Source organism: Cebidichthys violaceus, unplaced genomic scaffold (genome assembly GCF_023349555.1).
Source record: "Cebidichthys violaceus isolate CVI_PGR_0920_01 unplaced genomic scaffold, fCebVio1.0.p SCAF_5, whole genome shotgun sequence".
In the NCBI taxonomy this organism is placed as follows: Eukaryota; Metazoa; Chordata; class Actinopteri; order Perciformes; family Stichaeidae; genus Cebidichthys; species Cebidichthys violaceus.
Window position 1 is genome coordinate 13,398,738 of NW_027176705.1, and position 128,576 is coordinate 13,527,313.

General features: G+C 39.5%; 1 protein-coding gene and 1 long non-coding RNA gene across 2 annotated transcripts; both read right to left on the reverse strand.

Annotated features, from left to right (window-relative positions):
* Positions 1-9,987: 9,987 nt before the first annotated feature.
* gpc5a (glypican 5a) lies at positions 9,988-117,466 on the reverse strand. The gene is made up of 9 exons (XM_068730641.1): positions 117,062-117,466; positions 114,065-114,226; positions 91,188-91,648; positions 90,861-91,094; positions 89,464-89,594; positions 89,194-89,319; positions 62,679-62,799; positions 49,466-49,628; positions 9,988-10,454 (listed from the first exon to the last, which is right to left on the reverse strand). The coding sequence occupies exons 1-9, from the start codon at positions 117,210-117,212 to the stop codon at positions 10,297-10,299; spliced, it is 1,707 nt and encodes a 568-aa protein (XP_068586742.1). The 5' UTR covers positions 117,213-117,466; the 3' UTR covers positions 9,988-10,296.
* A 1,133-nt stretch (positions 117,467-118,599) lies between these two features.
* LOC137887710 (uncharacterized) lies at positions 118,600-121,305 on the reverse strand. The gene is made up of 2 exons (XR_011105065.1): positions 121,097-121,305; positions 118,600-119,686 (listed from the first exon to the last, which is right to left on the reverse strand). It is a non-coding gene; the product is annotated as an uncharacterized lncRNA (long non-coding RNA).
* Positions 121,306-128,576: the final 7,271 nt, after the last annotated feature.

Here is a 128,576-nt window from a genome sequence, read left to right on the forward strand (position 1 = left end):
TTAATAAGGGCTGTTTAAGTGTATACGTTGATATATAAAAAAAATGATCCATTGATTTTCACAGGGCTCAAGTTGTTTTCTACAGCTATCTCATTGACTTCATGTCAAGATTATACTTCCTGTTTACATCCCCCAAAGCATCATGAGAAATGTTTTTCCATGGAAGTTGTTGGAAGGGAGGCACGTGAATGTATAAAGACAATGAGGAGACAAAGTTGTATCAATTTTGAGCTTGAAAACCCTGTTTTAGTGTAAACCGGAAACCTTTGTCTTACCTGTGAGGCTGTCAGGCAATACAATATTAGTTAATTAGTAAGTGTTTAAGGTACTTCTCGGCAGATTTATATACTGTTACCAGTATTTATTCTAAGCTAAGCTAACTGGCTACAACTACATATTTAGCATATAAACATGAGATTGGTATCAATCTTCTCATCCAACTCCCAGCAAGAATGTGAATAAATGTATTTCCCAAAATTACCAACTATTCATTTAAGACAGCTTACTATACTGAGGAACACATATTGTATTCATATATTATTAGTTATCTCTTTAAACAGAGAAGACTGTAGATCACAATCTTATGTTGTTTTCCTTGCACACATTTTTAAACACCTTTGTCATTGCACCCGTACAATTATAGTGGTCGCACTAGTTAAATGAATGATGTGGGAGCAAAAGAGCTTGTCTTAGCGTCTTAGCATTTATTATGCAATTCAAATACAACGGTACTAAATAAACACCTTTGTAAAATCAGAAGTGCCTCAAATAGACTTCCAAACAATACAGATCTGACAATGACACCAATGTCTTTTAATTGTCCTTCACAACTCATGAAACTCAGTGTTGCCTCTGAAAGTAGGGTGGTGACTGTAAATATTAAGGTCTGAGGACATTGTTAATGGATTCTCTGATGACACATTTCATCCACGCACCGATTGTAATTGCTTTTTACATGGCAAGTAATAGTGCAAGGGCTTTAGAGACGCTGAAAAATCCCCTGAAAATTGAGACCTATGAAATTAAACCTTGGTTTTCAATTTTCACTCCCACAAGAGTTGAGCAATTAAATGGATTTAACCCAGTACAGAATAATAAGACATAAATATATTTCAGAGTGAATCTCAAGTATCATATTTTCTTTTGGACAGGCTTCATTATATACTTGGACTTTTGTATAATGTACTTAATGTTTTAACAAATAAGATCAGATGCTGATGTTTTCTCCAGCCACTCTCTGTGTTTAGGCTTCACTAACACTCACCTGGTTCCTGTGATATTGATGTGATCTTGGACTGTGTGTATTGTCTTTGAGGGGCTCATTCGAGACCTGCACTTCAGAATGACAAGACTTCTTTGTACGGCACATTAAGGACATCAGAGCAAGGCTTGGGAAGGCTCACGGTGCAAAGTCAAAACAGTACAGCCTGAAATCAATGGTCCGACTTTACACTAGCAATGTAAAACCAGTGTTTGCTTGGAATGCTAAATTAAAAAAAATAGAAAAATAGATGCCTTCCGCAATGGAAGCCTTGGAAAAATCTGCAACATTTTCTGGCCTGAAGCGATCTTGAATACACAGATATACTTTGATTACCAATGTTGAATGCACTTATTGTAAGTCACTTTGGATAAAAACGTCTGCTAAATGACTGTAATGTAATGTAATGTAATGTATACAAGAGGACTTCGCACAACAGCCTGGTGCTGGAAATCAAACACCACCGAATTTTATGACTAAGATGTCTTCACAATGGCCCACGATCAAATCCCAAAGGTTGCATTAGGATGGACTCTAATATCGGCCAAAAACAACTTGGTGATGAACTGTGACAGCTGAGTTAAAGGAGATGCACGAGGCACAACATGCAGCACAAGATAGGTCTCGGCAGATCTCAGGGAAGAAAAGGGTTAACTTACTAACTGCTTTGTATGAGGATGAAGAGTCTTTGTGAATATGTATTTCCATCTAGCTTCATCTGAAAAAGTGCCCCTCTGTCAACGTCCTAACCCCCATTGCAATCATTTTCTTTTGCGAATACACTTTTTTTTTTTCTTGTTTCATACATTGAAGGTTTTCAAATAATTCTCACTATCTTTTTCTCTCTCTCTCTCTCTCTCTCTCTCTCTCTCTCTCTCTCTCTCTCTCTCTCTCTCTCTCTCTCTCTCTCTGTTGTCGGTCTCTCCCTGGATTTAGGATAAAGACTGAATTACACAGCAGCACAGTCCTGGATAGCAGAGACAGAGATTACACTCCCTGATCTTTCTACAGACAAGAAATAGCTCAGTGCAAAACCCTCCCCGAGGGCCTTGCCACCTCAGTACTGACAGACTGCGTATTAGCGCGTATCAGAGAAGAGAAAGGAAATGGTTTTATCCCTTTTGACCCACCACTTGACTTGAGAAAGAAAGAAATCTGCAGTAGATATTAGGCTTGTCACCACACTGATTTGTTCTCTGAAAAAAAGAGGTTTTGCATACTGCCATGTCAGAGGCATACAGCTCCAGTGCCAACAGGTAAAGCACACTGCCTTTTTTAAATGACAAAAGACAGAGAAGAGAAAAAGGCTTAGCTCCTAAAACAGCCCAGATTAGTTGGCTCTGAAAATACATTTGAAGCCACGTTCAGCCTTTTGTTGGATATGTTCATGAATAAACAAATATTATTAAATTACAGACTTGCAGAGGGAGAACTGATTGGTAACAGCAACGATAAATGCCACTGTATTTTAAACAGCATAAATTAGTATCTAATATTTTAAAACAAAATTCCAATTATACTGATTAGCGGATTGGCATAGTTGAAATTGAGGCAATCACAGTTTTAATCTTGTGACTAATAAGACTGAGACCGAGGTGTGAATTGTAAATATTTTAGATATTTTCCACATGTTTTTCAAAAGCCTGCAGGGTTTTCTGCTCCAACTCTTCCAGATTAAACTCATCATGTTCTCCATTAAAGGGACAGCTAAACCCAAAATCAAAAATATGTAGCCTGTAGTGGAATTTATTAATCTAGATATCCATCGCCGATATCTCCAAAAGGCAACTCACTGCAAAACCATCTAGATTGATAAATAGCACTACAGGTATGAGGTATAACCGGGCTATCTTCAGGTATTTTGTGTGTACTTAATGTCCTATATAATATAATTTTCCATGTGAGTTTGACACTGTATGCACCGTTACATTTTCATGCATTCTTTTGCATGATTTTTAAAATTTTCAAAATAATAGAATCACTTGTAGTTAAAAAACATCACATCCTCTCCATTTCATATAGTGCCGTTTTTTAATGAGTTTGCTTTTGTATGCAGTGGCAAAAAATCATGTTAAAAGTGCCATACGAAAACTTGATCTACAAAATGTCTCACCAGTGTAAGCTGCTGCTTCACTACCTAATTAAGAAGCATGAATAATGTATCGGATTGTGTCATAAATGGAAGTGGCAGTGAGAGGATGTGTCAGACCTCAGTCACGAGCTGATGTTAAGAGGGACACCCACCTTGCACCAGAAAACTATGGGAAAGGAAAGTGGGTGGGAATCGGAAGAAGGGGGTTATTAGCCGACGGTGTGCGGCAGAGGAGAAATATTAGGGAAGAGATTTAAGCATGACTTATGTGATCTGAAAATTTGAAATTTCGAAGGTTGGCATGTCTGGCAAATGGGTCAGTGGCCATGGGGATGGTCTTAGTAGTGGCAACCATGCTTGTGTGAGCTGTGATAAGTAGGTCAGTAAATAAAATGGAGCTCTTCCCCCAGAACATCATTGAAAGTCATTGCATACATCAAATGAGAAGTTTTTGATTTAGGACAAAGAAATGCCCTAAATGGAAGCTTTTTTTTTAGCAGTAAAGTGTAAACAAGGGGAAGTTTAATTAAGTCTTTTCCTCCCTCCAAATACAAAAAGCATTTACTGCACATGGGATTTTTTTCATTTTAAGGATTAGCGGCAGAATGTCTTAACGTCTCACCGTGCGCCAAATTGTGCTCTACAATACTGCATTGTGTGGCCAACTGACCTTCCAAGAGCAGACATGGTGAGAAAGACTATGAAGATAAGACAACATTCTCTCCAGGCTTCTGGCACAGCAGGTAGGAGTCAGTCGGTTTCTGATGTCATTTGTAACAACCTCTTTCCTCTGAAAATAAAGGGTGAGTAATATTTGCTTTGGTACTTTTGCACAGAATGGTAGGTAATATTATTAAGTTCATTGAAATTGCTAATTGTACCATTTACTCCTGTGTGTCTCCAGCCATGTCACCATTTGAGATCTGATACTAATCCAATATGCGGTGGCCTATTTCCTTCTGTAACTTGTTCTTCCATTTTGTCCTTTTCTGTCATCTTCTGGTGCTTCTTAGATCCTAGATTTTGTTCAACCACACAGCAAGTTCACTTGACACCACAGCGGTACATCAAATTACATGTTCATAAATGTTAGACTCCTGCACACATATTTCAAGCTTATTTATTGCCACTTATCCTCACACCTGATCCCAGTTCTCCTCTCATGGTGAATAAACCCAGCACTCATCTATATATATATATATATATATATATATATATATATATATGGCATATATATTTACTTATTTATTTATATGCCCCCTCATTAATGAGCTGTAGATGCACAAGTGTGAAAAGGAAAGATTGAAAATGATGCTGAAACAGAAAGATATTGTATCGTTAAACTGAACTTCACTTTAGTGGGAGACTGAGTTGCAAAACAGCGAGAAGGAAAGTCAGAGTGATGGAAAAAGAAGATGGGTGAAGAGGAAAGGATGGAAGGGATGATAGGATTTATTGTGAAACCTGTGCTGTAGTCCTGTCTGATAATCTGGAGGCAGTGGGTGGGTAGACAGTGGGAAAACACTATATTGATGTGGCTGTTTACCCCATTCTCTTTGAGAAAAAAGGCTTGAACACCGAAATCGGAGTGAGAAGGCACAGGCTGTTATCTCTAGGTGGTGGGAGGTGTGTATCTGTGTGTGTCAGTGTGTCCCATTGTATCTTCAGTTGGCCATTAATGTCTGAAAACACCAAGAAATTTAAAAAAGTGCCTATAGGGCAGCGGGGTGGTGTCGGTTATGTGCTATTTAGCGTTCTCTTTGTCTCAAAATGAAAAATTAAATAAATGAATAGAAACGATAGAGTGAATGACTAAATGCAGGTTCTCAACCTTACTGCTGGATCATAGCTGTAAATGTTCAGTAAAATATACCTGTATTTATCCATCATGTTTCTGCATTTTGTCACTTAACGGGTCGACAGCAGAACTTGACCTGAGCTCTACCTGTTGGCATCAGTACAATGGTTCCCTACTTCAGTTTGTAACAGTAGTGTTTAGTGCATGGTTGACGTGTGTGTGTGTGTGTGTGTGTGTGTGTGTGTGTGTGTGTGTGTGTGTGTGTGTGTGTGTGTGTGTGTGTGTGTGTGTGTGTGTGTGTGTGTGTAGGTTTGTGTGGGAGGGATTCAACTAAAAGTTCACACGATGCTACACAAACCTCAGACCTGTTAGTGCTAAACACTGGAGTGGATTTCCCTACAACTGAGCACTTTTATGATGCACATCTACCTGTTAAACATGGTCATATACAGAAAGCAAAGCAAAATTGAAAAAAATGTGATAAATCACAATACATTAATGTACATGTATTTGCTGTTGATGCTATTCAAATAAAATGTAAATGACTAAGAATCAACAGGCTGAACTGACAAGCTAAATGCTAACGTCAGCATGCCAACAGAATCACCTGACATGCTGATGTTCACCATCTTGATGCTAACAAATACAAAATACAAAGTATAGCTGCATGAGTCTGATAAATATCTGTAGTTTTGCAGAAATTTTGTCATTAACCAAAGTACTAGACAAATAATGTTTTGAATAATGTTTCATAAGGAAATGAAGCAAAGATACGGAAAAAAAGGTATAAAACATATCAAATTAATTTTAAAAATTGCTGTTTTTGATATAGGAAAATACAAAGTGCCTGTCAGGCCATATACAACTTGATCTTAGTTAAAAATGACCTCACTCATGTTTCACAACAACCTATCTCCTTGACTCACTGAAAGGCATACCGTGTTCAGAGTTAAGCTTCTCAAAACACTGGCTTCACCATAAACAACAGAATGATACAAAGCCCCGTCTGCGTCTGCACTGTGATGATTAAAGCTTCCGTCTTAGTTGAGTCTAAACGCTAGCTGTTGTCAAGGTCACAGTAACAGTTTTGAGTGAAACAGAAACCTCGATGGGAATATGAAATTAATCTCCGTATAAGTTTAAGCAGTGCTCAGCACTATTCTCCTTAGAAGGTCCCAGGAGCTCTTCTTCAGTATGCAGAGATAAAAGACTCCAAAGACAACGGTCCATACTATCTGAGGCTTCACCTCAAAGTAATTCTGAAGACACCAAAGTGTATTGTAATTGGACTCAACCCAGCACAGACGAACTTTTCAAAAAATACCCGTCTTCACCTCTTTTAAAATACAGAAGTTCATTACTATCACCTCTTATCTCTGTGCCTCCAAGTGCAAAGTGAACACAGTCCTATTACTGTCCAGGTTTCTCAACTCCCAATTACCTGTAAGGATAAATGCAAAAGGAAGTTTCTAGAATGAATAAATGCATTTTGAGCACCTTTACAGAAATAATCATTTTGATTTGTTGATGTGGTTTGACTTAAATCATATTATCCAGAGCTTAAATCACTCAGCTTTTTGATTGCATTGATTGGTTTACTAGGTAAATCAAATGATTTTGTTTTCCACTCATTGTGGATTTTGGGCTGTACACAAGGTATGACTGGAAGAGATTGATTGTTCTATACATGTTGTGGAGCATACAGTATACATCCACTGTGTGTTAACATTTGTGTAATAAAGCAGGAGTATCATCTAAAAGCATTTATTCAAAAATCTATAATTGAATCTTCATCCACTAAAATCACAGTCATTTCTATTAAAGGAAAGTTTGGATGACCCTCAGGATGACTTGTAAAATCAGTGGTTGAAACCACGAGAACTAGGGCTGTCGTAAGATGCATTATCTATTGATGTGTACTGAATATATAAATGAATACATCTACCCACTATGAGAGATAGACGTCGCTTCGTGAAAAACAACATCTGACAGACACTCCCTCTAACAAATGTCAAGGTAAGACTGCCAGATAGGGACATTGGCTCTACCTCGGCTGTAAAGACAGAGCTGAGCTGTAAATAAGCAAAGATCTCAATTTTCTGCTTAATCCTTGTTACAAGTCTCAGCTCCAGTCACGACGAAAAAGAGTGAGATCACAGATTCAAGGCGTCGAGATGAGATTATAGCTTGACAGAGTGATGTACTCAGGATAACTACCCTTATTAATCAGTGCTGACAGAATTTGGCCAAACTTCAAGAAATATTGTATATATCTTTATTTTATATTATTTTATAAAAAAATTATTGACATGTAATCTAACATATATTAAAGAATAGGCAGAACAGAAATATACACCATTCTCTGATTAAATGTCCTAGGTTTTGCCTTTTGAATTTCAGTTATAGGGAGCACTCACAGTTCCCAAGGAAAAGCAGTGACTTATACTGGAGAAGAACTCATTTTAAAGCCACAAGAAAGCAGACCTGGGAACACTTGGGGATCTTTAGAAAGAGTTGAGGGTTGTTATTCAGTAAAAGGACAGTTGGGAAAAAAAGCATGAATTCTGCTGGAAAACAGGCGTCAGGTTAAGATATTAAAGATTGTTACAGATAAGTTATAATACAACTACAGTCAACACTCAATTACAAACTAACAATGCTTTAACTTTTTGGAAAAGCACTCACCCACACTCATCTAAACAATTGCTGAGATCTGAGAACGTAGTGACTTTGTTTAAAAAAAAAAAAAGGGGGCAACAAATAGAAGCAGGCAGAAAATCAGTAGCTCTATTCGGATGTAACACTGAAAGTATAGCTAATGTCGCTAGTAATCATTGCAAAGGTCCTGTTTACAACCAACGATCATAAGTCTGATCGTTTTTTGCAACGTCTGACCTATCTTCAGCAATATTGTTGCATTCTAAGATCTCATCAATAACTTTAGTTAATACAATGTTTTAACAGATTAAAAAAAGACAACCCAAGCAATGAAAATGAAATCCATGATAAAAGTCTTTTGAGAACCATTGTAAAAGAAAGTCCTGCAGAGTTGCATTTATTACAGGAATGTATTTTTCACATAATGCATTCACTCTCCAAACACGATATGTGAGGGTAAACATGTTATTCAAGAGGTTCTGACACTTTGCAATGCCTGCAGAATGACACCTGTCTGGATATGAGTGCACATCATCACGACATCGGCATCATCATCAGCACATGGCCCCTTTTCTCACTGCTCTGGAAAACTGTCTCAATATGAAGCTATAATAATCACATAAAGACATCAAATTCAACCCCTTCCTTTAAGTACAGGAGAACCAGTATAACCTGACATCTTTTATTTAGCCTCAAGGCAAGTTTGTCTCTGTGCCTGCTGCCTGTTATCTAGTTAGAGACTGAATACTATTCTTTAATAGTGTCATTAAGACAGCTGTTCGAAAGACAGCAGCACTGACTTTGATGGTTCCAACTATAACTGGTTTGTTAGGTAGTTAAACTGTGTTAAAGTTGTTAGCTAGTAACTATTGTAGTCTGTGATTTTCGCCCAACACAAAAGCCCCATTTACAAGATATTAGATTCAATAGACAGTAAGAAATGATGAGTATAATTAATCTCAAAGTTATCATTTATAAACCTTGAGACTAGCTCCAACTTACTCAAGTGGTTCAAGTGCCTGAACAGCCTTGACTTTAGTAAAGTCCAACCCTTGTATATTAAAGGTAAAAGTGACTAATGACAACAATGCAGCGTGAGGAAAGTTGCAGGCTAAGATCATATATGATCAAATAGAGTAACTGGAAAGACTTGTGCCTGTTTTAAGGCTGTTTTGAGCCCTAATTGAATAGTTAACTTAATTGTTACACTGTCGTCTATTTACAGTAGCAGCTTTAATGTTTTTCTTGTTTATTTCTGTAGCGTCTAGATGTATATACTGTATACATGAAATGTTAATAGTGAAATTTGCTTCTAAAGAGTATAATTTTAGCTTCTGCAGGATCTTAATAGTATTATTTATTTAGCTCTATAAGTAGTTTCTGAGCATACTGTATGTCAGCCAAAAAAACAGCAGATGAAACAAATCATTTTCCTTTTCTGAGAAGCCTGCTAGCAACACACCAGCAGAAAGGTAGGAGGTACAGTAGGAGCAATTGGATTCTTCCTCGGCAGTGGCTCCAGGAGCTATCAGCTCCCATCCAGGCCCATGAAGGCAGAGGAGGATTGAGTTTGAAATGATAATAGACTCCTGAAGAAACTAATCTATTCATAAAGAAGAAAGGAGTATGAATTCTCTCACTTGCCCCCACTTCCACCTACCCACCTATCTCCTTACAATTTCTCTCAGCAGTAGCATTACAGGTCAATTTTGTAATCGAAATATACCAATTAAATGAACTCTGGACAGGATGGCAGCTAATACAAGTGAAGAGAAGCAGATGTTTCCAATTCTCTTTTTGTTCCTGCACATTCATACATATATATATATATATATATATATATATATATATATATATATATATATATATATATATACGTATATATATATATATATGTATACATATATATATACGTATATATATATACGTATATATATATATACGTATATATATATATATATACGTATATATATATATATATATATATATATATACGTATATACATATACATATATATATACGTATATATATATACGTATATATATATACGTATATATATATATATACGTATATATATACGTATATATATATACGTATATATATATATATACGTATATATATACGTATATATATATATATATATATATATGTATGTATGTGTCATACAATTAAATTAATACCGAACTTTTACAACAGACATTGTAGTTATTCTTGAAATCGGCTGTTATAATAGTATTATTAGGGTTATGAATGCCAGGTAAAAAATAATTAATATTTGCAAATCTGAACCATATGTTGTCTTCCATAAACCAACATGTCTTGTAATTTCCATACAATTATTAGTGTTCACTCCTACCGTGTCCTGCACTGTGTGGAGGTGGTGCTCCATTACAGGTTGGAGCTTGTTACGTCCACTGGCCCTTTCATTTCTTGATAAATAAGCTTCAAATGAAGTCTTGAAAGTTTCATGCTGCAAAAAGGCAGCTGTTACAAGGCCAAGAGCATATGAAAACAAGGCAATATCAAGACCCAGATGGCCCCTGCCAGTCCAAGGCTCCTGGATCTGCCTTCCACTTCTGAATCATCAGCAGGTGGATAATGATGATGACGATGATGTTTGTGATCACCGGTCACATCTGGACTCACTGAGGAGAGAGCAGAAACCAACAGGCGGATACTCGTTATTAATATAACATCATGGAAGAGGTATTACTGTTTGCCACGTTAACTTAAAGGACAACGATGATGTATTCTACATTTGTCCTCTTGTCAACAAATTCCATAAAAAAACCGAAACCAAAGTCAGAATCTCAATACTATCCGACTTTCCTCCCCTGTCTTTGGCACTCGTAAACACATCTGAAGCTAAAAATGGGTCAGACATATTTCATATATTTCATTTTTAAAGTAGGTTAAGGCATTTTCTACAGCAACTGGGCACTGCTGTTTTGGGGGATCGGTTGGGGACTATTTTCAGAGGTGGATTAATAAGCATTTGGTGTTCTAATGAGTATTTATGGCGGCAGAAGTATATGATGGATTGACTCAAAATAAACAACAGTGTCCACGTTCATTGTAATGATGGAAGATGTCACTCAGTGTGGCTCATTTTTGTGTTTTTGTTTTTGACAACAATGGAGCTCACATGACCCAGAGGATTTACTGTAAAGTAGGATCAATTCATTTTTGGTTTTGGTCATTACATGGAATTTGTTGACATGAAAAAAAAAAGAACATCACAAGAAAATTAGTAGTTGCAGATGTAACAGAAACAGTTCATTTTAATTCAGTCAATTGACTTTTAAAATGATGATTACAAACTGTTGCTGATTACAAACCATTCTATGAATTCCAAGTGCCTAAAAGATTTACACCACATCTTTCACAGCTGCAATACATTAGTGCCAAACCATTAAGGGAGTTTTTTTTTATTTTCAACCACCTATTTATAGTGAGCTGATGCAACTAGGGAGCATCTTCAGCCTCCATCTAATCCTTCGAGGTGCAGCAGAGATCCTTTGTGTCAACAGCCATGTTTGTGCTGAGATGAAGGCATACACGGTAAACACACATTTTTAGTAGTTTTAAAAAAGTATTGATCAACAGATGGATTTCTTTGCATTATGTATTATATATTTTTAAGATCAGAGATAGAAAAGGCAGAAAAGATGGTTGAATAGAGATAGAGAGGTATAACATATCATAACATACCTTTCCACATAATAATCCTGACTGGTTTAGCTACAAAAACATCTCAACCAGTAGCAGTACAACGGCAGAAATAAGACAATCAAACCTTCGAAGAACTTGATTAATAATAAAGTGCTGCAGTTAAACCTACAAATGAGTCAGCAATTTTTCTCCTGCTGTTTCCCTCATCTCAAGATCAATGTTGTCTTTTAAAGGGTATTTGGTTAGATACCTGTTTTGAGAGATTTTAACGTTTTTTTCTACAATATAAAATATGTCAGTAAATATTCCACTCATGAATTTGAAAGATTTTATGCTTCTTAAAAAATATGGTTGATAATAAGCGGCTAAATAAGATTACTAAACGTTATCCCGCTATACACTAGTCCGTCCTCAGATTAGTGGGGGTGACATGAAGTCATGTGACAGTGGTGCAGCTCGTTTGTAGCCTAACATTAGCTTTTTACTACTAGCAATTGCATTCTCCAGAGAGCTGTAGTTAATGAGCTTTCTAAAAGGCTTAAAACCACCCTGCTATTTTGGAAACATGTTTTTGCTAAACAGAACTCGTAGTGAAGAATGCAAGTGTAACGACAACACTTAACCAAGACAAGACACTGGACATGTTGCATATAATGAGTTAAAGGTTTAAAAGTAGAACAACAGCATAACTTTTTTTCCCCTAACCTTCAAATGGACTTGAACTCAAACACTGCCAACAGTGTACACCTTTAAAAATTGCACCTTAACAGAAAGAGATATCAATTCAGACAACTGCACCACACAAGCTGTCAACGTCCATCTTGCTGTTTACATCTTAGGAGGCCTCAAGAATTGAGGGGAGAAATTCAGTGTCCCTTCCTGAGTGAAATGGAGCGTCGTCTTAAGCCCTGCTGATGTTACCTCTGTATACCTCAGACTCCAGCCTGGTTCATCCCCACTGGAAAAAAGTAAAGCTGAACCCCGATGGATGAACAGTTGCTCCAGGAGTTTCTCACTTATGCCCAGATCTGTCGTGGGCAGGATTAGTCTAACCCAGACCCTTTCAGAGTCTATAAAGGCTTTGTTATCTTACTGGCAGAATAAAAGACCAGCTGCAGAGGCCATTTGAAATCTTCAATTCCACTTTTTATGGTGCAGCCGAAATAGCCTGCTATTACTTTCTCCAAAGAGAGATCCACAACAATCACTTGTTGGTGTAATGGCTGAATTTTCCTCAGAGAATCATTAAAGTCTAATCTAATCTAACCTTATCTAATCTCATTGTTTGCATTCAAATTAAACTGCATCAATGGTCCTATTGATTTCTATAGTAACTTGCAGAATACATGACATTTGAATGTAGAAATGGAAACTGCCTCTTCCACATGTAAGGGCCCATACATGAGCTACCATTGAAGCATCTGAATGTGGTTTGAAATTCACTGCTTATTGATTCACCGCCGAAGAGTCCCCAGGACAGCTGTTTGAAGGTCTACAGCTCGCAGATGGTCTGTCTGAGTTTTGCACTCAAGAGCATTGAACTTCAACACCTAAATCAATTCCTCTTACTGAAGCTTCAAGGTTTCTAAAGCAGCAACACGTTGTAGACAGAAGGACAGATTGTATCTTTCAGATGAATAGATGCTGCACCACTGAAACGACACAACCGATTTTAACTGCTGAGGAAACACCAAGCAACTCATGCCATGAGAGTAAAACCTCAAAACAAAGTCATGCACATGCCTGACTTCAAGAGACTTTAATTTGCATATAACCTGCATATCCAATGTATATATTTTATACAGTGTATTGAATATATCTTGAAAATAATTCCATAATGGAAGTAATGGAGGTATCTTCATTTGGCTCATGCATACTTGATTAGAAACATAGACATGTACATGTTACTTAATATCTCACATACACAGTATTGACTCAGACTGCACTGTGGCTATTAATAACCATCATCACCGCTGAATCTTCTGGCTGTAAGTGGGATCTTTTTATGAAGGATAATGAAGGTCCAGGCAAACGAGCATATTACCCCTCTAAAAGCACACGTAAATCCTCAATATAAAAAAACCCACAGAGCATCTTGTGTTACTGGAGTGTTTCCAGCTAAATTAAGTCTGCATCAGCCAATGGCTGACATTAGCTATCATGGTCTGTCCTATTTGTTGGATCCCGGTACAAATGATTTTGAAAATGTGCTTAGAAAGTGCAGCAACAATGACATGTTTTTTTAGTAAACCCTTAGCAGAGAGGTTAGGATATCTGAAAAGGTGCTTCGTCTAAAAAGAGACATAGGTCAGAAAGAGAGGCTTACAACTGAAGGGAAATCAATAGAAACTGATTCCTGAGGACTTGGACCAACAATGATCAATACACGCTAAGTGCAGCAGCAAAAAACACCTAACAAGCGCAGTGATGGAAAAAGTCTTTTGTGTGATTATAAGACGTCTAATAATGATTTTTTTCCAAATCTTCAGCTGGCCTGTTTGAGTATAACAGGACTAATATTATATGGAGGGATTCTTACATGGAAACTGTCAGCATGTACTCTATCACTCCCTGGTGATTGCAGCTTTTTGCTAAAAACAGTGTATTAGGTTATAACATGCATCACTGTTGAAATCAAACTGTATAGAGAGTGACATGAATAGTCTTTTGTGCTCATTCTCTGTTGTCTTAGATTAGGATATAGCAAAAGTGTTTCAGTTTTAAGAGTGTTTGTGAAAAATATATATCTATTATTGAAAGTAAAAGCGCTCATTAAAAAGAAGGCTCTCTTTAAGGCTGGTAATTTATTGATGCATTTACATGAAATCAATATTATGAAGTAAAAAGTCCAAGTGGCACGGAATCTAACTACAGCAACTTTATTTTATTCATCATTTGAAGACAGATCTTTTATGGCTTGGAATCGGCAAAGTAGTGTCGCAGTGAGATCTGAGCATTTCTGACATGCAACTTGCGCAAATGTACTTAAATAACTCCCTGTTCTGGTTATTTTGCAAATATATTTGCAACGTTTGACAGTGTTGTTGTTGTTCATGACACAAATATCAGACGATGTAAATTTGTGTGAATAAGCTTCCATTATGCTTATTTTTGTTTTCAGAACTAAACAACTGTTTTGTGAAAAAGCCAAGACCCTTCAGCTTGCTGTTGACCCCCGTCTAGGAAGGAAGCTTCACCACCATTGAAATACATTGATTTCTGTGTCATTTGATTGATAGTTATTCGACTTCCTACTGCCATTAACCCATCAACTGAACCCAAGAGAAGTCGGGAAGAATCTTCTTTTCAGCCTGCTGTGAACAAGTAAAGTTAGAGGGATTACACCAGCATTAAAGAAGCACAAGCTAAAGTCATTGATTCTGTTTTCTAATCCTTCTTTTCATATATGTTTCTTTATAGTTTAGTGTTAAGAGGGTGAGTAAATAATACCCTAGTAAGGGGATTTGGGGGTATATTTTAATATGAATCCAACATTAATAATATAATGGATGACAGTTTTTGTTAGAAGCAAACTATACTAGTACTGAAAGAAGTCTGGAGATCCCATCGGCATCTGTCGATGAGAGTGTGAAAATGTGTGTGTGTATGTGTGTGTGTTGTGAAATGTATCAATGACTATTTTATAAAAGCAGATGACATCTTTTCACAATTACAACAGTGTGAAGAAAGTTTGACTGCTACAGCCTGGGATTGTCAAGCAACATCTGGAATGGAGTGAAACACAAAAGAGAATGGGAAATATACTTTCTAAGGTTTGATAAATCATGCCACAAATCACAAATACGTCTTCTACAAGTAGCTGTTATTGATAATAATCCTAACGAAACTATTCTGGTTGAAGGGAAATAAATAGGGTTGACAAGATATTAGAAATACCTCCCAACTCCCACTATAATGCAAAACAACCCCTCTCTAAAACAGATTCAACAAAAACTGAACATTGTAACATTTATTGCATAGTATATCCGTACTAAGTATGTGGGCACGCTCAGGCACACTAGCAAACTTCAACCGCAAAACAACAAATTCACATAATAAGCGGCTCATTGTCTGATCCAGATTGATCTGCATTTCGTCCGACCAAATGGTAGCTTCATTCACTGGGTTACTCGTTCCCCGAGTACCTCACAAGACATGAGCTTAACAAATATTTAGATATAAATTGGAAATTGAAATATCATATATTTGTGCCACCGCCGCCAAGAACAATATCGAGCCATGGAAGATGGAGGTTTCCTGTGCAAAGCTGTGATGATCTGCACACTCAGTCCTGGCCAGAGGACAGTAATTGTCCAGGCATTTGGTTTTTATTGGCGTCCCCTGATCATTTTGATGCCACAATGGATTCATATTGAATATTTCAATATTATGTGATATGCTTACTTACTGTATATTTTGATGTTGGCACTATAAATTTGGTTCAGTCAATACAAATTAATAGTGATCCTGTAATGCAGCCTATTATTTAAAAGTCTGGCAAAACATGCTGAAGTCATACTGTCTCACCCCACTATAAAACCTTACAATTCATACACAAACAGTCCGAGGCCTAAGTCAGTTATTAGTGGAAAACAAAGTCACTGATACCATATCTGTATCTGTAATTGCTTGACCAGCGGCATAGACAGCGCTACACATCAAACAAGCAAGACCTCTACAGTGTGCAGCTCAGGGGACATTTTATTCTCCTCTATCACATATCTATTACTCGATATTGGCAAACATGAAACAGACAATATTTTTAACCACATAAAAGCTGAAAGACAATTCAGGACAACAACTTACATAAAAATGATACAAATAATATTATTGTGGCCTACTTACTAGGATTCACCAAGAAAAAGCACTTTTGAAGGTAAGACAATAACCAGTTTTACACCAGTTTTTATACCTGTTCTTGTGGTTTTGTTAATTGAAAAGACTGATTTTGTTGCACACAGGCCTACGTGGCTGATAACCGAGCTTTGTCTTGACTTATTGTTGACGTGTTGTCTTGTATTGATGAGTTTTGTATTCCATTCAGGTATTTGTCACTGTCCATTGACCGGGCGCTCTCAATTAGTGGTGCCGTGGCATACTGTGAAGGGAGGACAGGACCTCCAAAACGTCCGTAGCCCCAGGGCCTAAAGTAATATTTAGCTGCTTCTGTGTCCAACGTGACAGGATTCATTTCTACTGATTGAAGCACATTCAGTAAGGCTGAACAATTTTTTGATCCTATAGATGCCCACTCACAACATCGCAATTACAAACAAACTTTGTTGCATTTCCTTCACATCATATCCTTATTGTGGAGAGTCTGAAACACACAGCATTTGGGAGTTTGCCTGACACAAGCTCCACAAATGTTGTCATTTTTTCTGGTACCTCAATTAATCTTGTCGGGCTCCCAAAACAGCAGCCTATTTCAAGAACCTGTCTTCTATCATTTGACACAAAGAAAAATGGCTGCCACAGCGGATGCTTCTGTCCCCTATCCTGTCCATCAAAGCAGACAGCGTAAGATAGGTGTATGTCTCTGATGAAGATGTTTATGTCTTGTTTTAGCTGCCTGTGCGGTTCTCCCCTGAACAAGTGCTACATCATCCCTAGTCCTGATCGTGAACCAACGATCTTTGTCCTGCACCATCGCTTTAAAAGGCCATAACAGCAAGAGGAGACAACAGCTTTCACTTTATGTCCTGTAGGTGATGATACAGAAGGCCTTGAGAAAAGGATCAGTTAAATTATCCCTGTCACACTTTGAAACCCACATACATGGATACACATCCCTTACGCACCCACTAAACATGCACGCTTGAGGTGCGTGCATCTATAAGCTTCTTCATTGATCACTGTATAGCCAAATCCACGTATGGCATATAAAGAATGACAAGCAGGATAAGTGTTAATAAAAAGACATGCATATTTCTGCGCCAGTTGTTTTTCTCCAGAATTGTTTTGTTTACACAAGAACAAGATCAACTGAGGAGAGAAGCTAAATGAAGAGAAACCACCTGAGACCTCTTGGAGAGAAGGCTGAGTGCTCCAATTCTCAAACAGAACAATTGAATATAGCTCTGTGCTGGAGACGGCATCCCCTTTCAATTAGATTCAGACGCCCAGAGAAAACAGAATAAATCAACTCTTTATCCACAAAAATCATATAATATTGCACAATTTCATTCATTTACGTCGTCTGTACAATTACGGCATTTAATGAATAGCCACTTTATGATGATGATTGATCCATCATGTGCGCTCCCTTATTGTTTTCTTCTCTATTTCTCTTTCTTAGAGTTGATATAATCAAGAGGTGTAACATCAGATTGTTTTAGGTGCCACATGTGTTTATTGTATAGCAGTAGAAGAGGATGCAATATTAGTGTGCAACACCTGAATGGTTCAAGAGGATTCATTAACAAACCATAATCAAATCAAAGTCTCAGTTGTCCAATTTTTTCCAGTTAAACTCAGTGGTTCTTTGTGTTTGGTGCTAATAAGCAGATGTTTGCATGCTAACACACTTAACTACGGCGACCAGACGTCCCGGTTTGTCCAGGATTGTCCCAGATTCAAGCTGGGTGTCCTGAGTCCTGACAAAACACTAAAATTCTCTGACAAATTGGCGAGGTTTTCACCACATTTAAATGAATTATATTATAACTGTTTTCAGGCCTTACATAGCCGTTCATCATGTTCTGTCCCACTTATTTTTACCAAATAAAACAATGCACCAGGTATCTGAATTCAACACTGATTTGCCCGCCGTCCACATTTGCAAACGACATTGATAGACATCTGAAAGGGGCAGTTTAGTATGGGAAGTCATTTTAGTGTTATAGCCTATACGTTATTTATAAAACACAAAAAGACCGTTTGGACCGTTCCGCTTTTAAAAAAAAAAAATCTGGCAGAGGGTGTGTCGCAGTCAGCCATTTAGCCAGCAGCCTGCACAAGCGCACACCTTGTGTTTTGAGTTAGAAGGTGTCTGACAATGAATAATTGTGTTACACCGATACAATCCTTGTGTTTTGTGTTTACTCTACCATATAGTTAACACCGGCACTTAAGGGCCCCGGTTTAAGGGTTTGAAAATATACCTTACGCTAAACTACGATGGCAGCCATGGTAAACATTATACATGCTAAACATCAGCATGTTAGCATATAGTCACTTTAACTATGTTAGCATGCTAACATTAGCATTTAGCCAAAAGCATTGCTGCACAGTACATCCTTACAAAGATGCTAGCAATGACTCTTTCATTTTGTTATTATCAACAAGCACCATGTTAAGGCTGTAATACGAACAGATCTGTAACACTCAGTCCTATTGGTTCCACCCAAAGATGTAAATCTTTCAAAACAGTTGATAAATATTTAGTTTAAAAATGCTCAGCAATTTCCTAAAACTGGGCACTGAAGCTTTTAGCAAACATTTCTTCAAACTAAAGTAAATAGTGCATTTATTCAGGACAATTCTAGGTGGCTGATTAATAGAAATTGTGTACACTTGTGGCTATTTATGGCAGCAGGTTAACGTATGTGTGATTGACTCAAAATAATGTACAGCGTATGTGTCAATGGTAATGAAGGAAAATGTCACATAAAGCAACAGTGTGGTTGTTTTTAACAGTCTTTGCTGGCAGAAGGAAGAATGGCAACGTATATTCATTGTTGATCTTCTCATGGGACTCAGAAAAAGCAAAATACATCACCAAGCTGACCTTTAAAAACAGACACTCTGTTCATAATGAATACGAAGTCAAAAAGCATTTTAAAAATGTCTAACTGTCTTAGTGTGTCTGCTCTGTCCAGAGACAGTTGGAGTTCTTCTGGGTAAATTTATTGCATTTCTTGTAAGCTTACTGGAAAGCAATCATAGACTGGCCAGGTTGGTAAACACAAACATAGTGTGTTTACTGACAGCACATCTCACACTATTTGGGTAGAGAAAATAAAACAAATAGATGCCTTTTGTGGCTGCCTAGCACAGTTAAGTAACTACGTTATGTTTAACAGACAACATTGGAGCAATCACATGATGAATAAATCAGTAGAATGATTAGTGAAAGTTTGTACAGTAAGGCTAAGAATAACTGAAACAGAGACACAAGTTTGCACTCCTTAGATAAACATTGTCTGACAATACCTTAATAGTTCAATCACCTTGAATCAGGTCAACCTGCCTTTTGTCTGATTTAATTTACCTGCTGTACTTAAAGCTAACGTATTTCAAATGTCTGGTCTTACCCCCAATAAAACCAGCATCCATCCTGTTTGTGCAATTATGGAGAAAAGCAGGATCAATGGAATCTAATTTAAGGCAGAAGCATTATTCTAAAACACAGAGCCTGGTGCATCTCTGCATGGAGCCAGCAGAATGATTAAGTGCCTTGGCTATATCCTGTATAGCTCTGCTGCACATGCCACAGTGAGAGGGTTCATGTCCTGGATCCCATCACCCCAGCCTCTATTACATCCTCAGAGCAGTCAATACTGGGCTCTGACCACCAGTCAGTCACTCTCAGGTTGCACACACAGGCAGAATACAAATTAGCTTGGGAAACTCAAAGCTCTGCATCCTCTCTGTGTCCACACCTTTTCTAAACAGGCTGCTGTTTGGACAAACCTGTTCCCATAAATTTGGTTTGTCAGAGAAAAAACTATCTACAAGGTACAACATCACTAAACATGCCAGCTGAAAATGTTAGAAAGAGGTCAAATAGGCAATATACAAAACTTGTAAAGAAATGTGCGTTAATACTGTACATGAAAAAGACGGCTCCATGTTATACATGAGGCTACTTATTAGCTCATGATTTGTTTACTGAAGGTGTCGTGAACAAAATACTAACTATTAATAATAGGTTCACCGTCTAGCCATTATTCAAGCATAAGCGCCAACACGTGGTGATTTGCTGTTTTTCTTTGTCATATATGAGAGAAATGTAAATATTTTGGGCTGAAGGTTGAATCAAACAGCAATTTGAATATTTGAATATCATTTAACATTTTGTAAATTAAATGACTAATCGATTAATCAATAATGTAAATAATCACAGCCTTGTCGATTGAGATGCACTAACAAAGTAATATTGTTGGCTTAACAATGTTTAATCACTTAGTAGACCTAATGACAACAATTGAACTGGCAATACAAAAAAAAACTTCATTCCCAGCGGCGAATGCTAAAAGACAAGCTCAAAACAACCATTTTAAAATTGCATCAGATGGAGTAAGAGAGTGTTAACAAAAGGAAGGGATGTGTTAAATTTTTCATGCGCAGTTCCTTTTTCCACTGAGGAAAACAAAAGATACGGGCCTGATCAAATTGACATGTGCTGGTAAAGGTCTCTGCAAACCTGACCTTCTTTGTCTCTTTTTCCTCACCAGCAGCTGCTCATATCCTTGGAGTTAATCCACACTTAATTCAACTTCATGCAACACAAAATTGACAACCTCTTTCACAACAAGGACAAGGTAATCCAGCTATTTCATCTCTGTGTTCAGAAATATAATATGAATGGTGGCATTAAAAGATCCAGAAAACCTATTTTCTCAGTCACCCTCTTCTCAGCGATGGAGTCGCACATGAATATTACATTTTCTGTTAAGCTACAACAATTTTTCATTTTAAAAGACTGCGTATTTTGTGTTTTATTTGAGCTTGTCAAACTGGTTTGAAGTGGGCGGGGCTCGGTTGGTAAAAGGTGACGTCATTGTATTTCAGAGCACCAAGCTAGCAGCTTGTGGAAGACTTTGCAGATGCACTGTGAATGAGAATCAGAGGGATGTTTTGCTCTCTGTTTCAGCCGTGCAGCATTGTGAAAAAGTTAGACGCTGAGCTCAGCATGATGTTAACCACATCAGCAACCAAATGGAACACACTGGTCCCATTCAAGATTGTGTTAACAATAAAACATGCACACACAGGGAGAAAATAGCTGATTAAAAGAAGGAGATTGCTAAACCAAGAGGCTTACCACCATAGGTTTCACAGGTTGTAATGAAACACCTCAATCAATACTTATTTAACAGTTTAAGCAACATACCTTAAAGGTGGGAAGAAAGTCTAATAATTAGCATGGCAACATCATAACCAGATATTACACTATTCAGAGAAGAAACTTTGCTTAATAAGGTTTTTGAATTTGCAGTGTTCCCTCTCTTATTAACCTTCCATTAACCTTTAAGTAAACATAGGCAGCTCTGAGCATTATTCCCTGGGATCACACACCAAAAGGCTTGGCCCAAATTCATCAGACCAGCTGTGGAATTGCTTATGGGTGATTAGGCCACTGATGGCTGCTCGCCTCACTGAAGCTGAAGATCTTGCAGAAGCTGCTTGGGAGCAAGGAGGTTACAAAACAGCTAGAGCTTCATTTAAGTCTGCATGTCCTCTTTCACACAGGTAACTTGAGGGATTCATTGGTGATTGGTAAATCAATAAGATAGGAAACACTGATGGTGACAATTTTGAACGGCGTGTTTGCAAACTGAATCCTCGTTGTTATTTAGTCTAAAGTGTATTTATTGGTATTCAATTTTAGTTTGTAGAAAGAAAGTTTAATAGCAATAATTTGCAACATATCTTGTACCTTTTCTCTCTAAATTATTGAAAATATGAGAGAATATATATTTTTTTTGAACTGTTACTTTTGTGTAAAGGGCTATGAGGAACCGCAGCAACATTTGAGAAATTTAAATCATGAGCTTGATAATTATCTGGGTGAAGGCAGAAGCAAATCATTAATTAATCAATACGTTTGGCTTGGACCTTCCTCAGCAGCATCTATTTAGATAATTCACGAGAATAATTACAGCACGTCAAAGCTTATAGAAAAGCCAAAAGTCTGTAAACAAGATCCGTTCGACGTCCAAAAAATATTCATACCATTCGGATTTCTTTGCGGAGAAAGATGCGAACAACTTTTTTATAAACTCATTTTTTAAAAGATGAATTCATGCAACAATATATGAGTTTAAAATAGATGAAAAAAGAAAACAACTAACAAACAACATTCTAGTGGCCATTTTCAAAAACAGTTGATGTGCCACAAAACAAACCAGTTTTTCCACTGCGTCTGATGCATCAGAGGCACTGCTGACCACAGACGAGATGTGGAAAACTAGTCCTCCATACTGAATAACAAAACACGTCATTGCCTGTCCACATGACACTCTGTCACAACTGTGGCTAAGATTTAGTTATGTTTAGGAATACAAACTACTTGACTACGGTCAGAAATCAATCATGGTCGAGTTTAAAAGAGGAATACTAAGGTTAGAAATAATCAGTCATGATTTAAATAAAAAAAAATAAAAAAATGACATGCTTTGTTGATCCGTCTATCTTCACTGACCTCATACCTCAGCCTTTTTTGGGGCCGTCTCGTCCACTGAGTAACTTTTCATAGTACAGAGTCCCCCACAGTCCCCCCCGTATCTGGACACACAACAAATATTGTTTCCTGTATGAACGGTCAAATGTTAAATGTATGGCCCAACTGCTGATCAAGAAAGAGAAAGACAGCCAAGCTGTTTGATACTACAGCATGCAAAAATAAGTAAGTAAAGAGTCAAGCGTATGTTTCTTTTCATAGACAAATGCATTTCATGCTTGATAGAACAGATGTGCGCGTCTTTTAAGCTACTATGATAGCAATTATATGCAAATCCTACAGCTTTGAATACAAATAAGTATTTACTTGAATTGCATTTCTTGTCTTGGCACATACGAATGACTACTCTTGCAACATCATAAGCCTGCAGCCACTTCACCACCAAGTGCATATACAACTGCTTACAGGGTAGTGTCTGTCAGGATAAGACCCTGTGAAGCAGCAGCGAATGAATTGGTTAGACCGAAGGGTCTTTTTGTTTGTCAGATTGCATAATTTCTGCAATGGCACTGAATTTAAATTAAAATGTAGGACCACTGGTTATGAATCATTTTTATGTATAATCTCTACTGACCTTGCAGGCTTAACAGAACAGTGTGTAGCATTTAGGGGGATCTATTGGCAGAAATGGAATATAATGTAAATAAGTATGTTGTCTTTAGTATATAATAATGTAAAATAGCAATCGTTGATACCTGGGTCCTCTTCACGAAGCCAGACACCATCTTTCTACAGTAGCCTAAAATGGACAAAGCAAATGGCTCTAAATAGGGCCTCATTCCACTCTTTTGCGTCAGCCACTGTAGTTCTGCTACACGACTGGCACATGGGTGAAGTTTCAGTTGGTTCCTACTCAATCTCACCGCTATATTACGCCAAATCATACAAACTGCACCTTTTAAAGGGACAGCTCACCCCAACAACCCAAGAAAATCCACAGATCTTGTTGTGAGCAGTTTTCATGTAGGAACTACATAAAACTGATCAGTGGTGAGCCATTAGTGAACTATAAACACAAACCTCTTGGAAAGAGACATTGCTGTAGAATCAGTTTTTATTTTGGTGCTTTGAACACCACAACCCGAGTGTCATAGAGTCCTCTGATATTATGACATCTATTGGAGGATGTCGTGTGTGATGATGTTGAATTGTATTGAACAACACTTAGTCTGTCCTCACTGAAATAAATACGGAAAACAAAACATTAAATAAAAAAATAAAAAAGATATTAGTTTTAGCTACTATTTATCTAATAAACTGGCAACTGATTTTTATTTATTGGGTTTAAGGAGAGTGATGTGTTTGTGTGTGTTTGAGTTGTCTCCCAGAGGACTTCAGTCTAATGGTTCAACCTAATCCTCCGGTTCAGTCAGGCTCTCCCTGCAGTTGATGAACTTTGTGATCCATTAAGTGGCTTCATCCCCTCGGCGGAAAGAAAGGGCCCTACACCCTACCCTCCTAGGATTAGGGGAATCCTGTAGACATCATCAAAGGGACTCCAAGGTGAACAGTGCTGCTGACTTACTATAAAGTGTCGCAAAAAGAGATCATTAACTCAGTTGAATACGCTCAAATCAAAGGCTGGTCATATATACATGTCATTTTTGAGCACCGAACAGAAAAAGGTATGACATCTTTATACAATACAATCAATTTACTGCCAGTGACCATTACTAATAACAGGATTAAGCCTGGGCAAATAAAGGCAACAATGGTTCAGTCAGGAAGAATGGCACTCTGTGGAAGTTCACATGCTACACAATCAACTTCCAACAACGCTTTCATACATTATGTTATGGGCTTTTTCTAAAGCTCTGTGAAGCAAAGTAGTTAGTACTTTTATTTTACTGAGTTGATTTTAGCTTTTAATATTCTACTTTTTGAGGCTAAACCCGCTTTAAACACTTTGATGTGATGGCCTGCTTTTTTTCTCCTCAACACTGAACACATCCTCAAATTAGCTAATAATTACATATTTGGTGCAATATGATCTTTTAGAAGTCACCACCATCCTCACAAACATCATCTGAAATTTCCCCAAATCTCCCGGATGAGCACATTTAAAGATTTTTTCTAAATACACTTTATACATTGATGTTGATTTTAGAAATCTGAGCTTTGAATATCTTAAACAAAGTACATAAGAAGATTTTACTTCCTTTCTGGATACAAGATCCATTGGAGAATCTATCTTGCATTGCCTGTATGCACATTTAGGTCCTTTGTTTGTATTATTGTTAAAAGCTACAGTACAATGAAAAAACTGGTGACACGTAAACAGTTACACAAAATGTTATTTTTGGCTCCATTCAGGTGGGTGCTTGTCAGGCTGTTTTCATCATATAAGAAGACTAAACAATATCAAAATACTTTTTAAATACCAACCTTGCCAGACCAACCAAATTATTATTTTTTTAAATACTTTTATATAATGTGGAATTTTAACACACTTTTTACAATTTTCATTAGGGATGCACTGGTACCGATATCAGATATTGAGCCAATACTGACTCAAAAAGCTGGATTGGGTATTGTAAACATTGGGGCCGACAAATTCAAATCAATTCTATATGAACTATATGAATATAGTACTATAATCCATCACAGTGATGTTTTGTTGTCTTCGTCTTTTTGTCAGTTTCGAGAGGCTGTTTCAACATCTGCAGTTGGGAGTCAACAACTAAAATGCATTGCATTTATGAGCTGTTCTCAGACAATCAAACCCAGACAAACAATAAGCCCACATGGGTAGTCGGAGGAGAAAAACAGACATTTTGTAGTGTTTTTGCATTAAAAGGGTTGCTGTGTGGCAGACTGTAAAATCAGGCTTGCTTGAGCAATCTTGAACAGTGGCTGCTGATAATGAAGGAAAAAAGGGTACACTTTGGAAAAACCACAGATGTTTCAAAGGATTTGGTTCTTTGTCGTAAATTCTTCTAAATCTTCATTTATAAAGACAAATTATTTCCACTGTAATGAAGATAATGGTGCCACAGAAACAGAAACAGTGGAGGTCTGATAAGTATAAGTGTAAGATCGGCACAGGGGCACAAATTGTGTGTGATAATAAAGATACTGCAATTAACTGTAATTATGTTAATAGGATTAAATTCATACTACAGATATACTTCAATGAAGAGAAGTGTGGAATGTATATATGTGATACTTGCCCAAAATAATTTTGTCATCTGCAACCCCTGTATATATTCAGCCATCATGCACAGCACCTTTCAGCATTGTATAATGTACAGAAATCCTCGGGCGAAAATACAGCCGCAGTTTATGACAGCAGGCTAATATTTCATCACTAAGCATCTATGCAGAATTCTTTTAAGATAAATGTCCAGTGGTGTATATACAATGCATATCAAATTATTCCCCCAAAACAATGACAATCATTTATATCAAAGATTATCTGGCTTACCATCTGATGCAAATTTTCATTGTGTCAACAGAATGAAGCTTTGAAATCGTAATCAGCTGCAACCATTTCTCATATTAAGTAATAGAAAAGGTTACTGCATTCAGGTTTCATTCCAACTTTTGCACTCCCTGTAGAAATCAAGTCAGTATTCATAGTGTAAAGACCATGATGCTCCAGCTGAGCAGTGCCATAAATTATATGAAGCTGCAAGGCCACAACTTTCATTTTAACTTTTTCTCAACAAGCCCAGACAAGGTGTGAATGTGGCATGAAATGAGGTACGGAAGCAGGGCCAATAGATATTTAATTAATGCTAGGCCTGACTGGAGGGCCCAGGCTCATCTGCTGCATGTCTCATCCAATATGCATGATTTACAAGCGTGCTTCTTGCCACAGCAAACTTTCCACTCAATAAGGAGCATCAATGTGAAGTGGTGTACACGGCCAGCACACAGAGGAAGCAAGTATTTTATGCAGCAATACTATGTAAGTCCTGGCAAAAGCTATGTGGAGTATGCCAACATCAGATATATCTCTGATAGAGAGTGCCTAAACTTTGTACTTCAGGATGACAATTTGTATTAGATGCCTTTGTAATTTCATTTGAAATATTTATGAGCAAAACAAAGTATAAACACCTTTGCTGTTTTGGGAAGCACCGAGTTGCAGAGGACACCTTTTCTTTTTCAAACCCTCCTGTTTTATTAATGAATACCCTCTATAAAGATACATCTGGTGCTGCCTGAACTAAAATAAGATTTTTACATCCTGTTAGCAGGATGGCATGTCTAAACTGTTTGACATGCATAGTAACTCAATAGTGTTATTAGAATGGACTGAGCACACTAAACCCAACCAAAAGTTGAGTGTTTTATGATTTAGGAAACGGATATGTTTAAGAATATTCATCCACTGATGATGAGTTGCACTGGTTTGATGTACAACAAGGATTTGCATTTTCGACTGAGTAGGATTTAGCAATATAAGGAGGTTTTTTTCTCTGCTGTTGTCTAATTGGGTATTTCTTTATGTGAAAGTACTATTTTGTGCATGTTGGGCGATATAAAATATGAAAATGATTTTCATCTCATGGCCATTGCTCATGAGTCTTCAATATAATATTGGTGGGTCATGATGGTGTTCTGGTTTTGATCATTGATAATTGGGTGGGATGATGACGGCTGGATGCGCACTTGATTTTGTGTTGTGTTCTCACTGATGCACATTGTTTTTTCATTTTATTCTGATTTATATTCAAGTCGGTGTGTGTTCTGTGTTTTGCCTGGCAGTAAGACAAATGTAACCTTTGGACAATAAAGTTAAAGTTGAAGTAAAGAGGGTGTCAGTGTTACTGGCTACTGGCTGTGAGTGAACGTTATCTAGTGGGAAGCTAGAAGAGCAACATCTGAGTAGGTGGTGTGTGTTTGGACATTAGCTGGCAAAATATGTATTTACATTGACAAAGAATGTGGATGAGGTCAAATTTATCAATTTCACCCTCCTCCTCCTCCTCCTGATATAACAACGCAGGTGAGGGAGTTGTGTGTGGAGGCGAAAAATCTGGCAGCTCCTGGGATGTCACACTTCATGTATCAGAAAAAAACAATTACGTCCCTAAGTGCATTATGAAAAGCCTAGTGTAGAAATACATTCTGGAGGAGACAAATTATGAGGATTGTTAAGATCAGCTATTCAGCTAATTAATGGAGGCTTCATTAAACAGGAGTGGAATTTAGACATTTTTAAATCCTATAATATTTAACATATTTCCAAAAATGTATACAAGTGACAAGCTTCATCTACATTTACACTCCGATCCTTATAGAAGGTTTAGGGCGACACATTCCCGCCCAGGCTGCTGTCCTATATGAATTTGGCCTGTAACAGGACATCATTTTTCCTGCCTGGGCCATCTGTCAGCCCCCAACATTGCCTACGTTACATTAAATAAATGCCTGGCTTTTCTCAGGAGCCCACAGCAGCGTTATTAAACTGCCTACCTGTGTTACGATGATAGATCTCCCCCAAACTTTGGACCCCCAGCAAGCCCAGGTTACCCATAAATGCAGAACATAAAGAGATTGCTTGTGCGGACAACCGGTATAAGCAATGAAATCAGGCTGCACACAGCTGACTGGGTCTCTATTTGAACAGAAGGCAACTGAAAGGGAAAGAATGACAAGCAGCTGTGCAAGTTGACTGTATTTGACTTTGATAATGGCATGACAAGGACAAAAAGAATAAAATAATGAATCCTAATGATAATATATGTTAGTGAATGTGTCTTGAATTTCTCAAGGAAAAATCCACTAAAAGATTATATCATCCCTAAAGGACCTACGGAATGTACAGAATCCATGCGGCTCACATACGATGTATCATGTACATGCGACGCAATTGCCAGAGCCGTATTACTGCTAATGCAAACCGAACATTTCCTACTGCTGCTCTTTCACTTCACAAGCATCAAACTGGTGAAACGTGGGGCAGTTTGTATTTTGAAGCAGTCACAAGGAAACACAGTGCATTTGTCACAAGCAAAGCAGTCGCTTCTCTATTTGCTGCCCCCAGACCTCTGGGTATTAAACCACACTCGCTGTTACTACCAGTAACCACAGGTCAGCCAGGACTGAATCTTAAGGATTATAACTTTTGGCCAGATAGTCTTATCCAGCACAGACATACTGGTCTCTGGGCGGATAATGAAGCTGTCATGTATAGTCGGCTGTGCATGGAGAGCAGAAAGTGAATGGGTGGGGTTTCAATAGGGGACAATTTTGCCCAAAGGGCCCCTGATGGGTTTATCCGGCCATGACTAACATCCCACCATGAGACATATAAACATTTCATATATGCTAAAGATAACTGTTTCAAAAATAATATGTTCATAACAAACATTACACAAGACACCCAATGATAGACATACAAATTGAATGCATCATATTGTGGTTGACACCAAACAGGCAAACTCACACACGTAAAATAGCACTCATCCATATTCTAAGCTGCAGCAAACCAGTATAGACCATAATCAATTCATTATGCAATAGCTTGCTGACAGAAACTAGAGAATCTAAATCTGCTTCTGCATCACAGTCACAATCATGTCTGCTTGCCAATTTCCCACCAAGCCCCAGTGACAACTATGTGGATGGTGAGCGTGATAATGGATGGTTCTAATGGTCAAGCCTGGACCGCACATTAGGAATCCGGTCGATTCACAGTATTGCACACAGGAAGTGCTGCCAGCAATCAATGCTAGGCTAATGTGAGAAAAGGAGTAAGTTGAATGTCAGTGTCGCTAATCAATAACTATTCATTTTCAGCAACCGCATTTCCACAAATAGGACACTTAATATTGTGCGATTGGATAATTACCACGCCCAATTAAGGATGTGTGACACTAAGCGATGGATGGTGGATGGAAAACATCTGCCACAAGGTGCTAATGGAGACACGCGCCAGACTCTGATCGACAGTTGGGAGATGGATCTTGATGTCTGCAAACTGTGGGACGCCAAGTAAACCTGCAGGAGTCAGATAATCCTCTCTACCTCCACTGCATCTCAGATAATGGATGTCCATCCTCTCAGATTCTGCTCTAACAGGACTACGCCGCTCCAAAGGGAACAGGACACAGCCACTTAACAGTCACTTCACTATTTGTAGCTAATCCTACACTTTCTTCGTTTCTTTTTAAACATTCTCCAATTGCTGACTTTTTTAGATAAATAATGAATCTGAAACAAATTAGTCCTATTCTTTATTTTCACTAATATAGAGAACATTACATAATTCCTCCAATTTCAGCACTGCCGCAGCTTCTTTTGGCTACAGAGTCTGAGCTGACTCAAACACGTTTTGAGACCAAAGCGACAGAAAGTCAGTACAGATTATCTTGTAGTGGGATGGAGTGACATCTCAATCTCATTCACCCCAATCCATCTGAATCCAGCCTAGTCCCTGCTGATAAGGTCACTATATTTATTTTGTATGACTCAACACACACACACACACACACACACACACACACACACACACACACACAAAGTTCATTCAAACATTCGTAACTGTGCATAGCCCACTCTCGCTCACTTTTTTACATGCGAACCCATAGCACATCATATTTTGCCAATAATCTTAAAAAGAAAAAAAATATATTTTCTGGTAAAATTCATCATGCTCTCAAAAGCCTCTTTTCAAATCCCGAACCAACGTGATCAGCAGGCACTCAGTAATTACTACTGGGTTAATAATGTTGTGAAATGCAGAAAAATATGTATTTGTTGTACTTTAACTGTTACTGCATCTTTGTACACAGACAAACACTCACAGAATGTAACTGAGGCTGAAGAGGCCCATTACAAATTGTGATAAAGGATAATCGTTATTGTCATTTAAGTGGTTTCATCATGTTGGTTATCAGACTCCTGGTTGTTGACTCTCAAGTGAAATGTAATAATTGGATTGGATGCATGATGTGATGAAGATTTCTGTGACTGTGAAACAGGAAGCACTTTGATGCATCACTGAAGGCTGTTTCCAAAAAAACATGTTCTCACTTACTGTAAATAAAAAGCAGTCTGTCAGAACAGGAGGCATAGGTGCCGATTAACTAGTATGTGCTAGCCTAGTATACATTCATTAGATTCATTCATGTTGTGACCATTTTTGACAGGAGCCATTTTGACAGCTGATGCACAGGTCAAACACATTACGTTAACGATGCCTCTGCTGCGTTCAAGAAGATGAAGATAGCTTAAATCATCCAACACAATGGCCAGTGAGTTTAAGGGCCGCACCCTGGTGAAGGATTGCCTCAGTATGTTTATTTCTTTGAGAATATGAATGCAAGGCTTTAGAATTAAAAAATAGATACAGCATAAAATCAATAAAATACAATATTAAGATAAATTCATCAATATAGCTTCATCACAGTGATTTTAGTTCTTCAATTATTTAAAAAAAAAAAGTATGTAAAAGACCGATTTGGTGACATGGTGAGACAGATGATAGCTAACATTGAAGAAGTCACCTCCTCCAGGGAATTGCTGTAATAAAGCTCCACGGGTCAACTGTAGAGAAGCTGAAAAAGGCCAGGTCAGAAAAGAGTTTCTAATCCAGAGCTAAACTCTATCACATCCACTCAACTGGAGCAAAACATCCTGTGGCTCGTCTAACCAACCTGCCTATTGCTGCAAAAATTCGTATTCATATAGAGCATGCCCTCTGATATATGTAGATGCTGAGAAACAGATAAAACACACGAGAACACGCAAAAAGAGAGCGGCACCAAACCTTGATGGGGCAATTCCTTATATTTACATAGACAAAAAAATCTTTCCCATTGAATTCTGATGTTACTTTCTGAAGCATTACCCACAGGATCCACGGAAATTCTGGTAGGATTGTGAAACATAATGAAACCTCTGCTGCAGTGTGTAGAGTTTTGGGAGGCTATGTATCCGGGGGTTGCATAATAACGACAAAGTCAAGGCTGCTTCCAGCGGTATAATTCAAAAAGCAATTGGAGAGATAATGGAAACACCCTCAACATGTGTGTTAATAGAGAATTTAATTGCTCAAAACCCGCCCACAACGTTATCTATGACTGTATTTCATTTTCACTTAGCAAGAAGGTGTAGCATTGAAATCAATTTCAGACAAAATGCTGAGGTCAGTGAGCCATTACTTTGATTATTCTACAGGCATTTTGGTCCTGAGCGATGAGGAAAAAGTATTTATATAGTTCCACTGCATTGTGTTTGGCTGTATGTTTATTGTTGAAAAATGCATCCTTTGGCCAATATTCTGATAGTATATTTCCTTTTTCATCTCCGCCTTAAATGTGTTTAAGTCAGAACATTAGCCTCTTGTGTTTGATGGAACAATTACTAGTGAGTAAATATTCATCATTCATCTTTGGCAGCGACAAAGCTGAGACCATTAAAAAGCTTGCAAAAGCTGACCCTATTAACAGGTTTTTACTGCACATAAAAAGACCCAGAGCATCTGTTTTATTACTGTGTTTTCTCCACGCATGGCAGACGTGCACACATGTTGACTAATACTGCAACTGTAATTCAGGTATTTAGGACAATAATGATACGCTGTTCCCAACATGTTTTATGTCTCTCTGATTGTTAGGCACAACCTCGACCCCTCAAAGTTAATTGAAAAGAAATGAAGAAAACCTTTTGCAGAAACTGACAGAAGAATCCCCTGTGTATGCCAACCGCTCCAGTTATTGGCATGTGTGCCTTTTACTACACAATCATTCATTCATTCATTCATTGGAGGCATTCAAATGAAAATGGGAATTTTGCAATGAGATGGAATACATTTTCTCCTGCTCCAAGAAGACGCACAAAAGGGAGTTAACCTGTTTGCTTTACTTTAGTCTTTTACTCTGCTGGGCTGCTCAGCTCCAGGGTCTACTGCCTACTTAATGCTTTGTGTATGTGGTGCAGGTATATGTTGCACCATTAGGAAACCTGCAATTACAGTTTCTTCCTCAAAACGTAAACACTTATTTACTCAACATTACTATTGCTTCTCATTAACATGCTGGCTTATTATCCAAAACATCTAGTAGCATAGTGACTTAACATCTTTTGCAAATCTTTCGGAGTCACTTTTCATACAACAAGCACCCAAACCATCAGGAAGCTCTAACTAAATCTCTTCTTTTCAGGGTAGTTGTGCTGCTCACTATATTGTTTCAGCCTCTGCTGTGTATTTTAGCGGGAGAAGAGAATACCGACCAAATCCTACCAGACAAAGTTTTACTGAAGTAAGAGGTGCTGTGTGGATTTTACGTATATGCCAAATGGAATTATAGCTTCCACAGCTCTGAAAATAACAGTACGAGAACAACAGATCAGAGCATTGAAGGGTTGACAGGATGTGTGACGGGAAAAGAATGTTTCACACAAGTTTTGATTGGTTTTACACTAACAAGTTAAAAAGGAACCTTATAAACATATGATTTATTCTGTATTGTTTCTGTTACAGAAAGCTGTGTTCTACAATAGCTTGAATTGTTTAAGGTTTCTTTGTTCAAGCATGACTTGTGTTCACCAGCACGTTGTACGAAAACGTGACCCTTTGATGTAATCTGGTATGAAAGAAAAAAAAAAAGTTAGGTCACTTAAGACACATACCTTTGTATTAATCATGTACTCTATGTTGTTATACCTAATACTAATACTATACTAATTAATAAAGTTCATTCAAACAAGACATCTGCATCCTCAAAAGTGTTAACAAGAAAGAGAAAGACGGCATAAATAGAATACATGAAGCTGCAGATGGCTGTGAAGATGCGGACAATGTGGCCAGTCTGTTCTGCAGCAAAGTTTAGCTCCATTTCTATCACAGCAGTCTCAGTCAGTTGTGCATTAAACACGGCGTGTAAAGTCCTAATACCAACCAAGCTCACTGAGGTTTCTAACAGATGTTTTGACAGCAGCCTTGTAGGAAATCAGGCACTTTGAGCAAGATGGCCGACCGAAATTGGCAGAAATCCATCTGATTATGCGAAAGCCAGATTGTTGAACGCTAATCAGGCGCCATGATTGCGTACAAACTGAACATCAAATGACAACCGATTTTGCCGAAATTTGACCCAATTCTAAATTTTGAGGCTCTTAACTAATTCAACCGGTGTACATAACAGGTGAGGATATTTTACTGACTTTTGCTCCTATTAAACATTACATTTGGACAACATATTAGCATAATAGTAATTTGTCTCACTCCTGCCTTCATTCTGATTTCAGAGTACTGGTTTAATTTGAAAGCATCTCTAAACAGGATGTATCTATATTCCAGCTTTGCAAACTGTCAAGACAGAGTGTGTATAATGGATGTCAGTCATAAATCATCGATTATTTCAGCAACGTAAATTATAGTGATGAGGTATGCATTCTGCAATATCAAATGCAATTTTTGTATTTATTGCTGTTGTTTGTCATAGCTGATGCAGAAGCAGGCACTACAGTCGTTTTGAAGAATTTTGTCCAAATAAATCTAAAACAAAAAGTAAAGAGAGATTGATTTTTTTCTTTTCTCATTTAGCTTCCGTCAAAACTCAATACCTCCATTAATGCACAGTTTAACATATCCAATTTAACTGTTTAATTACAAATATTAAATCAAATCTGATTTAAATTGAGTTGAGTTGATACTGAATCAAAGCTGAATCTGCATATCAGATTTAAATAACAGTGTATTGAATTATACAGCTTTACCTCTACCACTTTATCGTTATTGGATCGTACATCATCATATATCAGTTGACGGATGGAAATATATTCATGCTACTTCCATTTAACTTTATCGTAGACATAATTGTACCAATTTTGTTTCCAAACACTGGACTCAACCTAATGTTACTCAGACAGAAGATTGCCGCTGTACCTATTTATACTCTTTGCTGGTGGACTGTGTGTGTGTGTGTGTGTGTGTGTGTGTGTGTGTGTTGCGTGTTATAGATTGTGATTTGAGAGAAGTGAGAGTGTTTGAGAGAAGTGAGAGTGTTTGAGAGATGCTCACAGTGTTTTGACATTCAATCACTCTGACGTGGAAAATGAGTCATTGTGGGTCTTGAGGAGGCAAAACCTGGGGAAAAAAATGTGACTCCCACAAGGGGATCATAGATCACTGACACATATCAGCTCTCTGATATCTTACTGATATGAGCGTGTGGTTGCAGTGCTGTTGACACTGGTACATTTTCTGGTCCAGATGGTTATCACTGTCAAATGCTTAGCCTTGTATTCAGCCTCTGCAGCTCAAAAAGTTGCATTTTGTTAATTCAGATAATATCATTTGTCTGTTTTAACAAGGTTTGTAGTTTTGAAAGAGAGTTTTTGCCCAAACATTGATTGAGTTCAGCTAAAAGGAGAAACATGCACTTGAGATTATTATTAGCACTTGCCAACGTCTTTAAATTTCAAATGATGTGGTTGATAATCAACATATAGGAGCATGAAGTGAGGATCAAGAGGTCGGTACAGTTTGATTAAGCAGAAGAATAGGAAGGACATCCTGGGGCCAAATCTAGTGGGAGCCTCTCCCCTGATGTTCATCCATCACACGTTTAGAGTTCAATGCGATCAAAATAGTGAAGAGCAATATGCAGTCAGTAGCAATTTTGTGGGGAAAACATCTTGTCAGGGAGAGAGGTCACAAGCAATTGGAAAGTGTTGTTCAGGCAAACAAAAAAGGCCACAGATAAATGAATAGAGGGGTGGCGAGGTGCAGGAGAACGTTTGAGTGCCACATCCTGAACCTTCACAATGTGTGGGTTGCACCACTAAAAGGACCCTACAAAGTTCCACTTCTGTCAGCTAATAAGATGGAAATGAGGCTGCTGAGGGCATTTGTTCACCAAGCCTAGATGATCGAACAGTGGAAAGCCTTTGCGATGTTCAAAACCCTTGATTTCTGTTCTGACATGTTGATGAGGATTTGTTGTAAATAGTCTCAGGATGAAATAGGACCTTGTCTGCGTCAAAGGACCAAACTAGGGATGGAGGTGTAATTCTGTGAACAGTGTTTCTTGGCACACATTAGGCCCCTTGAAGCCAACTGAACATCATTTAAATGCTACACCATTCTGAGCTGCAGACCAGGAGCATCCCTTTGTGGCCACAGTCTACCCTTTTTGAAAAGGATACTTCCAGCAAGATAACGGGTCGTGTTACAAGGCACTCTTTGGTTTCTGTCTACTTCACTGGTCTGCACAGACACAGTCACAGAGTTCAGAGCACCTTTAAGTTGAGCTGCAGTGGGAGGTCTGCATATACATATAGGTAGCCCAGAAATAACATTTATCTTTTACAATTAACACTTGAAATGATGAAGGCATTTGACAAGTAAGTAAACAGTAAACAGTACATTGGTATTTCCTTTTTACTTCTTTACTTAAGATTTCATTAAACTTATTTTATTTTCATCTTTTTGCAAAATGAATGACAATGACAATGAGGAGGATGATGGGTAGATAATAATGAGAATAAATATGAAATAACATTTAAATCATACCCTCTAAACTAAAAATATATATATATATTAGGAATATGTTGTAGCCTCTGTTTGATCAACAGCATACAGGCTGTTAGTTTAAAGGATAAATAAAAGTAAAAATTAATACCTGAAATGTTGATTATGGTCACTATTACTCAAAGAAGAGATAACCTTGGAGCATGTTTGAAACTGAGAATAAACAGTTTTGTAAAGCATCTGAACGCCATGAAAAACTGTTTCTTATTCAAGTGCACTGGTGCGGACCTGGAACATGGCAATCAAAAGCATATTATTTAAACTGAAGGATTCTGTATGCATTAATTTGAAGCCAGACGAGGGTCCATTGAAAGGGTCCGTTTTCAAAGAAAATGCAACTGCTTCTGCGCTATAAATCCCAACCACACTTTAACCTCAAAGTGTAACCTCGTCAAACCTTGTCCTCTTCATTCGTGACCATGACAAACACCAAGCTGCTGCAGGCATGTTTCTTGCCTGGATATCAGTCTTTTCCATTATTTCTCATCCATTATCACTGAAGGTCAACACAGAACATCAGCCTGAGTAGATTCAAACAACTTGTTGCTGTTGGGTGACTCAGATTTTCCCTGGTTCACCTGACGTGTTTCTGTCAGCGAGTGTGTATGTGAGAGTGTCTGTGTCCATGCATGCTCATAACTGTGGTTGGGGGCGTGCATACGATTGAGAAAGAGGTGTGAGCTGAGGGCTTTTGCAGCAGAAATAGTGTAGATGGTTTTTTTCTGCCTGGCAGGGCAGACAGGCAGAGAGAAGGGATGATGGGAGAGCAGCGCGTGGGTCTGAGGGCCGCTGATGCACATCTAAGGATGACCTTGCAGGTCTGAGGATGAAGGCTGAGTGAAATTTTCAGAGGACATGAGGATGAAGGAGACAAAACCTGCCTGTCATATGTCACCATGCTGACAAGTGGTGTAGGTCATGCAAAGTCTACTTACATTTCACCACAAGCTGCAATATTCAACTCTCTAAGCTCTGCGAACGTGCTAAAAGACACACACAGAGAGTTCACTCACTGGTGCTGCTGTTCAAAGATTAAAAAGTAAAAAATAATCTCAGAGCTCTCCTTTCAACAGTAAACAGCTCCAGAATGTGAAGAGCGGTTGCAATTTCTTCCTGCAGAATCTGCGGCCCCCTCCTAGCTCTCTCCTTGCGAGCCATGTCCTAGACGACGTCAACCAATAACTAGCGCAATATCCTCTCGTTGCACCCCCGTTAGTCCCCATGAGTGTAGACAAACAGTTGTGATCGGCCAAATTCAGGCGTAGGTTTGTTATTGGCTGTTCACGCCCCTGTTCTAGCAACAACTTAGCATTTGGAAAAGAGGATCCCAGAGGATGAATCCTTCAGACTTTGGTGACTTTAGTATTTTCCTTTATCGCCATCTTGAGGTGGAAATATTTAGTTTTTAGTGAAATGTCTCAACTCATACTTGATTGTCATGTAATTTGGAAAACACATTCGCCCAGGGGTGATTTGTAATTCTTGATGATCCCCTGACTTTTAATCTAGCACCACCATGAGGTCAAATGTTTAATTATCGTGTATGACACATATCTGCTGTACCTTGTGTGAAATACTAATTAACAAATGGTTAACTAAGATGGTGAACATGGTAAAGATTAAACCTGCTAAACATCAACATGTCAGCATCACAATAAGTACAGCATCACACAGCCGCTAGTGTGGCTGTCGACTCTTATACTCTGGTCACACTTCTAGAATGACTACAAGGAAAACCTAGAGAAACCTAATGAAAAATCTAAATATGAAATGGTAAAGCTCATAGACAGACAGACAGACAGACAGACAGACAGACAGACAGACAGACAGACAGACAGATAGATAAACAGTAACGTTATCGATCCCGCGAGGGGAAATTATTTTGTTGCAAGCAGCAATAGGTTATAGGAAGAACAGGTAAAAATAACAGTGTAAAAATCTTAATATAATATAAAAAATGCACATGTCAATACACAATATATACAATTATAATAACAGAGTAAAGATATTAGATAAAGAATGCACACTATGAAATAGAATAATAATGAGTCTCATGAAAAAAGATTTCATTTGATTTTTCATCACAATAAATCATTATAGGAAACTTGCAACAGAGAAACTGTAGCCAGTCAATATAGTAGCCTTGAAAGCATCTATTTGGTAGCATACAGACAGCGAGTAAGAGCCGGAGAGACAAGGAGTAGACAGGCAGTAGCAAGAGGGTCAGAGTCGATTGGTCGCTGGGCCATCCGAGAATAAGTTGTCTTAATGAAATGTCCAGCATCTGTGCTTACTGATAGAGCAGACTTTTGGAAGATGGGCTGTGTGTCTGACACCGAGCTGATTATTAAAACCGTTCACACAATGATGTGTGCTTGCCCTTTTCATGGTTCATTAACACGATGAGATGTCCTTCCACATGCAAGCCGCAGCTCATTAAGCCAGCCATTAAATCATGCAAGGTATGAGAAATTGATTGAAAAACAGGAATGTGTCTTTGAAGATAATGACATCTTACTGTGGTTAAAAAAAGATTTGATTACAAAAAAAAACACACAAACACCTGGAAGGGAAATGATAAAGAAAATGCAAGGTTTCTATTATCTTACAATAAAAATGTCACTGTGTTTACTGTGGCAAATCAGAAAGCAATTGCATTTCATTTTCATCCAAGCATGGTTTGAGTTAGAGCAGGCAATGAGGTTCAAGGCACAGACACTAGATGTGGTGTATTTCATCTGAAACAGGATCCAATCTGAGCTGTGACCATATGTTAATACACAGCAGATATTAATCTGCATGCTCTCATCTGCCCTGCTTTGTGGCTTATTTATGTAAAAGGGTACCCAACAAAATCTTCCTTTTTTTCTGTGTACTTGAACAAGGACATAAAACAAAGAGAAAAGCATTTGGAAAGTAGAAGGTAGTCTGCTCATACAGCATGTCTGTGATTTACAATCTATGCTATTGCTGGTTGATTAGTCACCGTATCAAGATCATGTATTGATAAAATGTAACTCTAGACCCGACTGTCCAGGCCTTAGGTATTTGAATGCAGTGTAACACTGTTGTAGATATCCGTTACAAACAAAATCTCAGCTATTTAAATGTTAAACCATGTCAGAGTGCACAGCTTCACCAACAGTAATACTCACATTATCTCCCTAATTTTAGTTTAATAGAAAAACAACTCTGATGAGTCACTAACATCTATCGGTTCCAATAGTTAAAAGCAGGCTGAGTTGGAGAAAGGTGCACGGTTATCCATATGAGTTAGATAAGCCCACAGCAAACGGGGGAGGCATTCATGATGAGTCACAAGAGACTGATTACATAAACTAATCCCATAGTGAAGCTAAAACCTTGAACAATCCGTGGATGAGTGGGAGGCAGTGGGGTTAATATGTTGTTTAAGGTAGTTTAGTAATCTAGAGCATGCCAAGGTAATCTAGATTCATTTTAGAAAGCAACAACAACATAGAGCACATAACATGCAACACTTAAAAACAAAAGTAGGCCTAAAGTTGCCTAAGAAACTTCACCAGGCTCATACTCAAGCCAGTTGATAGCTTTGAGGAACAGATTAAGCCTTAAATTGAATGGAAGATGCCTTTGATTTTTCCGGTATTGCTGCCAATTTGAGAGTATATTAGATGACTTTTGTTACTCTGCATTTCCACATATATAGTTGTTAGCGGTTGAAGGCTGTAGGGCTGAAATCATACAGTCTGTGTTAAGATATTTCCTTCCTTCCCCCCCCCAGAGTGTCCACCAGCACCATCTACCACAGAGACTGCAGGTCTTAGAGCAACCAATCTTGGATTATTTTAGTGCTCCACCACTAGTTAAGCAGAAAAAAAGTTACACGGAACAGCCAGTGGTGTTATGAGAAGTAGTGCGTACGTTTGGCCAATAACTCCTGAACCGACCTTCCCTCAGGTTTTTCAGCTCAAGCTAAATCTTTTGGATATAGAGGTTTTACGTCTGCTGTCAGAGTTTTGAAAAATCCCAACTGTTTGAGTGTGGTATAAAAAGAAATTGAGTTTTGAAACATGATTCCTAAACATTAGATGCTACAGTTTCTCCCAAACCTGAACATTCACTATTGACGATCTGAAGATGGCCTGAAGATGGCCTGAAGATCATCATGCCCCAAAGATGTGGGGCGTGATGATCTTCAGGCCAATAAGGCCAGTGCAACTTGTTCTTCCTTGTTTCTTTTTTTCTAGTTCATAAATCAAAAAAGACCATCCGTTTTAATTAGGACAATCATTTTGCGTTGAGCCTCGAAAGGTGTTTCCATCAGAGGAAGTTTTCCAGAGGACCAAGAACCTTTTGAGGAATTGCTCAGTAACTATAAACCTGTGTTTAGAGTAACCAGGGACTCAATTTAGTTCCTGTAGGATAGATCCAGGTGTAGCAGGGTTGACTGACTGGTCAAAAAAGACACTACGGCAGCTCCAACTTGAGTCTGATGGGTAGACATTTCTTGTTGTTTATTAAGGTTTCCCAAGTGTCTAAAAAATAATGCTTAAGGTCAGAGTGAAAATACCATCATCAACATGATTAATTGGCAATTTCTAAAAAGAAAAAGAAAAAACACTTTATTACCTGCACTCAAGTGAAAATGTAATTGAATTAATTCATTCTGGTTATCAAATCCTTTGCTCCATAAGCTCAGGACCCTGCTAATGGCAGATGGTGTCTTTTTCTGGCAATTTCTGGCAGCCACCTCATCTGTCTGCCGATGACAGGAGCCATTTTACTAACGTACTCACAAATGCTTCGTGTTTCATTCAGTGTCCTTGACGCTCACCTCCACTGTCTCCAGCTGCAGAAGAAGGGTGATGGGCTTTAGGTCGAATCCACCGTACAGTTTAAGGATTTTCTGTTTCTTGATATCGACAGCTTTAGTTTTAGCTTTTCCAGCTGCGTTTGTGACCAACAGCAGGGCATACTGAGATGTTGCTTATGTACCTTGGATTTTGCTGCCATTCTTGGTCCCTGCAGTCCAGTCTATTACGTGGCCTTTTGATAGTTCGACCCCTTCAGTTCTAATTATTCTCCCTTCATTTGCTTCCACCCACCTACATTTTTCCACTCCAAATGTCCTCCAGTGTCATTCCTGTAGATGCTCTTGTCATTCAGCTTAATGGCTTGCATGTAGACAAGGTGACTGATGGTAGCCCCTCTCATGAACCTTTATCTACTCTGGATGTAATCTGTGAACGGTTTAAAACCTATGCTTAATAGCAGCAGGGATGAGGCATTGGGTTGGTATGGAGCCGCAAACATCAGGCACTCTTGTGATCGAGCAGCTTTTAGTGGTTTTCTCCACAAGTCCATTGAGCTTCTGATGACAGCTCTTAGTGTGTTGTTGACCTTGTATGCTGCAAGACGCTCCAGGGATCCATGAGTGCTGCACTAAGTCTTTGGCTTCATGGTTGTTCATCCAATATACGGCTGAGCAGTCTGGATGAAGTCAACTTCTTGATAATAGAATATCTTGGCAGGATGTAGTTTGTGGTGCTGCATTCTGTTATTTTGCCTTCGCTCATTGATAGAAATGGAGTGGACAAAATAATAGAAACATCGTTCTAAAATAAGGCCAATCTCTCTATCACTTTCAACAAAAACTAAATGACTGAAGGATTTATTTCAGGGCTGTGGTACAAGACAGTATTTGTTTTAGCTAGGTGTATGTCAACAAATATAGGGGCCCTTTTTCTGCATTATGAGTACTTTTACATTTGAGACTTTAAGTACATTTTACTAATAATACTTTTACTTAATATATTTACATTACAGTAATTGTACATATAATATAGTGTTTTCAAAGTGCTGCACTGCTACTTTTACTTTCGTAAAGGATCTGAATACTTCTTACTCCGTCTAATCTAGACTGCTTGGGTTCGTCTGTTTCAACTTGCAGTCGTAGAGTGACAGCTCCGTCTTCGGTAGCTGGTGCTTTGGGCATCTGTTGTTGTTTCCAATTCCCCGCTGAGCTTTGCTTGTGTATTGACACACATGTCCCTTCAGCTTCAACACTGTGGCGTCTGAAAGGAGTTTCCATGTTGGACAGCAGTTGAATGGTGCTATTCCCTTGTGGGTACCTTTCATGATCAGCATAGTTCTGCCTTGTGTTTGACAGTCACGGTGGGAGTCTGCAGTTAGTAACTGGTTCATTTGTGCTGCTCGGCGTTAATGCAACAGTATTAGTTCCTACAACCAGTAGGTGTGAATCATTTCAGGACCCATTTGCTTTTGTAAAGGTGACTGGTTCCTGCTCTGAAAGATTGTAATGCTATGGTTCTGGGTCACTGAACTTTGGAGCTACATAATTATCCTTTCATGCAATTAACACAGGTCTACAGTTCTGGTCCCAAATCGTAACCAAGTTGTTTTTCAACATTAGCTCCTTAAGATAATATTCCACAAGAACTATAGCAGCAGTTTAAGCTACGGCAGCTCCTCAATGTCACAACCAATTCAATTGTCAAGCAAATTTTAAGCGAACTTCTGAAATGTCGCAAAAAAAAAGTGAAGGGACTATGGCCCAGGGAAAACAGTTTTAGTCATTTATGTCAGAATCCATTTAGCGTATCAACCTTTTCTTCAACATAGGCAAAAACCACCTCAAGTGAGCATAATTGTCTTTTCACAATTGAGGAAGTTGTATAGAATGTTGCTGCTTGTATTCAGCTTTTCTAATGTCATTCTTCAAAATGCGCATAAATATACGTTAATGGGAGCACATTTAATGAAATGGACATTCAACACAACCTGATCTGAAGCAACCCAGCCAGCATACAAACAAACAGCATTTCCATTCTCGTGTGTAACATTATTACTACTGTGGCAACAAGTAAGGCTCTTCATTGTTGCTTTTCACCAATTTTAAGTGAAAATTGGTGAAACACAGTTTATGGAAAAAACTCAGAATGTGGAATACCATGTGAGGGGGAAAATAGTGTTATTTGCAAAAAAAATGTATTTCTATTCTTAATTTTACTAAGCTTATGATAATAACTAACTAGCAATAATGTACAATGTAGTCAATTAAAGAAATACTAGCTGTAACAGTTTGTCTATTTAGTTAGAGATGCTCATTTGACTATTTGTACAATGTATTTCATTGTTAAATACTCAGCATTTAAATTTAAATAGCAACTGACATACGGCATTTGACCATGAAACTATTTGGAAAGGTATGATGGTACAATCTTCCTGAGACATGAAAGTTTTTGGCGAATCACTTAGGTATTAGTTCAGTGGGTTAATATACAGTAATTAAGTGATAATCAGACAACATAGGAGACCATCCAGTAAGTCCTACTGGTCAAAAGCTTATAAGACACACTGCTGAAAGTGATTTTGATCCCATTATTATCGGCACAGAGGAGGGCAGGAGTCACAGCAGGTGACCTAATTTGATCTCACACTGAAATGAGGATAAAGATCTATCTATCAGTGATAGGCCTTTTACTGTATACCCACCAAAGTGGCCTTTATGTAGCTCCCTATCTCTCAGATCTCTCATTTCGAGCTGGAACATAAACAACACCATAAATTAGGACTGAAAATTGCTTTTACTAAATACGTGCAGACCTCCCCGTTTAATATTGTCATGGGAAAAATCTCTTAAGATTAGACAGTGGAGGAGTTTTACATGCAACAACATTCAGTAGTTTACAACCGGCCTGCGAGGTAGAAGCTCAAATAACATAAAATACTCTCTTACCGAGACACTATTAATTAATAAGAGTCATGGTGAAGCAGCCTCTCCCCTTCCCCTCATTGTGCTTACTTTCTAGATATCGATTGGTGTCTCCACTGCTGCCAGTGTGTCTGACAGATGTCTTATTGCAGTACAACGCTCACGCTGCAAGCAGTCACAGTGTCTGCAGCTGAACCATGCCAGGCTAGATAAGAGTATAAGAGGCCTGTTGGGGTTGGAGCATGGAAGAAAACCTCTTAGTTGTTCTCCACTGCAGGCGTTGTTGTCAGGTCACGGAAATCCAAGATATAGTATTGGACAGAGTGAAGTTGAGGAAAACCTCTATTTTTCTTCTAGTGTGCGTGTTATTTCGGCCATGCTAGCTGCACTGCTCTAGGGATAGCAATGTGAGTTGGCCAGGCACAAAATTCGGTACAGATGTCATGGTTCCCAAGCGGTGAATCCAGATATCAATGGTGAATCCCTGAATTTTCCACTAGTGTCAACAGCAGCTTCCCGTTTGTGGTTTTGAGGGAAATGTCTCAACAACTACTTAACTATTTGTAGTTTACTTTGGTACCAACATTCATGATCCCCTCAGGATAAATAGTATTAAATATGGTGATCCTTTACATTATCCTCTTGCGCCACCAGCACATTCAAATTTCCGTCCAATACTTTGGTTTATGACCCAATGCTCTCAAAAAGACATGTGTTTAGTGATAAATTGCTAACGTGTTCACATGCTAACAAGCTGAATGATGGTGATGGTGAACATGGCGTACATTATACCTGCTTAGCATCTACATGGGGGCATTGTAATTGTGAGCATGTTAGCATGCTGACATTAGCATATAGTGTGAGGCTGAGCATGACTGTAGACTTGCTTGTTATTACTTCAAAACTGTGTAGTGATTAATATGCCACCATGGCTATAATGGCAAACCTTATTTATTATATTCATATCTGAGCTACGCAAGCTTCTTGTGTGATTAAACCAGGTGTATAATTACCTCATCAGGCTAAGTCACAAAGGAGGGCTGCAGCAGATAATTGTCTCATCCCAAACATGTGAGACTCTTCTGCTTCACCTTATTTACCAATATGGTAAGAGTTCTGGATATCAAAGCTGAAATTGTATCTTCTGTTATTTGGGAGTGTGAAGGTGTCTAATTACAATACTGAGATCTAAAATGCGTGCGATAAGCACATAAAAAGGAGTTTAACCTTTTTATAGATGCACAAATCAAACATGTCCCCAGTCTGGACCAATATAGCTCCACAGACATGGGATACATTATGGTTTTTCTTAATGAGTATTCCAATTATGTCTATTATAATTGGTAATTATGATCCTGGTTATGATGCTTTACATGCACAGTAATAGGCTGCAATACACAACACTGTGATTTACAATAGTTTTGACATTGAGGTGCTAGTTCTCATTAGTGTTAAATGTTCATTTCATTTCATTAAAGACGGATGTGTTTGTTAAAGCAATTGGCAGGTCTGTGATAACTGCAATGTGGGAGGAACATGAATGAAAGATTCTAGAAACATGTCTCTCTGGTATGTCTTGGATTTATTTTTTTTAGTCGGTGTCACCTGGCAAGCTGTGAGCAGTATGTGCATCTCTCTGTTTAACAGTGCAAAATGAATCAATCTTTTTCTCCTTTTACTGTGTGCTTTCAATATTTATCTGGGTTTACAAAAAAAAGAGATCAGCCTAATTGTAGTTAGACAGTGACTCGGTCAGGTAGCTCTGCAATGCAGAAAACACTACCCTGCTGCAGTTACTAAACATGCAAAAATCCTTGAAATAATTCTGAAGGATCAACTGCTCACATTGTTGCTTTTTGTCACGTACAGAGCGTTCTCACACAACAGTAATTCTGCTTAACGAGGATAATCCCTTAAATCAGGGTTGTTTTGTCAGCATCGAGCTTATCCTATTTTATTTCCTTATCATCCTCATCTATCGTCACCATGTTCTGCTGATAAACATCAAAGACACAAAGGAGGGGGATTATGGATAATTGCAGTGAAGAAAATCAAATTAAATTATACTTGGTGTTTCAGTATCTGGCACTGAGATGGCAATATCACTGTATTCAATTCATTTCGATAGACTAAAATGTATCACGTAGTCTTGTAAATTATATGCAGTCAAAGATTTGAAAACTCAGACTTGTAAACTTTATAAACACTGAGGAAAAAAAATTCTGAAAACAAACAGCTGCCCTGCGATTTCATGCACTTGTGACTTGTGAATGACTTTATGTTATTTAAAGTTCTGAGTGTTGATCATGTGCTTGGTGATTGCTTGTTATAAGCACATCGTTTTTTTTATCCCACCTCCACGTATTTTTCCTAGTTCTGTGGTTGCATTTGTTTCTGTTTTTGTATTTAATATTGGATTTCTGCCTCTACAGCTTTGTGCAAAAACTGTTTTGAAGTTTTGTACACAGACTGAAATAAAAACTAACAACTTTCTTTAATAGTTTATCATCACCAATGTGATTTAGCCTCATGGGAGCCAATTTATCAACTCTGGTGCTGCAGGAAGACATAGTAACTTTTCAGAACTATCAACTGTGTTTCTAGAAACAAATATAACTTAATTAATTACATTCTCCATCCATGGAGAACAATGTCGATATGTTGAATGTCAAAGCATTTGGTGACGACTCGGCACAGCTGATGAAGATTTGTGTGTCTGATCTAAAAAAGTGTGATGATCACAGTACATCCCAGACAAAGTAAAATCTCTTCCTGCACTATGAGCCGTGTGTTGTATTTTAATTTTGTCTTGTAATTGTAAAGACCTGAAGTCAGCCATCAGTGTTATGCTCACAGGACGTCATTTGTCATTCTTGATTTGTTGCCATTCTCAAGAGAGTCTTATCTAATATGAGCTCGTCAAAGGGCAGACAGCACTCAGCAAAGTAGAGAGACATTGACAAATGCAACAAGTCTTCCAAATTATGACAATATTCCACATGTTTGCTCATGACCTCTAGAACAACACATAAGCATTTCCTGATCTGACCGTTGCAAAGTATTGTTGAAAAGCGAATGTGTTTTATGATGTGCCAATGTTAGGGTTGGGTTAGATTTAGGGAAACATCCTGGTTTGAGTTAAAATTTCTTCTTGGTCAAGGTTTGAAAAGCTGGGCATCACTGAGAGGGGGGGGGCAACACGATATCATTTAGATATGGAGATAACAGTGCACATTTTCAGACAGTCTCTCCTGAGGAGCATTCAATGACTAACTAGCAAATGGAAAACTAGAGGGAGAAGTTCTAAACCAATTTGGATGTTGAATTGTCCTTTCGGAAAGTTACAAAAAGGGTCAAACACAGCCCCGCCAATCCGATATCAACAAGCATTAAGGCAAACTGACAGCTTATGTTCCCTTAAGGGGGAGTTTCTCATCACTTCTTACTTCTAGCTGTGAGCTTAGTGCGTCCTTGTGGGGCTTGATGAGGTCAAAGGTTTAATATCAATACTGTACATATCCAACATTCACATAATAATCCATGCCACACAAGTCGGTTGACTGAACTAAAGGATTACTATGTACTCTGGGATGGATATTTGTGCTATTTTCCACTACTCTCAGCCACAGAGGACTCTAAAATGCTGTCTGCCCACTAGTTGGCAAGTGTTTATTTGTGCCAAATGAGGGTTTAACACGTGAATATCAACCTGTGTCACACACCTGTTCATTTCTGAAGGTGTTACATGTCTATGTTGGTTACAAGCAATGATGCTAGAAAGTTCAGTGGACAGTGGGTTCCTTGTTTATCTGTGATGTGTTTTGCATTAAATTTCTTGGAAAATACAGTATTTTCTATTTGAATTGTGCCAAAACATTAAGTTGACTGATTTTTTTTTGGTTTCTCAAGGTAAGGGCCCAATTAATGATGGAGTCCAAGAGCTTTCCTTTGATATGATAGCATAATTTGTATTCCTCTTCATAAAATATAATGGATACTACTTTGTAGCTGCTTTATATTGTGTAAGACTCCTTTTTCAGTAAGAAAGAAAATAAATAAGACATTTTATTTTTAGTGCTGCTGTATCCTTGGCTTACAAGTTACACTACTTCATTTAATTCTACTAGAACAATAAAACCCAAAGACAAAAAAACCTACACCAAACAGCCACTACAAAGTAATCAATTTTAGCAATGAATGCAAAAAAACTGTAGAAACCTGCAAGGACCGGCCAGAGGTCTGGTTCAGGTGGGGAATGCTCGGTATTTGTGTGAGGGTCAGGCAGCGGGGGACAGATGCTTGACAGAGGTCACGACAGACAGTGGGTCATAAATATGGGAGACAGGCTGATCTGGCCTCTGACAAGGAAAGGGCAGCTCTACTGTAATGGGTGATAAATGTCAGTGCCCCCCCACAGCCTCAGATGAGCGATTGTTAAGCAGCTTCTCTGAGCCTGAGCTGCTAAAGCCTCAAGACAGACCGACAAGCAGTAAAGGAAACATTTACACGGACAGAACGGCTTGTTTGGATGACCCCCGCCCCACCTTCCCGCTTCCTCGCTGTCGCCATAGGCAAAATGAGAAAGGTGATTAATCAGGTTGTTAACATGTTTGATGGAGAGCAGAGGAGAGAGGGAGGAGGGAATCCATGTGCTGAGAGGAGGGTGTGACAGGTAACAAAATGAGGAGGAGAGCCTGCGCCGCTGGGATTCATCAGGGGTTACTGATCCTCTGAGGAGCAATAATTTCTAAAGTAACAGGCCTTGATTGCAATAATGTCCCCATAGCAACTATTATCTTTAATGACTATTATTATGGCTGTCATAAAATGGAGACTGGAGCAAGTCTTATCAAAATACAGTACGCAACTGCACCTTCGAATGTCTTCACTGATTAAAAACTAGATGTCATTTTTTTTATTTCTACAACTTTAAATTGGTAGATGAGTAAAAGGAATAATTGAATGCATGTGTTCAAAACTAAGAGGCATAAGAACATACATATGTATTACTGTTATATTTATGTGCGTCTTGTGAAAGTTGATTATTTTCCTTTAATCTTTATCTAATTCATTGTAAGTATGTGTTATATGTTTTGAATATATTTATAATTTTTTATTTTTTTTCCCAGGAACCATATAAAACTCTTAAGAGATATATACATTAAAAAGCAAATGCAATCACACATACAAACATATACATTTAAATGATTGCACCCAATCCTATAGAATATACATTAGAATATATCCCCAATCAAATGTTATATTCTGGCTACTTTCCTCTCCCTCCTAAGGGCAAAATATAACAGCAGGGATACAATTTCTTCACATGGTTAATTGATCAATAAAAATAAAAAAATATGAGACTTACATTTGGAGACTCTGGAGACTTTCCTTTTTACCTCGCCAGCACCTGAACCACCACAGCCGTCTTCATCATCACAGTCACCGCTGTAACGTCCCTCTGTGTCTCCACTTCCTGTTTCAATCTGGTCCAGTGACCCCAGTTTAGGAATGGACTTCCCCTGCAACAGCTAGTTGTGAAAAGCAAAAAAGACACATTTTCAGTTAATAACATATTCATATCAAACTAGCTTAAAGTAGTAACCTTATATATTATATGAATATTACATTCAATATTCACAAAAGTGAACAAGGTCCTCTCATGGCAAGGATAGTGCAGAATAAGCATTCAGAAAATGAAGAGAAAAAAGGGGAGAAAATGCAAAAGAACTGCTGATTATGCTGCTAATGAGTCACAGTCCTCTAAGTAATTAAAAAACTATGAATCTATTGAATAACTGCACTGCAAAGGACATATTTTTATACACACTTTTTCCTAGATATTTTTCTGCATCCCATGCTTTCAATGAATGACACCCTTCTCGGCCGCAGTGGCCTTCAGGGCAGCTAAACTTTCTGCTATGTTGCTGTGCAGCAGAATCTCAATCAAAGACTTTGCGAACTCGATACCAGGGGAAATGCATACGCTAATTGGCTCATTTAAATTCATGGTGCGTTATTGGAAACAAGAGGGAATGCTTTGTGTTGATCAGAAAGGTATTGTCTATGCTAATTAATTACTGTTGTGGTTCAGTGCAGCGGAGCAGAAGTGTCGGGGTTGCTGGCGTGGCGGAGCTCGGACATATCTGTGCTGGTAATTAGCCTGTCTGAGTCTCAGCTCCTCAGTGGTGACAGATTAGAAGATGGAGAATATTGAGAGTTTGGGCAATCTAAGCGCTCCTTCCATGTGTGTAATTGGCATGATTTTCTTTCCATTTATGCTTGACCACACTTATAATACATTACATAGAATAATGAGTTTCTGTGGAGCCTGAGACTAGCCTGGTTTGACTGAATTTGAACTTTGCGCCTCACAGTCCAGGAGGTAGAGCACTGCTGGAGGGGCTCAGTGGGGTTCAAAGGCTGTCAACTCTGAGCCCCGTTCACAAAAAAACAGCATCTTGCAATAGTTGCAGTAGACTGCAACAATATGCTACCTGAGATACACTTATTTATAGTTTGCGGCGAGGTGAACGGTTATTATGTTTGCATATATAAGCCTGTGTGTAGATGTATGAATGTGTGGGAGGGAAAAGGGATGTTTTCTTTAACAGATAATTAGATTCTCATTCACTCACATGACCTGCAAGTCTCAAGTTACAACTTTATTTAGTTCATAACTATAAAATTATATTTATGAGGGGAATAACAAGAGAAACAAGAAAGAAAAATGGAATATTTTCTGTTCTGTATAAATTGGTTTGTCACTCACACACTTTGGAGGAACAGGAACCAAAAAGACAAGGCAAAAGATATTTGTTTTTCTTATTGTCAAAAAAACACAATACAGAAACAAAACAACAATGAATTGATGCCACTAATGAGCATTGTCTGTGTAGCCAAAGCCTGATATAGCTTATTTCTCTGTGCGGTAGATCTCCATTGACACCCAAACACTATTTAAGAACACATCAGTGAGCATTACACTGAGGGACATGTTCCTTTATTACGATGAATACGGGCACTGTATTATATTTTGAGTCGATGCCACATACACCACCCTGCTGCCTTATTTACTCCTTTAGGAGTACCATTTGCTAAAAAATGCATTACTATTATCATTACCAGCCTCAACAATGTGTTCTTCTTGTTGTTCTTGATGTCCATTAGACAATAAAATTACTCAAAAAAAAAAGCACTATATTTCAAAAATGCTATATTGATCACTGGCACTTGATGATTTAATGAAACAGTAGTGATTAATTAATCAAGCCTCTATAATGATATTTCACAGCAAACAAATTTCCAAAAGCTGGGGAAACATTTGTTGTGTTTGAATAAGTCTGTCAATCAGCAGGCTACTTGATTCTTCTACTCTTGAGGTTCAGGGCAGTAACAGCTCTGTGTTTGATTGTATTGAACAGCTGTGCTGCTCCTTCTGATGCACAATGAACTGTGCTGTTGGCCTCACTTCTGTGATGGACATGGGGCTTTGTCCAACACTGGCTGTGAGACAGGAGCTCTGATTTCGTTCAATGCATCTCCAGATGAGAAACTGCTCTGAGTAGGCACCCTTGGGCAGGCTTCTGGCTGTTACTGCAGCGTGTGGAGAGTTAATGACCACCAAATACCAGTTACTCTTTTCAAAAACAAAAACTGCTTACAAGCATATAACAATACTGTGCACTTAGAGGGAACTTTCTGAACAATGAGATCCCCTGCTTGGCCATTTCCTTTTTAAATTGCTGCACCAATTAAGAGCGAACACCACAAGAGATAATGATGAACAACACATTTTCTGCTGTACACAAGATAATGGTTTCAACTAGATGTTGAAATTTAATGGAAATGTCCTCCGTCGTGCATGTAAGAGAGAACACAGCATATTATCTCATGAGCTCTCTATTCAGTTACACAAACCTCCATTTACTGTACACCTAATTCTTAAATTATCAATCTGAGCTAAGAGGATAACCTCACCGTTATTTGACACAGGCTATTACTGGAAATATATCTTTATATCTTATATCCTATCTGCATTTACCCTGTTTTATTAGTAGATAAACATAAGTTCCCCTTTTCTGTTTGCTCTTTACTGTAATTCAATTATTACAGTTTAAGCATGTGGTTCTCAACCGCTTTGAGTCTAAATTATCCCAGTGGTGATCCACCTCACCATTTTGTAAAATGTTACATGTTAATTAATTGCGCCAGCAAATAACCATGGCAACCACTACTCTGGCAGGAAACACAATCTGGAGAAAAAAATCTGCCGTTAATAACAACGAGGATAAACAAGCGATGACTACAGGAGGAGTGGAAACTAGGAAACAGATTAGACACCAAACAATATTAGCAAAAAATAATGTCCACGCTTGGAAACAGTAAACATACAGCCCAGGCTACAGGCCCAGACAAGAACAAGACATGTGTTAGATGGAGTTGTGTTGTGACCAGTGTGTCTGTCTCTGTCTTCTTGTTACTCACACAGAACAATGTATTCCACCATCACATCACGAATCAAGAACAAATCAAAGATGAAACAAAGATGCATGTGGTTGAACTTTCTCCACTGCAAACTAACATGACTTATTAAGCCTATAATACACAGTTGACATGTTTTATTTGGAAATGGCTCTTTTGATTGATAAATGCCCTTGAGGCCATGTTTGGTAATTTCACCAATAACATTTACATAAATTTGGCATAAACCAAAATATCTCAACAACTATCTGATGGATTGTCATTAAATGTGTTGCAATTATCCATGGTGCCCTGGGGATGAATCCTATTGACTGTGGCAAACCCCAGACCTTTCCTTTACTGTCAAAATGTCACCTGTTCCAGTACTTTAGTTTATGATCAAATACCTGAATAACATCAGCCTCAGCTGTATTGTGGGTTTAGTACTAATTAGCATATGCTGCCATGCTAACACACTAAACTTAGATGATGAACACCTGCTAAACATCAGCATGTAAACATCATCTTTGTGAGGACATTAGCATCTCAAAGCACTACTGTGCCTGTCTAGGCACAGCCTCACAGAGATGCTAGAGCGATCGCACACTTGTGACAGATATATCTAGCTATAGTTAAAAGCAATTTTGTCTTCCCTGGCTTTGGTTACCTCAGATACCCAGCCTGAAAACAAGATACCTGAGATATTTAATCAATTTCATATTCACCACTGCACTCATCACAAACTTCTTCATAATACGAGCTGCTTTTTCATGAAATCACAACAAAGACTGTGAGGTGTCTCAAAAGATTCAGGATGGTAGCTGAGGCTTGGCTTAACTCTCATCGCTGCACCATAGACAATATATTCTGACAGGATGCATCACAGTATATATGCTTTAGCGGGTTTGACTGCACAGCACTGGAACCTGCAGCACAACAATGTTAAGCCAGCATCAAGAAATTTACTGGCACAGACCTGCTACAAATCCATGATATCTTCATTACTCGCTACATAAGGAAAGCCCAAAGCATCATCAAGGACACCAGTCATCCAACCCACACACTATTTTAACTCCTGCCATCTGGAAAATGCTGCTGGAGCATTAAATCCCACACCACCCATTTCAGAGACAGTTTCTTCACACAGGTAGTCAGAATAATGAATAGTACCTCCACGAACACAAACACAAACACACGCACACACACAAATATGCACACACACACACTAAAGCTGTGCATATGATGCGTATTGTGCGTTTTCCCTGGTATCACATGATTATACTATCCATTGTGTTTTTTATTTATTTTCCAAGGTTGAGAATGCCACAGTGCAATAATTGTACTTATTTATTAACACAGATGAACTTAATATTGGCATCTGCCTCTGAAATAAACTAAATCAAGCAGATAAATGTAAAATATAAGAGTAATTCAACTCTACATCATGTGTTTTTGGCTATGAAAAGTACGTGTGCAACCTCTATATAGAAGCATTAAAAATAATAAACCACGCCATTGTTCTAGCATTTCTAAAACAATATCATGCGCTCTGAGTGTCTACAGTAAGGGAACAAGGTGATGGCATTGTCACTCTGTATCTTGTAAAAGTAAGGGCATTATCACCATTTATCCTGCCTACACAACTATTTTCTACCGCAGATCATGGTACCTCCAAAAAAAAACTGCAAAGAATTCAAAATTTCAAAGACTGATTGTCCGTCAGTAATGTAATATATGTATAGTTTATCAAAATGTACAAAGCAAAGTATGTATAGGGTACATATCCTAAAGAGGTGCCGGGTGTCATGTGGCAAAACGAATCACACCTTCAGAGATAGATGAATAAAGCTGTGTGCGGATTTTTAAGCTCATCAGTATTCTCTTTGAACACACTCTACTATCTGTAAATAGAGGGTGGAGTAGAGATCTTACAATGATCATATTTGCCAGGCAGAGGAGAAAAGTGTCAGGACGTGAGTCGGCTCCCATGACACACACTGTCATTTTTCATCTACCTCACTGCAGCAGCAGCAACACTGACAGGGTGTTGATCCAGACCAAGTGCAGCAGCAGCAAAGCAGATCAGTGAATGAGAGTCCGGACTAGAGATTACAATACACAGTAATGATGATAGTCACTACCTCCAAGTCTGAGGCCATGGTTTTCTGCCAGATTGCACCTTCCAGGTTGGAAGTGAGTCACTGCCCCGAGCGAGGGATTTTAGAGAATCTCGGGGTTCTTTTCAGGCTGTTCAGTGCAACGTCAGCGGTGATATGGGCGTTGTACCGTTTTGGTGAAGAGGGAGCTGAGTCGGGAGGCAAAGCTCTCGATTTACCAGTCCATCTACGTTCAGCCCACTCACCTATGGCCATGAGCTTTGGGTAGTGCCCAAAAGAAAGAGATTGTGAATACAAGCTGCCAAAATGAGCTTCCTGCATCGGGTGGCTGGGCTCAGCCTCACCTAGATAGAGTGAGGAGCTCAGACATCCGAAAAGGAAAGGAGCTGGAAAACGTTGCGAGGGAGAGGGACGTCTGAAATTCCAAGCTGCCTGACGACCCGGCCCCGGATATGAATGGATAGGTGGAGGGATGGATGGATGGATTTTAGAATAATATAATTCAAATTAACCATCAGATCCTACTTTCAGAAACCAAAAAAGAAGTGATCTAGTAAAGCCTGATATAGCTCATTCCTCCTCAAAAACACATCAATGAGCTACAACTTTGGCTACAAGCTAGCTTCGGACTCGGTGACATGTTCCTTCATTACAAAGAACATGGGCAGTGCAGTTTATTTAGAGACAATCCCACATACAGCGATCTGTGGCCTCAAATACTTGCTAAAGCACCAAATGTGTATAACTCCGTGGTTGAAAATAGCCACCAACATGTTTTACTCCTGTTCTACAGTGCCCTGCTTTTAAGGGTATTGCTTGGCTTTAAAAATAAAAAATGAAAAAAATAAAAAGTATAAATTCATGAAATGTTTTTAAAGATACATGTCTTCAGAAGAAACAAGTGGACTTGGGGCTGCGAGTCATGAACAAGGTAGTTAAGTTAGAGAGTAATTACAGCCTTCTCCTTTAACTATGATCACCATGTCCCTGAACGATAACCAAGTGTTTTCAATAACTCAACCATATCTCAGCCATGCTTTGGGTGTTTACGGTAGGGGAAAAAACATAACAGTGAACATTTAAATACACCAAAATATGCAACAGAGAACAAAGTGGAAACATTCCCATTTTCACTAAATGTTTGTGTGGTGATATTTGAGAACATCTTCCTGTGAACATTAGACAAATGTGTTTAAATTGTCAGATATTTATACATCAACATATCAGACAGTTGGTCTGATATGTTGATGTAAATTGCATTACGACAAGGCGTAAATAACTACGTATGAATGCAATTCTTAAGAGAAAAGGTTCTTAAAATTCAAACATGTATTAAATGTGATTTTGTAATATTTAGCAATACTGTTAAACTTGAATGCTGCAACTTATGACTACACAGAGGATTCTGCTGCTGTTGCTCAAACTGGACTTTAATCACGAATAAGCACATGCAATTATTTAAGATACAGTTGTTATCTACAGATATTCAGTGTAGACGTGTTTTTATTTTCTGTCCTTACCTCATGGCTATAATGAATGACACAATGAGTAAAAAAACTAATTAGTATACTGCAGGTTTTGGGATTTGTGTCCAATTAAGACTTGCTTGCACAGCCCTGTCATATCAGACTTTACAGACTCTTTGCTGGATACCAACATGATTTAATTGAACAATGCAAGTCATGCATTGTGGTGTGTTAAATATGAAATATTTTTTAAGAGAACAGGACATTGTTTATAATCAAGACTACTCGTTAACCGGACTTCTATAACAGCCAAATGTTATGATGCGGTATGCTCATTCAGAGCGCGGGGAATAAAATGTGAATACATTCTCAGTGTTAATCCTTTGGACTAAGAGGAGAGGGGGCATGAATAATTCACAAACAAAACTGCTGGTCAACCACCACATCAATGACTGGTAAATAATTCAGCCCGCAGACGGGGTGAGGAGCTGCTTGCTCCTGATTTTGATTGAGAGACACAGGGACAGGGCCTACTTATAGATTCTTAATGGGTTTTACCACATCAAGAGGAGAGGACAGGCAAGAAGGAGAGGAGCCAACAAATAATTCATAGGAAAGAGCTGCTGATGAGCAAGATGATGAAATCTAGAGTTTGTACACTTAGATTGCATGATGAATTTGTCAATAGCTGCATTGCTGTTTTGTGTTTTCCCGCAGCCTCGGCTGTGGAATAGTAATGATACATTTCCATTTGACTCGAGGGAAACTGTGAGCGGTTTTTGCACTTCAGTTGGTCAAGGTCAAGGGCGAATAAATAGAAATAGTAAAGAACATTTGTGATATGAAAAACATGAATATCAACGTTTGCATGGACAAATCACTCTTATCCTCATAAAATGCCCAACAGCAGTGCCTTTAAAAGGTAACAGAGTTTCACGTTTTGCCTTCATCCATATAATATTTCAGTCTAGACTTTCTCTCCAGCCTTTTTAACAGGCAACCTGCCATTCATGCACATGTACTTTAAGGTAAGTTGCATCTTATTAACAAGGTGCACCAGTACCTTAGTGATTTATAGAAGTAATATACTGTGTGGTATACCCGGCATTCACACAGGCACTCATGTGCACAATTGAATGAGTGTGTGCACTGGAATAGGTAATTGATGTGTTTGCTGAGCTGCCATTACCCCCCCCCCCCCCCCCCCCCCACACACACACACACACACACACACACACACACACACACACACACCTCTATGCTTCCTCCCTTTGCATTCAGTATTCACCTACCACAAAAAAAATCCAATAAATTAAAATGTCGAATCATCACCATTTTACACCAGCTGCATCTTACATCTGAACATGATCAACATATCTCCCTAAAGCCACAGTTTCCATCATAAACAGCCACATTGTCATTGAATTACATGACAACCACTTCCTGTCATGTATTCTGTTCAACTTGCTGTGTGCCTCAAAAACATGTCGGAAAAACACCTTGAAGACGGCAGGGGACTAAAATCTGAGATTTGAAAATGGATGTTAAATGACACTTGTGCCGCACTTCACAGGCCAATGAGATGCCAATCAGAAACATTTGAAAATCAAGTCCCAATGAGACGATAATGCAAATAGACTCAAGGACTGTGAACACACAAGCTGTTGAATGAATAGTGCCAGATGTATTATATAGAAATCTGCAATTCTTAGACACAACATCGCTTGTAAGATTTCACCTTGCTCTATGTCAACTTATGATAATAAAATAGATGTATTTGTTATACTTTTTGTGAATCTAAAGCACAATACAGTACACTTCAGAGTCTACAGGGACCATGTTGATTAATTAGCTCTCTTAAAAGCATTCACTGCTTCAGAAAGCCTGTGCTCAACCACATGAGTGTACTTAAGGCAGCAGAGTTTCTTTGTATAAGACAGCCTGCCTGATGAAAAAATAACAATCCATATTAATAAGCCCATATATATATATATATATACACACACGTGTGTATATATATATATATATATATATATATATATACACGTGTGTGTATATATATATATATATATATATATATATATATATACACATATATATATATATATATATATATATACATATATATATATATGCACACTATATATATCATAAAGCGCAGCTATAATAATTTGAAATAGTTTACGCAAATAAAACTTTACAATAAAAATAACATTTTACAAACAGGAGGGGTCAGTGTTAGTGGGGGCGTGTTGTTTAAGGCACCGGTGAGTCAATGCAATTTAATCCAGGAAGTCCAGTTTTAGTAACAGAGTTGTTAATTAAAGGCGTATCAGATGACAAAACACTGAACAGCCTTTTTTAATATGCACAGAGAACATTTTACGGTTCTGGAAAGTCATCACTGCGGCAACTATTTTATCTATCGAATCTGCCCTTGCATGTATTTCACTGGCCATCGCAGTACCTAGCCAGATGGCGTCCAATGAGACAAAAGTTGAACCAGGTTAAGTTTTGTTTTTAGCTGGACGACCCTGCATTGTTTTACCGAAGCCCTCTGTGTTGCCAACCATGCTGCGCCAATCGACTGGCTACATTCAAATGAATGAGAAAGCTGTGTTTTTTCATGCAGGGCTGAAGTCCATCTGAATGCGACTTTCGTCTATTTTCCCCCCACAGCCTGATATCAAAATTCAACCAATCTGTTAGTGTCCAAATGTTGTGAACCTTTTCCAAATATCGACAATGACTGATCAAGGCCCCCCGCTCCTACCTTTGTATTTGTATTTGTAAAGCTTCTGTAAAGTGTCTTATCCAGTAGAGCGAATGGGAGAAAACAAATCAGTGCAATATGTATCTGATATGAGGCTTAGACATAACACAACAAAGCACTCCTGTTTGAGAATCACTTTGACCCAGGGATGGAGTGTAATTTGGCTTGAGTGTACTCGAGATGTTGTAACAATTAATTATAGGTTGTTTGCATCTTGACTTCCCATAAAACTCTAAACCGCGCAATAGCTTACAGCAATGAACAGCTCATTGAACACAAGATCTGGATGGTTTTCATCATGACTAAAACAGACAAGGTTCACTATTTACCCAGCTGAACAGTGTGTCTTTATTTATATTTTGTCTGCATGTGCTGGAGGCAGTGCTGGCACAGAACATGAGGATTTGGCAAACAGCACTTGTGCAAAAGGGCAAGTGTTGAATTCAACACAAGTAGATTTTGACAACAAACATCTAACTTTTGAGGGCTCTCAATTTTACAAGAAATGCTTTTTGAACACTACTGAAGGCAGCCATCACACCTGAACCGCTCAGTTATGAACAAGGTTTTAAATTGGCCACATTCAGATTAAACAAGCAAATTAAACAGAAAAGATTAGCAAGAAAATCTAGAAGCTGGAGTGATCTGTTGTCAGTCTCTCCAAATCTTGTCTAAAATTGTTGAAGATAGATTTGGTGCCTCAAAGATCTCTTATGAATCGCTCATTCAGAAATGATTACACGAAATACAGCTTTAACAATGACTGGATGACATTTACAGAGTAACAAACACTAATCTCCGAGTGTTTCAAGTGATATAGGAAGTTTATGGAAATTCTTGTTTTATCCTTACACCTAACATGAATTTATTGAAAGACCATCTGTTTCACAGCTACAAAACAGACTCCTGTGTTGCATTTGTGTTGTGTTTAATTAACAGAAAAGTTGTCAATGCCTTATATTCTGAGGGACTAATTAGCACTTTCTTTTCTTTGTTATTACTTAGGATTGTTGGAGCTGTAGTTAATATACTTGTAATGCCTTTGCTGAAGTGTGTCGAACATGGGTGGGATAGCTCTGTTTTTATCAACACTCTTAATTTGTCAGGTCTGTGACCCTAAGCTTCAAACTATGACGCTCTACGTATCCCTCAACTTTGCATGTGTCATGTTCCCGTTAGAAGCAACAAAACAAGTAGTTTTGTTGCTTCTAAATAGCAACAAATGTCCATATTCTAAATATGGACATTTGTCACATTTAGTAAATTATGTATGCAACTTAGGTACGTCATGTAACTTTGGTTACAACTCAACGTTGATGTTTGGTTTCACAGAGGGCATGAACAGTGGTCACCTAGGTGTGTTTTTGGACCAAACCATCCCCCCCTCTTCCTCATCCTCCTCCTCCTCCCCACGTCACTTCTTCCTTCACTACCGCCATGACTATGGCCATGTAGAGCATCATAGTTTGAAGCGTAGGACCACCGATCAAGCTGCCGTATTTGACACCTTGGGAGTGAGAACAGGCCGATTGTGTTGTTGAGCTCTATGACTCATCATGCTGTTCGGAAATTTCAGCGATTTTATACAGCTGCCTTGACAATTTATGACGCTATCAATCTCATGTAGCTGGATAATTGTTAGGATGCTAATGAGAGTATTTAGAAGATAGCTCAATTTGTTAATGTGTGAATCTATTTCACTACTGTTTAAATTTCACGAGCCCCCAGGTCTAAACAAAACTAAGACTCTACTACCTGTTCACTATAGTTTAGCATGCTACTTGATAAGCACTACGTGCAGCTGAGGCTGATGGAAATGTGGTTAATTTTGCAGGTAAATTTGACGAATGATGTCATTAAATGAAAAATCAGGGGACCAATGTTAGTCCAATTTATCCTGAGAGGGATGTGAATGTGTGTACCACATTTCATGGCAATCCATCCAATACTAATCTCACTGTGGCACCAGAAGATAAGTCAGGGGATCAACCAAAGTCATCAGGATAAATCATTTGGGAACCATGAATGCCTTTACAAAATGTTTTCTTTGTTTTGTTTTCACTTGATAGGTGTTGGATGGAAAGTCAGGGTTCAAAGTCTAATGTAAGTAAGACAGTAAGTCAGTGTAAGGTGTTTGATTTGTATTATATTCATACCAAACTTTTATTTGTATTCATCTATTAATAAACTACCTCTATTTTATTTCCAAGTAAACTTGGAAGAAATGCTCCTGGAAGAGTCAGTCACAACTTGTTGACAGAAACCGTGCTTCTACTCTGTCACTGTCTTTGAATTGTTAAAGAGACTTCTTCAAAAATTCAACAGATTTCAAAGACAACTGTGAAGGTGCTGAATAAAAATTATTCCAAAACTGAAGCAAAAAAACACAACTTCGATATACTGTTAGTACTCCAACACACCGATTATTGAATGAGCTGTGAATCTGAGAATCAAATGTCACACTGTGAGCGTTGTTTTATTCTTGTATCTTTGCAACAAGTCAGACCTACCTCAATTTTAAATTTTTCAATGAGTAAACTGATAATGAGCTACACATAGTTGTTGTGCCCAAGCGTCATTTTTCATCGCTGCTTGTGACGGCACCAACGTGTTCACACAAAGCATCAGTTTTAAAACAAAGCAACAGACGACTGAGTATGTTTACAGTCACTGAAGGACTTGCTCTCAGAAGATTATAAATGATTACATAAGCTCTGCTGATCTGACGATCGTGATCTGTTTCATAGTCACAGTAAATCATGTGCAGCAGATAAACAATGTCTTAGCTTTCTAAGCTTAAAAGCATGACACAGTCTTTCTCCTTTAGGTTCAAACTCACAAAACCACAAAGACGTACGCAAAGAAGCCCATTTAAGATGCAGCTGGCAAAAACACACACACACACACACACACACACACACACACACACACACAGAGAGAAAGACATGTACACAGTGAATGTCAACCATGCAGATCAGGTGCTCTCAAATGGTTATGATATAGATTTATGTGTTCTGACATCCCACAGATGGTGTGAATTAGTCAGGGAGGGGGTGCCAGCACCAGGTCAAGAGAGATGACCTGGCCTTCAGCCTGCCACTTGGGAAACCAAAGCAACAGACATGTGAAGCTGCTGCCACACTGCAACAACCCAGAAGCTGCTACAGCAGCTGTTATTGAAGCTGCAGAAGAAAAAGTGCTCCAGTAAACTGCCCTAATCTCATCATACTGAGAGATAAACAGCACTGAAAGGAGCCACAGCAGCACAAACGTGCAGCCCGGGTGATAGAAAAGCTACATTGATTTTGACAAAGAGCAGAAAAAGAATTTTGTAAATATGAAGACGCGCAAACCAGACAAAATGGGTTTCTAAATGTGTAAAGATTGATTTTTTTTTTCATTGCCTGGAGATGGTTTTGCATTTGAGACTAGTTTTCTATTAGCCGGTACTTACTGGTAATATGAAAGATGATATGATTATTCAAAGGTCATGAATAAGAGGCTACAGCTTTGTGAGCAGTTGTTTCTTTTCTGTGTACCTTGAATAACAAGCCAAAATTTAACGAGAGATACTTAATGTTCCATAAACTCACAAAGACGCACAGAGAATTAGCATATTGCCTGAGGAGGCAGATACCATATGTTTGATAGAATGAGGGATAGAATTATGGACTTAAAGTGGAGTGAGAGCTACAAAAAAAAGAGAAAGATTTCCTATAATGTAGATGCAGTAAATAGTTAGAGACAACGAGAGGGGCTCACCTGATTGACGTGCTTCAGTTTGTCAATGATCTGATTTATCACAGGGTCAGCTCCCTTCACTTTGACTTCAGGGTTGGCACTCTGAGCCTTGATCCCGTTGCCGACAACACGCAGGGTGTAGCTGTGAATAAAGCACAAAAGACAGAAGGGCCTGTAAGTATTTCCCTACATCTATCAGTCAGGTTAAAGCATAACATTTGAAATGCCAGTGGTGGAAAGTAATGAAGCACATTTACGAACGATTATTTTATTATATACTTCTCTCCACAACATTTCAGAGGGAAATATTGAACTTTTTACTCACTACATGTATTTGACAGGAGTAGGTACCAGTTACTTTTCACAGACACACAAAAAACATATGATGAAACACCATGCGTTGTTAAAGATTAAACCAGTGGCTACAAAACGATTTGTCTTGTGATTTGTTACAAAAGTAGAGTCTAGTTTGGGCCGCTTGTGATTTGTTAGCAGTTCCAGCAAAGAGATATTTCACCTCTAACTTCTCAGGTGGTTTGATTTCAATGCTCACGGCCCAAAATGGCAAAACTTTTCAATATTTCACAAAAAGGGTAAAGATTAGAGAAAAGTACAGAAAATGTAGACAGATCTGTGTGGCAGACCTTTGACTTTTCTACTTTGCTCTCCCATTAATCATCTCACGACTCCGTCATATATGTTGAAACCACCGGCTAAACTAAACTGCCCGACTGTATATAAACAAGTTAAAACTAGTTCCAGCTACAAGAGATGAATGCTGCTCACAGCGATGCAATAGTATCAGCATTAATTTACTTTAGTAGTATTTTAAAAGCTGTGTTTTTGCTTGTGGTGGAATTTTTACATTGTAGGATTGGTACTTTTACTTTTAAGGTACTTATATATTCCCTCCACCACTGCGAAATACACCGGCAATGTGTTTGAAAAAGCAAACTCTACACTGAATGAAGTCTAATCCTTTCTCTCTTCTTCTCTTGTGGGGTAATACTAAAATATGATCCATTTTTTGAACTCACACAAAGGTGATGACATTATTCATATGTAGGCTCTCCCTGCGGTTAAAGTAGGATTTGTGATGTGAGGGAAACATGAGCAGCCGTGTGGCTCTGCTGCAGTGCTGCAAGGCTGCACATTACATATATGGTTTCATAAAAAACAATATATCAAGCTCTTGATGCTCTCTCCTAGAAATTAAACTATCAAACCACACTGTGAGTACAGGATACTCAACTATTCATTTATGATCTGTGCTTTAACGTTTCAATATGGAGCATTAATCCTTGTTCTAAAGCGGTTCATTGTTGTTATAGCTTGGTAATAGGCTTCAGTTCACCTCAAGGACTCCTCACTCTTTAGTTTGAATACAGTTTGTCAGCTGTAATGACTTTGACCATGGCAGGCGGTGACTGAGCACAATTCAATCGCATCTCAATCTCCAGCATATCGCTTAATCAAACTAGTAGATCAAGGTAAAGTCACTCATTGCAGAAATCCCTGTGTGTGTGTGTGTGTGTGTGTGTGTGTGTGTGTGTGTGTGTGTGAGCGTGTGTGTGCACGTGTATGGAGGGTAGAAAGGTTTATGGAAGGCAGGACATGTGTGCATGTGATTATTTACTAAAAATCTTGTGTGTGTATTTAGGCTATATATGTCTCTGTGTACGACTCAGCCATGCAGATGCATTGCGTGCGCTGTAATATGGAATTATTGGAAATGGTTGGATCGTAGCATATAATTGCGAGAATATAATTCTACAAATTTAACACTATTCACTACCGAGCCTGTTTGCTACCGGTACCAAACACATTATCTTTACTTCACCGGTCTGTCCTCTGGTGTGTGTGGAGAGACACCTCGCCAACGATCCGCAAACATTTTAGTAGATAATCATACATCCTCATGTCCTCCGTGTCCCTTTCTATTCCCATAGTGTGTCAGATGGAGCAGACCACCGAGGTGTTAGCCCAACATCTCTTTGAATTTAAATATCTGGATTAGAGAATTAACATTAAAACATAAAAAAACAAAACAATCAGTGGCTTAAATGACTTGTGGGTGATTTTGTAGCGACTAACACAAATTGTTGAGTGCTCGTCAAGCAATACAAGGTCAGAAAGGGAAAGAAAAAGTATGAATAAGTAAAGTGTAGGAAGCCTGGGTGTCTAATTTATTTAAAAGAAAAGGTTGGTGGCAGAATTCAAATTTAGTCAAGATGTCTAGGTCCTTCAGATGCAATTTTGATGTTAATTTCCTGCAAATCGGAACTCCTAAATGTGATTAGTTTTGGAAATATACAGCTGCCACTCAGTGTCCCTTTTTATTTTTTATCAGCAGTTAGTCTGTTATCACCACTACTTTTCTTATTAGGCTCTCTCTTTTGTGTGTGGCCTTTGTCCTCTCTGTCTCTGCTGTGGCTGCTACCTTTCTTCTGGCAGCTGCGTCAAATGAAATATTAAAGTGAACATTTCAAATTTGTCTACAACAACAGCCCTTTGGTAATTTAGAGAGCAGATGCAAATGGCCAAAGTTGTATTTTTAGAATGCATTTTTTTTTGGCAAACTTATCAGAGGACGATATAAAAGAGAAAAGTGAACATTTTGGTTTCAAGATGTATACATACATGAATAGGCTTTCAGGCAAACAGCAATGACCAATCATTTACCAGCAACTTGAACTATCAACAAACACCTTTTGGAGTATTCATGGAGGATTATTTTTGCATTTGAAGAGTCTGCATGCAGGAAATTGTCTTGGCTTTTTGCTAGTTGACAGCATCCTCAGAAAAGCCTGGATTCAAGGCTGTAAACCTTTCAAACTTCTTTGGTTGAAATAGTATGACGCATTTGATCTATATTGAACCTAATGGTTCCAATTGTGTGTGTTGTTGATGGTCAGTACATTTCCTTTACTGCTTTACAGTTGCTAAGGGTTGTGCAAGAGAAAATATCTTTCCAAGCCAAAATCTTGCCAAGTGACCTGCATTGCGGAAATTGAAGTTGAGAATTCAAATTTGTCAAATGTTGGCCCTTTTATCTTCTAATTTTGATTAATGATATTGATAAATAAATACAATAAGTGGGACTGAAACTCTTCAAACTGAAGCATCATATATGACAGACACTAAACATGAGCCAGCCTTGGATCAAAGACATGCTGGTGGTTTCTTCAAACACAATTGAGTAAAAACATGTCTCTTAAATTCGGGGAAAAGAAGAGTGGATTGTAAGAGACTGGAGACATCTTGTGGGTTGACCAGCTGCTTGTTGGAATTTAGAGTAACCAGGTTACTGCAGTGCGTGTCAACATGTTCTCAGATTTTTCTGCCATAACGTGATTTCTCTGAATAATTGGCTCCTTGTGCGCACTGACCAAAATATAAGTGTGAAAGTGAAGACCTTGTTTGCTCACTGCAGCAGGTGCCTCCAGCTTGAGGCTGATGTGTTTGGACTAAACTGCACCTGAACCGTGTATACTGGAGCTATGATCCTGCTGCCTCCAGCTCTGTTGAATCCTTGGACACAACTGCTGAGATGAAGATTGTATGCATAAAAATTGGAATGAGGATAGTCATTGTTGGGTTTGGCACTACAATAAATTGTTAAAGGTCTTATTTAAGAAAAATAAGGGTCAAAATCAATGCTAAACGCACTTCTTGCATATAGTTATCATGAGACACCATCCTACAAATCCAACTCTTTGACCTTTACTGCAGTCTTTTCCCTCATTTCTGTACAGTGTGATTAATAGCAGATTGAAGAGATTACATTAGAGCCATCTGTGCCCAGTTTCGCTCAATGAAAATGTGGACAGCCTGTATTTTTAAAAACTGCATGTTATAACCAAAAGCTGTTTTATATTGTGAAAACCACAGACATGTACGATGTTTTTGTGAGTGAGTATTTAGTGCAGTTAAATGTGTAGGAATATATACAATATCACGTGCATCCATAAACACACACACACACATACAGGCAGCTCCTCTTGCATTCAGTAAGCAATCTATTTCATTACGCCACTGGGATCCATAACCTGAAACGCATACAATCTCTTGTAACAGGCTGCAGGGCTGGCAATGCAACACAAGGACTCTACGGGAGTTGCAACCCCTGAAAGTAGAGGTCTGCTCCTTAAAAGGTGTCAAAGATAAAAGAAGAAAAAAAACATTGATCATATCATCAGATATTCTTCAGGGTGAGTAAAAAGCCCACAGTGGCATCAAGCACAACCTACAAGAGGATATCAAACAGCTGAGCGATTGCCTGCGTCCCTGTGGACCAGCAGCAGGATCCTATAATCCATATTCTTCACCCCCAAAGGGATTCTTGGTTTGCATCTCATCTCTGCTCATACTGCTGTTCAGCTCCAGATTGGAAATTTCAATCATTTTATTCTTGGCTCTCATCCCCCTCTCATCCAACTATATTTGTCTGTAAGTGCAAAACCTTCACGTCTGGAACAAAGAAATTTGAGGCCACTTTTGTCTTATTCCTTGACTTCGGGACAGAGTAAGATTGGTACGTCAAAGTAATTTACTCTGATCATGACATGAGAGGAACATGGCTCTTCCTCAATCCAGTGTATTGTAATACTGTGATTGTGCATAAAACAAAGATGCAAGCTACTGTGACAAATGTAATCCTTTCTATTTCTAATATTTGTGTCTTATCTGTATCCCTTTGATTAGGACTGTGGCAAAGAATGGCTGGGAATATTAATAATACATATTATAATACTATTGATACCTATAAAGGTGTACTCAGTAGGGTGCAGATCTCCGCCGGGTGTGTCTGCACCACTGCTGGAAGATTGATTGAATGAATACAAGCCGTCTAGACTGCAAGTGTACGAGATGCAATTCTCACCCGCAGGTCTCACACAACAGATATGTTCTCATTTTAATCTACATGTGCAGATGTCAGCGACGACTCTGTGCAGACGCGTGGCTCAGATCCGACCCACAGGTTTAACCGCAATTTGACGTGGATTTGTTTGGCTTCAAGTCTCTTTTTTTGTTAACATGAGGTTGATGCCCAACAAAAAGGCACAGAATAACTGTGTCTCTGGCCGCAGAGCACCGGCTGAGCAGCGGCGATGCTGTCAACTGTGTGTGTAGTTCCGTTAGCTGTTAGCCAAACACAGCGTTCAAAATCAACAAAAGGGGGCCAACTGTTCTCCCCATTGACATATAGTTTATGGTTTTCCCCCAGTGTGTCTCTGGCTGGTTAAGAATAGTGAGTGGGGAGTCAGCAGGCAGTCTGGGGCAGTATGAAAAGGAAATAAGAAGTCTTTTGTGAAAGCATGACTCGCCACAACATCAAGAGGTCCTTGAGCATGACCACCCAAAATACAATGCAGTTTGCTGCTGCAGAATCTGAGACTAGCAGTGGACAGACAGAAGTGCACAATAACTCACGGACACAGGCACACTCTGAAGCAATCGCATGATTCTCCTGTCAGAGTTAATAATAATAATAATAATAATAATAACACGTTTTTTGTTAATTCCTTCTAGGCCCAAAGAGCCAAAATTAGACATGAATTTGACCATCACGCAACACAATGCAACTTAAGGAAACACATCCAAATAAAGAAATCATTGTCATCAATTTGACATCAACACATATGCAACATAACAAAATACACTGCATATATATATATATATATATATATATATATATATATATATATATATATATAAATATAAATATATATATATATATATATATAAATATATATATATATATATATATATAAATATAAATATATATATATATATATATATATATAAATATAAATATATATATATATATAAATATATATATATATATATATATATAAATATATATATATAAAACACATCCAAATACAGAAATGCAAGTTGCACAGAAGTTACAAAATGATGTTTGTATATGCCAGAGTTGTTGCTGAAGGAGTTATTTACTCCATTTATTTAAACAATGAGCTGAAACTATAAAGCTCCGTAAAGCTGAGCGGAACAACGGATTCAGAGGACGATTCTCTGTTGGTTGATCAACTCAATTGCATATTCCTTTTTTTTCCAAATTTGCTTGATCTAAAAGACACACTAACTAAGAATGCAGTGTTTCAATCAGCTTGTTGGGATTTCTGTAAGCAGTTTACAGATGGCTGCTGAACGTTCACAACATCATTTCACTAGCAGGTCAGTGTGCTTCTGCTGCCTTTGAGGTATCAATCATGAGCTGCAGTTGAGCATGCTAGTTATTTGCCTTTACACCATCTGTCATGCAATTGTGAGTTCACATGTATAATTACTTTGGTGATACGCTGAGTTTTTCCAATGATTTCCTGCCTAATATGGGAAACAGGCCAAACATAAAGAAACAAGAAGGCAAGAGCCAATTCTGCTCATTCAAATTTCCATCTAAATCCAAATTTTACACGGCAGTGTAGAAAAGGAAAAAGGCTGGCTAAATGCAGAAATGTATTTTTCCTGAGAGCACCTTCATCAAAATGTTATGGAGAGAGGAGTTCAGTGGCTCGGGAGATGAAGGAGGTAGACCATGCACACTGTTCATGGCTGGCTGAGTGAGAAGCAAAGCAGGCCTGTGGTTAGTAGGCTAGAAGGCAATACCTGCTTTCCAGTTGTCACTAAGGAAACAAAAGTCCCTCTGGCTAATTGCCGAGCGCAGAGAGGATCTGGGAGAGTCTGCCACTTCAAAGCAGCATGTTCACTTAAGCTCAAAAGGACAGAAAATTCTTCAGGCAAGACAATGGAACATATGCAGTTTAATGTGTAAAATCAACAAGGGGGCCAGACTTCAAACAAACATCTGTTTGGTACAATAACCCAGAGTTAATATGGTAAGAAACATTAACTCTGCAACACTGTAATTAAATAATACATACAATTTACATACATCCTGTAGCAAATAGGTGTATATTATATATAATAGGTGTTTATTATTAACACCACAATATACATATTGTATATTGTGGAATTATTATTCCACAATATACTAAGTCAAGCGTTTGTTTGAGGAATGCCATTTTCATTCATGGACAAATTCACGAATCAGATCAATCAATTGACTGACAAAACTTCTGCAAACAGGATGTAATAAGGTATTTTCATAAAGGATTATTATAATCAGGATTACAAGGTTTGCCAGTATGTGTATCTCGAACTGTGTGCCTTTATTGAGAGCTGTGACAGAGAGGATAATACAACTGCAGTCAACAGTGCCTCTGGCACAGATTTAGCTCCAAACATCACTACTGCCATGTTTGTTCCAATTACTAGGAAGCCCTGAGCCTTGAAGCTGCATTAACTTGTGCCAGGAGGACACTACGGAATTAGCCAGACAGAGCTGTTTGAGCAAGGTGGCAGCGGTAATTAATATGGTCTGGTAGCTGGTCGGTGGGTAATGGGCAGTTTGTGTCAGGGATCTGTACTTGCACCGTTGTACTGAGATGTTGAGACTTGCTCTTGCTAGGAGACGGATTAATTACAGATTTATAATCACAAACTTCTGCAGGACTAAAACAAATTAAAGACAGAATGTGTGAGTGCACTCTCACGGTGGTGAAATGCAATTTCGAGGAAATGATGGAGGAAAGATTGGCAGAGTCAAAACAAAAAAGATTGCATAATAGAAGCTTATGATAATGACAAAACACTGTTGGCCACAGATGCCTATCTACATTGTCCTGTAGGGGAAACTAACAACTGTATACATTTACATTAAATGTGTTTATATTTATGCTTATTTATAGGTAAGGATCTTTCTTTATGGAGGCTTTCAGCCGAAAGAATCAGATCAGGGATTTCATCTAAGTTGTATGTCCAATGCAGAACATTCAAAACAGCAAGTTATGATGTTTTTTTAGGCTTCAAAGGGCCCAAAAAACATATTTTCTTAATTGGCTTCTTGATATGAAAAATGTGGTCCAACGTGAAGGAAATAAAATGCTATAGTTGGAAAAGTTTGGGTTCCTTCAGTTGATAGATTTCTGTATTTGTGCTTTTGTCTGGGCTCTTTTCAATGATCTACAGTGGACAGGGTCCAGTTGGGCGATAGTGATGTCACATACTTACGAGCACCAATCAGGAAACATGGTATCACACGTATCACTTTTCTTTTGTTTGTTTTTTTATCAACATCACAAGGAATATGAATATTTAAAGCATCTGTTAAATGTTTACAGCCAATGCACTGTATCTGATTTATTTTCCCTCCAATATCCTCTCAGGACAACAAAAGCATGATTAACATCTGTTTATGGTTATGTTTAATGAACTCAAAGCACTGAAAAAAGTTAAGGAAATATCATGGCCTTAGTTGAATACTAAAAAGTCTATTTCAAAGCACTAAACAGGACACAATGTTTCCCTAACCTTGCTGTCTATAATTGTCTTTATGCAGCCTAAACCTACCAACAAAACTCTGTGTACATCAAAACATTTATTGTGTTAATTTATCGTGGAACTGCAAAACAAACTTCCCATCGGCAACAAATAAAGTCTGCCTTGATATTGATCTTGAAACTTCCTGGATTGGGAGGAATGTTGCCAGTGAGTGTAAAGCAGGCAGCAATGATGCTTCCTCCAAATGTATCTGTAAAAGCCAGTTAGTACTAATATAAACATGTTTTGTAGGGGACGGAGTTGGACCAGTGTCACATGAATCAAATATTAAACTTTTTATGCTTTGACTTATTCACTTGAATATAATGCATCTGTCTTCAGGGTTATGTGCCCATTCGCTCTCTTTAACAATGACACAACAGCTTAGGAGGTGCACTTTGTTTGTTTATTCATGTTTTTTCACGACGTGTTTTGCTTAGGGAAATCACGAGACACACGCTCTTTAAATGGCACAGAGACCCGAAATCCCTGCACAAGAGGAGTGGAGTGTGAGCTGGTGGAACAGACAGCATGCGGAAACGTCAGGGCTCAAGTCAGTACATGACTTTCTTTTTTTAACACCGCCTCCTTCAACAAAAACAGCAGGCCACCAGCATACGATGGTGTTAATAAGTGATGATATCAAAGTCGATGACATGTACGAGCTCATGGCGCCCCACCGCTCAACACTGATGTCCAAAATGACACCTACCTCACACACAGAAATCCATTATTAGAGTTGTAAAGACCGTGTTATATTGTACCGATAATTTTCCCTACAAAGCTAAGTAGCTCTGTGTGCAAATGAGCTACTGCATCATCCACGCTGTTAATGCCAAAAAGATATCGGAAGCCCTCAAATGGCAAAGGAACTTTTATAACACCTCCTAAATAATTGAGTGTTATGGAAGGTAATAACGACAAACGGAAAAGTTGGCTATCTAGGAAGTACAATGGCCTCATAAAAGCAGATGGTCACCGAAAGAGGGGATTTTTAAAAAGGTGTTAATGCCCCATAAGGACAATAATGTGCAGGATTAAACAGATGTGGTAAGAGCAGGGCAGCAAATAAAAGAGCCATCAGAGATTTTATGATATCAATGATCAACATGCTCACATTCAAAATAATGCTCTTCTGTATTTCCTTCACAACGCAGGAATGCCGTATCTTTTCCATCTGTTTTATCTTACTGCAAAACACAAACAAATATCCTGCAGAATTTCATGTACTGACTTCTTGGTCTCAATCCAGCGGAGATTATCAAAATCATCACTCTAATGAAAAACTATTTTCCTCTCTGGCACAAAACTTAAGAGGCTTAGTCGTCTTTGCCATCCTCATCCACTGACCGAGCTTGTCCAAATTCCAACACCTGCTTCATGGCGATGCAGAGGAGAAATATTTAAAGAACGATTATGGATTTATGAGGAGTTCTGTAAACACGCATAAACAAATCAACAAGCCTAGAGCAACACCCTTATTTCCGGGATATCAAACAGTGGAGGCAGGATGTCAGGTTTAAAGTAAACACCTGAGCAATGATTGGGCTTCCTCTCACAATGGCAGCGTGTCTATCCAGTCCAGCAGTGGAGCCATAGGAGCACTAATAGATTGTAATAAGGCTTGAAGAAGCATGCTGCACCACTGTGTCGGGATATTTAAGCAGGTTATTAACATGTAATTTGTCCGTGCTATGCTCAGCTGTGCTGCAACTCTCACTGTCTGCAAATGATCAGTAATTTATTGTAAAATATGAGCGTGAGGAAGCACACAATTTACCTGGCAAATTTAAAATAGATGGAGGTGAGCACTGACAGATCTGTTCACTTTTCTGTACATCGCCAAGAAAACCATAAAGTATCAAAAGTAATCACTATGCAGAATATATGTATGTATAGTAACTTAAAGTTCAGCCACATCTAATATGAGACTTCACCTTTACCAGAGAATCATCACTTGCTTTATTGAGCTTAATAGCAATATTTGGCCCATTGTTTAGATTCAGTCTTTTGGTTCACTCTCTCAGCTCTCAAAGTGTTGTTTTCAGTAAACTTTTTGTGAACTTGCAACAAACCTACATTCATTCATTCCTATTCTTTGAGGGAAAATAGGTACGTAGTGGGCAGCATGACAAAAAGCAGATCGTTAATATAAATTTAACTTAGAAAAACATACATAATCATAATGAGAGATGTTTTAGATAAACATTGCTCCGCACTCAGTATGTAATGTTATACTCTAATCCAAGGACCCACTCAGACACTACTGGGGCCCAGTTTAAAGCTCTAGATTCTATGTGGCAGAAACAAGAAGCCACATCTGCTGTTTCTCCAGCTGCAGACGCTGTGGATCCACAGCAGTAAACAACACATTGGCAAAAGGGACCAAAATACCAACAGTCTAATCACCCCTGTGAAACCGATATTTATTTTTGCTCTCAACCTCATTCTTCTTTTCAATCAGCGTAACAGCGGCTGAATGGCCAAAGGAAAGAACTGCTGTTAATAGTAAAGAAGCTCATACACCTTCTGAAGGCTCTTGAAAGCTTCAAGGTAAGTGACAGCTGCAAAACACTCGATGGCAAGAGTGAGTATGATACAGCAAAAAGAACAGTACAGTATGACTTATATATATATATATATATATATACATATATATATATCTCTCCATGATACAAAATCCAAGCCACGTTTATAATATTTCGTCTACCTGTGTTTATATAAATAAAAGAGTTTTTATATAAATGATGAGAACACTTTACTGTAAGAATAAAACAGCCGTTGAATCAACACTTCTCTCAAACAGTTTCAGCAAAAACTGAACATTGTAACCCGGTAAAACAAAATGAAACCGACAGTGTTTCCGAGCCTACTGGCACTCATTTTCTCAGAGAATTCTAGCACTGCTTGTGTTTTTTCATTGCTTGGACACTGAGACACTGAGACAACTGTATAACCATTAAACCACTACTCACTCACGCTATACGCACAGATTAAAACAAACAGAACAGTACAGAACACATACAGAAGCAGCTCAGGAGGTTTGGCGACTCTCTAGGTAACCCTCCAGTGTCAATTGCGTGATGCAGTTTAAATAGATACATAGATAGATACTTTATTCATCCCCAAGGGGAAATTTGTTTGTTACAGCAGCAAAGATATACTTCAGCAAACGAAGTAACAGTAAATACATCCGTTATATTTTGAGTACTGATACGTACATCCACCGTGGCCCTCGTATTCGTGATACAGTAGCTGAGGTAAAAGGTGGGTCGATCCTTTTATTTCCCACAACAGCCCGGATAACAACTTCCATGAAGGTAGAATGTATTGCAGGGCTGTTGCATTAGATTCGTTGTACTTGAAAACATATAAACTGGAAACTGATGGCGTTTGTCTGGCTACACTAAAAACAAAGTGAACAGTGGAGCTGAGAGTGAAAGAGATAAAAAAAAAAATATATAGTAGGATTGTTTAACATTTTCCTTCGATATCACATCACCAATCTTTCTTGAGAGACAGTAAAACTGCTCAGTCTAAGTCAATTTTATAGTCGACTGATCACACGCTGTAGCGTCTCTCCCTTCATCCTCTGATGGGCTTATCTGTGTTTATGTTTCCACACAGTATCTACCCACACTCGTCTCTGTATGGCAAATCACAGGAGAATAATACAACTGCACCCCTTAAGACAACTGCTGCAGCAGCCCCCCCCCCCCCCCCCCCCCCCCCCCCCCCCCCCCCCCCCTCCTCCCCCCCAAGATCCATCACTATCACACCCATCCCTCAATCTCTCTCTGTTTGATGCTAAATCAGTCAATATGCTTTCCCCTCACGTATGGCTCACTGTTTAACTTGCTTTGTAATTAAGGAAACATTCAACAAACACCAGCTTTAAGATGCTGTGCTCACAGCTGCATTGCGCATTCGACTGAAAGAGAAAAGCTTTAAACACATTTTTTGTTTTCATTTGAGAGTGATGGGAAGTGATGAGCAGTAAACAAACAAGTGCAGATTCCAAAAAGAAGTTGATGCATGGGCTTTTGTAAATGTAGTCCATTAGAACAACTCAACAAAACATTCAACGAATAGTAAGAAAAAAAAAGTCAAATAAAATGTACAAGTTTATTCATTTAAAGAGCACAACGTTGATATGCTTCTGGGTTGGTTATGGACTTTATGGGGATTCATCTTCCCACTGTCAGCCTTAAACAGGTCTACTCTGCACACTCAGTGAAGATCATCATCATAATTTATCTGAAGAAGATCGTACATTATCCTCCACCACAACTTTTCACTTACATTACATGAAGCACTTTACAATAGCTGCAGTTTACGAGCTTGAAAGTGCCTACAGGTCCATACCTCATTCCCTCAGCGTGGACTGTGTGCCAACGGTTTGATGGGTTAATTTATGTGGCAAATGTTTTTAAAATAACAAGCCCTGGGGTTGGCCGTGAAGTTGTGATTATCCTGTCTTGTTACTGCGCTTTAATAACCTGCCCTCAACGCTGGGCACAGCGAATCAGTCCTTCCTCAAAGAGACTAATTTACCGATGCCACAAGGTGCTTCTACGACAGGTTAGCGTCGGTGTAATTTAAATGTCATAACAATGTCTTGACTGTTACTTCACTTTAGAGGAATCATTCGTTTCAGTGATAATTAATTCTTATACTATAAGCCTGGACCAAAGCGTGGATAAGTATTTTTTTTTCACAATGTTTCTTGTTTGAAATTAAGTTAACAGGAGATAGACACCCATCCGTGTGTGGATTCCAATGTGATTTCATGATTAAGTGTTGTAATTAATCAATCTGTGTCAAGATGTTGTTTACGTCAACCTGCCTCATCTCCTTGTCTCATTAACAGTTTCCTAAACGTCTCTCGATAACTTCCAGTTCAGACAGAGTAGGGCAAAGAATTTCACGAATAGATATCACCATGAAACGTCCCCAGTTGACACATAAAGACAATTATTTTTGGTATTACAACATGTCTGAAATTGTATGTTAAAATATGCAAATGAGGCATTATCTAATGCTACATTTTCGTGAATTTGGGAGAAATCTACAGACCCAAATAGACAACGTGTATAGTAAACTAAAAAAGAAGACATGTTATGAAAGCAAAAACTGAACATTTTCTAAATTGACCAGTGCATGAAAAACGATGTTTTTGCCTGGAGGGTCTTAACCTGACCTGGTTAGTTACACACAACCAAACGAGAAGCCGTCATAGGCTGGCACTTTCAGCTTTCAGTGTCGTTCTTTGCTCTTCTTTCAACACAAAGACATACTCTCCAGTTGTAATAAAACTGAAGGTATTGCAGCATCTTTGCTAACCTCACCGCCGCACACACAAAGACAAGAGCGTAGCTGCCAGTAGGTCGTGAATCGGTCCGTGCTCTGGCTTACTGGTCACACAAGCGTTACATGAAGCCTGACAAGATGGGCTTTTGTATGATATGTGATCCCACCGTTCTCCTTAATAATCAAAATATGTCTGTAGAGGAGTCACAGACACATCGTTTAAAAAAAAAAACAGACACATACATATTCCAAGAGCACATTAATGTAGCTCAGAAGCCCACTTGGCAATGTACTCAATACAATCAATCAGTGAATAAATAAAAGGCTGAAAAAGCCTGAGGGAAAAAAAAAAAGAGAAACTTCAGGAAGAAGCTGGCAAACAATTCACACAGCTTGGCTTTAGGTGTTATAGATGTGTTGTAATAAAAATTTATCTTATTTTAGAACACAAAAAAATCCCCCCCCCCGTGCAATTCTGTAAAACGTCAGAGTGACAAATGGAGCATGCAGCGTATTTGGGTTTGCTCCTTTTTGACTGAAGCAGGTTTCCAGGCTATGCGGCGAGCGGCAGCGCTAATCTTCACAACTTCTTCACACTTCTTCAGCTTGTGTCAACACCACTGTGAGTCAGTTAGCCATTCATATGCTGCTACAGATGGTCTCATCCCTCTTCTTCAGCTCAGCTGCTGACATGATTCATGGGGCCCTGTGTCTTGATTTAGGGTCTCTTTCATATTTCTTCTTGCCCACAGCAGAGGAGCATTTCTCTAACATACCCCTGAGGCAATGACCCTGCTCTGCCTGGCTGTGAGAGAAAGAAAGAAAAAAACTGCTGGGCAAAACTGGATGCGACACAACTCACTTGCACGCACGCACGCACGCACGCACACACACACACACACACACACACACACACACACACACACACACACACACACACACACGTGCTGCATATAATAAATACGCACATGTCAGCTGATGCCAACTTGTATGGTCAAAGGCAAAAAAGACAACGTTTCTTTGTCTTATCACGAAATGTGCTTTATAGTAAACAACAAAATTATAAATCAGGATTAAGTGGACAAACAAAACTGTGCAAATAAGCTCTTCAGGAGGGTCTCAGCCAACTCATTAACACACCACTCCACCCTTCACTTTCACTCTGCGGTTATTCCCACTCCTAAAGTCAATGGAATAAAAGCATGCCACTAAAAATTAAATCAGCAGTCGCCGGTGATTGTTTCCCCACTCAATCTCAGTTTGTTGAATTTGTACAATAATAACTTTGTGTGTTTCCCTTCTATCTGGAGTCAAACTTTCCCTCCAATTTGTTCTCTATGGGCTTCAGATTGCCCTGTCAGAAAGGACTACAGCGAAAGACTGTGCACACCACTTCCTTATCGCTACCAGTAAATTACTCCAGGATCAGATACAGGCTGCCAACTCGCAGAAACTCCACTCACCAGACACAGAGAAGGGAAGAAGAGGAGAGAGAAAAGAGGGAGAGAGAGGGGAAGAAAAAAAACATGTCAAGACATGGCAAGAGGAGGAGAGTCTCCCTGTGGAGGCCGATAGTTTCGGCTGCTCTCAAAGGTCACCTGATGTTATCTAAAGATCATCTTCAGTCACCAACACTCGCCTTTTTACACCCTGCCCAACAGCTGGAGTCAAGTGCCTGTCAATCAAAACTTTCATATCCTGCAGCGGTAACAAAGTGGCTTTCTCTTCCCAATGTAATCAATGTGAAAGACAATTCTCTCTGAAGTAATAACACAAGCGATAAATAAAATGACAAACATCACAAAACAAAAATCACCTGCGGGAGTCTGGAAAATATACATGATTTGGCATTTCTGTTTAATGGACTATATAACAAGAGAATATGGCAGAAATGTACTGATGTTTAAGAAGTAAAAAAGACAATAAAACCAATCAGTCAATCAATCTGTGATTTGTCACTCTTCATAATTAAGCTGCCGGAACAAGATGTGCTCAGTAATTTCTCCTTTTACTAGCATTGTTTAGAGAAACATTAACAACTTTATCTACTTTAAGCACATTTTAAAATCTGCAAATGTGTCATCAGTCACATTATGTAGAGCTGCAGCTAACAATTACTCTCATTATCAACTAATCCACCAATTATTTTTTGGATGAATCTATTAATCGTTCGGTCGATAAAACGTCAGTGTAGTATAGTGAAAAACGAACAATTCAAACCTCATATCTACCATTCAATATCAGAAAGAGCGCGAAGAAAACCAAAAAGATTCACATTTTGTTGCAGACATTTTCTGTCAATCAACTTTTCAATTAATTGTTTCAGCTCCAACATTGTGTGTGAATCAAAGTACATGCCATATTAAAATAAACACGACATGACAACCATTCATTCATCAGTTATTAACAGATATTTAACACCAAAGATGCTTAATCAATCATATTAGCGTATCAGTAGACCGACCCGCTAAAGATGAATTTGAAATGTTTCCTCAGTATGTGATAATCATCAAAATCCATGACACACTGATTTTGTTATTTACATCTTACATTACAAACAATTGTGTTAACTGTAATTCTCTAGATCCAGCTTCTAAAATGACAACATTTGCTGCTTTTATATCGTTGTGAACTTAATACATTTTGAGTTTCGGAACGTTTTACACACCAAAAACAGAACAGAGTCAGCAGGTTGATCGATATCGAAAACCCTATTTTCACTGTTTGAAACTCTGGTCTACTTACTTAGTGACTCATATTTCTTTAAAGTAAGTCACATCGTGAATTATTAAAACGTTAGGTCTACTGTTACTGCAACAACCTAATGCCTCAGTGGAGATGAATCAAAATACACAAATATTAGATAACATTTCTACATTTTACTACAGTACATCTGTAGACTCCTTTCTCGTATTATTGTCTTGTGTTTACTGAATTTCAATAACATTGATATCTAAAAATATGTTTGGGTCTTATTGAGAATCCTAACGTCTTTTATTTTGACAGTTTGTTATTGTCCTCTCTATTAAAAGGTAAGCAGAAAAAAATATGTAATGCATAATATGTAAAGAAAACCCACCAGGCAAAGGAACACATCATTTACTAAATCAACATTTGGTATGGCAGCAACCACTGCCACACCAGCCGGCCAGTGGTTGCTCGGGTCATGTGAAATAAGTGGCCTCTGAGACTGGTCACTTTAGCAGCTTGTGGTGTGAAGTCATGATTAAACTCGCGGTGAGTGATCGGGATGCAGGCGGCGGCGTCGGGGGACACTGGCGCTGAGATGCAGACGTGCCTCGACTCCTCTCTGCAGCATTGCGGGGAGCAGCTCCAGCGCGGTGGAACCGAGCAGATGGTGAACGTATGCGGCGCTCATGCATGTCATCATCACCTTCATTAGCTGAAGGTGACATATGACATCATCTGGCCCGCGTGCATTGTGGGGGCCAGAAAAGAGTTGTTTTCTTCCTTTTCTTCTTTTTTTTTATTGCAGCACGGTTCAAGGTTGATGATGGGAGGTATTGTGAGTAATCACAATCTCTCACACACACACACACACACACACACACACACACACACACACACACACCTTCTCCTCCTCCTCAAGCCTCCCCATTACCACCACCTCCCAGCATTAAGGTAAATAAGGGCTTCCAGCAGAGAGCCAATGAGCACGGGCCACTGAGCAGAGATGCATGTTTGTGTTGCCTTCCTCCCAGGACCCTGCTCGTTTATCTTGGCTGTCAGGTAAAGGGCAGACTCAGAGAAGGTGAAACTTTTTTTTTTCTTTCTTTTTTTTTTAATAAGGCTGGCTTGGTTTCCATAGAAACTGCAGGACAACATTACAGGGACAATGATAAGAGAGCAAAAGTCTGGTCTCGGGGCATCCCGCGGTGTGCCACATTGTTGTTGGAGACATTTGTGTTTACGTCAGAGAAATGAAAGAGCTATTTAGATTTATTCTCAGGGAGCCTCCAGACTCAGACCTTTTTACTGTGGTAGGTGAGATTAATGAGAGCATATTCACACCGAGCTTTCAGCTTAGGTCAGGAGTTAAAAGGTGGTTTCCACTTATAAAGAGGTGCTGAGTCTTCTGTGGGTACAAACTCCTGAATAAAGACAGAAAAGACCTCCAATGACTATCATAATTCTTTATATAAGGAACTGATACTGCAGAATGTACCGTTTTGAAGAACATATGGAGGATAACGGGCAGATTCTCTGGTTGTAATGCTTGTTTGTGAATTCATGACTAATAAAACGCTTAACAGCATAAAGGTTCTCTTCTAAAACTGTCAATATTCCAAATGCGAGCTCCCTACACATTCAGAAATTTCTCCATGCTAAAAGTGCATAAAGAAGAAACAAATTGCACAGGTAATGAATACTTAATGACTACCACATTTTTCACTTTGTGTTAGTAAATGGGAAGCATGTTTAGTTAACAAATGAGTGGAAAATCAAAGGAACAGACGGTACCACACACATCGTCAAAAGCCTGCAGCTGTGAGATAAACCAAGACAATGATACAAAGATATGAGAGTCTTTGTTTCCAGCCACACTCCTGCTAAGAGAGAAATTAAGTCTTTTCTGGAGCAGAACTCAACATGGATATGGTTTCCATGTAGCCATTAAGTTGATATGAAATAAGGAGCCCTTGATAAGACGGCACACAACTCTAATTCATGAGCAGACATGCATGAAAGTGTTGAATTCAACATTAGCCATTTCCTTCTGCATTCAGGCCGACATTGTGATTGTCTCAGTCGCTGAGAAAAATACTTAGGATGCACAACCAACTCTGCACACACAAAAGAAAACAAGACAGGAAATATCAGGAGCTTCATTCTAGACGTCCATTACTAAAATTGCTCCATTAGTCTATTGTTTACTTCTGGAGTGCCAAACTCTTCCTGCTAAGAACTGTGGGAAACAGCTCTTGTCATCAAAACAACACTGCTGTGTCCTTGTGATTAAATCACATTTTGTCACCTCCATTTCCTTAACAGTCTTTTATGACAAAACAAATAGATCCCGCTCACACAGAGGGTTTTTCCACCAAAGACGTGCTACCTCTGCTCCCTCTTTATGAGCATTAACTTCACTTTTTTTTTTTTTTCCCAACTCTTTGTTCCCCGCTTTCCAGCAGCCTCTGATTTATAACCAAGGTAAAGAGGAAGAGTGCTCCGCGGGGACCGAGTGCGTGTGCTCGACGGTAGACGGAGGCAGGGCCGATATCACACACACGAGGGTGAGGGTGTGTGCTCTGACAGCTCATCACTGGACAATAAGGCCTTGGCTGTCCAACTTGTGGTGCAAGAGTGGGGGGGGGGAGGGGATCCATGCCTGAGAAGCAGAAGGGAGTGGATACACTGAAAAATGAATGGGACTAGAAGGACACACACATACATGCACCACCTGCAACCAGCAAACTCAGAATTTACTGTCTCTTCTGCAGTGGCCTCGCTGGCAGTTACTGGTGCAACATCAGGGATCATTTATGAGCACAAATAAATGAAATCTCCTTTTTCCAGAGAGCTAGATTGAAAATGTATCTGTGCAGAGCAATCATGCATAATTCGAGTGTGGGGGAGGGGGTTATATAGCAGACAGAGTCACGTGCACACGCGCACACACACACACACACACACACACACACACACACATATATCTGTACGCGCATACAAGGAGGACTTATGAACTCAATTTAGTCGGCCAGACAGTTCTTGATTCTGTCACTTGGGATAATCGTCAGGATGTGGTACTCTGACCGAGCCCATGCGTCTAAACCCAGGCAGGATATAAGGTCATGTTGGAGTGGAACTCTAGCCATGCAGCACCCAGACCTCAAGTGCTCCAGTGGTTTTGTGGTTATCTGCAGTAGCCAGCTGTCGCAATACAGAGGAGCTCTTCAAGAATGTCCCCTCTCCTGTTCCTGTGACTCTCATCTTTCCCTCCTCTCTCTCCCTCAATCAAAACTGTCCAATCAGCACACCCATCTCTGTCCTTCTTTCTTTTGTCTACTTTGAAGATGTGTAACTTTTTGAATTACTGTCTGTTGCTTGTGTGTACTGCACCAAAAGATTAAGACTGAGAATGCGTCAAAAACAAAACTATTACGGTTTGTGTACTATGACAAGACACTAAATTGCCAAGTCTGTTCCCAGACAGGAAGAGAGAGGAAAAACCTCAAGCTATATTTGTATTTAACTTTATGAACTGTTGCCTTACTGGGGATTCTATACCACATTCATTTCAAGTTGTTTTTTTTTCATGTGATGGAGGGGAAACAACTCTCTTACTTCGTCGCATGAGAGTGACTAAGAGGACAGCTATGCATAATATATTTGACAGCGCATGTTTAAAAGGTTATTCCTTTCCGTTTCAAAATTAGGTCAGTTCATCAAACGAATCCAGGAGGAGGCGTTGAGACTTGATGTTCTGCACTGTGTCTGTCTATCACCTAAATTCGGTTTTGTCTGTCACTGTCAGGGACAGCATGGATAAGAACCACCTCTCCGCCACCATACATCATTAAAACGGATGCAGAGGGAAGCAGTGGAGTGATCAGCAATCTGGCGTGCGTTTCCAGTGCGAGTGTAACCCAAAGTGCAGAGCTCCACCTGCTGGTCAAAGAGAGCTACGGCAGCACTAAAACAGACACGAAGCACAAGTGTTTGGATTTATGACTGCAATGACCACAGTCATTTTACTGAACAGAAAGCCACAGCTTTGCCAGCAGCTTTATTAATGGACGAGGAGTGGGCATTATTATGTGCACTGTGCAAAGATAACCAGCTGTGTTTTTATGTATATTTGAGGCAGTATGGAGATTCTCTAATATATGCACATGTAGTAGATGTATAAAGTATTTATTTTGAACCCTTGTGTTTTGTTGATGGCTTTACTTCTTAAATATTTGGGTCCCACCACTCCCACTGCTGTATGTGTAAAAATAACTATTTTATTCTGATCTTATATAACCTGACACGAACATCTGGGAGTATAGTATGCCCTTTCCTCTGCCACGAAGTAGGCATGCACATTCAACAAAGCTGACAAGTTACAGAAATAACCATAAAGCATTGTTGTATCACTAAATAAGGATATATGTCATGTTGTAAAAGTTATATGGGCTATGTATCAACAATAACATGTTTGATTACAGCCCGGAAAGGTGTAATTCCTCTTATGAACAGACATATAACAGAATTATAAATAAACTTATTTGGGATTTGGGAGGGTCTTTGGTTGTGTAAAAAGTACAGTCAACGTCAATCAGCAATAGCTTTGACCTCTGAGAACTAAGTACTGCATCATTTACTGAAGCATTAAAAAAAAGAGAAAATACTTCCTTTATCAATTAAGGATTTATTAACTAATTGTTATACAATTAGCAAGAAGCATCAAGCTGATTTACAATGTGAAGTATGTTTTTTGAGTTGTTGGGGGGGGTGGGGTCACAAGCAGAAAAAGTTTAAGAGTGAAGATATATTTTATTATTCAACACATACTGTCCCCTGATGGGAACACCATGTGGGTTTCGCGGTGAGGCTCAGACAACCCTCAAACAAGGAGGCACATTCCCCGAGCAGCCCGGGATAACCTAAGCTCTTGATGCCTCTTCAGTGGATTCCTATTAGCAGAGCTTAAAAGCTGTCATTTCAGTTAAGCCAAGGCAAATCACCTGAGCGCCACGTCTAGTGGGGAGATGGGAGCGAAAATTAGACAAATGACAAAATAGGAAAATGATGAAACCGCCATTTGAAGAAAAAGAAAAGAATAAAATAGATATGAACAGAGCAGCATAGACCTACATTTAAAGAATCAGACCTTTCCTCTGCCAACTGGCCACACATTGAGGAGAGGCCTGCACTGCAACTCCAGGGCTCTTATTACCATGTGATTAACCTCTTCAAGATTAACCGGGCAGCAAAGAGACACGGGAAAGGTCAAAGGTCAGTGCTCAGACAGCCACTCCAGCATGAAGGGTGGCCTGTTAAACGAAAGGCCACGCTCAAATCCACCCTCATGTCCTCAGGCATCTTTTCAAAACTGTAGCATTCATCCCGCAGTGCTCATTCGTCCTGTGTTAAATTCCAACAGCATGCAAGGTCAGTTGCCTTATTATCGTAGAAACTGTAAAAAAAAAAAAAACTGTTGTACTCAATTAGAAAAAAAGGCTCTTTGAAAATGTACACTCACCGCCAAACACCTGGTGTGTGTTGGCAGCCGTGAGACAAACTGCAGGTGGGGATGAATTAAAGCGAGTCTACACCGGAGGAGGTAATCATGAATAACACATCACACTCTTTTTAGCACTGCTATAACTCCTGGTTGTTGTCTCTCATTGTAAGGGTGACAAGAATATGGCAAAATACATTCCAAAATAAATGTGCTGCCTCGCACACGCTCACATATAAGTTTTAATATCAGTTGTCAAACTGAATTAGAAAGTAGAGGAGTGGCAGCTGAAAAGGAATGAGGATCCCTGTAATCCCCCGACTAATTTGGTCTTTGTCAGTCTGTTACTGCAAAAGAGAAACACAGAAAGAGATGGTAGCTGGTGTGTGTGTGTTTTTGCAGCTCATGGCAACATGGCATTCCTTCAGTTTGTGCGTGCGTGCTGTGTGTGTGTGTGTGTGTGTGTGTGTGTGTGTGTGTGTGTGTGTGTGTGTGTGTGTGTGTGTATCCATGACGGATGGAGAAAGCATGTGGGAAAGCGTTAACCTTTCTGCCAGGACGTGGACAATGTCTCCAACAAAAGAAGATCACCGACACTTCCAGAGTTTGAGGGACGTTTTATTTTGGTTTTATTTTACTTCCTGCTGTCCAGTGACATAAATCACAACAACTTTTTAACAACTTCAAAAGTGAGAAATATAAGAACATAACAATGCCCCCCAACCTTCATACCATTAACTCTTTGCGAATTCTCTTTTATGGTACTAGTGCCAATAAAGTGTGTTTTTAAACATATATGTGAAAGAGGTCACTTATATATGATGAATCCACAGAAAAATATCACCCACCTCTGCAGCTCCCCTAAGCTCTACGGAGAATGTTTAGTGTCTTTAAAAGGTGTAAGATACAAGATTGGGAGCATTTCGATTGCCTCTAAATGGCTCTCAACATGTCAACGGCGAGCAGGCGGCTCACAGCTAACGATGCTAACAGGGCTAACAGTACAAACTGCATCAAACGTGCCGACAGAGCTAACAGTGCTTACCCGAGGGGCAACCGGAGGGTGGGTGCTACACTTCCATGACGACGCTGACGGTTGGAACAGCATTATCAGCTGTTACTGTTGTATGAGAGCAGTGGGACATGCTCACATAACCCTACATGCACTAAAAGCATGCGCAGCAGGCCCGGCTATGTCAACAAAGCAAGGAGAAGCTCTGACAACAACACACAGAGGGAGAGCGACTTCATCCACAATATCTTAAAAGTATGCCATGAATCAACTAACATTCCCAGCAAGACCACACTTAATTCCCCAGATCCACTTGACCATGAAGAACTAACATTATGTTACTTAGAGCTAGTTGGAGAAAACGCATGGGTGGAACATTTCAAACAGAGACACAAATGGCATGACGTGTGTAGGACTCGAAACTCAAAGTTTAGGACATGGGACTTGACTCAGCACTTGTCCGTCTCCACTTGGGACTTGAGTGCAAAGACTTAGGACTTACTTGTGACTTCCAAAGCAATGACTTGGGGCATTTCTGTTAAAAGGTGATAATTGTCATTGTTGTTTACGGCTTGTTTCCACTGCTCTCCCAAGTGGCTACAAAAATCAATTATTGAAGGCTTAATGAAGTCTAAATTGTTTTCCCAACACAAGTGACCGACAACTGCTAAAAAGACTCAAATTTAGCTTTAAATCAGTAAATACTGGATTAGTGAATAAGTAAACAAGACTGCAAATCTTATGCAGCATTAGATACCAACTTTTGGTACTGAACAAACACATTTCTGATGGTAACAAAACAGTATTTAGGTGTGATAAAAAGCCCTTTGTCCTGCAAGTTTTGTAAATTGGATTTTTTTGTATTTATTTTTTTAGCATCCATCAATGCAATGCAGACTCTGTGTGGGATTATTTTAGTTAAAATAAGCCGTCACAAAAGATGACAAAACTGTAAATAATCATTATACTAATCAGAAAATCTTTTTTCCCCTCCCAGTATGAATGTGTAAGCGAGGGACGAACCAGAAAGAGAAAGCATGTGTTTACCAACTCCCCCTGAAGCGAGACCCTATCATCTTCCCTCACACAGACATTGAGATGAAAGCAACTTGCGTCCTTCCTCTATGATCGTATCTGATTGTTCTTTATCTTTTTGTTTACAGGGTACCCAGATGAGGACCTGCATTAAATCTTCCTTCAATCTCAGACCCTGTGTTGTGTTTTCTTTTTTTTTATTAAATAAGACAAAGCTCTGCCGCAAACTCACTACTTCTTTAAGACCATAAAACAATCTGTGCAAGCACACACAAAGAGATGTTATTAAAAAGGTACCCACACCCATTCAAATGTACAGTTTGACACACACACACACACACACACACACACACACACAGAGAGCAACTGAACCAATCGTATAAGGTCTCTGAGGCCTCGATAAGCTTCTGTAAATCAGCCACCATCCAGCAGTGAGTTTTTTTCCCTCTCTCTCAGTGGATGTTGGGTTATGACCCGTAGGCAGGAGGTTATTTATTGCTTTTGTCTCAGCTTGTGTTGACTCCCAGCCACTCATCTATGGTTCTAGGCTAATAGAAAGCAGCACAGGGTTGTAGATCTGCAGGAAGTCTGCTAAGCTGCAGGGACTCTGCTCCCCAGAGCCACGTCTCCCCAGATTCTTAATGTCTCTCAATTCCCCAGCTTTCTTCCTCTACTTTTTTTTGGTAATGACCGAATCAAAATGAAAACCTGTGAGTGAACCTGAGGTGAACGAGTCCCAATAAATAAGTGTTGGTGTGAATGAGGAAAAGAGGAAGGAGGGTTAGAGAGCTGAGAGAAGCCCACAGACCATAAACATTTCCCAGAAGCTGCAGGCAGAGATGATAGACAGCCTGCTGGCCTGCCTCTTCCTCCAGCACGTGAGAAACATCTCTATTCTCAGAGATGGCTGCCTCCTTTGTAATGGAAACTTAAAGTGTTATGGAAAATAACAAAAAGATGAAAAGCGTAAATTGTCAATGCTAGAAAAAAATGTAACCATGATACTCTGTCTCCATAGTAATGCGATTTCTGATGAGCAACACCCAACCACACATCCTTCAGAATGCCTGTGAATCTCTCCGGTCGCTAAGAAGGCTGTGAAAGGCCTCCTTTTCCACCCTCCTTTTTTCTTACCTTCACACAGCAGCTGTGAAATGATCTCAACAAAGCTGTCATCCTTTACAATGGGCTGTCTAACCCGAAGTGGCGACTACAACCTCACCGTAGTTTGAAATACGGGCCAACTTGCCATTTCTACAGCGCTGACAGCGGCTGACAGTTAAGAGGAACAACCACAGACTGAGGATAAATGAGCGGGTCCTTGAGTGATGACAGCACGGGTGAGATGGAGAGGTGTGATGTAATGGAGACAAGGCCGCTGACTGATACTATGAAAGAGGACAGTCTGTTTGCTCCGGTTCACAACCATTCCAAGATCTATGTCTGTGAGCACTAACAATTAATAGATGAATTATAGGTGGCAGCTCATTTGTGGGCAATGTGAAGGGTGTGTGTGTGTGCGTGTGCGTGTGCGTGTGCGTGTGCGTGTGTGTGTGTGTATTAGGAGATTTTAATTGGGTCGCCAGATAAATTTGCTGAATTTCTTCCTATTATTTAACATTTATATCTGCAGTACACCTGCGAACCACATGAGGCTGAATGTTAGAATTGGTGTACTTGAATCTAACATGAAAGGCTATATTCTGTTTGTTTCACCGATGAAACGAGAGCTTGTTAACTCCTCCTAAATGCATTTACTCAGCCTGATTTATAAAGTGTTTAACATGTATACATGCATAAAACAAAGCTGTGATTATTCAAACGTGGTTTTCCTACTCAAGAGAGTAAAAGGTGAAGCGGAAATGGCAATAAAAATGGTCAGGGACGTTTTTGAACACACAAATTCGCTCTTCTCACGATTTAGATAAAAGGCCTATTGTGAAATGAGTCTCGATGGTTTGTCGTTCTTAAAGAGTGGGTCCCGAGAAAAAAAGGTTTGAATATTCAAAGATTATTTCCGTCAAAAGTTTCACCGCTGGACAAGAGATGTATAAGTTGCATACTGGACAAGAAAAGGCTTCCTGACCAGTTGGGATTTTATTAACTCCTGCTGCACATCATCTTGAACTCAGATTTAAGGTGAGCACATAGACAATTTCCCCTTCAGCAGAGGAATGTAAAAACAATCTTCTACTGTCAAACTGTGCTCATGCATCATTCTGCACAGTAAGGGTGATCCACCTGAAGTAAGTGAAAGCATTGATCTAGTGCGCTTTGCAAGTTATTTATGAGACAAATTACTGAAAAACACCTGAATAAATGGCAATTAAAAAACAAAACAAATGTAGAGACTTTCATACAAAGCATGAATGGTGACTGGGTGGTTTGGGGACAACGGTGTGAATCATTTTCAAACTCCCACTGACCTGTGGGAGACTTTAAACCAGTGTGTTTTGTGACGCTTTGCAAAGAAGCACTGAAGCGGTTCTGAAGGATTGTGGTGGCTCACTCCTTACCATAAAGACACACGCGATGTTATTTTCTTTGTCGCCCCATCTGTAGTATTGACTTATTTCAAAACAAACCTTTTTACGATGTCGGTTCCATTCCAGCAGGACAGCCCGTCACCAGAGGCCAGCTCACTCACACACAGCTGATCCGCCAGGCCGCCGTAGAACGTACGGTAGAGACGTAGACTGTTCAAAAACTCCCTGTAAAAGCATCCACAGACGGTGCACACAGATAATTAACTTGTTTAACAAGGTGTTTTACATATTGATTGCGGACTTAATGCACTAAAAGCAGAAAATGGCACTTCTTTCTATGCACACATCTGGCGTCTTTCACCCACTTACCTCCTCCTTATAGTGAGCGAGTCCCCTGACTCTCTGACAAGAGCTTTAAGAGGGATGGATGCTCTGCTGCTGCGCTGGATGCTGACCGACTGCGCAGGCCGCCTGCTTGGTGGACCACACAGTTTGTGCACCTATTACCCAATGAGACAGATGCAGATTTAAGTCTAAACACTGGGGGAGAAACATGCATTTTAAGGCTTGGGAAATTGTACTGGTGCATGACAAATAAGCCTTACTGTGATGCTTGAGTGACAGGGTTTTTATACTAAGGCCATTAGCGCAGCCAAGCCTATCATCTCTCTGAATGTACTACATGTGAAGCCTATCAAGCAGCAGTGACACTAGACAACCACTGAATGGAGCTGTGGCACATCTATCAGAGCAGAAAAGAAAGTGTAGTTCCGGAATAAACATCGAGGCATTCATTTCAGAAATACCATAATGTGGGAACAGAAAGTTACATGTTAATACTTTATGAGTGGACAGATTACGTTTGTTTTATGGCAGTTTAACTAGAATGTCTCTGACCGCCTTGGAGCTGCCCACACGGATGCATTTTGAGAGTTTTGGCCTGCTCTGGTCTGACTAACCCGTTGTGTGTGATATGTGCATTTGCAAGCAATTTACCTTTGATGTCAGAATCAAAATCAAGTTTATTGCCAAGTAGGTTATCACATACAAGTAATTTGCTCCACACCACATACTTATCTGAGGTAGTGCTGGCAGCTGGATGAGCAGTGTCTCACTTTCTGTGCATCTATACTGCATTTTAAATATACATAATGCATTAAAATCTGCTTAGCACTGTATAATTATAGTTATAAGCACTCAAATATCCATAATGGTTTCTAGCAATAGTCATATTATATTATAATGCATTTTATAATGACTCATAAGGTCAAGTATCATAATACTTTATCATCAATGGTCACATTTTTTGTGAGGATCATAGCGTATTATACTCACCATAATTATTGTTATGCTATTATACAATGTGGCTATAAGTCACTCTAGGTGAGTAGTAAGTTACAATTGTAATCTTACTACTAATCACATTATGATGCATTCTAAATAAATATATACCTTACAACTATGAGAATACTATAAATATAACAATCATGAAGTGTTAAGACACTTGACCGTATAATCATTCTGATTATTGTTATAAAGCATTATCAGTATTTATGAGTGCTTATAACAATAAATATACAGTGTTTTACAAGCAGATTGCAATGCATTATTACTATGTTTATAATGCTTTATAGAGAAGTGTTACAGTGCTTTATCCTTTATCTCTTCTTGCTGGTGGTACTGGTCTTCACCTCCCACAGACCCTCATTTCACTTTCAAGTCTACCGTCTTAAACAATATAAATCTGTCCTCACAGATGATCTGACCTGTGCTGAGAGGCGGGGTCCATTTTTCTGAGCGTGTCCGACCGCATCGTGAAGCAGCGTGTGAACTCCCAGAAGTACTTGCTCCAAATCCTGAGGTCCATGCATCCGTGCCGACAGGCCCTCCAGCGAGCGAACAAACTCCCTCCAGTGGGTGTCAATCTCCGCCATGCTTGCCAAACAGCCCCGCATCACGTTGAGGCAGTAACCCATGCAGGGCTTGGACTGGGTTAAGCCCTGTGGAGCAAATTACTTCGGGATCAGTGATGCTGGAAAAGACTTTCATTAATTCAGATCGATAAACTTCACTTCAGAGACATGCATCCATACCTGGCAGTGAGGACAGTAGTGCATCTTGAGCAGGGCCCGTCTGCACTCCCGGCTCAGCTGTAAGTGGTCTGTGGTATTGATGACCTCAATGCCGAGGTGCAGTGCCTGAAGGAGAAGCTTCCCGGAGACCCCAGAGCGGGCGATCTGGTCAGCCAGGAGGCTGGGAACCCCACCAAACGGTCTCACGTCCCGGCTGGATGACCTTACACACTCAGCGTAGCCTGGCGATATGTCGCTGAGGCCTGGGTTGATGAGGTGATTGTAGACCAGCGGGAAGAGAGCGTCGAAGAATCGCTGCACTAAGTCATCAACGTTGTGCTCAGACCCCAGCAGGAAGAGGCTGATATCTGTAAAGAGTTCCCGCACAGGGCCCACGGCCTGGTCAGCCATGTCGCCGTACAACTCCTGTAGGACGGCATTCGTGTGATTCTCTGCCTGTCTCATCAGGACCTCAAAGGTGTCTGTGAAGAGACACCAGGAGAGAGAGAGAAACAAAGAAAGACAACATTACAGAGGGATTTCAACACATCATCTTTATCTTGCTTCAGAGTTGTTCTTGCTGCCCGTTGAGAAATGTAAAGAGACATGAAAACCCAAATACCCTCCAACTGGTAACACTAAAGGCTGAGACTAGTGTGCTGTAATAAGACTGAATACAATACAGTGCCTTTATATAGCTTCTACTTCCATAAACCCAGAAAGAAGAAAAGAGGAGAGACTTCAGGGGTCCCAGCAGGAGCTGAAGCTCCCTGCGTCTTCCCACAGAGGGGGTAGAGTACGTGTTGAAAAGCAATTTGTTCTCTAATCAAAAGCTGAGCTGGCAAAGAAAAATGGAAAAGAAGGGCGATACAACACATCAGTGTGGAAGCTGCTGCGATATAATATGAACAGAGTATATGGTGTAGTGTGTATAGTATAAAGGCTCACTGTGTCATTGGGGTTCTTGGATTGAAGAGGATAAAACAGAGAGGAGAGAGACACATGAGGTTAAGAGACTGAAATGAGGGAGAATAAATGTTAAGAGACAAGGGGGATGACTCTTTTTTTTTTTACAAATGAATTCCTCAGAGAATAAACAATTATAATAACGGCCATACCATTCGCGTACACCACAAATTGACAAGACACCACGCTTGTTATCATACAAGCACACACACACACAACAGACTCCGTGCTTTACAAGGATAAGATGCTCACTTTCAACCTAAAAACATGTATTCGCTATCCTCAGCACATGCTTTTCCACCCACAAAATGTTTTATCACCATGAAAGTAAATGTCAAGCAAATTCTGCTAAGCTGCATGTGACAAAAAAAAAAAAAAAAGGTCTGTCGACTCCTGATAAAACGTCTGTGAAGGATTCTAATACTCAGTCCTGCATCGGGAGGCAAAAGAGTATCATGATGTTGCTCTTTTGCCTGCCACAGCAGTGAAACCCTGTAAGCAATGTGCGTTTCTATACGCGTGCATATTTCAGGAGCGGTTGTTTGGGAAAGTGTACGGATTACGCAGTGTTACGGCATCCGACATCTACTTCATTGTGTGGGACCGTTTGCAGTCGGGAGACGGCAGACTTGACGTGGAGGAATAACCGAAAAAGAAAATGTTTCACCAGTGCAACAAGCTCGCCTTTATCCCTTTGCCTCTCTTTTTCCTTTAGCTTTTGTCTCAGCTAATACCTGAGCCATGGCCATTCTCACATCATGTGCTTGTCATGAGTTGCGAGGCAATGGTCAGGGTGAAGGCCTGGAGCTGCCTGGGGGGCTGAGAGTCAGGTGGGGGGGGGGTAACCAGTGCAATAAGGGCTTAGCCGGTCAAATGCAGTACAATATGCAACGACGTGGAAAGATTGACCGAAAGCCCCCTGGGCAGGGCGACTGCGAGGAGGAACAGAGAGGGGTCTGGCATGCCTACGGGCGAATTGTCTCAAGCAGGCAGCGTTAAACGCAGCGGTACCGGGAGCTGAATGTGACCGCGGGTCTTCTGTGATCCCACATGGACGTGATAGGTCTAACAAGATCCGAGGCTCAAAGATGTGCTCATGTGTGGATGAGAGAAGAAGCTGCACCTCCTACACAGCCGGCACTCTGGTCAGAGAGTAGCACAAAAAGTCGGAGAGAGAATGTGTAAATAATGAATAAAGACAAGAGTGGCAGCTGTGAAAGAGCAGTGTGGATAAAATAGACAGATAGAAGACAGGCGAGCAGACAAGCAGAGAAACAGAGAGAGAAATGTGTACACTGTGGAGTACAGTTAGAGCTGATTACAGCCCTCGGATGTATGAAGCAGAGCGGGCAGAGTTATGAAGCGTCCCACAGGGATTACGGTGCGTGCTTCAGGAGGGGTTTACCACATTAGATTGTGGAGTTAATGAATCCCACCTGTCAAACCACCGAACAAATGTCTGAGTAGTAAACAAATCTATCCCGGTTTTATCTCACCGGTTTATCCCTGTGCTTCCTAGGACGCAATTGTCATCACTTACCGACTTCCCCACCATATAGGTCCATAAAGGCAAACTTAAGAAGGCATGGATAATAAGCTGATCAGCAATTCTGCCGTTTGAACAAGTCTGCTGTGTCAGAAGAACACCCACACAGAAGTTGCCAGCTGTCCAGGCAGCGTTAATGACATTATTTTTTCACCAAAGAGAGAGCGTGAAGCAGCGTCTCTCACTTGGAGGCCTAGACCAGCGGCCAGGCTTCTGGGTAAGCCTGAGGACAGAGATAACACGAGGAAAGGAGAAGATGAAAAAGTAGCAGAGTGGGAAGAAGGTATATCTCTTGACTTTTTCTGACGGAATTATCCAAGCCTATCTGACACACTGTTCCCATTTTGAAGCCGGTTTCTTTAAAGCCGCGGTAATCAATATTTTTATATCAACAATGAATCAAGTGACTATGTTTCCGTAGTGTTTAAGTGCTTTTCAGCTCATTGTTTTGGTTTTAAAGTCTGCAACTTTGATATTTGGGTTCACCGTCGCCGCTGTTATCCACATTGTCTACAGGAGCTCTGATAAACTCACTGTACAATATATAATAATATACAATTAAATGAAAAAAGAACAGTTAATAAAGGTTTAAAACTAAACACCTGCAGATAAATCCTGATTGAGTCATCGATCCAAGTTTATTCACTCTGCATGTATATTTCTCATAATGTTTCTAATTGTACTGGACATTTTTTAATCCTATTTTAAAAGGACCTCTTGGTGTGTTTCTGTCTTTTAACAAAAAATAAACAGACCTAATGAGGATGCCTTGTTTTGTTCTGTGTGTGTTCTGAGTGTCAGTGACCTGGCTGATAAGAGGAGGGCAGACATGTTTGCATTTCTGGCAGCGGGAGGAACACTGAGAAGAGGTTGAGCCAGCATGATAGAAAACACTCGCATACTGTGGAGTGGCTTCTGACTCTGTAACTGAGGGTCTGGTCTGCTTCACTTAACTAGCAGCTGGACACATGGTGGGCATCATGCTTAATGTGAGGTGAAGAGTTAAAGGGGTGGAGTGTGTGTGTGTGTGTGTGTGTGTGTGTGTGTGTGTGTGTGTGTGTGTGTGTGTGTGTGTGTGTGTGTGTGTGTGTGTGTGTTGTCATATACTCTCATTTTAAGCAGAGCAATGAAAAACATTAGCAGCTGCTGGCTTGATGCGATAAAAAAAGCATAAAGACAAGAGAAACAGTACAATTTGAAAACATAGATAATGTTAAAAGATTCTGTTAATGAATTAGTGATTCAGAAGAATACATTTTAAAATTGTAAAATGAGTCTTTCTAATGTTATTTCATTCCAAATGTTAGTATACAAACAGAAAAGAGGATCTTAAACAATTAGCATGCATGTAGGTTTCATTTTCATATTTAATTTGATTTTATGAACTTCTGGTGAATGTGGATGGAAGAATTTTAAAAAGGGAAGAATGTGCAACTTTCAATCATCATTTAGACTCACTATAAGACACCATTACAACATGCCACCCATCAACCTGCATGGGTTTCTCCCTCGCCTGCTGGCGTGGCAAACAAACTGTGATAGATGAACAACTAATGTTTGAAAGCTCGCTTATCATCCAGATATATTGGCCATTATATATCAATCACAAAGCCCCTTCAGTTAAATTCCTCAGTAGCTGAGCTTTTCTCCATGTCTAAAAGGCATTTAATTTGATCCCATTTTCTTCCTTTCTCCCATAATTGCTGCACTTCTCATTTTCTTTAATGTAGGATGATCTGGTTAACTGTGACGGGTAGCTAACCGAGTGATGAGTTACACTTTAGGTCAGGGCTTCTGGCAGTTGGCACTAAACTAGAAAAAAAATTTGATTTGATTTCACTTCACTGTGCCACCTTTCTCGCTCTCTCTCTCGCTCTCTCTTTATGGCTCTCAGTATGTGATTGGTTTGGGAGATAGCGGTGATATCGTCACATATATTTAGCAGATCAGACATCAGTTGCAGATGTTAGACAATTATCAATCCCCATCAGAACTACAATACACCGTAAAGGTAGCACCAAAAGTATAGATTAAACCAGTTGAAGATGTGAACCAATAAGAAAATGCAGAGTGTTGAGTTCGCCACCAGAGGGAGACATTTGTATTTTATTTTAATGAGCATAATAGGAAATTGGATCAGTGTGATGTTGAGAAAACAGTGAAACAACTGACTAAACATGTGTTGCATGCTCCCTCCAACTACTGCCCACTGTCTCCAAAAACAGCCACAGGCAGCTTATCCAGATTTGTATTTTGTACTTTGGTAAAACGTCGAGGTACAGTCAAGGAATATACATTTTCTAAAGTGTCAGATCTGCACACATTCCAAGGTACTCACATCACTTGATTAGCCTAAAATAGTACAGAGGATGTTACTCATTGAAGAAATTTGATGAATGAAACGCCTACAAATGAAAAAATGAAATTCTAACCACGATACATTCAAACAAATGAAGAGTTATTTGATATCAGGGTCGAGATAGATTTATGACACACACTTACTGTGCTGGCAGTGAGAACAATTTGTCTTCAGTGAGTTTTTCATGAGCACCAAATATAGTGAGCAAGCAAGTCTTTAATAACCATTAAAATAGTGAAACATGGCCTTCGGATGCAGTTTACAAATCGCACTCGCGCTGCCGAACTATTTACAACTCCAAAAACTAAAAGCGGTACTGCGACTTCAACAAGGTCATATATCTGATATGATGGCTAAGCAACCATTTGTGCAGGTATTGTCAATACACTGCATCAGCGCTGTGTGTATGCGTGTGTATTTGTATTCATAGACACGTCATTGAGGGAACTGATCAGTCAGCTGGATGAGAAATAAGATGAGCCTTTGTAGTTAAAGATCCCTTTGAGACAGACAAAAGACCAAAGCTCCTGTTCTCTCTCCCCCCCCCCCCCCCCCCCCCCCCCCCACAAACACACACACACACACACACACACAAGCACACAAACGGAATAAGCAGAAGCATTGTCGATACAGTAAATGTATCACGTTGCATCGTGGATCCCTACATGCACACCGTAGTGTGCGTTAACAGATCGCGTCGATATCAGCTCCTGCGTTTGAAGCTTCCCATGTTTCCAGGTTTCGAGCGCTCAAATGCCACCAGCCGACCTCAGCTGAGCTGCTGAGCAACAAAGATGGCTTTTATTAATGTGATTCATCCTCTGTGAATGGCTGCGACCACAACAGAGAAGCCCGGTGACATCTGATAGGCTGCAGAAAAGGCCACTCTCCATCTAGAGAGGATGAGTCAGTGGCTCTGTGGGTTCAGCTCATCCCAGAGCAAAAGACACACAATGAAAGTCAATGACTTACAGGGCGGCACAGTCTGTACAGTCAACAGGAAACTATGTCTTCTTCATGGGGCATATTAGAGCACTCGCACGCTTTGTTGTTCCAGGATGGAGATTGATGATGATGATTGTTTTCTGCACAAATGTTTGTGGAGGCTAAAATAAATTGTCCCACACAATGCAGAGGGACTCATTTTATCTTATGGGTCTGAATTTTTCCAAAGCACTGCTTGGTCATTTACTTAAAAGTTTCCCAAAAAATGTATTGAATTTAATTGTGTACTAATCATAAGGTAAATAGCAATTTCATTTGAAAAAGATCAGCTCCTTTTTAACTCAAGTCAATTGTATATTTCTTTTCACTTCATACAAGTTGAATTTGTGTTTGTCTGTGGACACATGTTCACATGTTCAGCAGAGCTGCTGTGCACTATAAGTGTACAAATTGAACACTGTCTAAACCAAACTACATAGTTCTAGTTTCTAGGAAACTTCTTCAAAATTATTAAGTAAATCAGAAATGACTGACACGTAAAATAGTGTTACCACATGCATTTCTAACTGATGTCAGACTCTCATTTCTTCAGCCTAAGATCAAAGAATGTATTTAAATTTTTCCTTTACGTAAATCACCAATTCCAAAAATGTGTGCCAAGTTGCTATAGATTCACCTGGTAATAAATTAGGTCTATTTTAGTACTTGACATGCCTTCCTCTCAGGCTGTAAACTGGAAGCTATTTTAACAAACTAACAGACTGTTAAGCTGCTAAATATAGAACGTAAAAATAAACCAGCATGTAATCTCTGTATCCACTGAATGCTGCACTGTCCAGGTTTTGCTTTTCTGGCATGACAAATTTTCACACAGTAAGCAGTAAGCATGTTAGTTTGTGATGAAGAGGAAGCAGCGGCGTTATCACACAACACAACACACAGCTTTCCAGGTTTGGGCTGAGGAAGAGTCTGAAAACTCCACCTGGCTGCAGCTGCTCAGAAGTCAAATTATTCATGATGAAAAGACACAAGATGAGATTAAATGAATCAGACTTTGCTTCATCGTACACACAAACAAACAACAACTGTCCCGATTCAGCAGCAGATGGAGGTAAAGCGTTCTTATTCAGTGTGCGTGACTGAGCTCAGTGTACCTGTCTGCTCGGATCTACAAACAAACCACAAGGTAAAACTGGGCCTTTTATTCATGTTTGTGTTTGTGTGTGCTGGTACATGTGCAAGCACGTTCTTAGGAGGAAGGGGAGAAATACATAAAGAGGGAAAGTCTGCATCAAAGTGTCCAATCTCAAACTGTTTCTATAGGTTTTGACCCTCTGCCTCCTTTTCGACTGGGCAGCAGAACAGCAAACACCAACAGACTGACCACTCTGACCTGCAGATGGCAGAGAAAAGGGTTCCTGAGAAAAATGTAAAAGCCCCGGGATGTTTTCTTTTTCCTTCCGTCCTCGGTTTCAATAAAGGGGGCATTGTTTTAAAACTGAAAACAGTCGCCTGCTCAGAGGTGTTACAGAAGTGTGCCTTGGCTCTGGGTTTCTCAAAAAAGGACGGAGGGGGGTGAAGTGTGATTCATTTAATTTAAACTACAGAGGAGAAGAGAGGAAAGGAAAGAAAGATAAGAAGGGATGAAGGAAAGGGAAGAAGGGGAGGAAAGGAGGCAAAAGTAGGAAGGGAGAAAAATAAAAGGAGGAGTGAAGGGAAGGAGGGTAGGAAAAAAGGAGAGGAATTGAGAGGAAGGGAAATGGAAGCAGGAATGATAGATAAGGAAGGGGGAAAATAAAGAAAATGAGAGGAGAGGAGATGAGATGAGAGGCAAATTAAGACGGTTAGTCATTTTAATCTATACCGCCTGGAGGCCGGCTCAACTTACCATCAGCCCTTATCTCTGTGTACTTCCTCCTCCGCATCAATAAACACGCTCCTCCCTACATTAACAGCTGACAAACACATATTTAGCCAAAGCAAATTCAGTCATCCTGTAATAAATCTGACAACACCCACCTGAACTAAAAAAAAAAAACACACTTCCATCTGTCTATACATGTACCCTTTTCCCTCTCCATCTCTCTCTCTCTCTCTCTCTCTCTCTCTCTCTCTCTCTCTCTCTCTCTCTCTCTCTCTTCTCCAGAAGGCTTTAAAGTCAATATTTGAGGATCTGTTGCAGCTCTTGAGCACTTCAAAGAGCACAGAGCTCCGCTGTGAACATGGCCTTTAATATGCCGTTCAGGAAAAGAAGCAGAGAGGGTCAATAAAGTGGGGCACAAGTACTTCTTGTAGGGAAGTGTGAGTGTGCATGTGTGTGTGTGTGTGTGTGTGTGTGTGTGTGTGTGTGTGTGTGTGGGGGGGTCAAAAACCCTTTCACACATGCTGCACATGTAGAAACACTGGTCAGGTTTAGCTCCCTTGTTAAAAGAAAACACTCTCACACACATAGAAACCCAGACAGACAGAGGGCGAGCTGCCACAGTTTTAAGAGCCGGAGTGAAAATCATAATACTATAATAAAGCTTTCATTAGTTTTCAATGTTGGCTCTGTGTGAGGCTGTGTGGAGGATTTCCTGTGGCTGGCCTTTGGGAGCTCTTAGATGTCAGTGAAGGAGCCAACCCGGCTGTCATAAGCCTGAATAGAGGGCCTAATGCACACAGCACGCCGCTGATTACTCTATTGAACTGGATAATTACATTAGATTTATAAAAAGACAATATGAAATATTAGGTTCAAGGATCTGGAATCGGTACGCTGTGTTATTTCACCTTGTTGATTGACCCACAAAAGAGGAACCATTATGTTATTGATTACCTTTTGATTATAATAGCCCTTAAATAAGCATATGACTTGAACAAAAGCATACTGACGCGCCTCCATTCCTGCAAAACTAACCGGTGTGTCTGAGACAGTGAAGTCAAAGAGCAATTTCAACATCAGACATCCATTAAAGCGTATTGTTCTTCAACATCTGGCATTTAATATTGCCAAATGATCAACTATTTGATACCTGCGCTGCTTTAGTAGGTTTTAAAAACATATGAAAAGGTTTTACAGTTTGGTTCAGATGAGGTTGCAGATTTCAAGCTCCAATCATGTAAACTTGAATTGTTCAACTGCAGGTAGAGGAATCTTTCTTTCATCTGTTGCCTTGAGGATAAAAGTAACTTTTAGATAACACCGTCAAACACCAAAAGGAGCTAAAGGTGCTTCACCATTGTACTTTTTTTTCTTTTGATTAGAAAAAACATAGACAGAAAATGTGTATTGCAACTTCACAAAAGGCAAAAGTGACGCCTTCAAATGGCCATATTTTGTAAAACACTGTATACTAGAAAATATTGAATATGTATTGTTTTATGAATGAATAAAACTAAATAAACTGCAGTTTTTGGAGCTTACATGCAGTTTGGATTAGATTGTGTCAACAACCCCCAGAGAAGTGGCAAAGCTTATGAAAAAGTATCTTAAATTGTGGCACAAGCATGTAAAAATTATCACATAATCATTAATGTAAAAATTTTTAGAGAAAACAGATTATTCTAGGTTTATCAAACTGTCTCATCAGCTGTAGAGAACAGGCCATCAGACACTGGACTCCCGGCACTAAAAACAACATTCATTTGTCACTCATGCCAGGATACTAGTGATAAGAAGGACCATTATGCCATTATATCTGCTATGTGGGGGAGAAGGACAGGATGAGGAGGAAGAGAAGAAGAGGGGAGAGTGGGAGCAGACAGTAGGCTTGGTGTGTTGCTGTGTTTAGGATTTCATCGCCCAGACGACTACAGACTAATCCCTGGGGGCTCCTTCCTTACTTAGGAAATACTTCCTTCCGTCAGACTGGCAGAAAAGGTGATTTCTCCTCTCCAACTACACTCAAACAGAGAAGCACAATCCTAAGGAACAAGCCGAGAGTCTAAGAGAAAAACATGACACTGATGTTTTTATAGAAACTGTAGTGTTTGTCGTAAAACCTTAGCAGTTTCCTCTTAGTATCAGTTATGGAAAGTCCTTTTTCACGATCAAGTGTTCTGAGGTACCAGAGTACAGCCCAAATTTGTGTCTGGGTTAAGTTGGACATCTAAATTATTTAAAGAATTTTGGTTTAACTTGAGGGCTACTTCCAGAAAAAGAGCCCATTATGGCCTGAACCATTCACTTAACATACCACCAAATCAAAGTAACATGGTTTGTGTGGAAAGCTGTGAGTGTCAGCTCAGTCTCTGCTGTACACTGCTAACAGTTGTAAATTTTCTTAGCTGCACTGTCAGCTCTCCTGCACAAACATCACACCGGAATATGACTCCGCTGGTCTTCACACAGCTCAACACTTTGTAAATCTCTAAAAAGGAGATAAAAAAAAACGGTATAAATCTGTCATACAGATACAGTTCCTGTTTAGCAGCGCACTGTATCATCCAATCTAGAAAATGGCCTTAAGACAACAGCCAGCAGCCATAAATCTCCATTTCAAACGGGCACACAGGAGACAAACAATGTAAAGTGCTGACTGGTGTGTGTATTTTTAGGGCTCATCTCTATGCAGCGAGTGGCTACAGTGCAGTGAGTGTGTGTTTGAAAGAGACGGGAGCAGAATGTAAGACAGAGGAAGTCAGTGTGCGTGTTCATGTTAGCAAGTGTGTGTGACTGCTGATGTCCACCTCTGGGACACAGCTGGATTTGAAGTGTGTCAACTGAACTGGATCTCTTGAGCAGCAGTAAACTGAACATACAACCGCACACACAGTCTCGCAAGATGATGGAGAGTCAGCAATTAGCTTTACGTCCGACACTGTAAAAGCACTCAAGGGTTTCTCTTGGAATGTCAGATGAGGATACTGGGTATTAAAAAGTTATAAATAGAAAAAGACAATACAACATTCCCTTCTGTGGTTTAAAAGACGCAAACTGAAAGAACAATCTGAAAGAGAAGGATGAGCGATAAATGCTTTAACATTTGTAAAGTAAAACATGTTGAAAATGACATAGTTAGCCAGTTTTGCTTTATGGTTTGAGAATTAAAAGGAGAAGATTGATGTTGTGTTTGTTTTGAAGCTAGGTTAGCTTAGCTTAGCATAAAGATGGGGGAAACGGGTAGCCTGACTTTGAGTAAGGTAGCAAATATCCACTTAACAGCACTTGGTCCTCTAAAGCTCATTAATTAACACGTTATACCTCGATTGTTTAATCTGTACAAAAGACAATATGGAGAAAAACATGGGAAGTTATGTGAGGGACTATTTCTGGGCCCGGAACAGTTGCAATAAAAAAAAACTGTCGCGTTTAACGGTTCAGTTTTTGTTTGGATTAAATAAACAAGATGTAACATGTTGATTAGTGAGCTTTGGGGTGTAAGCAGATGTTGTTAATCTTAACAGAGCCAGACTAGCTGTTTCCTCGTTTCCTGTATGTGTGCTCAGCTAAGCCAACTGCTGGTAGCTTCGAATATAACAGACAAGCTGCCAGCTCCAAGCTTTGAAGCCAATTTTACATGGTGACTAAACCGTATTACAACTTCCTGGTCAGTCACGTGATGCCAGCCCCTCTTATAGATCTTCATTATTGTGCCAGAAAACAAATAAGCATATTCCCAAAATGTTAAACTATCACCTATAAGAGAGTGGCGCATAAACTGATTAGAAACAAGATTAGAAAAGTGCTACGCTAACCAGCATGTCTGACATAGAGGCTGCGAAAGGAGATGGAGGGAAGGGCAGCCGTGGTTTGTCCGACTACGTAGTTTCTTCGCAGCAGTCCAAACGCTTGGATTGTGAAGGGTATTGACTCTGAATAATCCTGCTTCCCTCTAAATCCTCATCCTCTGACTTCAAACACTATGCAAAGACTTTCAATAGAATCTGGCATCCTCCCAACTTTCTCTCCGTCATTCGCTCATTCTTCTTCTCCTTCGCATTCTTTTTCCCTTCTCTGTCCTCCCCTGGATCAACTGTCCAGCCTTGAATCACAAAGCCATGCCCAAATTCTGTGGAAATCTGGAGGAGAGGCCCCTGCGTTGGCTGGAATACACACCCACACCAACACACACACACACACACACACACACACACACACACACACACACACACACACACACACACACACACACTCCTCTTGTACGAGTGACAACAAAGAAGGCACAGCCGTAGACCCGGTGGACAAAGAGTCTGATAAAGGTCCAACACAAAAAGAGCAGAGAGCAGGTTAGAAAGGATTTCAAGACCAGCTATGAGAATCAACATATGAAATCTTCAAATAAATCCAACCACCACTATATATTCAGTTTATGCATGTATTCATCATTCATTTTAGTAGGTCTGCATGTTTGGTTACTATTGGACTCAGTGTTATATATTTTTTTTATACTTGACAAAAAGCACTAAGAGTGTTCTTTGTAATGGTTTGCTCAACAAGATAAAATAGTCTACAGCCGTGTTAGCGGCACAGTTGTGCTTTGAGGTATGCTAACATCATGCTCCCTATAAAAAAAGCTAACATACCATTTGACTTATCGGGGGGGAAATGCTCTGAACATACTGATGTTTAGCAGGTAAGTTTACCACAGTCACCGTAACTTAGCATGTTAGCATGCTAACATCTGCTAATTAGCACTAAACAAAGTACACTTGAGAGTAATGGGAATGTCATTCATTTTGCAGATATTTGGTCGTAAACAAAGAGTATTGGACAAATTCACTCAAAACACTGCAGAGCAATTTCATTCAAAACCACAATTGGAAGGAGGAAAAGTCACGGGGTCAACAGAGTCATTCATGATCCAGGGGACATAAATGTCTGCACACATTTTGTGCATCCAAGTGATGTTGAGATATCTCACAGGACAAGTTAAAATGTTGACCTGTTGGTGTAAGGGGAACATAAAAGCCAACAGGATTCATTCTCTGGGGACCATGAATGTCTGTAGGCCTACTAATGTGCATGATGATCCATCCATACATTGTTGAGATAATTCATTCTGGACCAAAAGCAACTTCTATGCGAGGCAGTCTGGTGTCTAGAGGGGACTGTAACACAAGGAATGTTCATTTTCAAGACAAAAGATCCTAAAATGCAGAGTGCTATAAAAAGCAGCATATTTTTCCTGACTGAGGCGAGCTGCCAATTTGTGACCAACATAGAAACTTTACTGGAAGGGAACACTATGTTACTGTAGTCAGTGATGCAGTGCTGCTCAGGGCTGGTCACAGCACAATATCTGTCCTTGGTAAGAAATTACTGTTTGTGAACTTGAAACTCTTGGAGAAATGTGGATTGCAAAGGAGCAGTTAGGTAAGTGTGGTGGCTCTGCTTTTAGTACAAGGTTTTTCGGGATATCCACTGAAGAGCGGCCATCACACTGGAATTTAAAAGTTAATACAGAAGAAGTGTGTTTGTCCAAAATTCAGACTTCTGAAGCAACTAGGCAACAGTGGAAATTAGTCAAACGAGACAATCCAAATGATGTCATTATGTCATTAGTTAGTAGGCCAGAGTTCACACTGCTCACATTACACAAAGCACCATGTAATTCAAAATATACACTTTATGTGTTAGACATTGAAAATGGATACAAAGATTTAATTTACTTCAGTGATGCAATTAGAAGATACTGCCATTGCAAACCAGAAAAGTGCCACCTGACAAACTTGAGCTTAACTTCTCAATAGCAGAGTAACTCCAGCCACAATAACTGCGCTAATTTCAAAATTGTACACACTAATTTCAACTAATCGACGAAATAGATTGCTAAAAAAGGGTCTTTTACCAAAACATTGATGGATTTCAGCTTTAACTGGCTCTTAATAACAAATATAAGTTGTGTTTTTAATGTTTTGTCCATGTAAAATTACGCCATGTAAATTTGGACACAGGCCTCTCTACCAGACAGGTAATAATGCAGGACTTTTACTAGGCTCAAGCTAATTTGCAAATACTGAATATAGGGCCTTGCCTTTGGGAGCCTCCAAAGGACCCGGGGCCTCAAGGCAGTTGTCGCCTTGCCTCTAAGGGCGACACAGAATCAGGCTTCCAACAAACACACTAACTCACACATGAGTGTAGGCCAAAGCACGTCGAAATAGATTCACCCTTTCAATTCTTAAAAAGAAACAAAACAGCTTTAACATTTAGTTGCAGGTAGTTATTTAAGCTTCATTCAAAAACCATTGGGCTACCAAGTTGCTCCAAATCAATCCGATTTTAATTAATGTGGAATATGTAAACAAAGAATAAGTCAATGTCCAAAGAAAGCCATGTATCGCCCAATTTGGTCATTTTGAAAATGTCAGTAAACACCACACCTTTGATCAATTTCCGGAACAAACGTTACTTCTATCTATCTACTACTATCTCTATCCTACATGAAGAATGCTAAAAGAGGAACTGCACGGTGCCAAACCTCCCCTGAGCTGTCTAATGGCCCATGAATCTCCAAATTTGGTGATTTATAAGTAAAAACTGAAGGATTAAGATGGATGTATGGATTGATTAAATCATCCTACTTCTTAAGCTAAATAAACCCATTACAAAACACAAGGAACACTCTTAATATTAAAACTCCAACTTATCTTAGTGTTTCATTGCCACTGGATGTGCCTCATGGGGTCAGCAGGTTCAGAGGTCAAAGTTGAAGCCTGTTTTAACTTGCTGACTGTTGCATGATTTTTTTTTTCAATAAAATGAAAAATATTCTTTTATAGAAGTCAAACTCAGGATGTTGTGGTTGTGGTGTTAGCCAACAGAGCACACACTTTACTGGACATAAACTAACCGGAATGTCTGCACTAAAATAGAAACTGCAACAAAAACAAAAAAACTCTAAAACATCATCTGTCTAATCAGCAGCAATCAACCCCCCCCCCCCCCCCCCCCCACCCCCACCGAGACCTCCTTGTTTGGCACAGGCTGTGCTGCTGTAATTTGACGGCTGACTGTGGTCTCCTCTCAGTCAAGCTGTGGGGCCACTGCCATTCAAATATGTTCCTCTTTCAATTCAAAGAGTTAAAACCTTTTACAAACGAGGCCTATTTGCAGGCCTCAGCTAGAATAAAGATAAGAAATACCTAATTAAGTGTATAATTAAATTAAAAAAAAAAAAAAAAAAATTATATATTTTTGAGATGAGAAAAATGATGGAACTATCAGAATACATGTTACAGGTTCACATAAGCTAAGGATGGAACACAGCACAACTTGGAAAACTCAAAAGCTCGCCCTGGAAAAACAGCAGTTTTAGGATATTGTTTTTTGGAAAGTATGGAAATCCAAGACTTTAAATATGCTGAGCTCTTAGAACAACTGATATAGGCTCTATATACACAGCTATACATAGATACAGTGAAACATTTATAAAATATAGAGCATATAAAATTAGAAAACTGATCAAATATTCCAATATTTGAATAAAAAAGTATTTTTTAAATTCAAAAACACTCTATATCACTTCTATGTATCACTCCTGATGTTCAATGAATCAAAAGACAGAAGATTGGACCTTTTTTGAGTGTTTTAAGCTCTTTCTAAGCCCTTTTTAGTTGTTTAGTTTAAGGTCAAATACTGCTTCAGATTCAGCCCTTCTCTCTGTTCAGGGCTGTATCTCAGCCCCCCCTTCTCCGATTTTCATCATTGAGACATCCTTCGAACCGTAGGAGCCAATAGAATTGCCTGGAATTGAAAGCTAGATGATTGACAGCACTATTAGCCAATAAAGCTCAAAAACGTCCCATCTGATGGCAGATCTGAAATCTAATTTGCTGAGCTTCCAACCCTCCCAAGAAGCCGAGGAGTGTCGGAGAGACACGAATCGAACGGATTCACACGGAGCACATGCAGCTGGACATAACATACAGTGGAAGTACGGAGATATTTCATTTTTTCGCTGAGATTCGACCAAAAGTGAGTACAATATTTGATGAAAGCTGTGTGACTTTTTGTGTTCGAAGCTGAATATCTCTGCGATGGTTTACCGGAGAGAGAAATGGAAACTATGTCCATAATCTCCGTCAAGCGGACGTGCTTTTTCATGCTGCATGTTCGTAGGTAGCACGTTGCTAACGGAGTGTAGCAGCTGTTTTCTCCGGTCTTTTCTAGTCATATCGAGTATGATTTATGATATTTTGTTATTTGTTTGCTTGGCTGATGGGAGATGTGTTTGTCTCATGTAGAAGTGACCTAGTTCATGTTGTTCCCAGGACGCTGAGGTTTCTGCAGAACTATAACATCATTATATTCGTTCTTCGTGGGTTCTCTGCCAGTTACTTTTAACACAAAACTCTCTAAGTTTTTATGTACTCTGCGTCCAAATGGGGGACCCTCGGGTGCATCTGGTTTAAAGATGAGCAGTGGATCCTTTAAAAAGGCTGGTAAACAGAAACACAATTAGCATTTATGAGTGCAAATACCAAGTCCGTGCACAACAGGTTAGTTTTCCAATTCAACAAAACCAGCACTCAGTCCAGACTGTTTGATCTTACATTCATCGGCACCCCTTGTGCTCCTGACAAAACAGTAGCTCACAATTAGAAGCAGAGCAAATAGAAAAGCAAAGGTTTGGCCAACCGTGTCTGCTGTATTCCTGTGTCTCATTTTGACAGGAACTTTTTTATTTTCCCAGGCTAGAAACCAAAATGAAACATTGACTGGAAGGAAGACCACAAGCCACAGAGTGTTAATGCTCACAACATCTTCATGCCACACACAGTAAAGTAACAGCAGCATTGAATGTATAACAGCCAGTCTCATCACGTGGTCATGTAACACTGGGGGAGTCTTCAAGATGAATTATGGGACATTAAAATCACATTTTGGAGAACTATTTTTTTAGATTTTCCAAATGTTTGCCTTTGTTCTAAGAAACACTGAACAACTTACAGCCTGTAGGTTTGCATAAAGTGTGTATGCATATACAGCACAAGTGCTTTATTTGTTTAAAAAGAATAGTTCAACATTTTCAGGAAAACACTGATTCGCTTTATTACAAAGGGTTGGAAGAAAAGATCCAACACACTCCAATGTCTGTGCATGCATGGAGCAAGAGCCAGGAGATGGTTAGCTTAGCTTAGCATAAAGACAGGCAGCAGGGGAATAAAGCTAGCCTGGCTTTGTCCAAAGATAAACAAAAACAATGTCTACCAACACCTCTGCATCTCACTGATTAACCCATTGTGTCTAGTTGTGTGTTTAATCCATAAAAAAACAGAAATGTAAAAAATGTCAGCAGCCGGGATTGGAGCCGCTGGTTCCCTGGCAACCTCTTGAACAGACTCCAGGACGTCACTGCGCTCAGAGAGAAACAGTTAAAGCACTTAACCCCTATGTAAAAACGGTCACCTTTATCATTTCTGTATGGATTACATGAACAGGATAAAGCTGTTAATTAGTGTGCATTTGATGTCTCGATCGGAGGACTCAAACTCAGTACTTAAACAGATAGGAGTGAGATATTCATCTTCCCATCGTCTCATTTCCCCACATATCAAACTATTATTGTAAAGCAGCAGTTCATCATTTTGGCTTCATTTGAGGTACTGCTAGCTAGATAGAGTCCCCTTTGGTGCCTTTTATGCTAAGCTAAGCTAACTGTCTTAACATTTTCATGATTGTCCTTCTTAAGGTAACACTTACATGTGATGCAATTGAAAATGTGAAATTATTCATGTAATATTTCATAGTTGTTAGTGAATTCAGGTTCAGTTGGACCATGATGACTGACAGTCACTCCAGAAGGGACCAGCTAATAACCAAATATATCGCTTTTTGCGTCACATAAGGAAGGACACTCATTCTATTATTTACAGAAGCTGGAGTGTCCTTCAGTTTTGCAGTCAGCACAAGGCAATACACTTCTTTAATAGTTTCTCAAATCAAAGCTCGTCCCAAAGGAGGGCACTCCTTTGATCTGGTGATCTCAGACCGTTTTGCTATGCTTCGAGCGCCCCTCCTCAGACGGTCTCTCAGGCACCTCAACAGCTGATTCATAGTGCGCTCTGTTTCTGAGTTTTATTGACTCCGGCCCCACGGGGCACTGGGATTGCACAGGTTGGTTGCCATGGATGTAACACAAACCTGCACAGGGCGAGAAAAAAAAAGATCTCCCCTGAAGCCCTGCTCAGCAGGCCGCATATTTGTGCATTGTGTGGACAACGCAGGAACCTCACAACCGGTGAATGAAAACATGCAGCCCTGAGAGACTTATTGACAGACCAGGAGCAAGACGGGAGAAAAAAAGTGATGTGCTGGAACCAAAGCCCAAAGGTCGTCTGCTTGACAGTCTGCCATCAACTTCGTCTTCATTCTTTATACTTTTTTTTTTTTTTTTTTTTTTTTACCCCAGTTATTCAGCTATCTTTTGGTTGTGAAATGATGAAAAGGCAGCGGTCAGGTTCATTTAATGACCAGATATTAAAATGTTGAGGCGCATTCCTCTGAAGAAAAGAGAAAAATGTAATGAGCCATTACTGCGGGATGAGCTGTGCTTTGAAGCTCTACTCATAATTAACATCTCAAGCACTTGTTTTCGCTTTATTACTCATTAGGTTAAAGTATTGGGCGCTTTTTCTACATGTGCCCTTGATTTTCTTTTTCTTTTTCAGAATCATGGCCCCATTACAAGCAAAAAAACATCAAGTCCCCGAAGAAAAAAAACATTTTAAATAGCATTTTATTGGTTTGTGTTATTTCTTCATGTCTCCTGAGTGTTTCAGACTGTTATCCATCTACATTCCTCTAATTTCTTCCTCCCTCCTCTCTCTTCAGCTGCATCATATAAAGATGCCTAATTGAAGGCTTTGCACAAAACAAATGACCACATTAGCCTCGCCCCTTTCAACTCGTCCATCTTCCTGTCTGTGGTTGTAATGCAGTATACACTCCGCTTGTTCTCTGTTGTCTCTCAAATTACAGCACAGCCTGCCAATCATTTCGGAGACTAAAACCAAGGGACTTTTTCTTCAGAGCCCCAACCCACCCACCTCCTAAGAGAGACATATTTCTTCTTGTTCTGTTTATGATAAAGCAGAACAGTCATCCTGCTGAGGGTGGCCAGTCAGCATCAAATTTATTTTCAATTTTAAAATGATCCGTAAAGTTGTTGGCCCGTTTCCACTTCAATTACAATCTGAAAACACCCAAAACAAAACTCACATTCACACAAGATGAACAACAAACAATTCACTCATATTAATTCAGCATCATTGAACACTCCCTGGTTAGGAAAGACGGATTAAATGCTTGACTTGTGTTTCTTTTATGTCTGCACATGAACAGAAGAACAGCTCTTTTTTCCCCACTATGTTAAGATCGAGGAACCTGCCAGACATTTCTGTCCCTCCGTGCTTCCCATACATATGGTGCCACAGTGAGTTTTCTCCATGTGACAAAGGCTCTTAAAACCTCTACGGCCAAATAGAACAATGCCACGTGGGTGGCTCTCTCTCTGGCTTTGTGCATGTGTGTGTGTGTGTGTGTGTGTGTGTGTGTGTGTGTGTGTGTGTGTGTGTGTGTGTGTGTGTGTGTGTAAACAGATAAGACTATGAGACAAAAAGTCTGCATCAACATTTGAACAGGCATCAGCTTTCAGCACAGATTTACTTCAATAACCAGACAAACAATATGGAACAGGCAGAGAAGAATAGTTGGGTTTGAGGTACACATTTGAATGTGTTATTTGATTGAAGTTATGATAAATAAAAAAAACACATTTTACCAGCCATGTTACGTGTGATCTAACCAATAACTTATATGGGAAGATATGCTTGGATACACTATTGTTTGTATTGTTGGTGGTAACATGCCAACAAACTAAGTAATGCGTCAACAAAGTCAAAGAAGAAGACTTCTAGAAAGCAAACACGGGTGTAAACAACGCAAGATTTGAAATGTTAATAAACAGTTTTGCGGATGTTTAATGGAGGTAAACACTCTACATGTTTATTTGACCTCATGTATACACTAACTTTCTCTTACATTTTACGTACGGTGGTTTTGTGCGAGTGACCCACGTCGGATTCAGCAAACTCTCCTAACTTCAGATAACTGTGTAAATGACCAGCATAAACATTACACCTGTGAGTAAATGAGCGTGCGTTCATGATCATTCTGAATTAGCTTAATCAACTTCCCAGTTATACCATATAAGGCTACACGTCCTGCCCCATATTTCCTAATTTGAAGTCCTGCTTCCAGAGATCCATCAAGAAAACGTTTTTTTAACAACGTCAGCAGCAAAATTAAGGGACCTGCTAAAAGTCCAAGAAATGGGGGAAAATAACGAGTGCTGTTAATGCAGTGTCACCTGAGGGTCGTACTGTCACTGAAATTAAGAAGAAATGGCTCCACATGAAAAACATCTCACCACAGCAAGGTGATTGATCACTGCAACGGGAGGGGCGTCAAATAATTGAAATCGTTTTGCAGTTTGACATATTGATATTGCAGTGTTATACAATTGCCAATTTAAATTAATGATATCCCTCGTCTGTATGAATAAATCTAGGATTGCATTAGTCTATAATTCAAACAGGATAATGTCAACATAATTATGAAGGATAATTTATATAGGTTTTCAAATGGCTTCAAAGTCAAAGTAATGAAATCCATTAGTGAAAACCTTGGGCTTGGATAACAGCAGGTTAATTGCACATGACAGGTCTGGACCACTCGTAAATTGTGCTTGGACTGAAGAAATTCAAAATACGAGAACATTTGTGAATGCGGCATGTTCTCCATCGTACAAGCCACATAAGAAGGAATCTGTTCGTACGAGTGGTTCTTGCATGAGGCCCAGTTTGTTTTAGTGAGAAACCGAATGACTTATGAAACTTTGTTCATTTACAAGGAAACTCCACAGGGCAACTTTACACGATTAATCAATCAACACAACACAAAATTGAATGGCAACTTCTCAAATGTGAATACTTGCTGTTTTCTGGGGAAGTTTAAGACAGCTTTGGGAAATTGTGAAGAGCATTTGTCACTGTTTTAAAGTTTTAGAGACCAAACAATTATTCAGTAAATCAAGAATCATCAGATTAATCGCTACTGAAAATAATAGTTAGATGCGGCTCTAGTTAGGACTGCAGTTAAATAAATAATAAAAACCACCTTAGGGACACTTACAAAATGTAAGATTCAGAGCACGCTGCTGCCGTGACTCCGATATGAGACTTAAATTGCTGAGCGTCTGTTGCCACTTGTATTACACAGCCTGGATGTTGGAAGCAGCCGCCAGTGTTTGTTGACTGATGAGAGCCGATGTTGACAAGAAACTCTGTTTGGTTTGTCAGGAGAGCACACTGGCTGCCATTCCACACATGAAACCATGTGAGTGCTGTTCATTTTGAGAGTATTTTGAGACGGCTACCAGCCCCTGCAGCCTTTAATCACTTGAAATGAAAAGAGCAAAACCAACAATGAACTCATCCTCGTAACAACTATTGTCAGGGTAGCCAAAGCCTGGTTCAGCTTACTCTTCTGTGCAATATAAATACTCACTTGAGCACTAAATATGTATTAATATGCTGCTGGAAATATATCCCCGATTAAAAAGGAAAATCTGCTAAAAACGTCATGTTTTGGGAAATTAAATTTAAGAAACTATGTATTTGTGAACCATTTTTTAAAAGATTACATCTTCAGTTGGGGCTGAGAGCTGAAGTCACAACGTATTGAGAGATGAACTAACGTTTTGTTTTGTTCTTCTCATAGGATTTGACAATATTAAATATATAATAATGCCAGCCTCCTATCAGTTGGGCACATCCAACTAGTAAGAGGCCCCGAGGTATAGATCCAGAACACGCTGGAGGGATTATATCTCTCTTCTGGCCCGGGGTTTCACAGGAAGAGCTGCAAAATGTTGCTGGGGAGAGAATACCATCTGATGCCTGCTGCCCCCCATGACCCAGCCTGGCATAAGGATGCATGGATGGATGGATAACCCTGCCCTCTAACAACTTTCATAAAGCTGTCTGCAACTATATTTTAAGTTAACAGTAGGTGGCATGCTTCGTGAACGTCATCATAAAAGTTGAGTATTTTAGTTCACCTTCGGAGCCTGAGTAGACACATCAAACATTAGAGGACACAAACAGGGCTTTGCCCCTGTAAACCTCGGCTAAAACACTGTGATCATGCGGAGGCTCTCCTATAAATCATTTGATTTTAGGAGTCGGATAAAAGCCCGTCTTTATACTGAGACACATCGTTAAAGTGAATTGGCTTAATGATATGTCTCAGACTGTACATTCAAGTCATAAGCTCTGTATTTGTTGCCCACTCGTTTCAGCCGTCACATGACAGCCATCAGCTAGAAGTGTGTGTGTGTGTGTGGGGGGGGGGGGGGGGGGCATCCCACGCTGGGCAGGGAGAGCACACAGACCCAGGCAAGTTGATGCCTGTACGTACGTTAACTGTCAGTCGCTGCTGAAGGAAAAGATGGAGAGGAATGGAAAACAATAAGAGTCAGAGGTTGAAAACGAATGCGGGGATGGACGGCAGCCTGCTTAGGACGCGTCGATGACGACGACTGCGTCCCAGCACTCTAAATAGGAGGATTTGATTTTTTTTCTTATCAGGACGCACAGGAAGAGAAGCTATTAGTAAAAAAAAAAACAGAACATATCCCTGACAGACATGCACCCCTCACAGACGGCCTCCTGAGTCTCCTACAGGAACAGCTAACCTATCTAATCTCAGGATCACAGTGTAGCGGTAGATCTGGAAGGAGGACAGACCCCCCTCTGTTTGAGCTGAAGTGGAGCCTCACTGCGCACATACACACACACACACACACACACACACACACACACACACACACTGACTCATCCAATGTTTTTACTACACCCACACAAACCTGCACTCCTAAATGTGTACTCCAACTCGAAGAGACACACAAACACCTACACGCATACAACTATCCACGTAAACATTTGCGCTCTCATCTCAGCACACGTTTATGAAGTTTAACAGCGATGACTACACACACACACACACACACACACACACACACACACACACACACACACACACACACACACACACACACACACACACACACATACACACCAGTTAACTCTTACCGTGGAAAGCAGCCACATTGCGCGAGATGAGGAACTTGAGGCCGGAGCTGGATGTCTGGAGGAGGTTCTGGATGTCCCTGCGGGCCGCCACCTGGTACTTCTCCTCCATCTTTTTGGTGCAGCAGGTCAGGTTCTTGGACATGCACACCTGAAGGTCTGAACCTGAGGGCCATTGAGATCGAATGTTATGATCTTACCTCAGTATAGACAAGAAGGTTAGGATTGAAACAGTTCCTGAAGGTGCGACAGTATTTCCTAATCCACCTAGCAAGAAATGACATACGCCTTTGCTCTTTTTGTTCCATGCGAGAAATATTAACGAATGTTATTGTTAGAAAATACTAAATAATATATAGTTACTTTAATATAGTCAAATAGAACTGACAATAAATGTTTGATTCATGGTGTCAATAGACCTTGTGGGTATTTATTTCTCAGAGAAAAGAATGATTACCTCTGTGACTTCAATGAAATGCTTATACGCGAGAGGCATAAACTGAGCGGGGGGGTGATTTGCATGCTCTCTTTAAGGGGCTCCACTTTCCTTTACACATTCCACAGACATGCAAGTCAGGTGGATTTGACACCTTGAACTGCCCGAAGGCGAGCCTGAATAAGTGAGTGTGTCTAACTATCTTCAGTATTATCTGTATGAAGAACGGGAAATTATTCAAAGTGACAAGCAGCTTCCTTTAGCAGCATTCCTCCGCAAGAGAACAACACGAGGAGTTTAAAGTCATGCAATCCAGACAATGGAGAGATTTTAATCAGAACCACAGAAGCCAAACAAAGGCGCAGGAGGAAACGTCAGCGGATCATCATCATCTTAGAGACACATAAACGAAGAACAAGGTGCATAAAAAGATGATGGGAAATCTGAATGAACAACAGGCCTAAAAAATATTGGTGATCAAGAAATTGATCATGTCTGTGTAAAACATCAGCAGTTGATTCTGGTCATATTAAATCATATTAAAACCATCACTGTAGTACACATGCTTTACACAGAAAGCAAGGGCACATTTCTAACAAGTTCAAATACGCTTCAGTTGAGCAACCACAACACGTAGACCCGGAGAGGAGATCTGAGTCAAAGCGTTATCACGTAAGCGTTAAGTGACGTCTCAGGTTTTCCACTAGGAACAAATGCAAGCAATCTTCACACAAAATCAAAACATCTCAAAAGAGACCCAAAAACTCCTGCAAAAGCCCCTCCGACATGCCTAGGCAGAGTGTGCAGAGCTTGTTGCCCGAGACGCTATCAGCTCCCTGCGAGGTTCAAGGAAGAGTGAGGAGGGAGCAGTGCAGGCGATGGCACACGTGGAGGAATTTAAACTCTCCCAGATAAGACAACTTGAAAGAGCCCCAGGTCTTCCTTTTTTTCTTTTCTTAACCTAGATGCTCTCAGAACTATTTCCACAAAGAGCAGGTTCTGTTTGCTGCGGTGATAGACTTCTGACTCGCTGTGTTCTGACCTAAGCTGAAGGCTGTTTGGCTCTTCTTATTAGCAAACAGCTCTCTCTATCTCAGATTCCTGGAATATCTGGAGGTTATTTTTCACAAGCCCACGGGTCAATTATAGATAACTTCTAAAATAAAAAAAAAAAGGTCTCTCGGATTGACTCTACCTCTCGCTATCTCCCATTACAGTATCTGCTGTATTTCAGCGTATTTAATCTGAATCCATCAAGGAAACGATTAACATCCTCCCAATGTCTAGATGCGTTTAGACTTGGAGGATGTGTGTGAGGTTGCCAGAGAGGTCAGTGAAGCTGCAGCTATAAACAGTAGCATGTGTTTTTACAGGGCGAGTAGCTACTGAATCAGGAGCTTATCGTCGCTACTACAGGAGGCACCCACAATTCCTCTCAGAGAAAGAACTTTTCAGTTGAGAAACAGCACAGAGGTTTAGTCCCACACGTGTTCATGTAAGGAGCAGGAGCAGTGATGGCATTATAAGGGTTAGTTAGAGGTTTTAGGAGGCATTTGGGGGGGTTTCTGTCAACGTACTCAGTTTCCTCGCAGCAGCAGAGGAAAGAGGTGGCGAAGTTTTTAGGGAGCAGTTTGTGGCAGGGTAGTCAACACCATTAAGATTTACTTTTCCAAGAGAGAGCAGCAGCAAGCCGTCCAGTCAATGATGGCCCACATGAAATATCCACACCCATAATTTACCCCCCCCTAAATCTTGTCATGTGGAATTACATTATGGGTGGTGTTCAGAAAGTTAAGTGACGCCTAGTTTACCTAACTTTACACAATATGATCCCTGTTTATCCCTGCAAGCCACTTATCAGCGTTAGACAGCCAAAAGGAGCAGAGTATGGTTTCTTTTTCGTCACGACCAATAAGTGACCTCAGCAGCTTTACTTACTGGTTACATAGAATAAAAAAACATATTCCTGAGTATTTCAAATATTTCAACATTTATCATGAACCTGAAACACTGCTGAGCATAAACTAAAGTAGTAATGTGACCAAGGATTAGAGATCACTCTGAAAGAGCTTCCGTGAGTTTTATTCTTGCAGTAATTTAAGATACAATGCAGTATTTCCTCCAAAACAGACTATCTTCATTGAAAAGTCCCACAGTAGGATGCACTTTAAACAACTTAAGGCTCTCTTGTTCCATATTATCATTATGACTGCACACACGCCTCTAAAATGTGTTTTTAAAAGGTGTGTTTTGTGACTACAAAGAGTACTTCAAGAAGGCAGAAAATGACAGGTTCGTGCAGTCAGTGAGCTCAACAGAAACGTAATAAGGTGTTGAGTGACTTCTCAAGCATATTTCTTTCAATCAGGGGTTGACATGCTTTGGCCGCTAAGAAGATGCAAATGAGGAAAATGATCAAGAAGAAATGGGACTTGATTTGAATTACTGGCTGGTTTATAAGACTTTAACTGCAAGAAGAAGAAAAAACAATAAACCAGAAACACACACACACACACACACACACACACACACACACACAAACAGCTAACTCAAACATGACCTACCTGGTCTGGGGCTTAAAGGCAATAATTGATTTGGTCCAATCTGTCGGAGTTGGAAAACTTTCCGCACTTCGTCACATCTGTTCGGGCTTCCAAAGCAGAACCCAGAGCAACACGCCAGGAAGAAAACGCAGTTCGCCCACAGATCACCCATTTTAATAAAACCCAGGATTAATACTCCACCAAAAAAAAAGACGCTTGTTTAGAAGTTACGGTTTCTTCTGAACATGTAGTCCGCTCAGGTGAGTCCCTTTCCACATCCCAGGTTTCAGGATTCAGCGTCGATTGTGTGGCGTGAACGTTCGTGTCGATGAAACTCTCCAGATCATCATTTAAATCCAGACACGCGGGGAGAAAGTTGCGGCGGTGTGACGGGTCTGTTTGAAAGCGGCATGTTGTCCAACTTGGCTGGACCGACAGCAGAGGCGGTACCGTACCCCTAACCCGTACCCGTACCCGTACCTGCACTCCGCGGCTCAATGTGCAGCTGAGCCGCGGCCCCACGGCGCCATCTAGTGGACCGACCCCGACCTCCATTTAACCACTGATTTATTTCTTTATGACAATTCAAGATCTATTAACTATGTAGGCTACAGTGATGAATTCAATCTAAAACCCCAAATCTCACTTCAGAACTTAACTGAAATGTATTTTTCTGAATTGATGTCCCTACAAATTGTGAGGGATTTACTGATGTGTTGATTCATACTAACTAGGTAGGATTGTTAATGTCCAAAAATCAGCCAAAGTGAATTAAGTGACACATGACTGCCAATCTTAAATAGTTCTATTTGAAAACCATTTCGTTTTTCCAATTACATTCTATAAAACTATTATCTTAAACAAAACTCTGAAATATGAGATTTTAATGATGGCCATGTCATTAAATTATTAATTAGAAAGAATGCGTGTTTTCATTTGCTGGTCTCAAAGAATGTGCCATTTAAACTTTCCTCCCCCAAAAAAATACCAATTTAAAGATTTAAGTATATTCAGAAGAGTTTTGTTAGCCTTTATACATTTAGTTCAAGTTGTGGCCCACATGTCTAACCAGACAAAACCTGCTTTAAGACAAGAAGTTCAGCTAAAAAGCTTAAATACAGTTTATGGTCATTTTATTATTTTTATAGCCATGTTTTTTGTTTGCCATGCAAGTCTAAATATGCTAAATTAATACCCAACTATACCAATCCTTTTCCCTTCAGTATAAGCATAACTGCTGCTGAACATGCGCTCATATGATGACTTCCATCAGGGCTGAGATCCTGTCTGGTGTTCATAGACCATCAACGCTGCTGAACGTTCTGTTACAAATTAGATCTGAAGCACATGGCCCAGCTGGGAAACGGGATTCATTTAATGTGGTGAAAAAACACACTTGTAATGCAACATTGGTACATTATTCACCAGGTTGCAGAAATCACAAGTGCAGTTTGGCAAAGTCAGCAGGTTTGTTGACCAAAACACATTTTGCCACCGCATGTTGTTCCAGTTTCAACCAAAATCAAAAGAGATTTGAATAATAAAGCATTCAGAGAGAAAAGTGTTTAAAATGTATTCTATTTCAAGAAACACTACAATTAAATACAACCCATCAAGAATCACACACTTTTCATACAGACCAAAACATTACAGGACATGTAGTTGAGTGCAGCAGTTTTCTCATCACTTGGGTCATGATCCGGGTCAGCTCCATCTCCTTGTTCCTATACAGGCCGGGACAAGTGCAATACCTCCAGGTACACAGCATTGCTACCGATCCCCACCTGTACGGGAAGGGACATCTCCAAAATATCACACACGTCCCAAGTTTTGATGAAAAGCAAGCCCAGAACATAGTTCATCAACCTAGTCAGTTTTGCATGGATTTGCACAGCAAACATCAGTTAAAGCTGAATGCAAACCAGCAAAACTGACCATGTGACGATTCAAAGATCTTCTGGGATTATGAGCATCCGAGTTTCAGAAAGACGCAGTAAGTTAGAAGTACTTCAAGTGCTTACATTGCAGTAGATAGGAGAAAAACACTACCTGCACTATAAGCACTTTAGTACTGCTGAAACCGACTCACTTGAGCACTGGAAAAACACTCCTGGTTTTCAAAACAGCGTTACATGTGTATTATGAAAACAGTGTTTAATGTGACGACCCCCAAAACCAAAAATCTTAACAGGTGGAGAGCAAGCAGGCCACCATCAGTTTTGCATAGATTTGCACAACTCATCTATTCTTGTAGTGCAACTATGCAAAACTAGCAGAGAACTGCAAGATATTTGAGCCCAATTGGAAATTAAAAATGGCCTGGTGGTGCATATCACAGCCCCTTATGCCAGAAGGAGCACTTAGGGCAGTAGGTGCTAGTCTATTTCACTATCTGCACTAGATGCACCTTAGCACAAAGACAGTACTTCACATGACATGTAACATCAGAGAATCTGCACATCAGTGTCAGGGTATTGCTGTAAGTGCCTCCACTGCAGTAGGTATCACATAGTACTACCTGCACTGTAAGCACTTTGACAATACACAGACCGATTACAGCATTGCTGCCCTCCAGCACCATCGGAGAGATGGCCACATGGCTCCAGGTTGGAAATGTGGTTTATGGTCCTGCACTTCGTGGCGGATCTGAAAATGAAAAACGACACACAGGATAGCTTGTTAAGACAACGAACACGACTTTTTGGCATTGCAACAAGTTACATATGCAGGTTGATTGATGTGTGCGCACGTGTGACCAGTTTCTTGCAATTAAAAACGCGGAGTTCGCATTTCCATCCGTTATAGCAGTGCACCACTATCACTGGTTTGTCGATAAGTGCGAGCGGTAGTTTTTGAGCCAAGATGTTATGATTTATCGCAGCAGCACGAGGTCACTGAAAAACATGAATGAGCAGCATAGCCTGCGGCCCGCGTTCCCCTGCGACACGGGGGCGCCTGCGCAGGGAACGGTGTTGTTCACCCCTCCCCCACCGTCTTTAACATGGCGCCTCGAAGTGCGCCAACCTTAGCATAAATGACTTTAAACCAACCGAGCTACACGCCAACGTAGAATTGCACACTGAAATGTACAATTGCGTGTTGTCCATTTAGAGGAACCACAGTGGCTTGCGGTTTCGGACCTCCAACAAAATACGATCACCGTCCATGTAGGAACAGATGCTAGCAGCCGTGCACTGGTTGGGAAGGTAGCTTAGCTGCTGCGAGCTAATGTGCTAGCTCGAAGAAAACATGGCAAACCGTTTTAACGTTACAATGACTCAAGATACCACTTGAAGAGGCCACTGGCGCAGTTGTGACATTTTCAGTAAAATAGCTGGCTTTTTTTTTTTATGTGGTTTGCAAGCTCATAAAATAAAGAGTTGGGCGACACTTATTAGCCGTTAGCCAACAACAAACGAGCACACTTTAAAAAACACACAAACGGCACATCTGTCCCGCTGGGTTGGCTGTATTTATCTACTCCTAACTTTATGTTATGTGATGCCTACCGTTGTATAGTCTGTCCTTACCCAACAGTAAAACTATGTTTGGTGTGCAGCTAGGCTAAGCTAGCTGAGCTAAAACGCGCGGCCTAAAACTGCCCCATGTGCTGCTGCTTTGTTCTGGGGGGCACTTTAACTCACACACCACTGCACTCGAGACTGAGCAACAAATTAACCAGATTTACAAACTTACTTTTCAGATATCGGACTAGCGCGTTTATACCAACTCGAGTGTTATTAGGAGGCCTGATTTTTTGTCAACTAGTTGCTAAAGCGCAGCGGAGAAAGCTCCGGACAGCTTTTCAAATCTCCCTCATTCCCTCAATGGTGGAGCAGAGGGGGCTGCCATGCGCCTCACGTTACACTGTTTTCATCGCCAGCATATCATTTATGTTTTAATGTTTGGATATCCCCACCAGCTTGATGTTAAAGACACTTTTAAAAAACACGCGTGAAACACATCGTTTGAGAATTGAGTCAGCGAAACGGAGATAACAACAGAACCCAAAACCCGACTTCCTTGCCGATAAACATGCGCTCGGTAGACACTCACCAGCCGAAATCCACCATCTTCGCTCACTTGCTTGGGCTGCCGTGTAGTCTCTTACCGACAAAAGAGAGAAATAAATACGCAACTATTGAGAAAACTTTTCTTCCCGCGGACAAAAACGGAACATAAAGTGAGATCCGAGCCGATCGTGAGCCAATTTATAAGCCAGATACGCTGGTTAAAAATGATTGCGGGGTTGGGAAAGTGGCGCGAAGGCGACCAGTTGGTAACCATGTGGGTGAATGAAGGGCGGCTCCCACTGAACGTAAATATCTAGCTACAACCCCCAACTCTCCCTATTAGCATACATAAACTACGGTACTTCCGACCCACATCTCCAACCAAACAGCCTCCACCTCTCTGGAGGAAGGAGAGGGAAACAGACGGGGATCACTGCGGCTTTCAACATCTTTAAATATTAAGACAATATATGCGCGTGCATAACGGGGAAGAAAGTCTGCGTAGCCATAGAGTTTGATGTTCATTTGAGTTTTGCATTAGGCTATAGGCTAATAAAAATATAACCAATCTCAAAATAAGTTTTATATTTTAATGAAAATAATAGCGCTGAGTAGTGGAACTAATTCATATTTATAGGGATCACATTTTATGCTTTAAGTGTCCTCGATGCTTGTGTAATTAAAAAATAAAACGACTAATTAACCTGTTGCTGCTCCACAACGCATTAAAATTAACCCACAGTGTGTTTTCACATGTATCGACCTGGAGCTCATCTATATTAATTAGTTCGTTTTTTGTCGGCCTCCATACAAAGAGAACAAAAAGAAAATGTGTGTTTATTTAATGTTCTCATTCGGGAATCTAACAGGTTTTGCATTATGTTGAAAACTGTGATTCAGTCACTTTTAAAGATACAAAACATGTGGTATCGTATGTGTTCTTAATAAACTAATATGTATATATATAATGTATATAGTTTTTTAATCATTGAATTTATTTAACAGCCATTATAAACCCAGAGTCTATTGCACAGTAGGATAAAGTAGTATTATATATATTATATATATATTCACTGTTAAAACTGTGATTGGGCTTAACTAATATTTAATAAATAAAAAGTAGTAACCTATACATAATAATAATAATTAGATTTGACTCAGTTTTGTGAATCTCTAAGTAGAATCTAATTGTATTTCACCAGGAACGTAAAATATGCAGAAAATGTATTAATTTCACTCATTGAGAGCTCTTTGGTTTTAATCAGCTTCAGGGTTAGGGGCTGCTGTTCTCCCAAAGGTAAGATATGTTTAACTATTTTTAGGTAAAAACAGTTTATAACCAAGTTGCTGCTGCAGTTGAACATAGTTTTGTCCTCTTTAAGCTAAAAAATATGCCAACTTTACTGCAATGTAAATCAAAATTATGATAGTAATTCAAAGTCAGTCAGTCTTCTCTTTGATTTTAAAAACGTGGAAAGGACTGAAAAAATGATCGGCTCAATGTCATAATTTCATGTTACTTTACAGGAAAACTGTATAAAATGCTCTTTTAAGATACAAAGTCTTGTTAGCCGTTCACTGGCATGTCTTGTCTGTTCGCAGTACAAGAGGCCACAGAAGGAGATTCAGATGGAATCACCGCCCTACTTCAGTGTATATAGTATGTTATAAACAGTGGTTGCAGCTCATGCTGACTGATTACATCGAGCTGCTTTTGTGAACGTCAGTCTTCAGATGATACAAAATGATGAACACTCATTCAATTTGAGGCTTTAAAGCTGGTTTGATTATTTGTTTTTCAGATGCAGGATGAGTTTCACAGAATCACAACGGTGCACCTTGAATCAAAGTTAAGCTGGATGAATTCACTCCCAGGCTGCTGAACCTTCTCCACTTTAAGAGCAGAACCTCGGGGTTAATAATACATAATAGTTTATATACACTCTGTGGCCACTTTATTAGAGAAGTTTAGAATGTTCAGATGTTTACATATATAAATATACACATAAATATATGTTCAATTCATATGTTCACTTATATAGGTCCATTTTAAAAAGGACATTTTAGTGACAATTGCAAGTCACAAATAATTTTCTTATGATTTTGGAGACCTCCTGAAATGTTGCTAGTGAGGCTTTCAGAGGGGTCTTGGACCTCCTGAGACCCCCCTTATTCTGCGCACTGACTAAAACATATACTTTATTAACACTTCTATGACAGTGTCAACAAAAACTGAGTGCTACGCAATATTTGTTTGCTGGGACCAATGACTTCTCTTGAAACCTTTTGTAATGACAAGAAATGTTTGATTCTAAGACAGCAAGGGTCTGTGTTAGGGGTTTGTTTTACCGTAACATAAGCCTCCTGTTTTAGATAATTGTAGCTTTGATACGTTTTTAGTCAGAAGAAGACTTTTACTCCATGAGCTTAATAATGTTTACTTTTGACTTTCAGGCCACAAGCCATCCTCACATCAACATGACAAGATATGTTGTCTTCTGTGTTTGAGGAATCTACAGATCACCTATTAAAAGATTATGATGCAAGTAGATCAAATCACAAAATACAATCAAAACTACATTTCTAACAGTAATTATTGGCAAGCTCCTGGGTTTTGTTTTGTCATGTGTTGCCTCTAATCGGCCCTTTCAACCAATCTGACATATCACATGATGACGTGACGATGGCCTGATGGCGTCTCTTTTAGCCACTTGTTAGCAAGAGGCTTTTTAAAGACACGTCAAAGCTTCAAAATGTAGAGGTATATTTACGGACATATTTTATAGCATAGAACAAAATGTTAAATTATTTTAAGCTTGTGTTAACCTTATTTCAAACTAAAACAATTTGCTTGGAAGTGCAAAAACATATTTTTGGTCTTTTAGGACCCACTGCTGCACAGCTCTATTTGGGAAGGACCTTCTTGTTGTACAGTCTGAAATACTAAATGTTCATGCTATTTCAGGATGGTGATGAAGACAGTGTGTCGCAGGACCTTCTTGTACAAAGGATGATAATCTACAACATCATGACACGTCAGAAGGTCCTGACATCGGTATCATGGTAAAGAGCATGAACGTTCTGACTGCTCTGGGTAACTTTCCGAGGACTTAATCCGTGCTTGTTGGATATGCAGTGAATCTTATATCCCAAGGAGCTCAGGTACATGCCTGAAGTCTTTCACAAACTCCTCCTCGAGCTAAACTTTTTAAAGCTGAGATTTAAACTTATATTTAAAGAATTAAGTTCGGTGTAAGAATAGCAGTGTAAATGTGTTGAATTAAGCAAAAATTTGCTAAAACATGAGTTGATATAATTTATTTTATTAAGTGAATCTAAATCACGTTTATCCAGATATTTAGTAAGATTATATTAATTTCACTGAAATAATCAGTAAATGTAAATCAATTTTGCTTGAGAAATTGATTTGGATTTTTTGTGAATTTATTCAATAATATTTAATCAAATTTGTAGAACTTAAAATCTATTCAATTATATAAACTGTCACTTTGGTGCCATGATTTTTTTAAGTAACCAATGTTCACATTTTTTAGGGTGTATATAATAAAGTTTTTTTCTTGAATATTCAAAGACACATCATTCAGTTCATTTGATAGACTGTCAGTGATGTCAGATTGATCTGTTTTGGGGCAAAGTTAAATTTACTTAATGAGTTTTAAGTCACATTTTTACAGCAAATTCATACAAAAAATGTTGATACAGTTTTAACAAAATGAGCTTCCAATAACTGATTCAAAACAACATTTGTAACTGAAATAATGATACTAAAACTGATCTGAGGACCAAATAATTGAAATATATAAATTAAACAGATAAAGAAGTTTTAAAATGTGTATTTAAACAATTGTTTTAAATTAGTAAAACATGTTTTAACAATATTCTGTCTGTAATATTTTTGCCTTCAAAGTAGTTTTAGGAATATACACCAGTACTTCCCTTACCCAAATGAAAACTACATACATTTGGTTTGTGCAGTGTAATTAAAATGATTAGGATTATAAAATGTTTACAATGTTCCCCTCTGAAATAAACCCAAATGTGTGTAACATGTTGTGCCCACAGCTGCACAGTATGCTTATTACCTGGTCTTTCTTGCTTTCTTAGATTTTAAACAAAACATCTGGATGTTGTGGTGCATCACAACCAAAAGGCAAAAGCCTTAAACCACAACAGAAGAGCAGTCGAGTACTACGACAAAATCTGGGCCCTCAGACAAGATGTAGGGCCCAGAGTCAACACCCAACTCTGTTTCTGCATTTCGTTGAAGGAAACATCTCTCAGAGCATTTTAACAATATTCATTTGAATGTTTGAAATTACAGAATTGTAAAAAACTTTGCTGTGAGGTGCAAAGTATAGATCCATACGAGCCTCCGAAACATGTATCAGATGTTTGCTGTATTCTGCAAAATTTACTTCTATACTGAATATAAGCTCCCATGGTTTTGTGGGGGGGTTTCAATATGTAGATGATGGGAATGGCAGAGATTTTGAATTTACACTTTGATCAATACGAGTTACAGCTGAGACAAAATCTTTAAGATCATTTGACTAATTAACATGATTGATTAAACATGAGGCTGATATCGATATAACAGATGTGATATAAAGCTGCCAGTGATGAAACAAAGAAGATTTTCTAAACTGCACTTAAGTATAATGTTGAGTTACATATATTGAATACTTCCATTATATGCTGCTTTAAACCTCAACTTCACTATTTTTCAATGGGAAGTATACCTTTTTCTACATTTATCATTTATAGAAATAGACTAGAATACAATATTCTACAGAGAACCATGTTTTAGTGGAATGGTTCCACCCCAAATCCTCTTTAGAGGTCCGGAACTTTTATACCTTCTATATGTGGTAACAAGAACCTGTAGGTCCAACCTGTAATATTTGTAATGTTCCAAGAGGTTTTCAAAAGAACTTACCTGGTTCTTCACAGAGTTTACAAAGAGCCAGGGATGATGTGGTGCAACTAAACCCAATCATGGTTCATCACAGTTTTGGGGGTGTGAGGGGTGGAAGGATCGCATGCTTTCAAAAATTCAAGAGCAATTATTTAAAATTGTTCTTAATTCGTTAGTTTTACAAGGAACCCTTGAAAAACTGTTTCTTCAAAAGAAAGTTCTTCTGAAGCAAATGGTTCTGGGTGGAACCTCAGTCCTGAGCGGCTATATATGAGTGTCCCCTGCAGCTTTAAGAAGAAGTAACACAAATCCTTCCAATTGTGTTTTTGTTCACAAAACAAAGAGGTAAATACATTTAAATAAGTGATAAAACAAGTATTTATCAAGAACACCCCATCAATTTTCATTGGAATTTATAACAAAGGAACAAGGGAAGATCCCCCTCGGAATCATTAACCCCCCCCTCCTTCGTTAAATGCCCCCCTTGAGTAGTTAAGAGTACAATGGGGGTTTGATGCAATGCTGTAAGTGGTTTTACCTTTCATTAGTTGAAATGACAACAACTGATTGTTATTAGTGATATGTTGTGTGTGAGTCGCTCCAATGCAGGTTTGCTGAAACACAGGTATCATTTGAGGAGCGTACAATCTGCTGCTGACCATCAGTGATTTTATCAAATGAGCTGAACCCTGTGAATCGTCACAAACATACTGTATGAGTGTGATTCACTATGGTAGCTACAGGTGTGCTGTACGATGGGCAGTGTGAAATGTATTTGTTGGCTGGTGGCAGTCTGTGCATGTGTGTGTGTGTGTGTGTGTGTGTGTGTGTGTGTGTGTGTGTGTGTGTGTGTGTGTGTGTGTGTGTGTGTGTGTGTGTATGTGGACTGGCGACAGTCTGTGTATGTAATGTATGTATGCAATATGTTATTTTGTATTGTATTAACAGCAGACACTGTATGTTGCCAAGACAAATTTCCTTCGGGACAATAAAGTCTATCTTATCGTATCTTATCTTAGCTGGCCAGCAGAGGGAACTGGCAAACTAAATACTGTACTGAAAAGACATGATTGCATTTCAACTGTAAGAGGAAGCACAACTTAGAACCACAACTTCCCCATTCCTGGAGTTTTTAGTGAAAAATGCATCACCTTTATGCAACACACTGACTTTCAGAGAGGAGATGAATGTGTGTTTTCTCACCTGCTGATCGATATGATTTTTGCATTATTTAATTGTGAAATCTCTCTTTGCTGCATGCTGGTGTTGCTGTAAATTACATTCGGTTGTCCTCAAACGAAGATGGTGCAAGTCCACTTTAACAAAAGGTGAATTTGATTTGAGCTTCAATGCTCACTCCTCGAATAGAACCAACAAATATGAAACTTTTCTCCCTGATACCAGAATATCTGTTCTTCTTCTCCGACATCTAGGTGGGAGTGGGAGCGCTCAGTCATGACCCCCAACCCCCCACACAAAGCCAGTGGTGGGGCTAGTTCCTCTGCATATGGAAGTAAGGTGGGGGGTGGGTGGACGCTGGGAGGTTGTAGACTTCACATCGTCCCATGGGGTCAGATAAAAGCTTACAGCTCTCCTTATTAGACCTCCCCCTCCTGTTAAAGCTCTGCGCTCTCTGCACAAATGGTACTTAAAGATTTATGTAGGTATCAGTAGTAAAAGCATTTCAGGACACTTTATATAAGATAGTTTATATTATTTGGGACAGAGATAAAGATAAAACAGTCATGCATATGGACAATACAGCAACACATGCAGGCATGGGATCTTTTTATTTCTGCACTATAAAACTGAGCAGAGGTAAAATGAGCAACTTCAAAAACCAAGCTGGTAGCACTTGTGATATTCAAGCCTATACTTAGGATCCAAAACATCCCATCTGATACAGTCCACTTCTGCCCCTTTTTTCCAAAATGGACTACCATAGCCAAGCCCCTCCCACAGCAGGGGCCATGAGCCTGGGGGTCTCTGTTTTGTTCTTCCTATAGAAGCCCGGCCACCATTGTCTTTGCGTGATCCCGAGGTCAACTGAACTCACCTCACCCGACCACAGCCCATTCAGCTGTGAAGCTTCACGTAGGACAAAAACATCTCTCAGGACCAAGGATCACTTCAAGTGAGGGGGTGGGAAGACACACACACACACACACACACACACACACACACACACACACATGCACGCTCTGTAGTGATTCAGAGTCACAAGCCTGTTTGTGTTATATTGTGTTTTCACAATGCAGCAAGACACTAGAGCCATGTTGAGGTTGTACAAATTGATCAAAACATAAATTGGTATATTTGGGTATGAATCATTGTATACACCGTTTCCCCATTGAAAACACCCAGAGTGGATTACAATTGGGCGTGACACATTGGTCTATTAAGGAAGTAAGTTATAGAAGTAATGACGTTATCTTTGACACATTTTCTCATTCTTCTCTCAGACATTTTAAATACATCACTCGCCTAAGGGGAAACTGCATTTTGCTGCAGGTTAAGAATGAGGCCATCCATGCCTGTCATCTGCAGCTCTTTATTACAAGTTGATGTATCCGGCTACAGGCCAAAT

Excerpts from the sequence above, each read along its gene's own strand:
- gpc5a (XM_068730641.1), bottom strand. The coding sequence starts at position 117,212 with ATGGGTGATCTGTGGGCGAACTGCGTTTTCTTCCTGGCGTGTTGCTCT. Across the intron at positions 91,649-114,064 it reads CAATGTGGCTGCTTTCCACG|ACACCTTTGAGGTCCTGATG; the intron begins GTAAGAGTTAAC and ends GTCTCTTCACAG. Across the intron at positions 89,595-90,860 it reads GACCCCGCCTCTCAGCACAG|GTGCACAAACTGTGTGGTCC; the intron begins GTCAGATCATCT and ends ATTGGGTAATAG.